The sequence below is a fragment of the Camelina sativa genome, chromosome 2, assembly GCF_030686135.1.
Source record: "Camelina sativa cultivar CO46 ecotype springtype chromosome 2, ASM3068613v1".
NCBI classification, from domain to species: Eukaryota; Viridiplantae; Streptophyta; class Magnoliopsida; order Brassicales; family Brassicaceae; genus Camelina; species Camelina sativa.
In genome coordinates, this window is record NC_141881.1 from 15,631,044 (window position 1) to 15,773,864 (window position 142,821).

Here is a 142,821-nt window from a genome sequence, read left to right on the forward strand (position 1 = left end):
CATATATTTTCTCCCTAAAAGTGGCTTCCTGGTGGCCACAAAATACATTGGGTATATATAGGAGGGAAGGGAAGCCCTAAAATGGCTAGAAGACAAAATAGAGAGGCGGCTCGGTCAGCTCGACAATGTGCTCGGTCGAGTGCATGGTCGAATGACCTCTTCTTGCGTTTCTTCCACCGGTCGAGTTCCTCTCCTCACACGGTCGAGTGTCTGGTCGAGTGTGGTGGTCGAGTGGACTTCTGGACCTTGGTTCTCTTATGCTCGAGCTCCTTTGTCTGCTTCACTTGCTAGCTCTATTCCTCCTTAGCACCTTTCCATGCTCCTTGGGGTCCAAATCACCTGTTTATGCTAGAAACCATGTAAATGCAATGCAATTCTACTCTAATGCACAAACAGTCCTTAAACTACTCAATAATGACCAAACTAGCTAGTAAATCATGCAAAAGGTGTAAATAAACTAAGGTAAAACATGGTGAAATATAGGAACATCAGTCTTGCCTACAATCACAAGTTAACCTCTGACTCTTTATCTTCCATCACAGCTTTTTCAGTCTCAGCATTGTCTCCATTTGTCTAAACCTCTGACTCTTTATCTTCCGTCACAGCTTTTCATCATCTTTTATTTTTATCTCAGCATCTATATCCGTTTTCTTTGGTTCAGACATATCCCCATCTTTCGTAACTTCTTTTGTCTCATCATCTCGAGAATTCTCGTCCTCCTTTGCTACTTAAATGTTGAAGATCATTTCTCCTTTCCCATGTCAGACCTAATATTCAAGAACACTCATACAAAGCTTCAGCTCCATCCAACCTCGTTTGTCAAACCAAACATTAAAATGTTACTATTTACTCAATACAAATATCTCAAAACACACGAGTGGAAAACAACAGCTAACCGTTAAAATCACAACCCCACTGTTAAATATAGGCCTGCGACTTCGGTTACTTCGGATATTTCGGTTCGGGTTCTTCGGTTTTCGGTTATTTTATAAAATTAAAAACTGTTCCGAATCGAACCGACTAAGATTCCGGTTCGGTTCGGTTCGGAATCGGTTATTTCGGTTCGGAAACTCGGTTATCTAGGTTTATAATTAAGTTGTTAAAAAAAAAAGAAAAAAATCTTTTTTCTACTGAAAATCAATGGATCATGAAGCCGAGATCTGAAAAGTGGAAGGTTATAGTGATGAATCGAAGAAAAAGAAGATAATGGTGATGGATTGAAGAAGATTTTGGAAGAAGATGGTGATGAATCGAAGAGGAGGAAAAAATAATGGTAATGAATCAAAATAAGAGAAGAAAAAGAACAAGAAAAAAGAAGAATTTTTGTTTGCCCAGAGAAAAAAAGAATCGATAATACTATCAAATCCTCATTTGATTTTGAAGAAGAGCACCGATTTCTTAAAAAGAGGATTGGTTTGGTTTCCGAAAAATTCTGGTGAGGCAATGGCGACGAACAACAGAGAAGCAAGGAGACAGAAGATCTTAGAAAGAGGATCTGATCGTTTAGCCTTTATCACTGGTTAAATCAACGATGTTCCTCCTCCACCATCTCCTTCCGATTCTACTTCTTCCTTTACCCACTCTCTTATTTGATAAAACAATCATAAGGAGAGAAGAACGACGGCTAAAGGTATATTAGGTTAGGGTTTTCACTTATTCGGTTAACCGTTCGGTTTCAGCGAACCGAACCGAAAATCTCGGTTAACCGACTAAAATTAAAATTATTCCGATCGGTTATATTAATTAATTTAAACCGAACCGATTTGCCCAAATCTCGGTTCGGTTCGATTCGGACAAATCGGTTCGGTTAAAATTCCCAGGCCTAGTTAAATATATAGCCAATAGTACCGTAAAGCTCCCCACCAAATCTCAGCTCGATCGGGTAAGTTTTGGACTACCAAACACTGTTCCAAGGAGACAACCTCGAATCTGATTTCTAGGGTTTCTGGTTTGGGCAGTTCCAGTAATTTCTACATAACTTCTTGAATATAACTCCGATCGGAATTCCGTCAGTTGCTACGAGCTCATGGCTTGATGGTGATCACGCAGGTGTTTTGTCTTTCTAATCCGATGTCACATACGGCACCGACGAGCCTCCAAATGCACTTCTCCAAACTGCTTTATTTTCTAATTCCTCTTTCTCGTTCTTCTCTTCTCCAGCTCTGATTTACTCCGACTTTGCTCTTCCACCACCACTGTGGCCTGCTACAGTCACAGTAATGACTACCAGATCAACCACCTCCGCAATGTCTCCTTCTCCCTTGATTGTCATCCGGTTTGCCGCTTCCCACCTTCATCTCTCGGCACCATCTTTTCTTCTTCCTTTTTCTCTATTTTTTTACGATCTCTCTTGCTCTCCCATACTCTCTCTCATGGCTACCTTTCTTCTCCTCTCTCCTTTTTGCGGTGATGTTAGGGTTCAACACCAACTCTCTCTGTCCCTCCTTGTTGAACGAAGTCGGGGATACAAGTGTTTTCAACACACGATCATACAAACCCTTTTCGTTACACCAGCAAAAATAACGTTGAATCTGCAGTGCTAGTGATCTCATGGCTCTCTTTCTACCGGTTGGATCAGAACTGACGATGAAAGCTAATTAGAACGAAGAACAAATTGAATCATCGAAGAGAAATAATATGTGTTCATCTAGACAAAAAACTGATCTGTATTAATATTTTAATTTGATAGGTTAGTGATTTTAACTGATGTGTCAACACCAACTTCAATGTTGAGGCTGATGTGTCACACCAGGAATGCAACATATTCTTCTTTTATTGTATTGATTTCAATGGCAAAACAATTTTGATTGTGGCAGTAGAATAGACCATTCACTTTTCACGTGGCCGGATATGCTTCTGTGAGGTAAAATTAGTGAAACTCTCTTTATATAGCAAAGGCAAGTAACTAACTTGGGTTAACAACTTAAAAGATGATTGGCCAAAAAAATGTACTTAACATCTATATGCATGGCTGCAAAATTGGGATTGACTTGCTTGTACTCTTGATCTGCATACTTAATTTGTAAGAAATTTAGTGTCTTAACTTCTTATCTCACTTAATAATGTAAAATTTCTACTATCTCAGATATAACAAAATTGGAATAAAACAAAAACTGATATCCCATAAGATTTGGCTTAAAATTTAGGTCATGATCAATTGCTGATAGCTTTTAAGTGTTTTTTGAATTATATATATTAGTTTGTAGATTTTCAATTTTTTTTTTTTGGATTTCGGATTTTGTAAATAAATAAAATCTCTTAACATTTTAAAAAATCCATAAAAGCAAGACTAATTCCCTATATTTTAGGAAAAGTACTACCATTAGTGAGGTGATAGACTGATAGGGTGAACGTGTAACAGACTAACAGATCATTGTTCATTAACCATCCTAACAAATTATTTTTTTGTCAAACACCATGCTAACAAATATCTTGAGTTCTTTGGGATAGATGTACTGACAAACTTATCTGCGTTCAAGTCAAACTAGATTGTGGAGAGTTCCCGTTTCTAATTTTAGCCGTTAGAGACCATCTGAATTTGCGAGGCATCTGCTATTAATAGTACACTCACAAATTCCTATAATGGAATTTGCATTTGCATTTTCATTGTAAATTTGTGTCAAGTTTATATAGACTAATTCGATAGCAACTGTGTAATGGAATGAATTGAACATCGAATTTGGTAAACCGCATTTTACAAGAATATCAGATTCTTACAGTTCATTTAGTTGGTAGTACAAGATATTTAGAAGAAATCATAAACTCTCGCACGTGTACCACTTATAGGTATCACTAACACAAATAAATCGATTCAAATAAAATTATTATTAGTAAGATTAATGTTTGGGAATCTAAGATTCATTTGTGCAGAACAAAATATGTAACTAAAGTTTTTGTTGTTTTATTCAACTTTATACATGGACCATATGATGCTTCTCTATTGAAATATATAGAGGATATGCAGCTGATCATAATCATATGCCACATTATCAAATCACGTTTTTGTTAAGGTCACTATCTCATATAATTTTGTTAATTTAGTGATGGTACGTAATGCGCCATCATATTCATCCTACTATACTAATTGAGAAGTACAAATATGAAACTAACCTTAAAATGTGTAAAAAATTACATTCAATTGTCATTAGAAAAAATTAATTAAGCTTAATTAACTAATTAAAATAAATATAATTAATCAAAAATAAAAAACACTTACAGATCAAATATTAAAAAATCTAAAAAATATTTTCTCTCTCTAATAAATTATGGACGAAATTACTAATTATTTTTTAAAAAATATATATAAACCAATCAGAATTTTAAAAACTAAGATTTTATATCCAAGTATACAATACAATTATTTTTAATAACTAAATTATGATTCTCCTATCATCTTTATTTTATTTTATTTACAAATTGTTTGGAATTTTCATATAATACTTATAATTAATAAAATACATATTTTTTTATGCATATGTTGTGATTTGAATTTTTAAAAACGAAAATATATTACTCAATGTATGAAAATGTGTGTTTTAACTTCCACATCGGCGGGTTGGTAAAACTAAATTTATATAAATGATAATTTAATTTTTTTTTTTTTGCTCACAATTATAATATTAAAATTACTATTTTATATTTCATAAAATAATGATGCAAATACAACAAATAAACAATATAAAAATGTAATAATACATCAAAAATAAAATACTATAATATTCTAAAATAATAAGTATTCAAATAGACTAATAGATTTACATAACAATTCAAAATAAATATTATCTCAAACAAAATATATATTTTTAAAAATAAAACAATAATTTTTATTATTATATTATAAATTTTTAAAAAAAATTGATAAGCACGGGATATATCCTAGTTATAATCTAATCAAGAAAGAAAATCATATTCATTTGATTTAGAACAACATATGGTCCACGCATCATCATGTGAGTTCTCAGACAGTGGGGGATCCAACAAATGTTTAATTTTGATCGGATGTCAAAAAAAACTTATTATATAAATTAAAACTATTTATAGTCAAATTTAACCCAAAAATAATATCCAACCAAATTTAGAAAATCAACTGGTCCTAGTTCAATAATGTTTTATTGCAAACGGATGTTTTGTTTTAGTTACAAACTTTATAATGAGTAAAACTTAAAAAAATACATTTACCTTTACCCCCTAAAAAAGGAGTAATATTTTTTTCTATTGTACATTAGTAATAATAATTAATATAACTTTTAAGGGATTGTTTCTACGATTTAAGCTTTTATAAATAAAGATTCGAATCGGATAATCTTGGAATGGGCAAGGCAACAAGAGGCGTTTTGAGCTTCAAGACAATCCCAAACTTCTCTTTCAAATCCAACACTTGTCCTTCCGGTATCTTCCAATCGAACGAATGTAATAATGTCGCGAGAGTGTACAAAACCATCCTCTCAGCGAGTGCTATACCCGCGCAAATTCTCCGTCCAGATCCAAATGGAATAAACCTATAATCTGTTCCACTGAAATCATAAGACTCATTATCAAGAAACCTCTCAGGACGAAACTCAGTCGGATTATCCCACACATTTGGGTCTCTCTGAATAGACCAAACGTTGATGAAGGTATTAGCGTTTTTAGGAATGGTGTAGCCGCCCACAACCGCGGTTTCAGTCGGACGATGAGGGACAAGCAAAGGAATGGTTGGATAAAGTCTAAGTGTTTCTTTCATAATGGCGACTATGTAAGGAAGACTAGTGATGTGTGATTCTTCAACTATGTTGTCTTTGCCTACAACTTTGTCTAGCTCCTGTTGCGCTCTCCTCATTAAAACTGGGCTGCTTATTAGTTGGGCCATCGCAAACTCTATCGTGTTGGTTGTTGTATCTGTACCACCAACTACCATATCCTTCACATATATATGACAATAGCATTGATAAAGTCAGTCTTCATAGTTGCAAGAATATGCTATCCTCCGAAGTTAATATTCTAAATTAAAGTATTAAAACTGAAATAATTTCATTACCATTAGTACGGCTTTGACATGGTTGAGTGTAATGGGAACCTCAGAGTCGGCTTCTTGGTCCTTTAACTTCATCAAATGTTGCAAGAGGTCTTTACATTCACCATCATCACCATCCCTACTTCTTAGTCGTTGCATCTGCTCGATGGCTTTAACAAGTATGGCATCGAGCTCTCGAGCACACACATGCATCTTCTTCACAAGTCCTTGAAGATCAAAGCTTGCTAACATTGGGAGAAAATCAGAAATATTAGGCTCACCCAAAAGCCTAGTTATTTCAGAAATAACTCCTTTAAACTCTGTTCCAACACTCTCCATTTCATCTGCTTTCACCGTACCTCCCCATAACATATTCATCGTGAGGTTCATCATCGTCAAAAAGATCTGGTCACCGACGTTGACTGGTGATTCTTCTTGACCTCTTTGGTACAAGTATCTCGTTCTTTCCCGGATCTCTTTGCATCGAAACTCGTAGAAAGAATCCAAAGTTTTTCGGTTAAGAAGCTGGAGAACGCAAACTTTTCTAAGCATTCTCCATTCGGCACCGTATGGTAACAAAACAAGGTCAAGACCGCCATAGGTAACCACTCGGCCTGTGAGAGTGATGTCATGGTTTGAGAAATTGATGTCGTGGTCTTTAAATATCTCTTGAGCTAGTGCTGGAGAGTTGACCACGACGGTCAGTTTTGAACCAAGATTGAGTTTGAAGATTGGACCGTAACTTTGAGCGAGGTTTGTAAAGTATGTGTGAAGATCCGGGTCAAGAAAGGGAAGGTTTCCGACAATAGGTAGCCCTCGCGGTCCAGGCGGTAGAGGCGGATGCGGGGAGCGTTTCAAGAAGTACCACAGAATCGATAAGATGGCTATGAGAACGATAACTGCGTAAGGTTTAACATTGATTAGTATTGTGTTGTCGGTAAAGAGAGCTGAAATCGGAGACATCGTTTACAGTTGTTGTCCCTTAATGATATTGTATACGGTTAGGACGTACAGCATTATTTATCTTCAAAGTTAAGGGTCTTAAGATGATAAATTGATAACATTTGAATGGATGATATAATTTCATCATTTTAGAAAATCAAAATGTTTAGTTGTTGACTTGTTGGACATATTTTAACTTTAAAGTCGTCAAAAATAATAATATATTATTTTCGTCAAAGAAAAATGATAGTATATCTCTAGGGATCCAAATTTTGAAGTCATCCAAACAAAAGAGATACATTTGGTGTACAATGCTTAAAAAAAAAAAAACTATTTTGTTTAAATTAACAATAACAAAACAAAACAAAAAAAATTGTCCACAACTTTCAAATGCTTTGAATTAAAGAGCTTGACTAATTTAAACCATTAGAAAGTTGTTGGACAATATTTGTTTTTGATAAAAATGTTGTGGACAATTTTATGTAATACTTTTGGTTTTGGGCGGTGAATATGATACGCAAATTATTTGTGTAATACAATTTTTTAAGGTCGGAGACATGAATACGTAAATCTCTAATACGGAACTTGAGACCTTCTCGACTCTCTCTCTCACGGGATGGCCATGTAATACCAAACACATATAGCGTATCGTTGTGGTTTTCATAAACTAACTTTATGTATAACAAAAACAGCGTATCCATTTGAAGTTTGTTTTTAGTCCAATAACATGTTTTCGGTATAGAACCCGAATTTAGTTTCTTTGACAAATCATATCAACTAGCTATCATACTCTATTTAAATCTAAAATTAACCAAACGTCACAACAAAGGTTACAACAATCCATAAGACGAGATTGAGCATCGTCACATTGTACAATTTCTATTAAAACATACATTATATACGTCCACAAAAACAAAATGATCAATTATTTTTCTCCTTATTAACTTTTCATAAACTTAAAGATAAAGATTTGGATCAGACAACCTTAACACGGGTGTTGCAACAAGTGGATTCTTCAACTTCAACACAAACCCGAACTTCTCCTCGAGCTTCATTTTTTCTCCTTCCCCTACTTTCCAATCAAAAGAATGCAAAAACGTCGTGATGCGGTGTGGAAGCTAAGAATGGATAGGGATGAGAGTCCTCCTCTCAGGTCCTACTCAAGGTAAGATTTTTATGGGAGTAAGAGTCCTCCTCTCTAGGCTTACACAAAGCTTTCTTTAAAATAATTCTTTATTCAATTCAATGTTGTCTATACATGTGAGGGTTCGATCCCTTTTATAATGGATAATCAAATCTAAAACTAAGGGAAGAAGATAAACACCAAATATTCTAATCCTAATCCTAAAAGTAAAGATTATATATTCTTCCATAATAAAATAGAAAATTAATCTAAATCCTAATTGTGAGCTATGTAAACACCGACGTCAAACACTACAAGAAATATTAGCATTGATAGCAGAAAAGCATAGCATTGTTTTCGTAAACGCTATCGTTGATAAAAAAAAATAAGACTATGTAATAGCGTTATAAAAATGCTAAACCTAAAAATGACTAAGCGGGAAATCTAAATTTGGGAGTCGGAACCAAAAACCACAAAAAGCGGGTGATACTTAGCCAAAAAAAAATTATTTTCTGCTTAACTGTAATCAAAAATATAAAAAAAAACCATTATTGATTTTATTTTCCTTCTAATTTCACCTCTTCGACTCCAGATATTCTCTTCCCTCTTTGTCTCAAAATCTCTTTTCTTCTTCAGATCTCTTCTTCTCATCGTATTCAGATCTCCTCTTCGTCTCCAGATTTCCTCTCTCTTCTCTTATTGTCGTCTTCCTCCGCCGCCGCGACCACCAAACCCACCCGATTCAACCGAAACTCAGTCCTCCTTTGATGAAGCAAGCTTTGATTAAGCTTAACGGATGAAGTGGATGATGAAGCAAGCTTTGATTAAGCTTAACGGATGAAGTTTCTTATAGCTTAAATACGAGCAATTTAGGTTTACTTTTTGTATTGGTTTTTGATTTCGTTTAATTTGGTATGAAGCAGGTATACGGAGACATCTTCAATTGCTTTAACGAAAGAAGTGTCTAAGAAGGTATGAAGCTTTTTCACTTGGATTTTAAGATTGATACATGTGGGATTTATGGTTTGAACTTTGGCTGTTATTTTAGACTTTAAAAACTAATAATGGTTCTTAGAATCGTTGGTGTGGTGCAGGTGTCGTTTTGGTGTCTTTGCAGGTGAGGATGTGAAGAGGACTTTGTTTATTTCCATGGTGTTTCTTCTACTCTCATCTGATTTGACGGCCAAGCTAAGTAATAAAGGTATAAAGTTCTTTGGGTTTATTTATGGTTTGCAGGTGAGGATCTAAGAACTTGGTTTGTTTCCATGGTGTTTCTTACATGGGTTTATTTATGGTTCTTTGAATTTGTCTGCTTCTTCAGTCCAAAAGTTTGTAGGATTTTTTTACTCTTAGCTTTGTTGTTCTTCACCCAAATTTAGGAGCTTTGGTGTGTACTGTCATCTTTGAATCAGCAACCGTTGCTCCCCACAACATTTGAGTCATAACATTCAATATGGTCACAAATATCTGTTCCCCAATGTTAACCCGCGATCCAGCTCGAGCCCAGTCCGCCAAATAGCGGACCGTTCGCCTGGTTTCGAGACGGTGAAGTGAATGGAAAGAATTTGAATCCAGCATGGCGTTTCTTAACATTTTGTTAATGCAAAATTTTCTCAGCATTCGCCATTCCTGTCCGTATGGTGACCAGACGATATCTACGCCACCATACGTGCAACCTGCCACATTCACGTTCGCAAAGATGACGTCATTAGTTCTTAGAATCTCGCGCGCGGCTTTGAAAGAAGTGATCACAATGTTTAGTCTGGTGTCGAGCCAGAGTTTGAAAACGGGGCCGTGCTTTTGAGCAAGTTTGTGAAAGTAAGTGTGAAGCTCCGGATGGAGGAATGGGAGGTTTCCAACGATGGGAAGACCTCGTGGACCCGGCGGTAACGGTGGAAACCGTCTTTTGGATTTGGCATAAAGCCATATATACCAAAAAAGAGTGGACACGACGATCAAAGCTAAAACAGAGTCCAAGAAGTTGCCGTTGCGATTTTGGACCGTAAAGAAACTGAAAATTTCAGACATTGTTTCCCTTTATGTATTATTGTTTATTTTATTTTTGTATCAAATTTTGGACATGAAGTAGCGACTATATATAGTTGTCAGGTTCCAAGTTGATCAATTTTAGCTTAATTTGTTATCATAGGTTAGATTTTTTTTTCCGTATCAAATCTGATAATTTGTCAACGGTATTACTCATTATGTATTACTTAAAATATAGGAAAAATTAGAAATAAAAGATAAATAAATCATTTTTTGTCCATCTATGCATTCTGTGAATAAAGATAATTTATTCCTAAATTACCCTTTATCTTGAATATAACCAATTTTCCAAAAAAAAAAAAAATCTGTAAAAAAATGATGTTGAAAGCATGAAGATACAGAAAAGTTCAAAAATATGTTGTTTTTGTTAATGTTTTCGATGTATGAAATTTGATCTACAAAGTTTAGAACACATATTCTAATTTTATAATATATATTATATACACTGTACATATTCTACGAACTTTAGATTATGTATTCTACACACTCTACATGTTCTATAAAATGTAGAAGGCATTTATGTTCTACAATATTTAGAATACTGATTTCTACAAAATCTATAATACGTATTCTACTATTTCCTCTCTGTTCTAAGTAATTTAGAATACATTTTCTAACCTTTATTAATGTTCCAAAATTGTTAGAATGTGTATTCTTAAATTTTTGGAGCTTGTCTATAAAAAATAGAAAATACGTTCCACATAATTTAGAATTTCTTTAATAAAATGGAAATAAAATCTAAAAATAAGGAAACCGAATATATGCATTTGATTACGTCTACAAATATTAGATGTTGTGTTATTTTAGATTTTTATACCTAATTGATTATGTGTGACGTTTTTTTCTTCTTCTTTGTTCTTTCTTCTTCCTTTATTCTTCTTCTTATTACGACCTCCACTTTCAAAATTATGTCACGAGAGTGGGACATAAAAATATGTTACAGATCTTTGTAACATGTGGTGAATGGATATCTTTTGATAAGGAGTGGAAGTTTATTGTTGATGAAGAAAAATGTGCTAGATTACTCACCTTGTAATCTACAACAACTCTTGAAGACCTAAAAATGATGGTTTCAGAAGACTACACCATAGAACATACTATGGTTGATGTGGAATTCAGCTATCTACCTATAGATCTCGGCGTTGATTCTCCTCCAGTTCTTGTAAAGAATGAACGACAGCTAAAAATTTTTGTTGACTATTTTAAAAGGAAGAGTAACATACGATTATGTGTGACGTTTATAGCAAGAGGTGACAACCAAAGGAGTAGAGTGAATACTGATTTGAATCAGAAACTACATGATTCAATTGAAAGGGGCAATGATTGTCATGTGCGTGAAAAAACTGAAGCTATGGTGAATGAGGATAAACAAAATGATCAATTCCTCAGAAATTCCTACGATGTTAAAGTTGGATCAGCGGTTGAAGATTCAATGGTAAAGCATGGGAAACATTTCAGAAGCAAGGAAGCGTTACTAGCAACTTTAGAAATTTGTGCGATAAAGAATAAGGACTACAGGGTTACAAAATCTGATAAGAAATTTTGGTGTATACGCTGCGTACAAAAGGTTTGCAAATGGAGGGTTCGTGCTGAGTGCTTAGATGGGTCTACATATTTCAAAATCAATAAGTTTGTGGCAAAACATAATTGTGCTCCTTCAAAGAAAACAAAAATTTGTAGGACACCTACTCACAGATTTGGATCTAATTTACAAACTTATTGAAACAGAATAAATAAAAGGGAAAGAAACATGTCACAATAAGCAAAGTAAATCAAGAAAACTGAGATCTATCTCTTACGTACCACATATTTACTTGGCTGATCTGTTGGATTGGACGGTTGCAAGGTTGTGGATCTCCTTGTGAGTCTTGTAGTTGCAGATGCAGAGATGAAATCCTTCACTAGTGATATATCATCCTCTAATTTTCCCAGTCGTGCTTCAAACTTATCGAAGGAAGCATCAAACTTCTCGAAAGAAGCATCAAACAGTCCTTTAAGAAAGGACTTCGTTTCTTCATTTAAAGCAACATGTGTTGCAGCTGCTGCTCGTTGACAAAGCAATTTCTTTTTGCGTGTCTCTGCTCCGTGATCAGGCTGTCTTTTCTTACTCCTCTTCAAACTAGAGGCATGGTTTGCTTCATCATTCATATGAGGGAGCTCTGTCCCAGCTTCAGTTACCTCCTTCTCACCTTCGATATCAATCTCTTGTACATTCTCAATATTGTCACCTTCTATATCATCATCTTTAATAGCTCCCCAAACATAGTTTCCAAAATCTTCCCCTGATCTGATCATATCAATCATATAATCCACTTCACCATCTTTGATTTCATCCGACCATACAAATATTGCATCCTCATTTCCTAAATAAGAAATGAATGGATAAACAACAGCCTACAAAACAGAAAACAATTCAAAAAATCAGTGTAGATAATCATATGTGGAAAACTAGCAAGAAAAATAAAGTAACACTGCATGTTGTGACATATGTGGAGATCTAGCAACAAAAATAAAATAACACTTTAATATGATAGAATCCAAACGAAATTAACACCGAATGTAGTCTCTAAGTAGTATAAATATAATAAACTCACATTTGACTTAAATGTGCTCTCCACAAAAATGATATCCTCATATGAAACATTTGCTGCGCCTTTCCAATTAGAGCATTTAGGAGCTTCGATCAATTCACTATTAATTTTTTCTCCCAACAATAACCCAATGTCTGGAACTTCTTCCATCACCCATATCTGAAGTGCATATGAAAATCCATACAAAACATAGCTTTTGGTTTTTTTCAAATCACATCTTGTTTTCACAATACAATTTTGGTAGATAATCATAAGCTTTAAGCCCCCAAGGATAATTACGAACATTACGAAGATCTATTACCATCTTGATGTATAAATGATTGATTTTTTTGTATCACCCTTAGCCATGACCAACCCACCTATCACACAAATATAGACGAAACGGATTCTATCCTCCGGAGTCCACTTCTTAACATCTTCTATGTCATCCAACAATTTCTTTATGCAAATCTGTCCATCTCTCTTCAACAATTTACTCCAAAATCTTTTATCATCTTTCCAATTCTCATAATCACACCTTCCATCATCAATGTATTTGAGTCCACTTACTGCATAAAATTCTTGGAATGAAAATCTAAGTGGTTTTCGTCCAAACACAAACCATAACTCATGTTTTTTCTTTGTTACCAATTGCCTACACATGATGTTGTGTACCAAGCGAGCTGAATAACCTAATTTGTTTTTGTGTATTGCAAAGACATGAGCGAACACTGGATCTCTCTTCACTTCATCATACTCTGATGGCAATGCTTCCTTTAGTTTGCTCAAAAGAGACATTTTGCAGCTGTTATTTATCTTTTCCACTAGTGGCTCTTTTCCATCTTTAAATAGACGTTTTGAACATTCATTTTCCATGTTTGCACAAAAGCAATACACACTTAAAATATAAAAAAAATCATGAAAGTGGATCAGCCACAATGTGAACAAATTATTTACGTAGTTATTTACGTATTACCAATAGCAAAACAAACTCTTTTCATGAAATAAATCAAAAGCTAAGCAACTGAAGCGTAACTACTTACACCTAATAGAACGAATCAAAGCAACATGAGTACTAAATATAATAAGTCCAACTCATGCAAAGAAATCGAAGCTACCAAAATCAATTTTAATCTGTTTGAAACATAATTTTTACCTAGAATATATATGAAGCTCTGAATATTTATAAACCACAAAACTATTAAGAAATGCCTGCTCTACCTTCTAATAATAGAGAATTAATAAAATTCTTATTGAGGTTCTGTTTGGAAAATTCTGAGTGCCACAAAGATGGTAAGACAAATCGATGTGAGAGAATAAGAGAGAGTAAGATGTAGAAGAATAAAGAAAAAAAATTGTTTATGAAAGCTCAATTTTCTGAAGAAGAACAATAGATGAACGACAACTACAAGTATTTTAAGTAAAAGAATATTGTATTGCCTTATATTTTTATTCCAAAAAATATTAAAAAAAAAAAAATTGATTTAGGAAATATTTTTTTAACGTTTTGTAAGATTTTAAAAAACTAAGGTTATAATGGGATTTTAATAAAATGAATACATATGTGACCAATCTTGTTCATAGAATGCATAGATGGACAAAATTGATTTATTGATTGAATACCAAGTGATTGTGAATGATTTTAAATGATTTATATAAATTTCAAATTCAATAACACATGATTTCAGATGATTATTAAAAGTCACTGATTCAATAACAGTGAATTTAAGAATACCTTAAAATCTTCTAAAATATCAAGTTCAATACACCCCCTAAGTTGTTGTAGATAAAAACACATGTGTATGATTTGTTTGTTTGATTATCAAATGTGGCCAAATCTTTTTTAAGCTTTAGAATAAACGAGTTAAGTATTTATATTAAGACTGTTCAATGATTTTTGAATAAATACTTTATTGAAAAACCTGGTCAATGATTTTCGAATGAATATTTTATTATCAATTATGCAATGTAAAAATCTAGATTATCTATACTATTAAAAGGGAAGCATTTTTAATAAGTAGACATAGATTAAGAGTTTATTACAATGAAATGCCACTAAAAACTGAATAGGGATAAGTATAAATAAGGAGCCAAACATATTGAAATTAAATTGGAACCAAACAGATTGATAATAATTAAACTAGCCGAACAAATATTAAATGATAAGAACACATAAAATCGGAAACTATTAAGATCTACTATAAAATCGGAAACAATTAAGACATACTATAAAATCCAAAATAAATCAACCCATAAAAATTAGCTAGAATTTAAACAACTAATTAAAAATAATTAACGCTTAATTTATAAGGAAGTTGATATAATCTTAGCAATTTAATCTAGGAAAATCTCAGAAACTAATACCAAAATCTCGAAAAAATCAATTAAACATAGATAATAAGGAAATCAGAATTAAATATCCATAATACTAATTTGTACTTGCAATAACTAATCGACAATTAAAAATCAAAACAGTTAACAGTATACCATTTTAATAACAAACTAATTGATTGTTTCTTAAAATATTTACCAATATAACAAATGTTTTTCCTTTATCGATCACAGTTGTAAATGTATTTTTGAAAATTTAGAATTATTATTTTCCTAACCATTTGGAGTAATTTTAGGAACTATAACAATTAAGAAAAATATATTTTTAATGATGAAAGATTTTTCTATAACCCTAAATGACAGCTTATTTGTTTTTGTAAAAATAGTGCTTCTATTGACAAGCCGATCACTCAGATTCATTGCTGTAGTTCTATTAAAATATTTCTTTTGGTGTTTTTTTAGTGTTCTTTTGGTGTTTTTTTGTTTGTTTTATAAAATCAAAATTTTTCTCACCTCAAGTTATTTATTTGTTTCAGATTTTTTCCCTCGGAGATTGACCGAGTGACATCTTGAGTATGAAGCAAAAAGAAACCAGGGAAAAAAAATATTAAGTTAATTCACTAAACCAATAATATATTAAATTCAGGTATTATAGTCTCAAAATTACATGTAAACTAAAGTTATATTTTGCTTTTTGTACTTCAAAAAGCAAGTATATAAGATTAAGTACACGTGAACATTAGGATGGAAGATTATGATAATTTCATTCCCATGTATATATACATGTATTAATGAGAGTTTGACTCTGAGCGGTTAACAGGACAACGAATATGCCATTTTTGAATAAATATGACATCATCAGTTACATATTAAGATTCTTAATTTAATATCGGATTATTTTCTTAAGCTTATGTTTTCTCACATTTTTTTTTGTGGTTTACACAGAGTGACATGTAAAGCCAAAATCATAGGAAAAACTGTTACAATGTTTTCAATAAAAAAAAATTCAGAATACACAAGCTACACCGCACCTTTTGCACAACTCTACAGGTTTTAAATTTTATTATAACTTATATATTTATAAACTTATAATAGAATATAACGTTATTGTAGTTGTAACCCTCAAGTTTTCAATAATATATTATAAGGTCTGTTCGTTTCAACCCTCAAATTATAAGTGAGCGACTTAAAAGTAATTAGTGTCGCTAAAACTAAACCAGAGACAGATTAAGAAAACGTGAACTTGCATGATTAAACGAACTGGCCCATAGTCTAATCAAAGTTTTGAAATTACATGATTAAAAGACTTTTAAAAATGATTTACGATTGTAATGTCTAAGGTAAAACAGGGAGGAGAAAAATCAAGGCACTTCTTGACGTGTAGTATACTTTACTTGTGATTGATTTTACTATATTTAGAATTATAGATGAAAACAACATGTAATTATGTACTAGATTTATGCATCTATCTACAAATAGTGTAAGATATATATATATATATATGTGTGGTATAAAAGATAAATTATTTTTAATATATTACATAAATTGTAACTTCACATTTTTTTTTGTTTTACATTTTAGGGGTAGATTATTTTTGGTTGGAAGAGAAAAAATCAAAAAGGTAATTTTGTTTTTTCTGGTCGTAAAGACCAGCATAAGATCTCAAATATTTAAATTATTATTAAAACCTTAGTTATGCGATAGAATATAAAATATATATTTTTTTTGAACAAAGCGATAGAATATAAAATCTCAAATAATTAAATTATTATTAAAACCTTATTTATACGATAGAAAAACCTTAACATATACGGGACGAGACACATTTTCTGTCCCAAAATAAACATACCGTTTTCTCTTACTACTTTTTTTTAATGTATTGTCTTTATTGATAACAAAATAAATTTGATCATTCTTTTTTGTCTAAACCAAATTAGAGTTTGGATCTTGAATATTAATAACATTTCCAAAAATTTGTTTACAAATATGTTAGTAAACTTAGTTTTTAAAATCAACCCCGCACATACGTGCGGGTCCGAATCTAGTATAAAATAATACAACTACAAAAAACCAAATCGGGTAATAATATAAACTTTCAGCACACACAAATCACTTTGGACAATCTCAGAAAAGTTTTATCATAAGAAAATAAAATCGAAGATATTGAATGAGTAATGGTCTCCAACTTACAAAAGCTTAAGACATCATCACTTTTACACAGCAACCCCAAAAAAAAAAAACAATTCTAAGAACAACAAAACCAACATTTTACATAATCGGCCCTGTTACATCACAAACCGGTAGGGTGCAAGGGACTAGAAATTTGGTTTGGACAACCTTGATATAGGAATTGCCATGAGTGGTTTCTTTAACTTCACAGTGGATAGGAGGAACAAGCAGAGGAAGTGTAGGATGAATCCTAAAAGAGTCTCTATCATAATAGCTCGCAAGCAAAAGTATAATAAAATGGCTCCTATTCCAAAATAATTAGGAAACAATAGAGAAACCAGATTTTACGAAAATAATGTGGAATCAATTCTGAAAGTTTGATCTTATGAACATAATCACAGATTCTAATTATTTTTTCCGTTTGCTTTCAAGTAATAACAAAGGAATCAATTCTCATTTTCCTGTATCATTCATAAGATCTCAGAAAGCAAAAAAAAAACAGAAACTCTCCCCTTCTTATCACAAAAAAAAAAGTCTTTACCAATCTTATTATCTCTACTTTTCCTCAGGATTCACTTGCTGTCTGCACCGGCGTGCGCACTCCTGGTAACTCATAACCAAACCGCTACATTTCAGCGGGTTATCAATGTTCTCTTTGTAGCATTTCATCCACGCTTCGTGATCTTCAGAACAAGGCATTGGTTTCGGTTCAGGGATCTTATACTCTTTCTCCCTCAGCTCCTTGGCTCTCTCTGTCACTTCATGAACAAGGTTCTTCTCTACTTTCTCCAGCTTCTCAAGAACCTTCTCACTCTCTTTCGAAACAGACTTTATCAACTCCAACTCCGCGCTTGCTGCTGCTGCTGCTGCTTGTTGCGGTATTGGGAAGAAAAACGGTGGCTGCATTGGTAACTCCGCCATTGGATTCGGCTTCTCTGCATCGTGGTGGTGTGTTTTCGCTTCTTGTTCCACCTTCCTCTGTGGTGACACTTTGGGTTTGGTTTTCTTCGCCTTCCTCTTTGGTTGATCGTTGCCTTCAGCTAGCTGATTGATCAGCTTTGAACTGATCTGAATCGAAAAGTCGCCCATACTATACCAAGTTTGCAAAACCCTGAAAGATGAAAAATCCATATCAAGAAACACAACAAAGCTTCCTTAAAGTTTTCCCAATATCTTCAATTCAACGACCCAAAGCTCTAGCTAACTACCATAGCAACATAAGTTGACTCTTTCGGTACAAGTTCTAGATTATGTAAAGCTTAAGCAATTACAAGAATGCAGCTAAAGTTTTGAGTCCAACATTGCTACAAATATACACAAAAATGTTTATGAATACTTAAATCCAGATTCGAAGATCTTAATATTCCCATCATCGTAGATATAACACTGACCAAATCGATCTTTACAGAATCGAATGAGTGATTCATCGAAATCGATTTAGAACGATTCTGGATAAAAATTTCTATAGAGCAAGGATTCAGCAAAAAAAAAAAAAAACCCTAGAATCTCACATCAAGGATCAAAAATTCGATGGGAGGAAACCAAAATTCACATATAATTGGAGATTACGATAGCGAAGAGAGACTATATACCTTAGGGAGAAGAAGATCGGAGAAAGGATCGGTGAACGGCGACTCTCTCTCTCTTCGGCTAGATAGGAAAAAACTCAGTCGTTGCAGCTACGAAGACGAGAAAGAAGAAACTGAGAGACGCTGGTTTGGAAATGTATGGGCTGTTACAAGATAAAAAGTGTTATCTTGAGCCCAATTTTGCTTATTGGGCTTTTAAGGCCTTTATATCCTGCCTATGTATTCGAAATGTTTTTTGATCCTTGTTATGGTCATTAATTGAATCAATTAAATACAAATTGGAAACTTTTAATTCTTAATCCGAAATTGTATAAATAAATAAAAAAATATACAAAAGATCAAAATTTTCTTTTGCCTCAGATCATTAGTTTTGTTGGACCGGTCCTAACTTTTGTTTTATACGTAAATTTGAAGAAGAGTGCATACCCGTGTCAATTGGACACGAAACCAAACATCGTACCTTAATGTATCAAACTAACCACACATGACTTTACAATATTAGATAATATTAACTTATTTAGGAAAAGACCTGTATAGCTAAAATTGCAAGTCACTTTGGGAAAGAGTAGAACATAAATTTGATCTAATTATGTATACAGGTACGTACGTGTCAGATAGGTGTTCGTCTCTATTATTTTTTCGTATAGATAACATGCAAATATATATATTACTATAAGATAGCTTATTTGTTAATAAGTCACACGTGTCTACTATCAACGTAAGACTACGAACCAAAATGCTTACTTACTTTTTGCGGTATTGTCTACGGCAACTGCTAATCTCCGACAACTTCAATATCCTTTGACGATGTCAGACTTCCAACACTACTTGTATATTGTTTTCATTGAAAATTCTTTAAATATAATAACTTATAAGTTTTATTTTGTTAAGAAGACTTTGCTAAACTTCGAACACTACTTGTATATTGTTTTTTCATTTAGCATATGCAGGATTCTGACTTGATGTAAACCATTGAATAAGTGGTTAGTTTTGTAAAATGTTAAAAGTTAGGATTTGCCAGTTTTCATTTCACATTAGTTCCAAAGTCATTTTCACCAACCAATTAATCTAAGGTTTTCCGACACTCCTTAGTTTTCGTGAAATTATATTAAATTATGATTTACTTTTGACAAATATTTACTCAAAGTAACCTTTTTTTCTTCTTCTTCAGCAGATGATTTGAATACCTGTCATAATATATACATTATCTGATTTCTCTAGAAATATTTCTGTCGACATTAAAAATTCTATGATATATATATACGAGTGGTCATACATTATTATATTAGTGCTTCATATATATAATAATTATGAAAACCTCGATTTCTAGTTTATACATCTACCAAAAATATTTAAATCATCTCTCCATCACGTACAACTTAGTTTATTATGTACGCGTATTATGTATAAATATGTTTAAATTTTGAATATGTTTATACATGAAAATGAACCATGCATATCCTTGTTATGTATACTGTATACAATATTGATCATCATAAGAAAGGTACAAACTTAATTTCTTATAAACTGTTGAAATTTCCACATCAAACATACCATCTATTCTTATTTTGGTAAACACACACACACACATATATATATATATATATATATATATTTTATTTCTGGATATTCAATATATATATAATCATTCAGGTTATCAATTCCAAGTAAATGAAAGAACATGTGATGCATATATCTTATTCATATATAGTTTATGAATCTAATTCTATATAGTGTATGCAAAAGTCTGGCTAATACTCACTACATATAAATAAAAATTTTATAGTCTATATAACTTTTATCTGACTAAAGAGTTTTTTTTTTTTTGTTAACTCAGAGAGTAAATCCTCAGACCTATGGAGGGGTCCGAGACTAATCTCTCTGGAAGAGTCGCCCTGTTGGTCTAGACCAGAGATCGATTCTCCCTAAGCGCAAGAATTACTCAGTTTTATCCCTTTGACCACATGGGTATGGATCCATTGCTTACAGCCCATTTGTATAACCGGGAAGGGGGGGGGACCCTATCCATGGGATGCCCTTCCCTAGAGAGACTAAAGAGTTTATTTATTATCATGATCGGACCAAAGATTAGAGATATGATTTCTGAAATTTCTAAATATATATAAAAATCTTAAAACCAAAAAGACCCTTCAGTATCTTTTACTCTCTCGTTACACTACTAAATCACCTTAGCGGGTCAACTATACATCTATATATGTATATACGAAATTAATAAAATAATTATATTATTCCTATTAAGAAAAAGGATGTGGCGGACGATGTGAGAAAATGTTGGGGTTATATATAGGTGGGTGAGCTTAGATGCTTAGGCTTTTGACATAAATCTTCTAGTTTGGTATATACTTTCTAATTTCTAAAAATTTAAGGTCTCATATCTCCCTAAAACTAATATACATAACACATATATATATAAGTATATATAAATATCAATTAATGGGGAGGCAGCCATGTTGCGACAAGCTTCTGGTGAAGAAGGGACCGTGGACGGCGGAGGAAGACAAGAAATTGATAAATTTTATATTGAACAACGGCCACTGTTGCTGGAGGGCTTTGCCAAAGCTGGCCGGTCTCCGTCGCTGTGGGAAGAGCTGCCGTCTACGGTGGACCAATTATCTTCGACCTGACTTGAAGAGAGGTCTTCTCTCTGACGCCAAGGAACAGCTTGTCATCGACCTTCATGCTCTTCTCGGCAACAGGTTTGAGCTAGTTTTAACTTTTAACCAATTTCTTTTATAGTATGTAATTGATCATTGGTCATTAATTCTAGTTATACATGCATTAACTAAGGCTTCATGATTAGTAAACTTTATTCTAATATGTATTATGTATCAGCGATGTATAACTAGCTAGAATACATATTTTTTAAAAAGCCCTATACGATGTATAACTAGAATACATATGCATGCATTAACTAAGTCCTATACGATGTTGTCACAAAGAACGAGACTATTTGCCAAAGTTCAGTTCACCAATATAGTACATGGCTTATATCATATGCATGTTTTAGCCCTGTATTTAACAAGTTTGTTGTTCTTATTTTCATATAAATCGGGTTATTCCGAGGTAAATAACTTTCACATGTATTTTATTAAAAAAATTTAGTTCAGTCAAACTTGATGTCTAACTTTGTGAAACATCAAAAAAGCTATAATATATATGTTGTCTAATGGTAAATGCTGTAGAAAATGTAATAGCTAGTGATGAAGAATTGAAAACTGATCTTACATATTATTATATAAGATAATGTTTGGATTATATTATTGATGACTAGCATAAGAAACGATATATGTCTTAATTCAGTTTCCCATCTTTGAACTAAAGTCTTCTATAGTTTTCTTTATAAAAACATTTTGCATTCTATTTCAAATTTTGAAATTAACTTCGAGACAAAGTAACGTTCATCGCTTCCAAATAGAATATTATAACTTATTTTGTCAGTTTCCTTTGAGTTATATACTATATTCGAAGGCACAAGACTTTGATATCTCTACCAACAACCTCAAACCATTATTATTCAAAGGAAAGCATATTAAATGTAACTAAACATATTTCTTAAATTTCATTTTGTATGTAGATGGTCCAAGATCGCTGCAAGATTACCAGGAAGAACAGACAACGAAATAAAAAATCATTGGAATACTCATATCAAGAAGAAGCTCCTTAAGATGGAAATCGATCCTTTGACCCATCAACCTTTAAACAAAGTACCTACCGATAAAAATTTCGCCGATATATCTGAAACTTCATCAAAAGCGGGCAATGTAAAGAGAAGTGATGATAAAATCATAAAAGTCGATGAGACGACAAAAAATACCATAGATGAAAGTAGCACGATCACTCATCAAGATAGTTCAAAAGATGATTATGAGTTACTTGGTGATATTATTCATAACGATGAAGATTTATTTAACATTCTATGGACCAACGATGAACCCCCTCTACTCGATGCATCATGGTGCAATAATAACGTCGGTGTTGTTGGAACAGTCGCAGACAAGAACAACATTGCGGCCGGGGAAGATTTCCCGACATGGCCATTAGAAGAAAAGAACGGTGACAGTTGGATGTTTTTGGATTATTGTCAAGACTTTGGTGTTCAGGATTTTGGGTACGAGTGTTACCATGGTTTTGGTCAAAGCGTCATGGAGACTGGCCACATGGATTAATTAGCATATGCAAGAACGTAGCACATGCATGTACAGACATATATATGTAAATATGCATACGCATGCATCATAGTACGTAAGATAAAAGTAATGTATGAAAAATCATGTAAAGCAGTAAAGAAGCACCATGGTCTTCAAAAAGTACGTATAATATTAGGGTAACGGTAAAAGTATAAATAGGGTTATGGTTAATGAAGATCACTTAAGTGAGAGTTATTCCTTTTCAACCCAACTTTTTTTTTTTTGACAGCCCAGCTGGAGAACACCAAATAATAAGTACTTTTGGCATCCAGATTTGGTGTTTTTCAGAGTTTTTTGTTTTGGTCAAAGGGTGTTATCAATTCACGTGAACACGATGAGAGACTCTCGGACCACTCGGTTTGTATATACTATCATCTATACTATTAAAAGGGAAACATTTTAAATAAAAAACATAGGGTTAGACATTATAACAATGAAATACCACTAAAATCAGAATAAGGATATGTATAATCTTTAAAGCCAAACAAATATCAATTAATAAGGAATTGTGGAGCCAAACAGATATTAGCCAAGAAAATCAGAAATGTATCCAAATAGATACAAAATAAGAAGTTTCCTAAATAATGTATCATAAATAAATCATATCAGTTTCAATAATTAAGGTAATCACATTTTAATTACTCAATATTTTAGAAAGTTGTTTAAAGTTGTTTCCATAACAATCAAAACTTAAATTCGAAATTATATATATATATATATATATAAACTTATTTGATTTGATTTTATACTTTGAGATAATTACGGAAACAACAAATCAATTTAATATAATTAAATATAAAAAAATCAAAACAATAACAATATGTTTACTTTATATGTAAACAGTCATATTGACAGTCTACCAAGTATAACAAACATTTTCCTTTATCGAATTGTATTAATAATAGCTCTAAATGTATTTAAAAAAATTAGTAATTGTTATCTTATTTACATAAACTACTAACCAAATTTTTTGGAGTAATTTTAGGAACCATAAATATTAAAAAAATATATTTTTAATAATGAAATATTTTCAATTGAAGAGGTAAGTCACTACACCAATAATAAATTAAGTTCATATATTATATAGTCTCTAAATTATATGGTATAATAAAATATAATGTTATTGTTGACACATAACCCTCAAGTAAATAATATATACAGTCTAAGCAGATTTTTGATACGCATGATTGAAAGACCTTTAAAAATGATTTACAATTGATATAGCAGAATAGAAAGTGTGAAAGATGAGCATGCAAGGTCATAAAGGGAGTAGTATAATCAACTAAATCAAGGGACTTTAATCTTTACTTTACTTGTGAATAATTTTACTGTTTCTATATAGATGAAAAGAACATGTAATCTTATAGTAGATCTATGCATCTATCCACACATAGTGTAAGATATATATGTGTGGTACAAAAGATAAATTGTTTATTAATATATTTTATAAAACTATTTTGAAATTGTAAATTCACAGTTTCTGTTTAATATTTGACTAAAGCGTAGAATATTTATGACCCGCTGGATCTGGTCAAATAAACAAGTGGATCTTTGTTTATAAACTAATTGAATTAAAACCAATAACTTGAAAACTAGCCAAAATTTAGGAACGTTATTTTTAAAGTTTCCATAACAATTGAGGTTATTAAGATTGATATTGTATATATTCCAACTTATTTAATTTTGGAAGTATATCCTACTATATTAATTGAGAAATACAAATATAAAACTAACCTTAAAATGTGTAAAAAATTACATTCAATTGCCATTAGTAAAAAATAATTAAGTTTAATTAACTAATTTAAATAAATATAATTAACTAAAAATAAAAAACACTCCCAGATCAAATATTAAAAAATCTAAAAAAATCTAAAAAAATATTTTCTCTCTCTAATAAATTATGGACGAAATTACTAATTATTTTTTTATAATATATAAACCAATCAGAATTTTAAAAACTAAGATTTTATATCAAAATATACAATACGATTATTTTTAATAACTAAATTCGAATATTTTGTTAAGTTTTCAAATTATGATTCTCCTATCATCTTTATTTTATTTTATTTACACATTGTTTGGAATTTTCATATAATACTTATAATTTAACATGCATATTTTTTCTGCATATGTTGTGATTTGAATTTTTAAAAACGAAGATATATTACTCATTGTATGAAAATATGTGTTTTAATTTCCACATTGGCAGGATGGTAAAACTAAATTTATATAAATGATAAATTAATAATTTTTATTTACTCTCAATTATAATATTAAAGTTACTATTTTATATTTCACAAAATAATGATGCAAATACAACAAACAAACAATATAAAACTGTAATAATACGTCAAAAATAAAATACTATAATATTCTAAAATTATTATTATTCAAATAGACTACTAGATTTACATAACAATCTAAAATAAATATTATGTCAAACAAAATAACTTAAAAAAAAAATAATAATTTTATTATTATATTATAATTTTTTTAAAAAAATGTTGATCTGTGCTTTAAGCACGGGATATATCCTAGTTATTTGATATTTTTAAACACGATCATCTATTTAATATTATTCAGTAAATACAAATCGTCAATTAGTATACTAGATTTTTATTTTTTTAAAAAAATTAACGAAGCTATACTAATTAATTCATACTAAAACAAATGGAAAAAAAAAATTAAAAACGAATATGAATTCCTATTATATTTTCAGTTATAAAAACATTTATTATAATTGTCATATATAATCTAACCATAATTTAATATTTTTAAATGTAGCACATTCCTCCTATAAATTTGGAGTTTAGATTCATTAGTATCTCAAAAATTTGAATATCATAAATTTCCGAAATTATTAATTCAAAAATATACTAATTGAAAATTTTAGGGATCCTCGTTTCATAAGTTAAAAATTCAAATTTTTATTGTTAAGGATTTAATAGATAAATAATAGTAACTATTAAGATTCTAATAATTTTTTATATTGTTATTAATTAATGCTCATAAATTTTAAGGTGCAAGTAAAATTTACAGTTTTTGGTTAAAATTGAATTGACATAAACCTAATTTAGTATACAATATATGTATTTGTCATCGACAAAGGTCCGATTTATAGTCAATCCCAACTACACGGGATAATGCGATTTATCGAAATCGAAATTTGGTGAGATCGGTCGCAGAGATGGTGTTGTAACCACTTAGCTAAAAACACTTCCCATAATATATCTCTTATATGTAAATACTATGCATATGTTTTTTGTGGATTATCAAGTTTAACATAATAGTTGCTGATCGCTAACCCTGATCACATTTGATCCGGGTTAGCTATCATGTCAATCTAAATGATAACAACTTGATGAAAGCAAATCAATATAAGTCTGTGTTATAAATGTTATATCAAATAAATATATCTACTAATAAAACTTTGTACATATATGCATGTTTGAATCTCTTACATATTCTTTATTCGTTGGACTAAAATATACAAGATTAAATAAAACTTAACATATAAGGAATGTAACGTATTTACTGTCCCAAAATAACATACCACGTTTTTCTTACTATTTTTTAATGTGATTATCTTTATTGATAACATAAACAAATCCGATCATTCTTTTGTCTAAACCGAATATAAAAAAATCAAATACAAAATTGGTAGAATATAGATATTGAATGTTGATAACATTTCTAAAAAGAAAAATACATTTACAAACATAACTTCATATATTATAAAGCAAATTTAGTTTTTGAAATTAAACCCCGCACGTACGTGCGGGTCCGAATCTAGTTAAATATAAAAAAGTGTCGATATCGTAATTTACGTGGTGGAATCAGCTGTCACAAAACAACGATTTGTTTTTATATCTAATTGCAATTTGAAGCAATTTCTCTTTGTGGAAATCACACATGCAAACTATATAGCTTTGAGTTGCAACCACTATGGACTAGCCAAGTCTCTCATATTTTATACTTTCTCTGCTTCAAACTATAAGATGTTTTAACTTAAAATCATGCACATTATAACTTTTGTAGAAATATCTCTGTCTATATCTATATCTATGAACGTTTATTCAAAATAACAAAATTGGTGAAATCAGAACTTCTTCATTCTCACAACATTGTTACGATTTTGTGACTGATAAAATGCTTCTCTATCTTTGTTTTATGCATTGGTGAAACAATATTGACGACAAAAAGTCAAAAACAATATTGAAGCCAAAAACATTCAAAATAGTAAATGTAAAAAACAGACAACCAAAATAAAAATCCATGGAATCGAACCAAAATCCAAACATAACTCTCACATAATGTGGTTACGATCGTGATCAAGACTATCAAGTCCAAAGAAATTAAGATTTTAATAAAACATCGCACAGATCGTGATCAAGACGATACCGACCAAGCCTTTTCCCGCGAGTTTGCTTGCAGCATCCTTATCAGATTCGGTTGGTACTAGAAATGGCAAATCAAATATCTTTAGTTAAAAATTTGTCAACTTAAGAAAAGATATTGCAATGTAGTCGTTCGATTTTAGTAAAAACAAAATTGCTTAACATTTTCCTCATAATGATTACGATTAACACTGAAAAATATATAATAATCATAATTTGTTACGATATATTCATGTAACTGGTATTTAACATATAAGAATTGTTCCTACCTGGACTTGGTGCTTTCGTCTGTGGCAAAGGAGCTTGAGCTAGTTAACATAAAAAAGAAATGAGATTTTTAAGTCACATACGAAAAATGAACCGACATATTGCTATCTCGTGCATAATCTATAAAGACTGTAACCGAAACGTTACCAGTAGTTTTGGAACACAAGTTTGGATCGGCGGTGAGTCCACAAGTTTGGGAGAAAAGAGCGTTGAAGGTGGTGACATTGAAAGGGACAAACAACATAGGGCTTTTGATAAATTTGCAAAGACAAGATAGCTGCGTGTTCACTGCAGTCTCTATGGCAGTGCAGCATTCCGGCGGCGGAGTTCCTCCCTGAATAATTGCTGGAGCACAAACAGCTAAACCCGCAGTACAGTTCATTACCTCGTTGATTGCAGGACTAGGAGCCAAGGGAATATGTGGTCCCTGACCTGAAACAGTCGTGGCTGCCATCATCAGTGTGGCTAAGAGGAAGATCACGGCGGTTATTTGAGCCATTATGAATCGTCAGAGGATCTTTAATTTAATTCGTTTGTGGTATTTTCTTAACTAGTATTTTATATACAAAACACAACCATTAAAACTTTAGTTTTAATTCACATTATGATATACACCCTCATTGACATAGTTTATTCGTGGACTTTTGTAACCGAATGACTTATTCAGTTCGTAATGTAAGATAATTCTTTATGCACGAAACATTTTATTAGGACCTAACGGTCAATGTTTGATCTGAATTTTCTTTTTGAGTTTTTCAGTTTCGAAAAGAAAAAGTTCAAATTTTAAATTAATCTAATACATAAATTTGGTATTGTGTTGGTTCTTTGGCTCAAATTTTTGGATTTTAAAATATACAAAATTAGTTCCAAAGTTTCAGTTTGATTTTTCGTTAAAAAATAAAAATATTATTCGTTTTTAAAATACAACTTGTTCGATTTATTTTAATCCAATTTATATCTTAGTACTTTATCATAACAACGAAAAAAAGAAAAAAAAATTGTCGTTAAACTCGGTCTATCCTTGACTGCAAGTTGATCAAATGGAGAAAAAACAAAAATAATAACCAGCAAATAAATTCTCTTTAGAAAGATAACATGAATTTGCCTGAATATAATATAAGATATCGAGAGAGTATCATTATGCACGTCGAAAATGGTCACTCTGATAGTTTACTACGCCGGCATGTCATGATATTAGACTTATTAGTTGATGCTATATGTATGAAGAACATATGAATAAATAATATAATTAATAATAATTGTTGGTGAATACATGATGTTAATTTAGGGGTCTTATATGTTTTTAGTAAATAACTTTTAAAATCTACTATGAATTAGAAGGGCAGCTTTTTTTTTTTTTCTGAAGAGGGAGGAGTAGGATCCTACTTGGGATTACCGGAGTGTTTTAAAGGCTCAAAACAAGCTTTGCTTGCTTTTATTGGAGATAAACTGCAGAACAGGCTTCTGGGCTGGTATGCAAAATCTTTGTCGCTGGAAGGCAAAGAAATTTTGTTGAAATCTATCGCCATGGACTTACCAGTATATGTGATGTCTTGTTTTCGTTAAAGACAAAATTTGTGTAGAAAAATTACAAGTGCCATGCGTGAATTTTAGTAGAGCAATTGTAAGAAGATTGCTTGGGTGACGTGGAGTAAGATGTGTAAATCAAAGACTGAAAAAGGTCTGGGTTTTAAGGATTTGGGTGATTTCAATCAAGCACTGCTTGCTAAATAAGCGTGGCACCTTTCTAACTGTTAGAATTTGGAGAGAATGAGCTGCAAGATACACTCTACTCCAATATAAACTCACAAGAACACTTAAAGTGGAATTTGTGTGTTATGTGTAAAGCCTTTAAGATACAACTCAATGAGAATGTTCTTAAGATAAAGAAGGAGTTATACATGCCAATATAAGTTGTGTATACTCAAGAATAAGTATGAGAGGCAACAACACTCTCACACCAAAGATAACCCAATAACCCTTTAGAATAGTTTAGAGAATATTGTAGAGAATCAAATGAAAGAAAGGTGGAGACCAAGCATTGCCAAAGCTTGGTCTCTCCATGAGATTATCAAGACTAGATTCTACCCATTTGAGTGTAAAGAGACGAGTTTAGTAAAGGGAAAAACTCCCCATTGGAGAGCTTTTGGTACATACTAATAAGTTGATCTTGATAAGGATGGAGAACTACCCAAACTATAGAGGCTTTAGCAACGCTATTACAGTTTCTATGGCCAGTAAAATCAGACGCAGAGGGAACTAGAAGGGTTGTACTCGATGCTCTACTAGGGGGTCTAAAAAACTTCAGACTCAGATATGTAACAAAAATAAATCGAGGAGCTCTATCTACCAGGGTTCGCAAGTGTGATTTGGGCTCAAACCTGGATTGAGAAGAATTAATTTTGGTTTGGTTTGTGGATTCAAACTGCAGCGGGTGAAGCGGAAGATCGATGAGATTAAGAGCAGCACCACGAACTGAAATGGCCAGAGGTGTAGGAGGAGGTAAAGGAGTTGCCAGGGTTAAAGCTTTTCCAGTCACCATCTCGCTCAGATCCGGCGTCAAGACAGAGATCCCTTCCGACATCAACCAAGTAGAACACTTGGTGATTGGGGATGAACCCAAGGAGACAGGAGGTGATAAGGATGACTTCGAGTGGATCCGGTAAGATAGACGACAAGCAGGAACCATAGGGCACTCCGAGATCTCAGATTTGTCGTCGAAAGGCTGGGGTCTTGAGAGAATCACCTCACCAAGAAGACCCACCAGATGAGCTGAAGGGGAGAAGAGGAATTGAAGTTGTAGCAGAGCCGGAGTAACTTGGGGAACCGGTGAACCTCCGGTGGGTTCGAAAGCAGTCCAGAACAGAGTGTGGTAAAGAGGAGAGGATGGCTGTGGCAGAGCAAAGTCCCAGCGGCGCTGATCTGATTCGACGCCGCCGGGAAGAGAAGTCTCGAAGATTGTGCTAGAAAGAAACGGCTAGGGCGAACCTGTTTTTTTTTTTTTTTATTAAAAACTTTACTCTCAGCTTTTTTGTACAGTTTTTTTATACAACTTTTTTGTACAACTCTTTCTTACAGCTTTGCTCTATTCTGTAACAGCTTACAGTTTTTCTATACAACTTTGAGTAAGTTACCAATCAGACTCTATATTTACTTAGATATTTTTGAACATATGTGCCATACTGCCATGTGTCATGTGCCATTAACTTTACATCAAGTTTTTAAAGGTTTTTGTACATAAAGTTGGTCAAGGTTTGGTTGGAATTTTTATTTGGACAACGTTTGTAATTGTCTTCTTCTTCTTAAGTATAGATCTTGGTTTTCTTATTAAGTATAGATCTTAGTTAGAATCTTATATTCTTGTAATTGTTTATTTATAAATCTCCTCATCCTATTTGTATTTTATATTCTCTCATCCTTAATGCGTACAATGGTTAGGTAGAATATATAAAAAATATATTTCAGTATCGTTAGATTTGCATCTTTTTTTTAAAAAAAAATCTCAATCGCAATCATCCGCAACCGCAAACGCTTGAGAAAAACCACTTTTGAAATTCAGTAATTTCAAACGGTCAAAAGCGATTGAAAACGATTTGCGTGATTGACACCAATCACCAGCAACCGCTACCTCTCACAAACGCTAACTAATCAACACTTAAGTTCCACACGACACCTACAAAAATCAGTGGTTCTGTACCTTTATATTATTATTTTTTCCTCAAATGAAATATATATTGATTAAGATGGATCATTACATTGAGAGTTTCTTAGCCAAAGAGGCTTCAATACAGAATTAATGTAATATGTAGAATCAATACAACCAAATTTTGCTAGAGCATGAGCTACACTATTACATTCTCTCTTTGTAAAAGTAAAGGAAACTTTTTGTAATTTGGATGCCCAAAGATTAATATCTCGAATGAGATTTGTTAAAGAAGCATTCTGTGTTTGTCTATTAACTATTTTGATTAAAACTTCACAGTCTCCTTCGAAAACCAGTGAATGATAACCCCTGATTCAGGCCTACTGAATCGCAGCTAAAAGTCCTTTTGTTTCCACTTCTAAGGGAGATCCTACTGAACTTAGTCTTGTTGCTCTCCATACAAGTACTTCTCCTCGATTGTTTCTGAAGATCCATCCACTTGTTGCTTGTTGTGTATGATAATCGAAACTTGCATCAAAATTGTATTTAATAGTTGGATGTGTTGCCATGTTGGAGGTAGCCAAGTGATTTTGTTCGTTCTTGGGATCGGTAGTGGAGTTGCTAAGTGTTAAAAGCTAGGAATCCATTCTGTACTTTTATCTTTATTATAGTAAAAGAGAAGTACAACTTGCATTTCAGACGAAAATGCCCCTCTCGAAATTAGACTGAAGTCAAGTCATTAAGGTTAAATGAGACATTTCAATATTATGGGTCGGGTTTTAAATTAGAAATAACCCGGCAATTATTAATCGGATATTGTAACAGAATTATCACTTTCTCGACGGACCTACTAATGGCTCCCGTCAAACGAATAATGGACTATTATGGGCTGCAAAGAAAAGGGATGCAAATAAGTTAGTCTATATTCTTATAATCTTATTATCAAGTCAAACGATTAAATACATTGATTACGCTATTCAATCTCATAACTTAAATTACTTAAATTATTTAATTTGACAGATATCAATCTTTTAATAATATTCTAAAATCTTACTAAGACGCATTTTTAGTTTTGTAATATATTCCTAATTCAAAATCTGATTCAACTTCTATCCTTAACTACTCCTACAATATATATATAGTCATTGTTAAGAATATATTACCTAATTAACTACGAAGATTTCGATCCCACATTACGAATATACCCTAAATTATACTATCAATACGTGACGACTTCCTATAAATACGATGATACTAATCGAAGGTTCAATCATCATACCTTCTTAACTTTCTCCGTTCTGTATTCTTTCAAGCCTTCTTCAATGGCAGCCGCTCTCGTGCCTATCACAGATTTACAGTACATTAAACCATTCAAAACAGGCTAGAGAATTCAAGTAAACCAATTGTGAGTCTATAGAAATATAATATAGATGAGCTACTCTTTCTTATTATTATTATTATTCATATATAATATAGATGATCTACAAGTTTTCTAATTTGTACTTCAACAATTTATTTGTTAGGTTACCAAAAGAGGTCTTAGTATGACATGTTCTTGAAAATAAGCCAGAAGAAGAATTGGCTCTCCGACTACTTTCTTCTGCTTCCACAAAAGAGAATCATTTAGATGTGTTCTTAAAAACACAAAAGTACTAAAACTAAATCGATTCAACTGATTAAAACTGTTTATATTATTCTTTTGTTTTGGTAAAAAAAACTGTTTATATTCTAAAAATATATATTTTAAAACCTCTATTTAGTCGTCTCTAAAGTCACAAGTACTAAAGATCATCTTTCTTATACGGGAGAAAATTTTGATGTCTTTTACAAAGAGGTCCTTCAAAGTGGTAGATGCTTGGAACAAGGTAAATCACTCTTTACTTTGGAAATGATTTTTTATTTTTCCATTCATATTGTAACTCTGGTTTATAGTTGTCCTAATCTCAGGTTACGACTGAGATAGTTTGAATACAAGACAATTTCTTTTTTTTCAGCAGTTGTTCAAATTCGGTCATCCATCTAAAACTTGCATGTGTATGTTCATATACGATGGAATATCTTTCAATTAAATGCTCTAATCTAAAGCTCAAATATTCTCTTCTATCTTAAGTGAAAGTGTTTTTGTTTGTTTCACTAATACTTTCGATATTATTAAGTGAATGTTTCATAATAAGAATACTAATAACTATATAGCATCAAAAGAATTAAATAACTGACCTTTTTATAGTGCTTCCATTGAAAGAGTTGACTGTAGAGAGTCTGTTTATTCCAGATTTTCCAAGAACTATAGCTTCCCAAGAACTCACTTGCCACATTAATTTAACTGTTTTTTTTTGTTATAATCTTCTGTACTGTTTTCAAAACTTCTCAATTTGTATATCCTGGAATTGAACAAAACAATATGAATGGTAATTAGATTCATATAAACGCTGTACACAAAGAGTATACCTATAAAATCGAAACAATCTAAAAAAAAGCAATTCGAAATCATAATCAACTTACCAAGGCGATTGAATTAGTTAGTCCGTTCGATAAACTAATGGGTCAAAACTGAATTCTCCGACTGATAAACACCAAATAGATTTAACTAATTGCAGCTTCTCTCCTTTTCGGATTTAATACTTTACAGAAAATAGATTTGGTGGATTAATGAAGTAGTGAATTTGATTATACGGTGTAATTCGAGAATCAAAACTCTAATTTAGGGATTTGAGGTCGAGAGAATGAAAGATGGTCGTTCAAAACGATGGAAGATGTTTTTTGGTGAGGAAGAAGAAGTGAAAAAAAAAGTTTGTTTGTTCGGATATCAAGACGGAGGAAAAAAAAATTTGACCAAAAAGGCCAACGAAGCCTAAATCGGAAATGTCTCCAAATTTAGACCCAAACCCAATATTTTATACAAACACCATTTTAAATATATAGCCCAATCTTATTTACTTACAAGTTAGTATAATATATTTTAAAAAAACGCAATTAAAATTCATAAACTAAAAATTCAGTATATATAAACTAGCCATGGACGTTCGGTTTAATCGGGTCATTCAGATCAGGTTATTTGGTTTAAGGAAAATTCGGTTTTCTCATTGTAAAACCGAATAGACCCAAATGTCGGTTTTCTAAAAATTCCACCGAATAAACCCACCACCGGATGTCGGTTTAACAATAAAAAATTTGTATACTTTTTGACAATAAATAAATTATTATTTAATTATATTTATATCCCATCAGATTATATGCTTCACTCTCTTTTGTTCCTTTTAATTGTATAAAATTCATATTTTCTCCAATATAAACGATTACTCTATCGACAAAATTATTCTAACAATATCAGAATATTCCCCTGCGCTGTAGCACGGATCCGATTCTAGTTATTTATAAAATCAGTATTGTACTTATAAAATGCCCACCACGTCAGCAGTAACGTACATAGCTAGTGATTCGTTTGTTTCGTCACACGTACGACTCGCAAATAATCAGGTTTTTTTGAAGTAATATAAAAGGGTTACGAGTGGACTTGGCGAATTTTCTCGAAGCAATTTTTTTTTTATGTAGCAAAGTTCCCTTTATGGCGGCTCGTTGGAGAAATTTTCAATTTCTTCGTTCCTCTCTTCATCGTCGTCTATCACTATGCCCGACCAGAATGGGAGGTTTAACTCGTGAGTTTCTCTTTTTCTTTGTAATAGATTTAGAACCGGATATATAGAAAAGTTCATGTCTTTTTATTTTGTAGCTGGTTTTGTGACGGAAGATATAAACCCTAAGCAGTTTAGGCTATATGAATGTTTCCTTGGAAATTGTCAGATCTAATAGGACCGACCTGACGTGTTCTAGTGTTCTTAAGTTTTGTAATAATTAAAGATTATGTATACCGAAAATGTAACAGAAAATCACTAGAATGTTTTAAGATTTTGTAGAACAAACAGATTTAATAGGAACACCATAGCTGTCTGTCAGATTTATCATTATTATATCTGATGCATCTCATTGCAATTCGTGGTAATAGAATCCTCCCACAACATCATAACACTGAGATTCATATGACTGTAAATTGTAATTTGCATTTGTTAACTTATGAGTCTTAGAAATGCAAAAAGTTCACTATTTTGTTGATCCAAAACTCTTTCACAGGTCAAACGGAGATGTGAAGCGATTCGGTTACATTGTGAGCAAGAATCAGAACAAGGAAGCAGAGAATCCAAGTTTTGCTGACCTGACATTATGTCTCTTGGAAGTAATAATATCTCAGCTCGACTTAAAAGATAATATTCGTGCATCTGCTGTCTGCAAAACATGGCGCGAAGCCGGTCTATATGTCCGGAAGGTAGACAAGCCTCCTTGGCTTATGTACTTACCAAAACGTGGAAACTTGTTCGAACTCTATGATCCATTGCAGCAGAAGATGTACACACTGAATTTACCCCAGTTAGCTAAATCCACGGTGTGTTACTCAAGAGATGGATGGTTACTAATGCGCAAACCCACTTCAAACGAAATGTTCTTCTTCAACCCGTTTACTCGTAAGCTCATTAACTTACCAAAATATGCGTTATCATATGATGCAATCGCTTTCTCTTGCGCACCTACATCAGGTACTTGCGTATTGCTGGCTTTTAAGCATGTTAGGTATGGTGTGGTCACTGCAAGCACTTGTCATCCTGAAGCACCTGAATGGGTTACTGAGGATTTATATTTCCATCTTAGCTATGGCAGTGATATACTTAAGCACAGCAATATTGTCTATGCCAAACGTCGGTTCTATTGCCTTGATGGTAAAGGAAGCTTATATTACTTTGAACCTTCCTCTCGGGAATGGCGTTATAGTTATTTATTTTCACGGCAATGTCCCTACTTATATAACTACCAATATGAGCGGAAGAAGAAGAGAATTTTCTTGGCTGTGCGGAAAGGAGTGTTCTTCAAGATGTTTACATGCGGTGGTGAGAAACCGATTGTGTACAAATTAGACGGTTTTCCATTGGGAGGAGATCAATAGTGGTACAATTGATGGATTGACAATATTTACGAGCCTTTATTCCTCTGAGATGAGACTCAATCTCCCATGGATGAGGAACAGTGTTTACTTTCCGAGGCTTCGGTTTAATGTCAAGCGTTGTGTATCGTATTCGTTTGATGAAGAGAGGTATTATCCGCGTAAGCAGTGGCAAGAACAGGAGGATTTATGTCCTCTTGAGAATCTTTGGATCAGGCCACCGAAGAAAGCTTTAGACTACATGTGAAGATTAAAAAAAAAAAACAAATGGGAAAGCTTTTCCAACACCTTAGGTTACGGTGGAACCGTGGAAGAGTAAGATCATCTCAATTATCTTAGGGCTTAACTTTTTGGTTATGGTTTAAGACTTTAAGCTTTATCTTTCTTTATTAAGGTCTTTTGCATCTTCGGATTCTGTTTTTTTTTTTTGGATAAAGACTCTTTGGAGTTCAGGATGCTCTTGTTCAACCCTTTTCCCGTGAGCTCTTGTCCAAGTCATCAAGTGTGAGCTTTCTTTTCGAGAGATTACATTAAGTTGTCCTCCTATATTGAGATGTTGATTGGTTCTCCCGCAAATATTGTGTTTGCAGGTGGTAGTGGTTGCTAGGGATTGGTACCAATCACACAAACCGTTCACAATCGCTCCCAACCACTTGGAACATTTGCGAGAGGTAGCGGTTGCTAGGGACTGGTACCAATTACACAAAATATTCCCAATCGGTCCCAACCGCTTGAAGCCTCTGAATTCCAAATGGTTGCGGGAGATTTTGGTTGGATATATATATATATATATATATATATATATATATATATATTTAACTTAAAACAAATCAATGATAATGAAATATATTTTTTTATATCTCTACTTAACTATTTTACCCATTAAAGATGTAAGAAAATAAAGTATGAATTCGATTGAACAGATTATAAAAAAAAACTACAAGAAAATAAAATTCTAATTAATAATAATCCGGAAAATTTGATGTAAATTTAATGGCACATTGCACATAAGTTCAAAAAAATCTAAACAAATATAACATTTCATCAAAAATTTAAGAAAATAAGATTATTTATGAAAAATATTAAAACAAATCACCAGTGACTCTTCTCAACTTTCGCTTGATCATTCATACCATGCAATTGTAGCCCCAAGGAACTGCATCACAAAAATTGTTATGTGAGAAAGAAAACTAAACATATGTCTCTTCCAAACATCAAGTACATTGGTCTTTCATAATTAATTTACCTTGGTCTTGTAATTCAATGTGAGGAACTTATTGAGTGTGTGAGATTTAAGAGAGAGGATCCACGATCTAAAGCATATATTTTTTCATTTATCACGTTACTTGATTATATTTTTGGTGAAAATGTGTAAAGTAATAAGTATTTCAATATGGAATTTATTTGTTTTTTTGAATAATTATTTTAGTATTTTTTAGTGAATTTTAACTATAAATCAAGTTTAATAAGTTTTTTGGTGTTTTAAAACATTTATATAATTATATATTATATTTATTATGTTTTAACCGCTATTGCACCTGCTGGTGCACCAGTCGTAAAACTCTCCAAACGCACCCATTTTAATACGCTAAACCAGTCATTCAAAACGCTTAATAACGCTTGAAACCGCAACCACCTGCTTCCGCAATCTCCCGCAGCCGCAACCGCTGCATTTAAACCAGTCATGCACTGAATAATTGTGTCATGGTAGCATAAAACAACTAGTATGACTAATAAGAAATAAACAACTTTTTTTTATATAATCCGAGATTCTTAACAAAAATGATGTCGAATATAATCTTTTGCGAATATGTGTTTATTACATAGCAGTTAACTTGATCATATTATTACATGATCCAAAAAAGTTTAGCTTTTACTTTTGGCTTAGACCATCTCCAATGTGTATCTCAAATTTTTTACTTTAAAATAGAGTATTGTAACTCTAAAATAAAACATAGATTTTATTCAATGTAACACTCTTTTTTTATTCTAAAATAAAGTTAATATAATAATTAAAGTTAAATATAGAGCAATCCTATCATTTACTATATTTAAGAGTAAGATATATAGTTTAATTGGAGCAAATATTATGTTAGTATGTATCAAACTTTTTTCTACTTGATATGTTGATTTTGCTATATGGTTGATAGAAGAAAAAGATGAGTCAAAAGTGTGACACTATAACTCACTAGATATATCATGGTCAAATAATTGATAGTACCTAATTATAATACAACAATGCAAAATAATATATATAAGTAATTATGAAAATCGTGAAGTAACCTTAGTCCATTGGTCAGTGATAAGTTCAACTGTAAAAGACACCATCACATCAAAGATTGAGTTTTGCCCCTATAAATGTAGAGATTTGGATAATAGACCGGTATGTTGTGGCCCAAAAAAATTGTAAAAAATCTTATACTTGGAAAGAAAAAGGAAAATAGATGTTTGATGGAGAAAAATAAATAATTATAAAATAGCTATTTGACGGGGAAAAAATGAATAATTAGAAAAAGTATATCTTATTATATAAAGTTTTGTTTTCAATATTACTCATTAACATTATTGTGACACGTGTCAATTGTATCATTAAGATGTTGACACATGTCAATTCTAAATTTATCAAAACCTATTCTAAAAATGGTATAGAAAACTAAAAAAAAAGGAAAACCTAATTTTATTGAAATTATTTTTAAGAAAAAAACTTAATTTTATTGGAAATTTTAAATTCTTAAAAATGAGTACAATTTTATTTTTTCTGTCAAAAATGTACTAGAAATTTAATAATTTTAATTTTTAAGTCTAAACCTTCTTACAGATCCCTATGAATGTTAGGATTTGACTACTTGGTCGGTATGTTGTGGTCGAATGTTGACAAAAGAAATTTCAACCTTGAGATATTTCACATACATTAATAAGATACGTGACATGCTATTAATTGATTATATTAAAATATGTATATTTTTTTTTGAAAAGCAAAATGTAAAAAAAATAATAATTAGAAATCTATATAACTAGGTGAGGACCCAAACGATGTGCGGGTTTGAAGTTTAATAAATTAAATTTAGAAAATATATTAAAATTTGTTGTACGTTATTTATAAATTTTATTTTTGTTATAATATATTGATTTATATCTATTTACAAATATTTTAAGTATGTTACTATTAAAAGTGTATTTTTTTACACCTAAATATTTTATATGTTACAAATATATTCTTTAACACCACCTAGAAAATGTCTATATGAACACATTAAGCCAACTATTTTACTTTCACTCTGCATAGTTTTTTTAATTACTATTTGTTGGCTCAAAAAATATTTCGAATAAAAAATATATATTACATAATATACTAATCAATGATGTATCATCACAATAATGTTGGACCACCATGGAGAAAACCTCGACTCCGCCCTCATCCTTTATAGAGAGAACCTTGCGTCCAACCTCCTCCACCATGGAGAGAACCTTGGTTCCGCCTTCCACCCTCGGAGAGATAACCTTGCCTTCACCTTCCTCCCTTGGGGAGATAACCTTGTGTTCAACCTTCTCCACCATAGAGAGAACCTCGGCTCTACCTTCCTCTTTTGTGGCTTTTTTTAATCTCAAAATGGCTTGCTCCGACAACCAATGAAAGTAATCACCTTTTTCTAACGTCAAAAAATCTTTTGATAGTAACTAATGTTAAATTTCCCAATGTATCGTAAAAGTGTCTTCGACACACTATGATGTAACATCTGTCTCTGTAACGCCTCAACCGCCACCTTGCTTAGTGATCCTATGTCCACTCTCAGTCCATGGGGCCATTTTTCTAAGTGGGGCGTACATCTATTCTCTGCCCGTGGATCCATCCATATTCGATGCTTGGTTTGTTACGTCTGAGAGACTTTAAAAACTTGTTTACCGACTCTACAAATCAAGATTATATTTTCCTGTGTTTTGTCATCACTCGCACAGTTCCGACAATCGCTTCCAGGAAGGTCACCCATCATAAAGTTCTCTCAGGACCCTTGACCGAAAAAATAATTGCATTTTGGTGACATATGTGGCCAAATCAATTCTTTTAAACCTTTCCGCAAACCAGGATGTCACAGTCTTTTAGCTCATGTGGATCTATCAATAACGATTTATGTTTTTCCAATCTATATATCTATGTTTGTTGTAAGATTGTGTTTGGTTAGCTTATTTTATCTATCTATTAGGTTGATGAGTAACTACTCGTTATCTCAATTTAGGATTGAATGAATAATGGTAACAATTATGTTTGCAAAAAAAAAAAAAGGGTTTATGACCAACCAATCAAGATTGAAAAATTAGAAAAAAATCAATTTGACATAATTAAAGAAACAATAGAAAATTATAGTAGTATATGAATCTCATATAATTCAAAGATGAAAATATAAATGAAATAAAAAAATCTAAAAATACTACAATAAATTTTAAAATATAGTATTAAGAAAACAAAACGCATATATTAATCTTTTTTTGGGTCAATATATTAATCTTACATATTCTCAACTGAAAAAGAAGAAAGTGGGAGAAATTTTTTGTTTAAAAAAATAAGAAAAATTTATCTTCCCATTAAAAAAAATTTCCCAATTAAACAAAATTGAAAGCAGTGTTTTTGAATAAATTATTAAATATGAGATGATCTATGTTTATATAGAAGTGAGTATTTACAAAGTTTAGAATTAATAATTAACTGTATATTTTCCTTAATCTATTTTTCTATTTTTTGTAGAATTAATAACTTAACATTAAAAATAAGTAAACAATATTATAATTTTGAATTTTATGAATATATATATATATATAATCTCCTTATAATTATTTTTTAAAACTTTGTATTTTTTATAAATTCTGTATTTTTGATAATTAATTATTTACATTATTAAATATTTTTTAAAACAAAATATTTTATTTTTGTTGTAATCAAATTCCTCCTATTAAATATTAACTTTTACACATGTCAAAATATGAGATTGATAACTTGACATATGTCAAAATCTTGTTAATGACTAACTTTTAAAACCCAACTTTATATAATAAGATACCAATATACATATGTATATTAGAAAGAATACAAAAATAAATAAATAAAAAAATTAGCTTAAAATAGGTGTAATCATAGTTACAAATACTTTATAATACAACAATATTTTAAGTGTGGATCTTTAAAATATGTTGTTTTGTATATTTTGCTAAATATTTTCGTTCTTTGTTTGTAAGATAATGTATATGTTGCTAAATATTTTCGTTCTTTGTTTGTAAGATAAGTATACATTTATGGATAAATTATAGAATTAAGTTTTTTTTTCAAATATTTGTATGGATTAAGTTTTTGGGTATTTTGTTGGAATGATAATTTTATCCTTCTTTAGAACTACAAGAAACTTTTTGAGTTTTATTGTTCTGTTTCTGTCTATTTTGCGGTGAGTAAGGCGGATATGGGTTTGTAAACTCCTTTACATACACAAACACAAATTTAAACCTTAAATCTTAAAGATTAAAATTCGATTAAACAAGAGAGACAAGAGGCCAAATAGTATAGAAGATGACATGGAGATGAACATGAATTAGATATTTCGATTATTCAATTAAGCAAAAGAGACAAGAGGCCAAAGATTATAGAAAATGAAATGGAGATGAACATGAATTAGAGATTTTGATTCACTTTGAAAGCAAGAACATCAAACATTTGAGCTAATTAGTTTGGGGGAAAATTGAAATTTCTTATTTTGATCCGATTGATGTCTAAGATGGGTGCCTTTGAGTTCCCTCTACATTATTTCCTTAGTATATTTGATTCAAGACGCGATTAACTGAATTTACTGGGTTCATCGGAAGAGATGGTGTTATGATGATATTTTGTCTATCATAACTAATTTTTGTCTATATATTTATTATATGTGAATTTTTAAACGCATATTTTTGAGATTAGAAATCTTAACTTTGTAAAATCCGAAGGAATTAAGTCAACTGTCCGTACGGTTTGGAAGCTCCCAGGCACTTTTCCCAAGGCCATTTCACCAACTTTCAACGATGACCTTTTCCACCGTACCTACACCTTTCTCCTCCGTCTAAAAGCACTCCTCCTCCGTACCTACCTTTTCCGGCGATATGTTTTTCTGCTTTTTACTGCTATTCTGGGGTTGCTTTTGACTCTCTCTCCGACCGGCGTAATATCTCATGCTTTCTATGGAGGAGATGCTAACAATCTTGGATCTGCTTCACTACCTCGGAGCTCCTGCTGGGACTAGACTTCCTCTGTTCTCCTTTTAATCGCTTTCTCTGCTTCACTTGGGGTCCTTTCCCTCCGTTATTGCACCTTTGCAGACCTGTATCCGCCTTTTTTCCGACTGTCTCCTGCAGGTAACCCGACGGCTATCTAGTTGACCGGTACCCTTCTCAGTTCGTTTCTTTCTTGTCCTCCACGGTTCGTAGTTTCGCTTGTGTGGTCTTACCTTAGAGATAATGTCGCACCGATACTCGAGATCTGACAAGGCAAAATGGGTTGCTGGCTCCTTAAAAGTCCAACGTAAATCTCCCGTTCGCATTCCTGACAGAGATACATCGGTCTTGGCTGCTGAAAATAAGCTCACTTGAACAAATAGAGAATCCGAAAGTTTTCCGTATATTATTGATGTTCGATCTTTACACATATATAAACACAAAATGACAATCTGTACAAATCATATCTCTGCATATTAAGGAAACTAAATCACTCAGCTGATCTCAAGAGAATCACGTCCAACTTGATGACCAAGTCTTCTTAACCATGAGTAAACCAGAGAATAACCGGATCCATCTCCAACACCCCCCTCAAGTTGGAGCATACAGATTTAGTATGCCCAACTTGACACGAAATCGCGCAAAAGAATCTCGCCCAAGTGGTTTTGTAAATATATCAGCAAGTTGAAAAGCTGTACCTACATGACGAAAGGTGATATTTCCGCGAACAAGCTCATCCCGAACAAAATGGCAGTCAACTTCTATATGTTTCGTCCGTTCATGAAACACCGGATTGGTTGCAATATGAATAGCCGACTGACTGTCACAACACACAACCATCGGTTGATCATGACGCACCCCAAGCGTGAACAACAACTGTTTCAACCATTTTAATTCTGAAGTGAGGAAAGACATAGCAAAGGTACTCTGCCTCTGCAGACGACTTGCTGACAGTGTCCTGTTTCTTTGTTTTCCAAGAGATTGGAGAGTCCCCAAGCTGAACAATAAAACCAGTAACTGATCGTCGTGTGAGAGGGCACGTTGCATAATCAGAATCACACCAACCAGTAAGGCGAAAACCACCGTTACAACGAAGCAAGATACCTTGACCTGGATCAGATTTCAGATAACGAACAATACGAAGGGCAGCATCCCAATGGGCCTCACGAGGTTGCTGCATAAACCGTGCGAGCATATGAACCGAAAATGCAAGGTCAGGGCGCGTTACAGCCAAATAAATCAAGCGACCAATCAGTCTGCGATACCTCTGTGGATCAGGAAGAAGAGGAGACGTAGAGAGGAACAAATCGTGAGTTTGTTCGAGAGGAAACGCTGCTGGTTTAGCACCCATCAGACCAGTTTCAGAGATGATATCCAACGCATATTTGCGTTGACAGATATAGATTCCTGTGGCGTTTCTAGCCACTTCGATCCCCAAAAAATATTTCAAAGGACCTAAATCCTTCATGTGAAAACAAGAAGATAAATAGGCCTTGAAATCCTGAGTCGCTTTGAAAGAGTTACCGGCAATGATCAAATCATCAACATATATCAAGAGATTAATGTGAACATGACCTCTGTCAAGAGTAAACAGAGAGTAATCAGAAAGCGACTGTACAAACCCGTAACTCTTCAAAGCAGCTGTTAACTTCTCAAACCAACATCGAGGGGCTTGTTTCAAGCCGTATAACGCTTTGTGAAGACGACATACCTTGTTAGGATGAGAGGCACCAAAACCGGGAGGCAGTTTCATGTAAACTTCTTCTTGAAGATCACCATGCAAGAACGCATTGTGAACATCCATTTGATGGATTTCCCAGTTTCTTTTGGCGGCGACATCAAGAAATAAACGAACGGTCCCCATCTTTGCAACCGGTGCAAAGGTTTCACCATAGTCTTCACCTTCTTTTTGTTTGTTACCAAGAGCAACAAGACGAGATTTATACCGTTCAACCGAGCCATCTGAATTATGCTTGACTTTGTAAACCCACTGACACCCAATAGCTCTTTTACCTGGAGGTAAATCCACAATCGACCAAGTCTTGTTAGCTTCCTGCGCATCAATTTCAGTAGTCATAGACCGATGCCAGCGTTTGTCGACCACTGCTTCTTTATACGAACGGGGTTCACGAGCAGTTGCAATGGCGGTCATATAAGCAACGTGAGACCCAGAAAAACGCATCTTCGAATCGTGATTGGAGATTGGATAGCGGACCGAATCAGAAACGGCACAGTCAGCGGAGTTGACGACATAGTCTTTCAAAGTTACCGGTGGTTCTCGTCTTCGTTGACTCTGCCGAGGAGGGGGCAAGACTGGCGGAGCAACAGCAGCAGCGGATGCTGGATTTTGTCGGGGAGGTTGTGGTGGGGGCGAGGGAATCGGCACCAGAGAAGGAGAGGATGCCGAGGAAGTTGTTGACGGAAGAACCATGTGAATTAGATGCAGTCGGAGAGGAAGTCTCGTGAATCGGCGATGGAGAAAAGTGAGTATCGGGAGAAGGTGGATCTGGTGTGACAGTTGGGCCAGGGTCCAGTGCAGATGGGCCTAATTCAGTTAATGGACCGATTTGTGAGACAGGCTCAGTTTCTGTAGACGGGCCAGAAGAAATAGAAGCCCATAACTGTGGACTGTCTTCTTCGTTCACGACTGTGGCCGACGACGGAGATGGTAAAAAGAAGGGGAATTCAGCTTCTGAGAACACCACATCTCTAGAGACAAAAAAATCTTTGGCATCGATATCAAATAATCTCCACCCCTTCTGACCGTGAGGATAACCCACAAAAACACATCTCCTACTTCTCGACTCAAATTTGTCACCATGACGTCGTGGATTATAAGCATAACAGAGACTACCAAAAACACGTAAGTGTTCATACTGTGGTGGCTTCTTATGCAGACGTTCATACGGAGTTTGATTGTTGAGCACTGGAGTCGGCGTCCGGTTGATTAAGTAAGCCGCCGTGAGAACACACTCCCCCCAAAACTCTAAGGGAAGATGAGCTTGAAAACGTAACGCTCTCGCAACATTGAGGATGTGCCGGTGTTTTCGTTCAACTCTCCCATTCTGCTCCGGCGTATAAACACAGGAACGTTCATGAACGATTCCCTCATCTTGAAAAAATTTTGTCATAGACAAAAACTCCAAACCGTTGTCACTACGGACGGTGCGAACGGTTTCACCGAATTGGCGTTTCGTGAAGGCGAGAAAATTTTTTAAATGCCGAGCAACCTCTGTTTTATCAACCAACAAATATAGCCAGACACCCCTTGAGTAGTCATCGACGATCGTCAAAAAATACTTAGCTCCACAATGAGATGTAGTACGGTAAGGTCCCCATAAGTCACAATGGATCAATTCAAAGATGCGCTCGGTTTTATTCAAACTTAAGGGAAAAGACTGTCGAGTTTGCTTAGCACGAAGGCATACATCACAAGCTTTATTCAAATGCATAGAAGAAACAGTTACAGCAGGAAGTTGACACACAATTTTCGCCGAAGGATGTCCCATACGACTATGCCACAGCTCATATTCTTTCTCCTCCTTTGTAGTGACAGCAGCCGCGAACTCCATACCACGAAAAAGAAATGTGCCACCCGCTCTAGTACCCATCCCAATCACCATCCTCGAAGTGCGGTCCTGGACCACAAGGAAGTGATCAGACATTTGCAAAACACATCTATTCTCATCCATCAATTGACCAATTGAAATCAAATCAGAGTGAAAGCCTTCTACATAAAACACAGACTGCATGACCAGATCAGACCCTAAATGAACTGTCCCTTCCTTGACAGATATACGTTCTCTACCATCAGCCAAAATAACTAAAACCGGAGCCATCTCACGTATATTCGTCAAAACAGCTAAGTTCCCCGTCATATGATGAGAAGCCCCCGTATCCATAATCCAAGAAGGAGAGTGAGACTTACCAGTCAACTTTTCTGTGGAGACTCCCTTTCCAGCATTAAGGATCTTCTTAATAGTTTGCCACTGATCATCGGTCAACCCGCTAACACCATCACGATCCTGATCCGTGACCACATGATTAGCCTGTTGAGTTGTGTCGATGTGCGGAACAGTCACACAATTTGCATAAGCTTGAGAACCACGACCTCGACCTCCACTAGAGCTTGCTCCTCCACGACCACGATTCTGCAAAGAACGGCTACGCGGACGATCACCCCACCATTCGGGATATCCAATGACCGCATAGCACCGGTCGGATACATGTCCAGTCCTGTTACAGTGTTTGCATACAACACCCTTATCCTTGTCATCATTCCGAGATTGAGAGTACCCCGTACGAGACCGTAGCTGAACAGCGAAAGCACTAGCTTCTGTCTGAATCTCTAATGCCTTGGTGCCATTCAAAATCACATCTTCCTCTTGTCGCACGAGGTTATACACCTCCTCCAAGGATGGAACCGGGTTGCGAGACAGAAGACTCGAGCGCACCGTACGGAACAGAGTATCATCAAGTCCAAAAAGAAATTGTTGAACCTTGTCTTCCTCTCGATCACGTTCCTGGAGTGTTGTAAGGTCACAGTCACATTTGCCACATTTGCAGACCCGCAAGGGACGAGAAATCGCCATGTTATCCCAGATCTTTGTCAACTTACCATAGTAAGTCTCAATAGACAAACCCCGTTGTTTGCAGCCTGCAAGTTCGACCTTGATCTGCTGTAGTCGTGGTCCATTCATCACTGAGAAACGTTTCTGCAAGTGATCCCAAAGATCCTTTGCCACATCACGATGGGAGATGCTGGACTTAAGCGCAGGATCAATGGTCATCTTGATCCAAGACACAAGGAGTGCTTGGATAGTCCACCAGTCTTCAAGATCAGCAGATCCTTCTGCAGGCCTAGGAATTGCTCCCGTAAGAAAACCAAATTTTTTGCGAGAACAGAGTGCCGTCTTCATTCCGCAAGCCCACTCGTCGTAGTTGTCTCCCTTCAACAATGGATGAGAGATCACAGCCCCTGGATTATCAGCAGAGGTCAAATCGTAAGGTGAGATCGTCCGCCTCACTTCAGTCGTGTTCACGGCATGATTACCGTTCGGGTTCGCAGCAAGATTGCTGTTCGGGTTCGTCGGAGAATTAACACCGTCCACCATCGTCGTTCAAAGAAAACAAAAAAATGTTTTTGTTTACAGAAAAGGTTCAGGCTCTGATACCATGAACAAATAGAGAATCCGAAAGTTTTCCGTATATTATTGATGTTCGATCTTTACACATATATAAACACAAAATGACAATCTGTACAAATCATATCTCTGCATATTAAGGAAACTAAATCACTCAGCTGATCTCGAGAGAATCACGTCCAACTTGATGACCAAGTCTTCTTAACCATGAGTAAACCAGAGAATAACCGGATCCATCTCCAACATCACTCTCATCGGACGAGTCACAAACCCTAAAGTTCAAAAAGCTAAGGCTATTGTGGAGTACCTCCCCCAGTACTGGTACCTGGAAAACAAAGTGGTTGGGAGAAGCTTAGGCCCTGACCTCTTCCAGTTCCGGTTTGAAGCAGAAGCTGACCTTCAAGGAGTCCTTAAAAGCTCCCCTTATCACTTTAAGCAATGGATGATTATCCTACAACGATGGGCTCCCATCATCTCAGCCTCGTTCCCAAACACTATTAACTTCTGGGTAAGAATTCACAAGCTCCCTGCCCTTCTATGGGATGACCAGACAGTTCGTACCATTAGGAAAGAATTGGGCCCTGTTATAGGCCAAGACTCTGCTGAAGCTAGAGTTCGTGTCGAAATCAATGGTCTGCTACCTCTAGAACGGTCTGTCCCAATCCGTCTCCCGTCTGGGGAAGTCACACTTGTGGAGGTAGAATATGAGAAACTTGAAAAACACTGCTTCCACTGCTTCTCTTTGTCCCATGAGAAGAAGCATTGTCCCCAACTCGCATCCCCTGAGAAACCGACGTCCAGACCCCTAGGAATCAACCAGCAACTCACGCTAGAAAAAATAGGTGAAAAGCGCAGAGCCGACCAGCGCAGGGAGGCAAGAGTAGAGTCCGAAGACAGACACAGGCCTTCTCCCCCGCGTCGTTCCCACTCTCTCTGCTCTCCATCACGACGTTCTCCAGTCAGAAGGTCAACTCACGATCTTCCCCCACCTCGTCGACCTCTGCTTAGACGATCCCCACCCCGACGGTATCAAACTGCATCAAGGCATTCACCACCAAGGGCTCCTAGAGGGTCCCCTTTCAACAATCATCAGATTTTTGAGGAAGGATCTTCGAGAAGCAGAACCCTTCCTCGCTCCTCCAGAGAGCACTATTATGATAGAAGCCCCTCCCGACGCAGAGAACATAATGAATGGCTTTCACTCTCTTCTGATCAACATCGCCTCAGAGCCCCTGCAGAACAGCTTATACAAGGTAGTGGCTCAACAAAATCTGATAGAGAGGAACCCCAGCCTAACTTGGAACATGTAACTGGAGATCTTAGGCCTCACAAGGAGACACAAGGACCCCTGCTTCCTGACTCCTCCCACACTCCTTCCCCTCAACCCCAGAGAGAACCTCTTAGTCTCCAAACCACTCATGGCTCCGGGGGCGAAAAAAGCTCCTCTCAGTGTCGTCGTCCTGCCCTAGAGCGTCTCTCTGTAGGAGAGGGTTCAAACTTGTTACGCCCCAGTCACGCAAACTCTATGGATTCCAGCAAGTTGCAAGAAGTGGAGATTCAGTATCTCGAAGAGGATACTAGAGAGTGCCCTCTTGGCTCTGTTTCCGCTGGCGGGGGGTCCTCTCCAGCAGCGGATGGTGCGAGAATCCCGGCTACTCTTCGACTAGGTCCTTCCCCTAGAGGCCAACAACGTCGAAAAACTGCAAAGGCTAAGGCGGGAACTAGTAAAGCTGGAACAACAACTGGTGGTAAAAGGAAGGTTACTCGTACTACTGCTAAGCCAAGAGGAACGAGAAGCCTTTTGCAAGGCACAAGCCTCCGTAAGATCCATTCCACTAGATCATCAAATCCCCCTAGAAAGCGTCTGTGTACTACTTCTCTACCTTGTAATGAGGATATTCCTGGCTCAAGTTTGGGACCAACTGCAGACCCTACTATTAACTTAATTCCTGCGTCTGTCAGACAGGAGGGGGATTTTTGGTCCCCGCAAAATCTCCTTCCTTAGTCATATTGAGCTGGAACTGTCAAGGGTTGAGAGGCAACCTTACAGTTCGTCGTCTTAAGGAATTACATCGTTGTTTTTCGCCAGACATCTTGTTTCTCATGGAAACTAAAAACTCAGATGATACTATCTCTTCCTCTTTGAAAGACTTAGGCTTCTCGTCCCAGTTGACTGTTCCTCCTGATGGACTCAGTGGTGGACTGGCAATCCTTTGGAAGGAAGGCATAACGGTGGAACTTCTTGACTCTTCACCAAACTTCATTGATACTAAAGTGACTGTGAAGAGAGTTTCGTCTTTCGTTACTTTCATCTATGGTCTTCCCGAACAGGAGAATAGAGCAACCTTCTGGTCACAAATGTCTTCCCTAGGAGATTCCCGAGAGTCAGCTTGGCTTCTTACAGGGGATTTTAATGATATCTTATCAAACGCGGAAAAGATAGGCGGACCTCCATGCTGGGAAGGATCTTTCACCAACTTTCGAAATTTTGTGTCACAGAATGGATTGTGGGATGTCAAACACTCAGGGGACTCCCTGTCATGGAGAGGAAAGCGCTATTCTCACTTTGTTAAGTCACGCCTAGACAGAGCTCTGGCCAACTGTTCATGGACCGAGCTATTCCCACAAGGAAGATGCAAATACCTCCGCTTTGAGGGTTCCGATCACAGACCAATTATCACATTTTTTAACTGCTCTGAGCGTAAGCCAAGAGGAATGTTTAGGTTCGACAGGAGACTAACCTCTAAGCCAGAGATAAGAGATTTGATCCTACAGTCCTGGTCTGATAAGGAAGATGAAGATGCTGACATAATAGCTAAGCTTAGTCGATGTCGTCAAGCAATAATCCAATGGACGAGGGAACAACACCAGAATAGCAGCCGGAAAATAAAAGAACAACATGAAGCTCTTGACGCTGCCTGGTCTGAGATCATTCCCAATGAGGACAGTATTGCCACGATTACAGCGGAGTTGAAAAAAGCTTACAAGGAGGAGGAACTTTTTTGGAGACAACGGAGCAGGATCCAATGGCTGCAAGCAGGAGATAAGAATACAAGCTATTTCCACGCGGTTACACGAACTAGAAGATCAGTCAACTCCTTTTCGGTTATAGAAGATGATCAGGGAACAGAATTTGTGGAGGAAGACTAGATCACGTCGGTGATTGCCTCTTTTTCGATAATATCTTTACCTCCAACGGGAATGAGGATTTTCAGGTGGTTGATGAGACTCTCTCCCCAAAAATCTCACAACTCATGAATGAGAGCTTAACTGCAATACCGGATAATAAGGAGATAAAAATGGCGGTATTCTCAATTCATCCCGGGAAGGGCCCAGGACCAGATGGGTTCTCTTCTTCTTTCTACCAATCGTTTTGGACAATCATTGGTGAAGATGTCTGTCGGTCCATCCGAAGTTTCTTTGAAACTAGCTACCTCCATCCGCGTCAGAATGAGACGCATGTGAGGCTTATTCCAAAAATCTCAGGACCAAGGAAAGTGGGAGACTACAGACCTATCGCTCTTTGCAACACTCATTACAAAATTATAGCTAAGATCCTCACTGGCAGACTCCAGCCTATTCTGCCTGAACTTATCTCTCCATTTCAGTGTGCCTTTGTGCCTAACCGTGCGATCTCTGACAACGTCCTTATCACACATGAGATTCTTCATTTTCTTCGTACTTCAGAGGCTAAAAAGTTTTGCTCAATGGCTGTGAAAACAGACATGAGCAAAGCTTATGATCGAATTGAGTGGGGATTTCTTAAATCAGTGTTAGAAAAGCTTGGTTTCAGTGAGAGATGGATTAGCTGGATTTCGGCTTGTGTTAGCTCTGTGTCCTACTCCTTTCTCATAAATGGATCACCACAAGGACAAGTGATCCCATCCCGCGGATTGAGACAAGGAGATCCTCTCTCCCCCTACCTCTTCATACTATGTACTGAGGTCCTGTCGGGACTGTGTGTTAAAGCTCAAGACCAAGGTATCCTCTCTGGTATCAAGGTGAGCAGAGCAAGTCCACCAGTTAACCACCTTCTTTTTGCGGACGATACTATGTTCTTTTGCAAATCAAATGCTAGATGTTGCCAAGCGCTCACTCAGATACTAGCAAAATATGAAAAAGTATCGGGACAATGTATCAATCTTACGAAGTCCACAATCACCTTCTCATCAAAGACACCGGCAGAAGCAAAGGTCAGAGTTAAGAACTCGCTAAATATCACTCAGGAGGGAGGACTTGGTAATTACCTAGGTCTACCAGAAAACTTTGGGAGGAAGAAACGAGACATCTTTGCCTCTATTGTGGATAAGGTCCGACAACGAGTACACAGCTGGCCAGGTCGTTTCTTATCTGGAGCTGGGAAACAAGTGCTCCTTACAACGGTTCTCACTGCCTTACCAATATACCCTATGTCATGTTTTAAACTCCCTGTCTCCCTTTGCAAACAAATCCAGTCTGTTCTCACACGTTTCTGGTGGGATGACAAACCGGAGGTTAAAAAAATGTGCTGGGTGTCTTGGGAGTCCCTTACTCAACCAAAGTATTTGGGAGGACTAGGCTTTCGTGATCTAGAGAAATTCAACGATGCCCTTTTGGCAAAAACGGGATGGCGGCTCCTCACTCAACCAGACTCTCTGCTTACGAGAGTTCTTCTTGGGAAATATTGCAACTCCTCAAGCTTTCTCGAATGTTCAGCTACACCAAGAGTGGCTTCTCATGGCTGGCGAAGCATCCTTACGGGTAGAGAACTGCTTCTTAAAGGACTTGGTTGGTCAGTAGGCAACGGTGCATGTATTAATGTTTGGAGGGACGCTTGGCTATCGCTGGATCACTCCCAAGCTCCATTTGGGCCACCTACTGCGGATACTGCAGAGCTAAAAGTGCAGGATCTTCTATGTCCTGTCACAAATGATTGGAATGTGGACGTTATTCGTCAGATCTTACCTCAGTATGAGGAACCAATTCGTAAGCTTATTACCAGCTATGTCCCGTCTACAGATGCTCTGGTTTGGTTACCTGAGAACTCAGGGTCTTACTCGACGAAATCGGGATATGCTATCGCAAAACAATTCCAACAACAGTCGACCATTGATAGCTTTAACTGGAACAAACAAGTTTGGCAAACTAAACTTCCCCCAAAACTGAAAAACTTTCTCTGGAAAATTGCAGCAGGGGCTCTCCCTCTGGGCTCAAACCTCGTAAAAAGAGGAATGGTTGGAGCTGCTAACTGTAAAAGATGCAGGTATCATGAGGATGAAGTGCATTTGTTTTTCAATTGTGGTTTTGCAGGTGAAGTCTGGAGTCTCGCACCCTTTGCGGCCCTACCAAACCCTTCCACACTCACGTCCGCCAAACTCTTGTTACAAAATGCAGTAGGTCTTGTGAGCCTCCCCCGTGTGGAGTGTCCCTAACCCCCCTGGTTCCCTGGATCATGTGGAACTTGTGGACTGCGAGAAACCTGCTCCTCTTTGAAAACAGAGTCTACTCTGCAATTGACGTCATGCACAAGGCGATCACAGATGCACGACAGTGGCAGGAGGCCCAGTTAGCTATCCCCAAACCTTCCCAAAGACCTCTGGAAATCCTGACTCCTACTACCTCGGCTCAGTCTCATGTGTGCTTCGTAGATGCTGCATGGTGCCCAGCTTCAGGATCGAGTGGAGCTGGTTGGATCCTCAAAGACCAGTCAGAATTAATCCTTTCTCAGGCGTCCGCAACACGCCCCTTTGTGCCTTCTGCTCTAGCTGCAGAGGCGTTGGCGATTCGAAGTGCTCTGTTTCACATCACTTCAATCGCTCATTTCTCTTCAATCCGATCTCTCAAGATCTGTTCTGATTCTCAGGTTCTTATTAAGCTGCTCAAGACAAACGGAACCCACAAGGAGCTTAAAGGAATACTACATGACATTCGTTGTCTGCAGAATTCTTTCTCCTCTATCCTTTTTAGTTATATTTCTCGTTCAAACAATATGGAAGTGGATGCCCTGGCTAAATCCGCTCTCTCTGCTTCAGTTCTTGTAACCAACTCCTCCCTTAGTGGAGTTTAACTCTTTTATTTATCATCAGCGGTTTGACCAAAAAAAGAAATCTTAACTTTGTATGCTTAAATTTATGATTAGTTTGATTTAATTGAAACATAATATTTACATACGATTACAGTATAACCTTAAAATTTTGTAAACAGAAATCACATGTATAATTTAACATGCATATCACAAAAGCTATAAAATAGGAGTTATCTATTACTAAATTGTTGAGTTATTCGATATTAGAGTTTTTTTTATCACACTCACATAGGAAAAAGAAAACCTACACATATGAAAATATATAAAAATTAACTGAAAATTAAATAATATCCCTGTTTTAAAAATCGGTCTCGCCGGCTAGTTAATCGCCAGAAAAGCGCTCGGCGATACCCAACCGCTGTGATTTTAGTATATTCGGCCAAAAAATCGGATATGTGAAAAAAAAAAAAAAAAAAATTTGTTAAATTTATGATGAAAATTGATTTTTTGAGATTGGATCTGAAGATTTTGTAATAAAGGGGAAAAACTAAGCTGTTCATGTTTTAAGTGTGCGCAGTCAAAGGAAGAAGATGAAGAGGAAATACCGATTTTCCCTTTTCTAAAGTGAATTGATTAAAAACAAACTGCTGGGATTTAAACATGGGACATTTGACTCAGTTATAGAGACTTATATCACTGCACCATCGAAGTTATATGGGATTTTACACATGTAATAAAATATATATCTTCCAAAGTTAGATATAAGCCCTAAAACTAGTTTTCGATTACTTCCTGTATAATCTCCGATTTATTGATTAATTGCTAGGGCCACCTTGACTGCCAGCTAGCGCCTACCGATTTCTAAAATAGGGATTAATATATAATAATAAGAAAACAAAATATTTATTTTTTAATTTTTTGACATATTATCTTATTATTGATATTTTTTCCTACATAGGTTAAAAGATTATATTATAAACCCAAGTATAATATATATTATAGTTTCTTTAAAAAAATTAATGTGATAGAATTTATTTTCGATAGAATTAACATGTATTACAGTCATGTGACATAGTAACTTTAGAAACCAAACTTTGTATAATAATTAATAGTATACCAATCAATTAAAAATTTCATAATTCTTTTTTTTTTATAATCATATTTTCACATATTTAATAATCTTTAGCCAACCAAAAAGACTACTGGTGAGTTAGCCATTATCTTTCGATATAGTCTTTTCTAATGGACCGATTTTGAGAGGCGTATCCAAATCCTACTAATATTGATTATCATGTAGGTATCCATAAGACCATAAGGATTTGTTTACTAATATTGATTTCCATATACTATTTTTTTTTAAGTCTTTGTTCAAAATTTAGTATTTATGAAAACATAATTAGATGTCTGTATAAGGCTATATATAATTTAAAATTGAGGAAAGTTTGACTAATTAAAGCAATGCTACCATAAAAGTCATATATGTACATACATATCCTTGCCACATGTTCATCGTTCCATGGTTTTAATGTTATATAAATTGTATCATTTGATTGAAGAAAAAAGACCACCGTACTTTGATTAATGGTATGAAATGTTTTTTGAATAGTAGATATTACATATGGCTGATTGGTCGTGTTTGGTATAAGGGTTTTCGATGATTTTTTTTTTTAAATAAATAATTTCATCATATCGTAATTTTTGTTTGCAGATGCTTTAGATTTCATCTTTCGATAAAGATTTAGCAATCAATTTTTGTTGAAACCTGAACTTTGTTTTAAAAGTTATTTCTTTTGGTAATTAAGAAACCTGTCAACGAATTTTCACCTGAAATCTATAGGAGATTAGTTTGTTAAACAAAAATTGGCGCGCAAACCATTTACCAATTGTATCATGCCTTTATTAGTTTTATCGATTTTGCATGTAATTATAGTTTATAAGTTTTCGGTTTTAGGTTTTCAGTAGCATGAGTCTCTTATTCTTCGCCATAGTTTCACCACCCAATTCAAATGTTGATATTGCATTTCTTTCTAGGTTAGAGATAACAATAGAAGAAAAAGGCATCACCTCAAATGAACTGACCGGCACTTGACTAGGATCGCAAAGAAAGTTGAAAATCCCTAGTTTCAGTCTTTCTTAGCAATCCTATTCAATTTCCGTTTTGTCCATCAGAAATGTTGTCTTCTTATTCTTTTGTGATCCCTAATCCAGAAAAAAATGCACCACTATAACTTGAATGGACGGTAAAACTATAATTACAAGAGAACAATGTTATTTCTATATACTTATCTAAGTAATGTTGTCAGAAGTTTAACTCTACTATCATATCATTATATTTTAATTAATTTAAAACTAATAAAAGAAAAGCTTATATTAATTTATAAAATAATAAAACAATATTTTTGAAATTCGTTTATGAAATTATTTAACAGTTTTCATTGATTGTTTCAGAAATCATAAGAAATAATAACAAAATATATAGAACAATTACAAAACTAAGATTAATAATATATTCATCTAAAGCACTTACCACTAGAAAGAAATTGGCCCTAAATTGTTTAATAATGACATATATATATTAAAACTAAGATACAACATTGCTTATATATATATATATATATATATATCTAATTTATTAAATATTTTTTTGCACTACACATCGACGGAGTGACATTTTATTAAAATCTAAGAAATCACAAATGTTATATTTTATTCAATATAGTATATACAACTAAAAGAAATTAATCAAAATTTCTAAACACGACCGCTTCAACACGGGTTTTGTATTATTGTCTGGATTTTATCAAATTTATATAATTCACGGATTTTAATGGTGTATCATGTATCAAAGATCGGTTGAAATTAGAGTATGAAGCTAAGTAAATTATATGTAAAAATTTATAAAATCTATAGAATAAATCAAATAAAATATCTACAATTATTTTATAAATAACAAATTATAGTAAAATTTACGCAAACATTTCTCCATGTTGTACACCACAGGTAACTATCTAGTTTTTTACAAAAATTATGCCTTAGAAAAATACAAAGGCCCCAAAGCCCAGTTTGTTCTATTAGATTAATGGTATTTGTACTATTAGATTAAAAAAAAATTGTGGTTTTTGTTTTACTACTTTTAATTTATTTTTAATATTTGACATATGTCAACATATGATTGCACAATTGCAAAAGTGACATGTGAGTTATAAGATAAAAGATAATCTTGCCACATGGAGATGTTATCTTATAATTAATTTTATAAATGATTTGTGATTTGCAAGATAAAAGGATAAGATTTCACAAGTGATTTATGATTTCTGAGATTAAAAAAGATAAGACTACCTAATCACTTAAATAGCCCCAAATCCAAAAGAACACTGTTAGAAGTTGAAAGTTGAAACTGAGAGACAACAAACCCTAATTAAGGTCTTAAGGATGCTGCAAGTGTCGTTGTCCCGTCAAAGTCCTCCGCCATCTCCTAAAATGGCATCACCTTCTTCGCTGTCACCTGCCATCGTCTCACGTAGAGGGTTTGTTACTCTCAAAACATTTTATTACAACTTATAATATTCAATTATATTGGTTTTTTTTTGAGAAGTTCGATAGTGTTTTTCTTTTATTCAGAATAATTAAACCTGAATAGAATCTGAAGTGAATCTAGTGTAAAGAGGTTTCTATGATATTAATAGATTTTGTAGAATCGGAAACATTTCAGTGTTCTTAAAACGTTAAATTCCCATGCAAAAAAGTTTTTCTTTTTCATTTTGTTTTTTTTTATTATTTTATTTTATTATTGTGTTAGTTAGTTGATCATTTCAGGGTGTTTTTTTTCTTAACTTTGTGACGAGTTTAAAGGTCAGGACTGGTCTGATTTGAAGTTGATTAATTGTTTTGTAGAACCAAAACTCTGAGCGAGAAGGCCCTGGATCCGAGTTTCGCCGACCTTCCAATAGACGTCCTAGGTGTAATAATGTCTCGTCTTATCTTAAAAGATAACATCCATGCATCAGCCACTTGTACGTCATGGTGTAAAGCTGCTGTATCTGTTCGGGTAGTGGAAAAGTATCCTTGGCTTATGTTCTTTCCTAAAGGTGACAACTCGGTCGAACTCCTCGATCCATTACAGGGGAAGCTGTACATTTTGAATCTGCCAGAGTTACCTAAATCCACTGTGTGTTACTCAAGAGATGGCTGGTTACTTATGGAAAAAGCAAAATCGAAAGACATGTTCTTCTTCAATCCGTATTCTCGGGAGCTAATAACCTTGCCAGAGTGTTGGTATGCTTTTGATGAGTTTGCGTTCTCTTGTCCTCCTACATCAGATAATTGTGTGGTTGTGGGGATAAGGTTCTTAGCAGAGTTTGTCATTATCAGCACTTGTCATCCAGGAGCTACCGAGTGGAAAACTGATACCGTCCCTTGTTATCTAAGACCGTTTTATAACCAGAGTAACATTGTCTATTGCAAAGATCGATTCTATTGCTTCAACGCACGAGGAACTTTGTTTAGCTTTCACCCATCTTCCCTTACATGGAGCTATACGGGTGCAGATCAAATCAAATGCCCGTATGTCTACGATAGAGAGAAATATGGATGGAGCGAGAAAGGAGTTTCCTTGGTAGAGAAGAAAGGAGAGCTTTTTGTCCTGTTTACAAGCAGCAACGAGAAGCCATTAGTTTACAAGCTGATCTCTGGGAAGTGGGAGGAGATGATTCCGACTGCACTTGATAGCTTGAACATCTTTGTCAGTTATTATAACAGTGAGCTGAGAAGTAATCTCCCACGGATGAAGAACGATGTCTACTTCTCAAGGTTTAGTTACAAGGGCCAACGTTGTGTAACGTATTCCTTTGATGAAAGCAGGTACAATCCGGACGAGCAATGGCAGAGATGGAGAGAACTATGTCCTCCTCAAAGCCTATGGATCGATGCGCCTCCTCAGAAAGTTTTAGACCTTTTGATGAAATAGATAAGAAGTCATGTTTGATTGGGGATTTTGGGACCTGTCATTGTTGTGTTGTTGTTTACCAAAACAGTTTCGGCCTTTGTAATGAATGTCTTCTTTGTCTAAAGTTGACTGTGAACCATTTCTGATTCTCCTTGACCTTTGTTGATAAATCTTTACATTCTCGGCACAACCTTCAAAGTAACATTACAAGCTATAGACTTGTATGATCATCTTACATTAAATTCAGTTAGTCCTCTTACATTGAATATTTGTGACGTGGTGCCATAAATTTAATTACTACAAAACTAATAACTTAAATAGAATTGATGGGTGATAAACTATTTAAATACTATTTGTTTTTTTTTTTCCTCAAAAATACTATTTGTTTTTAAAGTTTATTTACGTCATAATTAACGTCACTATATTTTATCCAAGATATATAAATATAAATTGAAGACCTAATCACTTAAAAAGCCGAAATCCAAAACGACATTGTACGAGTGTTAAAACTGAGAGACAACAAACCCTAATTTTGTGTCTTAAGGATGCTGCCAGTGTCGCTGTCCCGTCAAAGTCCACCGCCGTCTCCGAAAATGGCATCACCTTCTTCGATGTCTCCTGCCACCGTCTCACGAATAGGGTTTGTTACTCTCTCTCTCTCTCTCTCTCTCTCTCAATTCTCTCATTGGCGAAATTAAATCGAATCTGAAATGAATCTAGTGTAACGTTTCTATGATATTAATATATTTTGTTGAATCGGAGACATTTCGGGGATTTTTTTTGTGTGGTTGTTAATGTTTTATTTATTGTGTTGGTAGGATCTTTTGTTGAAACAAATCAATCAGCCTAATTTGAAGCTGATTGATTTGTTTTGTAGATCAAAATCTCCGAGCAAGAAGGCCATGAATCCGAGTTTTGCTGACCTTCCATCAGAACTCCTAGGTATAATAATGTCTCGTCTCGTCTTAGAAGACAACATCCGTGCATCTGCCGTTTGTAAGTCATGGTGTGAAGCTGCTGTACCTGTCCGTGTAGTGGAAAAGCATCCTTGGCATATGTGCTTTCGCAAAGGTGGCAAGTTGGTTGAACTCCACGATCCATTACAGTGGAATTTGTACACTTTGAGTCTGCCAGAGTTAGATAACTCCACTGTGGGCTACTCGAGAGATGGCTGGTTACTTATGGCTAAAACTGGAACGAAAGAGGTGTTTTTCTTCAATTTGTTATCTCGGGAAGTCATAACCTTGCCAGAGTGTGATCTGGATTTTTCTAAGATTGCGTTCTCTTGTCCTCCTACATCAGATAACTGTGTGGTGGTAGCGATAAGGTTTAAGGAATACACTGTCAAGATCAACACTTGCCATCCAGGAGATGCTAAGTGGGTTACTGCTAAATTCGATAATGGAACGCGGATGTATAGGCAGAGCAACCTTGTCTACCACAATGATCGATTCTATTGCATCAACGGGGCAGGAGTTTTGTTTAACTTTCACCCATCTTCGGGTATGTGGACTCCTTTCGGTGTTCATAAACTCTCATGCCCGTATATCTGCGATAGAGTGCAATATGGACGGAAGGCGAAAACAGTTGCCTTGGCAGAGAAGAAAGGAGAGCTCTATGTAATGTTTGCATGCATGAACGAGATCCCGATGGTTTATAAACTAGTCTCTTTGAGGTGGGAGGAGGTGAGTAGGACTACACTTGATAGCTTGACGATCTTTTTCGGTTTTCATAACTCTGAGTTGAGAACTAATCTCCCTTGGATGCGGAGCAAAGTCTATTTCTCAAGGTTCGGACGCGATCCCGAACCTTGTATTTCCTACTCATTCAATGAAAACCTGTACAATTCGGACAAGGAATGGTGTAGGGTGGAACTGTGTCATCGTCCAATGCTATGGATCGATCCGCCTCCCAAGAATTTGTTGGACCTCATGTCCGTTAGCTCTTTACATAACAGTTGAGAAGGTTTTTTTGTTTTGTTTTTATTGTGTCAATGTGTAACTGGGGATTTGAGAGTTTCACTGTTGTATGTTGTGGGTGTTTACCAGAATTGTTCTGCTGTTGTATATGTCTTCTCTTTCTACTGTTGACATTGAACTATTTCTAATTCTCCCTTTGCGATTGCCGATTGTTTAGAGAGACAACTTTGCAAGCCGTAGATTTGTATCAGCTTTTCGTTGCAAGCCGTAGATTTGTATCAGTAAATTTCATAAAGAATAAGACAATGCAATTTTGATTGCAAACATAATAAATTTAATTTGAAAGAAAATATATTAACCTTTTAATTTACTTCCATGTTTTCAATTAGCTTAGTGAATATATATCATTATGAACCTGAACTGATAAGCATTCTTAAAAACAAAACACAAAATTACTTGAAACAGATAATAAGAAATTTTTTTAAAAACTTTTTGATGTTAGAAGTTGAAGTTCTTTAAAATTAGTATTTAAGTATATTGCAATTATATTATTGATGTTAGAAGTTGAGGTTCTTTCACATTTGATTTTATTTTTTCAATGAAGGTTAAGGTTGGACTAATTGTATTTTCAATTCTAAATCTTCCAAATCTTACAACTTTTCCTTAGTACCTAACTATATTAGTTGCCTTGGACATAGTTAGCATTTTAAACTATGGAAGTATTAACTTCCAAAGTAAATCTCAAACACCACCAGAGTTTTTGTCAAATAATAAATCTGCTATAAACAGATATAATAAAATCTTTGCACAAAAAAAAACAGATATATATAAGAAAATATGAAAAGATGGTAAAACATGCAAAAGCTAATAAAGAAGACATGTGACCACCATATCCCCTTTTACATATTTCTATGGTAGAAAGATAGACACTACGTAATTTGTGCTATAATATGTCTCTACTAGTGAATTTATAGGGTCGACCCTAGTATACTACCTTAACTATACGGCTTCTTCGATGTACACCCTAAACTTTTTGCCTCTTTTCTAAACATCATAAACAATGTTTTTCTTTATCAAACATCATGAACTACACTTACTCTTCTAATTGCAAAATAGTGACTCTAAATTGCGATTAGATTTAGTAAAGCAGTAATTGCGTTTAAAATACCATGATTATGTTAATTGAACCAAAAAAATCGAATCCATATGATTAATCAAATCCATTCTTCTTCTTCATAGCGAAAATCTCAAATCTTAAGGTTTTAATTGTATCAATAAAGTAGAATGTTTAATTAAAATTTCTTGAAAATGCCGACAGGTGTTCTTAAGTTGTTTCTTTGCAGAGATCAAAGATATCTACTGTTAAAGCCGATGGTTTCTCATTGTTTAAAGAAACAAAACTATCACCAAGATCACAAAAACTCTAGAAAGTACCATTCATGTTTACAAAAACTAAACTAAAAGAGCACGTTCATAGACTTAAACTTCACTCATAAACCACTTTGTCGGTGCTTACTTACGATAAACGACTTATAATATTTATATTCGAAGACCTTACAAGAGAATTGAGAGGAGAGAAACGAGTTCTTGTCGTATTGAAATTGAGAACAATGAGGAAAAGAGAAATCCTAAGAAATGAGAATTTTAATTTTATTTAGAAAGCATAAAGGGAGCATAAAAGGCTTTTAAATGCTCTACAGCCCAATGCTCCTAAACGAAGCATTGCCCAAGCATAATGGTTTTAAAGTTATTAAAATACAATTTTACCCTCATTAAACACTTAGAGTTTACTATATTTGTATATTTAAAATATCTAATTTTGTAATTTTATGTCTAAATGCTAGCAATTGTACCAATCACATATCATTGTTAATAAATAATAGTATACAACTTATGCAGCATACTGCTCATGCTGCATAATGTTAATGCTTCACTAACTGTTGTTCCAATCAAGGCCATTATGCTAATGCTTCACTAACTGTTGTTCCAATCAACTTTGGTTTACTTAAAAAGCGTGGTCGTTTAAACGCCACTATCATTTTAGTAAATACAATCACAATTTAAAATTGCTATGTTGCAATTATAAGAGAATGTATAGTTTGTGATGTTTAATAGAGTAAAAAATTGTTTATGATCTTTAGGAAAGAGGTAAAAAGTCTAGGGTGTATATCGAAGAACCGATATAGTTGAGGTAGTGTACCAGAGTCGCGGTATACCGCTGGGCAAAATTATTTATAACTAAAATATTTAAATTATAAGTTATATTTGTTGGTTAAATATGTTATAATTATATAATAATTGTTAAATAAATCATATAATACCGCAATACAATTTATTTTTTACATAATATTTATTTAATCAATATAATTAGATATGTCTATTCTCTAATACTGACAGTGTTAACAAAATAATTAAGTGATGTTTTACCCCTGTAACACCAAATTAATGATATTTTTTAATTTATATAAATATCAATGAAACCTGTCCCGCTATATAACTCCGTCCCGAGATATTTTAACTCACACTGTATCATCTTAGTTTTTAATATTTCTTGTGTATCTACGGTATAATATTTCATATTTAACTTTTTAAAAGTTTTAAATATTTTCATATTTAACCTTTTAAAAATCTTTAAAATAAAGAACCGGAATAAACCAAATAAAAGTTTTTAAAGTTTGAATGTCTGATAAATCAAGCTTTCTACTCATTTGTAGACAGAATCATTTTGGTGTTTTTTTATAGTATGACTCTGAACCATTGCCCAATTTTTTTAGACGATGTGAGATATTGTATCCGTATTTTTTTATTCATCTATTGAGTAATATATGTCTGTTTTTAACATTTTGTATTACATCATATGCAGGAAAAAATCACAATTTTTATTAACTAAATTTATTATAGAATAATCTAAGATAATTTAAATATAAATTCAAATAAAAATGAAAGAGAATCATATATTTATGTTTGAATGAGGTAGAAAGATTTCTTTTTTAAAAAAAATCTCACCTATAATTAATTTTGAAGTTTTAGTAACTAATATTAAAGTCAATGCATTAAATGTAAAAATTTTCCAAAAAGTATTTTTGAGCAAAAACTGCTACAAAAATACTAGTATAGATTAATACTTCCTCCCAAATCTAGACACACCTTCCAAATTATAAAATCTAAATGAGAAAAAAATGAAATCGGATAAAACATGTTTTACAACATCATGAATCCATAATTAGAGGTAGTTTACATTACTTTTATTTATAAGGTGTTCTTCTTCAATCCGTATTCTCGGGAGGTCGTAACCTTGGCAGAGTGTGATGAGCTGGATTTTTCTAAGATGCGTTCTTTTGTCCTCTACATCAGATAACTGTGTGGTGGTAGCGATAAGGTTTTCAGATAACTCTGTCAAGATCAGATCAACACTTGCCATCCAGGAGATGCTAAGTGGGTTACTGCTGAATTCCCTTATGGAACACGGTCTTTTAAGCAGAGCAACCTTGTCTACCACAATGATCGATTCTATTGCATCAACACAGTAGGAGTTTTGTTTAACTTTCACCCATCCTCGGTTATGTGGACTCTTATTTTTTTTTAGGGAATCTATCTAGGCTAAAATCTTGATTGGATAAAAAATAGATTTTTCAAAAACAAAATCCAAAATACTATCGTAGAATCTACTACCATTCAAGGCCATAATCTCTTGCGAATATGTGTTTATTACATAGCATTTAACTTGATCATATTATTACATGATCCAAGAAGTTTTGACTTTTACTTTTGGCTTAGACCAACCCATATATCTCAAATTTTTACTTTAAAATAGAATATTGTAACTCTAAATAAAACATAGATTTTATTCAATGTATTACTCTATTTTTTAATCTAAAATAGTGTTAATATAAAAAATAGAGTCAAATATATAGCAATTCTATAATTTACTATATTATTGTTTTTTTTTCTTCCAATAACTTTATTAGAAATCAGTATCACAATCATGGTTTACAGCAGTGAGTAAAATTTTTTGACAAGAATGATATAAAGAAATCATTTGAGGACTACTTGTTGCCTTCTTTGCTAGTAAATCTGCACATTCATTTTGTTCTCGAGGACGGAAGGCAAATTGGATGGAAGTAAAGTGTGTACACCATTGCCGTATTGACTCTAGATAGTATCGTAGTCGAGGAGATGTTGCTTTACTGTTGAGAAGTTTGATCACTGTTGAATTATTACCTTCAAATATCATCGATCGATAATCAAGTGCCCAACTTGATTGTATAGCCCAAATTAAGGTAGTACGTTCTTCTTCCTCGATTGTTGCTCTACCTTGATATTTACCCATTCCACCATCAAGGAATTGGCCAGTAGAGTTCTGGATTATCCAACCTAGTCTAGAGTCTCTATCGCCATCATGGTGTGAGGCATCATAGTTGTATTTGACCCATCCAGGTTTGGGTTTTTGCCATTTATCACTCCTTGGTTGCGGTTGGTTGTTTACATCCCGTTGTTCTGCAGTTTGTTGTCCTTCTGGAGTCGCAAAATTGTTCAGCCATTTTTCCGTATCAGTGATAGCTTGTTTTGCTATGTCATTGGGAGTGATCAGTCGTCGGTTGAACACTAGGTCATTCTTCCTTTTCCAAAATCGCCACATTAAAAGATCAGAGCATACATGTGAAGCTTTGTGATGGCGAGGTTATTATAAAGGGTGAATAAGTGTCTTAGCTTATCCTTAATGGTTATTTGTGGGTTGCCAAACATGTGAGTAGATATTCCAAGCATCCTCCATATTGGTATCACATAAGGGCATGAAAAATAGTGTGATCACTTGTCTCAAAAGCCATACAGCAACGGGAACAGTAAGGATTCACGTTAATATTTCGACGTAGTAAGTATATATAGTTATGTTATGTTAGTACATATCAAACTTTTTTCGACTTGGTATGTTGATTTTGCTATATGGTTGGTAGAAGAAAAAGAAGAGCCAAAAGTGTGACACTTTAACTCACTAGATATATCATGGTCAAATAATTGATAGTACTTACTTATAATACAACAATACAAAATAATATATTTAAATAATTCTAACCATAGTCCAGTGACCAATGGTAAGTTCAATTATGGAAGGCATTATCACATCAGAAATCGAGTCTCGTTCTCTATAAATGTAGGATATTGGCTAAAGGGCATGCCTGTTGTAGCCCAAATATTGATTAAAAAAAAAGTTGTAAAAAATCTTTTACTTAAAATATATATATATATATATATATGTTTGATGGAGAAAAAAAATAATTAGAAAAAATAGATGTTTGATGGGAAAAAAGAAATAGTTAGGAAAAAAATATTTTCTATAAAAATTTGGTCTGAGAAAAATACAAAGGCCCAAAAGCCCACTTTGTTCTACAAAGCTAATTAATGGTATTACTACTATTAGTTTTTTTTTTTTGTGTTTAATTTATTTTCAATACTTACCACATGTCAACATATGATTGCACAATTGCATATAAAAGATAATCTTGCCACATGGAGATGATTATAATTTTATAAATGATTTGTGATTTGCAAGATAAAAGGATAAGATTTCACAGGTGATTTGTAATTTCTAAGATACAAAAAAAAAAAATATAAGACTACCTAATCACTTAAATAGCCTCAAATCCAAAACAACACCGTTAGAAGTTGAAAGTTGAAAGTTAAACTGAGAGACAACAAACCCTAATATGCCAATGTCGTTGTCCCGTCAAAGTCCTCCGCCATCTCCGAAAATGGCATCACCTTCTTCGATGTCTCCTGCCACCGTCTCACGTATAAGGTTTGTTACTCTCTCTCTCTCTCTCTATCAATTATATTGGATTTGAGAAGTTCGATAGTGTTTTTTCGAAAAATTGAATCGAATCTGAAATGAATCTAGTGTAACGTTTCTATGATATTAATAGATTTTGTTGAATCGGAAACATTTTGGGGAATTTTTTTTCTGTGGTTGTTGATGTTTTATTTATTGTGATGGTTGTATCAGTTCTTGAGATAAAAGACACGACCATGCCTAATTTGAAGCTGATTAATTTGTTTTGTAGATCGAACTCCCTGAATCCGAGTTTTGCTGACCTTCCATCAGAACTCCTAGATATAATAATGTCTCGTCTTGTCTTAGAAGACAACATCCGTGCATCTGCGGTTTGTAAGTCATGGTGTGAAGCTGCTGTACCTCTCCGTGTAGTGCAAAAACATCCTTGGCTTCTGTGCTTTCGTAACCGTAGCAAGTTGGTTGAACTCCGCGATCCATTACAGTGGAATTTGTACACTTTGAGTTTGCCAGAGTTATCTGAGTCCACTGTGTATTACTCGAGAGATGGCTGGTTACTTATGGTTTTGGATAAACCAAGATCGAAAGACGTGTTCTTCTTCAATCTGTTTTCTCGGGAGCAAATAACCTTGCCAGAGTGTGAGCTGGCTTTTGATAAGATTGCGTTCTCTTGTCCACCCACATCAGATAACTGTGTGGTGGTAGCGATAAGGTTTTTAGAAAACTCTGTCAACATCAACACTTGCCATCCTGGAGATGCTGAGTGGGTTGCTGCTACATTCCCTAGTTATGGAACACTGATGTATGGGAAGAGCAACCTTGTCTACCACAAGGATCGATTCTATTGCTTCAACACAGAAGGAGTTTTGTTTAACTTTCACCCATCTTCCGGTACGTGGAGTCCTTTTTGTGTACATAAACTCGAATGCCCGTATATATACGATAGAGAGCGATATGGACGGAAGACGAAAACAGTTGCCTTGGTAGAGAAAGAAGGAGAGCTCTTTGTAATGTTTGCATGCATGAACGAGATGCCAATGGTTTATGAATTAGTCTCTTCGAGGTGGGAGGAGGTGAGGAAGACTACACTTCATGGCTTGACGATGTTTTTTGGTTTTCATAACTCTGAGTTGAGAACTAATCTCCCATCGATGAGGAGAAAAGTCTATTTCTCAAGGTTGGGATACGATGGCGAACGTTGTATATCATATTCATTCGATGAAAGCATGAACAATCCGGGCAATGAATTGCAGAGTTGTATGGAACTGTGTCGTCGTCAAATCATGTGGATCGATCCGCCTCCCATGAATTCGTTGGACCTTATGTTAAGCTCTTTGGATAACAATTGATAAGGTATTTTTCTTTTTTGTTTATTGTGCTAATGTGTAACTGAGAATTTGGGAGTTTCACTGTTGTGTTTGTTTGTGTTTACCAGAACCGTTTCGGCTGTTGTATATGTCTTCTCTTTCTACAGTTGACATCGAACTATTTCTGATTTTTGTGATTGCCGATTGTTGAGAGAGACAACTTTGCAAGCCATAGATTTGTATCAGCTTTGCAATATGCTCTTAGAAGAAATAGAGATTTGCGTAGATGTATGAAATTTATATCTCGTTGCACTATAGTAAACATCATGAAGAATAAGGGAATGTAATTTGATTGCAAACTTAATAAATATAAATATACTATGTTTTGAATTAGCATTGTGAATATATATCATTATGAATTTGAACTGATAAGCATTCTTAAAAACAAAACACAGAATTAGTATTTAAGTATGTTTCATACTAAAAAATTGGGCAATAGTTTAGAGTCATACTATAAAAGAGACCAAAATGATTCATAATAAAATTGAGTAGAAAGCTTGATTTATCAAACATTCAAATTTAAAAAGATTTTATTTGGTTTATTCCGGTTCTTTATTTTAAAGATTTTTAAAAAGTTAAATATTATAAATATTTAAAACTTTTAAAAAGTTAAATATTATAAATATTTATATTTTTTATAAAGTTAAACTTTATAATATGTTAAAAATATTAGTAATATTTAAACGTTTATGATTCAAATATTATAAATATTTAAACTTTATAAGAAGTTTAAATATTATAAATATTTCAACTTTTAAAAAAGTTAGAAGACCTTTAAAATATTAATAATATATTTAAACTTTTACGAAAATTCAAATATGAGAAATACTCAACCATTTTAAGAATTCCAAGTATTATAAATATTTAAACTTTATAAGAAGCGCCAATCTTATAAAATGTAAATGGTTACAACCTTAATAAATAACATATCAACTCAATCTAATATTTATAATACAAAACAATAAATATTAAAAATTAAGATTATATAGTGAGAGTTAAAATATCTCGGGACGGAGTTATATAGCAGAACGGGTTTTGTCGATATTTAAATAAATTTAAAATATCATTAATTTGGTGTTAAACGGGTAAAACATCATTTCATTATTTTGCTAACACTATCGGTATCCGAGAATAGACATATCTAATTAAATTGATTAATAAATATTATGTATAAATAAATTATATTGCAGTATTATATTGTTTAAACTTTAAACCATAAAATTAACAATTATTATATAATAATAACATATTTAGCCAACAAATACAATTTATAATTTAAATATTTTAGTTATAAATAATTTGTCCCGCGGTGTATCGCGGGTCCTAATCTAGTTTAAGTATGTTCTTAAATACTTTTTGATGTCAGAATTTGAAGTTCTTTAAAATTAGTATTTAAGTATATTGCAATTATATTTTTTGATGTTAGAAGTTGAAGTTCTTTAAATTTTTATTTTATTTTTTCAATGAAGGTTAGACTAATTGTATTATCAATTCTAAGTCTTCCAAATCTTACAAGTATTTTCCTTTAGTACCTATTAGCTAACTATATTAGTAGCCTTGGACAATTTGACATAGATAGCATTTTAAACTATGGAAGTATTAACTTTAAAAGTAAATCTGGAAAACACCACCAGAGTTTTTGTCAAATAATAAATCTGATATAAACATGCAAAAGCAGATAAAGAAGACATGTGACCACCATATCCCCTTTTACATATTTCTATGGTAGAAAGACAGACACTAGCTAATTTGTACTATATATAATATGCTCCTCCCAAACTTAAAGCATATATGGATAAATTATAAAAGTGGTTTCTACTAGTGAATTTATAGTGTACTTAATATAATAAGATTTCCTCCCCAATCTAGATACACCTTACACATTATAAATCTTAATGAGGGAAAAAAATGAAATAGGATAAAGCACCGGTGATCGATCGCCTAATACAAATTAATTAACTTTGTATACAACATCATGAATCTAATTTGGTAGTAACACTAATTTATTTATCGTTTTCTAAAAAGGTTAAATTGAAGCAGTGAAAACAAACGAAACTTCATATTATCTTTTTTTTAAAAATAAATTATAATCTATGTGAATCCGTATTAGAAAAACATTATTTGAATGTTTAAAATTTATGTGAATCCGTATTAGAAAAACATTAGATTATATCACTCACGTATGATTATATAAATCTCTTCGTCTATATATATATATATATATATATAACACTCACGTACACACATAACCTCCACACACCAATGGAACTAAAGCTAACCCATCTTTGCTATTGCGTTCTACTTTTTCTTCCACTACTCTCCATATCCGCCATAGCCAAACCTCCATCATCACCAAGCCCTAGCAACAGCATCAACTTCATTGTATCCTCATGCCACGTCACTCGTTACCAAACCCTCTGCGTCAAATGCCTCGCCGCCTTCGCCAACAAAATCCGCCGCAACGAAAAACGGTTAGCTCAAACCGCTTTAGTGGTTACTCTAGTCCGTGTCCAGTCCACGACGATCTACGTATCGAAGCTAACTAAGGCCAGGATAATCAAAAGGAGAGAGTACTTAGCCGTGAAGGATTGTGTTGAGAATCTTGGAGACGGCTTAGGGATGTTGGTTCAGTCGGTGAGGGAGTTGAAGCAAGTGGGTCGATCCGGTCGTGGTCAGGACGAGTTCTTGTGGCGGCTAAGTAACGTTCAGACTTGGGTTAGTGCTGCCTTAACGGATGAGACAACGTGTCTTGATGGGTTCGATGGGGAGGTTATGGATGGTGCGGTGAAATCAGCGATCAGAAGACGAGTGGTTCATGTGGCTCGAGTTACTAGTAATGCCTTGGCTCTTGTAAACCGGTTCGCGGCTCGGCAGAAGTCATAGATAGATTCGTCTAATAAATTAATATTCTGTCTTTAATTAGGTTTTGTCATATCTTTCTGTTTTCTTCCTAGTGTCGTTGTATTCTTCTTCCTCCACTTACTTTTTTTGGTGATATGTGTAGTCTTGGGAATTTTTGTTGTTTTTGTGATAGTAAATGTGATTTGGGTTTGTGGGGAAAAAATGGTCACATTATTTGGTTGTACTCCTAGCCACATCTCAATATATTTACTACGACTTGTATTTTAATCTAAACTTTCACAAAAAATCAAAAAAGATTTCTGAAATATATCATTCATTTGGTTTTAATGCCTCGAGTTGAATATATGATTATTATTTCTATATATCGGTCCTCCTTAATTATACTGGTCCCGGAGACGCTTCAAATGAACATATATTCCAAGGAATTATATATTCAATATATTATTGTAATTTGTTCATACAAAAATCTTTACCATTTTGAGCCAGTCGAATGAAACCACTAATGTTTCCTACAAACAAATGAGGTATCTTTCATCACACACATACATTTTCTCTTGCACATATTTAAAAATTGAGCATTTTAAAAGATTTGAATCATGACAGTGCTTTTTACGTCTTTCCACGTATGTGTACGCTCCCTAGTGCTCTCTTTTAGTTTATTAAATAAACCCTTCGGATTTGTTAAGCTTTTGGGAAAGAAAAAAACAAAATTAGGTACAATCATGGAGGTCACAAATTAGATTTTTTTCTGCCACATTTTCAAAACATGCAGTTACGATATACATATCGCTTTGTGTCACCAAATTCTAAACCAGGATGTACTTTCCACCGGTTTTGCGTTGAACAGATGCTCCACAATAGAGATGGCAAAACTTAACCGAAATAAGTTATTTGATTTGGTTATTCTTTTAACTTAAAGATGATCACCGTAACGTGCAATGCACCTGAGGCCTGTCTAAATTGACTTTATAGATTAAAGGGACACATGAGCTAATATAAACTTTAACACAAAGGTAAGAAGATTCTCTTGGAAATCCTAAAAAGTAACCATACAAAATCAGGAGACACAAGAACTGAAACTGACCAAAGCATGACCCAAACCAAACATACGAATCCGGTTTACCAATTTACCGGACCTGAACAATACCAGCGCTAACCAGCTTCTGAATCTTGTTCATTACCATTGGATTCTTCATATGTTCCTGTGCAGCTTTTGGATTCTCTTGGAAATCCACCAATACCTGCAAAATTCATGTAAACGACATCATCAAACAAGTCGAGGACAGACACATCCTGTGAGTAAGAAAGAACACAATTTTCATCTCTGTGTATACCTGTCTCATCACTGGATCCGACAATATGTTCTGGACTTCTGGATCTTGCATTGCCTTGGCTTGTCTCTCCTTCAATTCATCTGGTGTCAGATCACCGCGGTTTGCTTTGTTTATCTGTTCCACACACCTGAGAGACAACATAGCAAACAACACTACTCATTAATCCGATCTCCGTAAGCTTTTAACAACAGAGAGTGACTGCAACGCTAGCAAACCTTTTAACACCATCAAGCAACTCTTGGTTCTTAGCATCATGTTTCAGACCTTCTTGATACGTCTCCATGGCTTTATCGTATTCTTTCATGAAAAACTGAATAGCTCCTTTCCTGTTGTATCCTTTGGTGAAACTCGGGTCTAGCTCAATGCATTTTTCAGCATCTTTCAGTCCTTCTGGTAATGCTCCTAGCTTTGTGTAACAAGCAGCTCTGTTGCTGTATGCCTAAAGAACAAAAAAATATTCACTTTAGAGTCCATATTTTCTGGAATTATGTGCTTAGCACAACATGCAACATGCTCTTACCCTCACGTCGTTCGGGTTTCTTTTAATTGCTTCTGAATAATGCTTCACTGCCTCTGGATACTTCTGCTCTTTAAAGAATCCATTACCTGCATTGAAATTGAACTCGCCAGAGGAATGTCAAATGCAAAACGATTATACCAAACTGGCAACTACATCAAACCGCGTTGTACGAGATGGTAACAAAGGATCAGTCAGTACCTTTCTCACGTTCCTCTTCAGCTATCTTAGGATCAAAGTACTCCTGCTGCTCCAGCTCTTTCTTGGCTTTCTCAGCATCGTTAAGTTTCTTCAAGGTATCCGGATTACGATGCTCTGTTAGAGCTTTCTGGAAAGTCTCGATGGCAGGTTCAAAATCTTTCGAGCATTTTGCCATTTTCACCAGTGCAGATCCTTTCCTAGTTAGAGCTCTAGCTATCATCTTAAAGTCAGAACGAAGCTCTCTGCCTCTTTCAACAGCCTTGTCACAGTCTCCAATGCACTCATTGTACTGATATCCATGTAAAGAAATTCACATTTGAGAAAAGCAATAAAACATCACAATATGCATGTATGATCCAGATAAACCAACCGTTGATCAAACTGGACTAATGCAGGAACACATAGACCAATGGATATGAATCACTCGGATACTTAGACATTTACGTATTCAGAACAAGTGAACAAACTCATATCTCCAACGGGACCAAGAAGCAGATCAAAGTTATCAAAACCAACCATGAAGACATGAAAGTTAAATTCCTACCTCATCTAAAGTTAACCAGTAACTAAGTATACGACTTTCAGAACAAGTGAACACTCGAGTCCAAAACCCATTACGATCATCACAAATGTATTAACTAGTGACAAGCTATACTACACAAACAAGCTACTTCATCAACCCTAGATATCCCTCCCTAATCAAAAGCTCCTAAAGTTTCTAACTTTTAAGCCAAGTCTAGGACTTTACCCAAAAGTCCACTCAATCACCAAAGAAAACAAAACTAAGCATTACAAACAAGAAAACAAAGGAACTCAAAACCAATACCTTTCCCATCTCAAGATAAACAGCAGCACGATTCGTCAAATACGAAATATCCTCATCATCAAACTCCATAGCCTTAGTATAACACTCAATAGCTCTCTCAAAATCCTTCTTCTTATAAGCACCATTCCCTTCTTCTTTCTCCTTCAACGCCTTCTCCTTCCTCTCCTTCCTCTCCTTCTTCTCCCTCTCTTCCTCACTCAACTCCTCCATAGCTTCCGGCTCCGGCTCCGCCTCTTTCCTCAAATCATCAGCCTCCTTCATCTCAGTATCTTCACCACCCGAACCACTCATCTTAACATTCAACAAAACCCCTAAAGCCTGCATAACCCTCTTATCCTTCATATACAAATTAAGATTACTAGGGTTCTTCTGAATCTCCTGCATCGTCTTAACAAAATCAGGCTGCTGTAAATAAACCCTAGTCCCCGGATCAGCCGTCAACTTCGCCCACATCTCCGGTCCTTGAAACGCATCAACAAAAGGATTCGACTTCGCACCTCCTCGTGGTGACCTCGTCGCATCAGCTAAACCAGATTTAAGCGTTTCGTTACTCGGATCAATCTCTAAACCTCTCTTATACGCATCAGCCGCTTCGTTAAACTGAGATAATCCGATATACGCAGCGCCTAATCTGCTGTAACCTTTGGACCAATCGGGTTTAAGCTCTACAGTCTTCTTCGCGTCTGATAAAGCTTCTTCGTAACGGTGGAGAGAAGCGTAGGATGCGGATCGGTTCGAGTAGAGGACGTGGTTGGTCGGAGCGAGTTTGATCGCTTCTGTGAACTGGGTGATCGCGGTGGCGTAATCGCCGGAGGAGAAGGCGGCGTTTCCTTTGGATTTTGCTTCTTCCGCCATTGAATTGAATTGGGTTTAGGTATTACGAGAGTTTCGTTGATTGAATTGTTTGTTTGCATATTGGAGATTGCGACAATGGTGAAAATTTAAAAACAGAGAGGAGGAAGAAGAAGAAGAAGGAACGAGAGAGTTCTCGAAATTTCGATTTTTTTAATTTTGGTCTGTCGAGAATGTTCCGTTGTGGCTGGCCATGGGGAAAAAAGAATTATAATTAAAAATATTCGCTAGAGAGAGGGGTCGAACCTCTGACCTTGTGGTTAACAGCCACACGCTCTAACCAACTGAGCTACTCCAGCTATTTGATATAATAGGCATTGGTTACATAAAATTAATTAACTTTACTATCTACTCCTCAAATCTACAACCTTTTGGATAATCTTCTAGTTAATTTAGAGACAACCTATTTACTAAAGAAGAGTCTTAACACTTCCAGTTTGAATGTTTGTTTTATTGGATTTTTTTGTCATTTTTACATAAATTTTAAGTTAAAATATATATAGAATTCTAAAAGATTTTTAAAAATCATCAATTGAATAACAAGTGATTTTAAAAATACTCTAAAATCTTCTAAAATTTCAAGTTCAATGTCCTCATCTTAATCTAATCAGGAACATAGATTAGTTTATGCAAAAGATCAACACGATATAATGCATGCTACTTTGTGAATTTGTACGATTTTGTTCCACATTCGATTAAATCAAAACTATTTTTTTTTCTAAGAATTTTAGGTTTAAGATTGTTTTTATCTTTTATAATATGATTTGATACCACTAAATATACCACTACAGAACAATTGTTCAAAAATTCTATTTTTTTATAAATCTTATAAACATTATAGGAAGTTATGAAATCATGTATACATCTTATTACATGTGTTATAAATTATAAAATTATAAATATTTTAATGACATGCTCTATAAATAAATCTAAAGTTTACAAATACTTATTGTGTAATATTTTAAAATTAAAGAATTTGTTTTTTTCTGAATTATTGTGTTTCTTAGGACAATCAACAAATTTAAAAAATTTGTTTTTTTTTTAAAAAAGCATTATCAGTTATATAACATGCTATTGTTAAAAAGGAGCATTTAATAATCAGATTTTCAGATATTGTAACTTTATAAAAAATAAAAATAAATAAAAATTTTGAATATTACACTAGTAACAAATAAATAATACACTGAAGGCAAAAACATCAACTTGGAGCCAAAAAAAAAGGGTGTGTGTTACACGCATGCGTGATATACAATAACCATCATATCCCCACATTAGCGCGTGATATACATTAACCGTCATATCCCCACATTAGGCTATGTGCAATGAGGTTGTTGAAAAAGTTATTCAACTGCTTAATTACTACAATGAGGGTGTTGAAGAAAATAAAAAATCTACGTGGATTCATTCTTGTTGAATCAATTCAACATGTTGAATCTGATTTTTTGGGGCCCACAATCACATATGCTACGTTCTAACTTTTGTTTTTGTTTTTTTTTTTTTTTGTCGGAAAGGAAAAAAGGTTAGGAGAGAGAGACATGTGTTGTATTAGAGTAAGATTTTGAAGATTTTTTTTTTACTTTATCATTTCAAAATCAATTATTATGTTGTAAATAAAATTTTTATAAAATAATTTTTATATCAAAATTCAACATTTTTACACTCTATAAATAGAGACTTGGTTCATTTTATTCCCATACAAAAAAAATCATCATTTCTAGTATATTTTTTAAATTCTTCTCTAATAAACTCTTGTTTGTTTTATATTTTATAATTTTGTTATATTAAAAATTAGCTAAAAATATAAATTTTTAATTTTAAAAATAATAATGTAACTTTTATTAATTTTAATTATTATTATAAATGTGTGTTTTCAAATTAAGTAAAAATAAGAATATATAGTGAAAAACTGAAAATAGTAGGGTAAGGTGTTGAATTTTATTAAACAAAACTATTGAAGAGGTTAAAATTGATTTGGGTGTTGAATAATTAGGTGGAAGAAAGAGAAAATGATGTGGAGTGTTAAAAGTTGAGGTGGAGGGTGTTGAAAGAAAAAACCATTGTACATGGTCTTAGCCTAGTCTACTACTTTTCTTCAATTCACCCCCTGCAACAAACAATAAATTGGTTTATTATTTTGGTGTATTTTATTTTAAAAGCCAAATACAATAAGCTATATAATAAAGCTGTTAAAATATTTTTCTGTAATATTGGTTTAAATATTTTATACATTATCTTTCATCTTTTTTTGGTAAATAAAAATGTTTCTGAATTATTATTATTCTCCTTTGAATATAGGAAAAAAGAAGTAATTTCACTATTAAGTACAATTCAATTTTATACTGAATTTTAAAATTGCACACACGAATTAAGACTATATGGTATTATAAATTTTCAGTATATTCTATCATGTATGAAAAAAATTGATACAAATAATTCTTTGAAATTGTTAATCAGTATATCGTATAACATAAGGAAAAACTAATATCCACAATTTCTCTATTTTTAATAATCATTTTGATTTTTGACTATTTTCTAATATATTATTTTTTTCCTCTTAAGAAACTCTCTTCCGGCGGCAATGATCCCATGCGGCAATCCTCATCTGAACCTTCTCAAAATCCGAAACCCGACACGGAATCGTGATCCGACCTGGTTGATCAAACCCATGAACCTGTTCCGCTTGCTCCAACAACTCTCCGAACAATGGATGATTAAAGTAAATCTTACAACTCTCCGAACAATAGTGTGACATAAGATTTTATTCTTTATGTGTGTAATAGTGTGACATAAGATTTTATTCTATAAGTATATTTATTTTTTCATTTCTCTAATCTTACAATCGGAGAGAAATCCCTTGTGTTTGTTCCTTGTACATTTCTCTTTCAGAATTTGGTGTCCTTTGAGTTTGCATATTTTTTCACATAACAAAAAAAATTTCAACATAACTTGTTTTGTTATGTGGGAGTTCCCTAATTATGTTAATCTGTTATTTGTAATTGCAAAATGGTGACGAATACACACAGGTACGTTCGTCGTCACTAGGATCTTTGCTTAAGCATGTTTCAATATTTTTATTTTTTGAAATCCAATTCTTGTCTTTTGTTATAACAATCTCCTAAAATCACCCAATACTATACTTCTAAAATCTCACCAAATCACAATTTAGAATTCCTTTTTTTTAAAACAAAAAAAAACTAACAATTCCACCATAGTATCAATGGCAGAGGTGAGAGGTGTTCTTCAGAATCCATTCTTATTTATTTTTCTCTTAGACCATCTCCAATGGTTTTTCCTATTTTTACTTCTAAGAGGAATTCTATAATAGAGGTGACTTTTGCTTCAATAGATATCTCTATTTTTTCCTCTAAAAAAGAATATTTCGTAGAGATTCCTTTTTATTTTATTATTAATACATTTTATTTATAAAAGTTGCAAACTAACCCATTTATGTTAGTATTTGTGAAACTTTCATAAAATTATGATATTATTTAAATTTTTAACATTTATAAATATTATTTAAATATCACATTTATTAAAAGAAATACATTGCATCATATAAAATAATAAAACATAGTAGATTGGACAAAGTTTTAGGGATATTGGTAGATCCGGAAGTAATTTACCAGAATATTAAATAATTAGTCTTTGTTGTATTAAAAATAATATTATGGTATGAATAAAAACTAAAATATATAAGTTATTTCTATTTAATAAGATTTTATATTAAATTTTCTTTTGCAAATAATAGTCTCAAATTTTAAATATGTTTTTCTATACAAAAACCTTTTAAATTTTTCTATACGAAAAACCTTTAAAATTTTTAAACCAAAATATTCAAATTAGTCAAATTTAACTTTATAATCAATTATCCTATTAATATACAAATTAAATTATTATTAAAATATTTAAATTATTATTAAACTATTTAATTATTATTAAACTATTTAATTATATATTTTATTTATTTTGATCATAAATATAAAAATATTAAAAGTTCAAGGACCATTTTATAAATAAAAAAATTCTACTCTATTATAGAAGAAAAAATAGAGTTCTTAGAGGAAAAAATAGAGATCTCTATTATAGAGGTAGAAATAGAGATGGGTTGGAGTAGATTTTACTCTAAAATAGAGTTAAAAAACAAATATAGAGGTGGGTTGGAGATGCCCTTAGTTCTCTTATATTATTTTTTTCAAAAAATCTCTGTATCTGAGTCGATAAATGAGTCAACAAGTCGGTGTAGAAACTAGTCAGTCCCAGCCCGAGACGCGACAGTCAACGACATTTCTTGATCTGCTGCCATTCTAGATGGACGGTCTTGATCGGACTAGAAGAAGGAAACGAATATTAAAGGAACGGCTATGATTCAAACGAATCGGATGCTGTGGTCCAACCTGGGGTCTTTGTTTAATTAACAACCAGTACTACTACTAAGGCTATCTTTATAGGGAGAAAACGAGGGGTGTTTTTAGCCCAAAAAAAATAGAAAAATAATGAATAGTGGCTTAGAACACTTTTTTTAGTTCTTGATGTAGAACTGATATTGGTTCAGTTCTAAGCTGACGTGGCATGCTGTGAATAGATACAATTTTTTGCAAACAATTTTTCACAAATTAAAAGAGGATCTGATTAAGAATATATGAAATAAATTTGGACATTAAACTATATATTAATTAAATAAAATGTTTGTGTGCTTTAATTAAGTAATATGTTTTTTTTTTATCTTTAATGTTTTTGTTGTTTCATAAAAATTTGGTATTGTATTTTGAATTTTAGTAAAAGTTTTATAAGTTTGCAATTTAAATGTTATTTTATAAGTTTTTATAATTGTAATATGTTTAAGAATATTATATTATTAAATCTTATGATCTTAAACATGTTCTCCTAATAACCATCTTTTTAACAAAAGATCTTAACTAATGATTTTATATTATTTTCATAATACTTTTACTCTAAGAACACCTAAAATAGTTCCCTCTATAAAGATGCCCTAACACTCGCGAAGAAAACGAACCGTTCGATAACCGGCTCGTTTCCGGTTCAAATCATTGACCGGTTCAGTTAAACCAATGTATGAATCTCGCAGCGGCTTTAGCAGCGGAGAGAAATTACCGAACGGAGGAGACAGTAGCGTCATCATCAGGGGGTTTGACGCCGTTAAGAGTTTCGTTAATCGAGAGGTTCGTGTCCCCTTTGTAACCGTCCGATCATCGAGATCCTCGACATTTATGCTTTGCATTACCTGTCCCTTTTATAGTTAGCTGCAGAATGAAGACAGTCAGGAGATTTAATTTGCAGGAGTGTGTTGGAAGAAAATAAAAGTCTAGCATGCAACAGCAATAAACTCGTCCGTGATTAATTGGAAAGGATGTAACGAATGCCCGGTTCAACAAATTTTCTGAGCCTAAAATTTTATAAGGGGGCAACCCAATTGATTGGAGTATCTAAATTGAATACATACCACCATATTATGTATACCTTGATCGGAAAGTAAAATGAATCATCAAGCTCAATAAAGAGACGAATTGAAAATGGGGGAAGAACAGATGCGGGTCAAATGCTCGGGTTATTGGGCCGGATCCAGACTGTCCTAAACACGCTGCGTTTCGGCTAATACTATTTCATGTTAGTAAGCAGATCTATATAAATCCACGGTGAAGAAAATTAACCCAAAAAAAAAATCTTTCTGAGACCCTAAAACATAGCAAATATACGTATAAAAAAACCCATGACGGAGACAAGTCATTGGAGTTGCTTGTGACTCCACAAATACACTCATGATATCATGGGGACATAAAGGTTTGTAAAGATTTATTTGTACATCCTTTCAAGTAATTAATTAATCTGATGGGGAGAATGAGAAAAAGAATAAAAAGGACCAGAATAGCATGAAGAACTTTGATGCATTGGAATCTCCATTTTCAAAGCTTCTCAAGTCCTCATGGGATTCAAAACACTGTAAGCGAAGTCTCTATTAGCAAAGCTTTTCTCCTTGACTTATGCTCTGCAATACGACTCTGAGCTGCTTGTACTTTTTGCAGTTTTAGATTTTACCAACTACATAAAAGGAGTTTGTCCCCTTCAGCTCTCGATATGGAGCTACGGATGCTGGAAATCATAGATGAAGAAGATATTTTGAAGAGATTATCAAAAGACCTGAGTTTATATCGATTGGACAACTTCTGGATTACTTCATCAACGAGATCTCTTGCAAAAACGACTTTGAGTTTATGCAAGCCGTTTGTGAAATTAATTTCTAAAGGTAAATGAAATTTCATTTCCCATATAACCAAAGTAACAATTTCTTTACACAGACACCTTTTGCCTTTTTCTTTGTTCGGGGTGGGAATATGATTGAAGATTCTTACCAAAACTTGGATTTATCTGTTCTGACAGATCCACGGTGAGACCATAAGGTGCCACCCAAGTTTACAAGAGAAGGCAAAGGGCGCTTTTAGAAACTCAAGAGTTTGGTGTGGCAGAAAATGGATAAGCTTTTCCAGAGCACAAGATGCATAGTTACCTTCCTTAGCAATTCACAGTTCTGATGAAGCTTGTTAACATATTGCTCTCTTTGTTTATGTTTCTCTGTTTTTCACAAAATAGCAGTTTTGAAGAAGCTTATAATATATTTATTACCCTATCTGCTTGCATTGAGATTTGAGATGTAGTCAGAGAAAAAAAGACAAAAAAATGTTGATGTTATTCTGAACCTTTGGGAAAAGTATTAGTTTAGTATAACCTAAGCCATTCTAAATCATATGATTAACTCTTAAATGATAAATTAACACGAATATATCATATATCTTTTGGTTTTCTATTAGAGTGATTTAGACCTGATATTACAAATTTGTCCTCCAAGGTACAAAAATCAACACGATTGTACAAAACAGAGTTTGATTTTAGAAGTTAAGTATTGAAGAAAAAAGAAGAAAGTAAATTAGTCAGACTTCTGTGTAGTTGAGAGCTTCCTCTTCATTCAGCTAAAAGGCCCAACTGTTCTATCCATAATAATATACATGTAAAATCACTTGTGACCATGACTTATATGACTCCAAACCTTCATAGTACTCTCCTGCAATACCAAATGTAGTTTATTTCCCGGTATCCTCGGGAAATCATGGTGCTCGTTATGGTACCCGACACTCCATGTTAGCAGATTCAATGGACCGTAATACGAATAAGTCTCTTGACTCGGGTTAAAAACATAATGTTTCTGAGATAAAATGTCCCGCCATTGGATGCATACGCTAAAGATCTCCATCCGAAGAAGAGAACAACTGATACATCTCAACCAATCTGAATGAAGAAATTGATGAACTCCCAGTAACCAGGTGGTTTTGGTTTGATGAAGAGTGGACGAAGAGCGTATAAGAAGAGTTGTAAGAAGACACATATGGTTTTGGCAAAGATATTGGTTACTAAATGAGCTTCTGTGTAAGTAGGAACGTCCATGTCAATACTGTCTACTCCTTGGAACCGATGATGCTCGAGATGGTATTTTTGGAAAGCTACTGACATTGGTACGCCGATTGGGAGGTTGGCGAAAATACCGAGCCAACGATTGTAGACAGGAGTTGAAAAGGCCAGGTTGTGACTTAGCTCATGGATTGCTAAGAAGAGATTGTGATTAAGGAACGATCCAAAGAAGTAAGCAATAAATAGAATCTTGAGCCATCCTGAGTTGTGAAGGATTGCAGCTGTTGAAAGTTGAAGAACAACTACTAAATTGATCTGTATAGGCAAATAGAAAATTGGTTATGCATTTGAGTTAAAACTTAAAAGGTAACAAGCGAAAAAAAAACCAAAAAACAAGTTAAATATTTTGAAATATGTGACATTTCATATACTCTTTTCCTTTTGTCACGTTGACATTTCATATACTCTTATCCTTCAAGCTCCCTGGTTCAGAAAGACGAGCTAGCCCAAGCTTCTCTGTAGCTTTTGTTCTCTAACTTGTTAAATGAGATCATCTTGTTCACTTGACTAAAAACATGAACTTCAATCAAAACGAGAACCATTGAACTAGATAGATACCAGCAAAAAACCAGCAAAGTCATGAAACATATAGACTTTGCTTTAGAGAAATATAAGACACTCCAAATGATCCAAGAAGAGGCTCACAGAACGCAAGTTAGCTCCAAGTCCTTTAATCACAACTCTTCTGCCAACATCTTTCTCGCGATCGTAACTGATAATACAGAAGGGGCTATCAGAATAGACTGGTGAGAATATGAATTTGCCGGAACTAAGATCTTTGACCATTCTGGTAATAGTACTAACTGAAAAAGAACATTTCATTTTTCTTTGATTTCCTTGATAAAGTCCTTTATTTCACTCAAACATGCATTGGTGATATTTCTAAGAAAAAATTTAAGATATAATATAGTTAAGTGATATTACGTGTATATTATTCTAAACTAATACAAACATTTCCAACAGTTTGTTTAGGGGTGTTAAATCAAATTTGGATTCAATCTCGGCCGTTCGTGCAGGATTATATTTGTCAATATTTTATAGTTTCACCATGAAATTTGGACCGCATTCCAACAGATTCAGATCAAATATGAACCAAATTAGTAATCATTCAGATTTTTATTAAATCCATAAATTATCAACCAGATAATAACAACCAAAACTTAAAAATTTCCGGTCATAGACATTCCCATAGACCTGTCTCATAATGAATTTTATATTTTTTTACCCGAAGTAAAATTTTTATTAAACTCGTAAATTATCAAATTTATATAATCAGTAAAAATGATTAAAACCCATGAACTATCATACCAAATTTATAAAATTAGTAAAAAATGATACAAACCATGAACCAAGTGACCTAACAAACCGGTTGGTTCAGGTTCAATAGATATTCCCTTTTTTTTTTTTTGTCAACGATTCAATAAAATAGATATTCTTTCAGACATATTTTAGGAATTGTAACATAACATAATTCATTTCAAAACATAACATGTTAAAAGTACAATATTATTATTTAATTAAGTATATTGTATATTTTTATTCGTCATAAAATATACCCAAGTAAATAAAATTTTCACGTTTATTAAAAGGGAATTAAATTGCATATATGAAATTTTTTTTTAAATGTGTATATAATTTTCATATTTTCCAAAAATCATATGTTTTATATATTTATAGGATATACATAAGATTGGGAAATGAACAATATATTGATATTATATAGCTTATATATTAATAAAGGAAATTATTTTACACTACACTCACCAAATCCAAAGTTACAAATTAAACGGGAATTTGGAACTTACATCTCATAGACATGCATATAGAAAGTGTGTAGATAATAATTATGTTTAAGAGACAGTGTTAGAATGGTCAATGGCCTTAAGCGATATGGGCCATCACCTTCATAGGCCAATTGTTAGATAAGATTCCCCCATTCCGATTAGATATTGCGTGGGTTCAACGTATCCACACAAAGTCACAAACGTTCTTTTGGACTTTTGATTCACCCTCACCGTGCCGAGAAGAATCATTTTCTCTCACCGTGGATGCCTAGCCGCCGATGTCACTGATGTTTCACTTCGTTAATCGATAGTCTCTACCGCCAAACCATCGGCTTCTATCTAGCCATCATCACTAGACCCGTCGGATTCTATCTTTCCAAGATTAGCAGTCCCTAATCGATCAACCATTTGAGCTTCTTCTCTTGTTATACCTGTACACTTCAGCTCCATATCAGCTGATTAATAGTTACTCAAATCTTGTTTATTCCCAACCATGTTAGTTTTCAGATCTTGGCTAGGGACTGTATAGAGTCTGGATTAAGATGTAAGTTTACTTCATCACATACTCACTCATGCCATTGCTTTGACATAAAAATAATGTGCCCAGAAACTTTCTTTGTTTAGACTCGACATCTTCAAATTATCTTAAAATATCTCATTTCTATTTTCAATTTGCAGGAAAATTGATATGCCCAATTTGAACTGAATCCATGACACGCAAAAATTGTATGCTTTACTATAAAGCATTTCTTTCATCTATTGATTTTTTCCAGACTCTACGTCAAAGCAAACATGTGTTATGTCTTCATACTTCATTATGATTTTAGGATTCATTTTATAAGATTAATTTTGTAGGATTCATTATGATTTTTTTTTTTTTTTTTTTTTGGTCAAAAGGATTCATTATGATTTAAGATCAACTATATCATAGATTTCAATCTGAATATGGCCTAACATTAATAGGAAACAATTTCTACGATTAATAAGATTACCTGAATAATTTGTATTCCCTTATTATTGCAGTAGCTCATCAAGTTTATCAAGTGTGGAAGTTGATGCTGTCGTACCAAAATGTGAGATTTTTAAAATATTTAGTGATTTGAATGGGGTATGCATGGTTGATTAGAAAAAACCAAGATAAAAGTTACTTATATATGTTCACCTTGATTTATCGACAAACCGTTGTATAGAAAACATGCATGGGTAAACCACATAAATCTATTTGAACCATTAAAGCTTACCCATTTCAATTATTATAAAGAAAACATATTAGAACAAACGAAAAAAATTGTATAGTTTGTTACTTACAACAAACTTACAGGAAGCAAAGTGAAAACAAATATTTTGACAGGTTCTATACAATTATAAAGTATTGAAATAAAAATTAGATTCTTCTTAACGTGACTTATTTAAAATCAAATTAGAGTATTGTAGATGAAGATATAAATAAATTCTTACCACTTGTTGATTGTTTGAAAATAAATATTTGTTTGTAAAAATTAGACGACCTGTTTGTTTGATTGAGGATCCGTGCGTTATTGATTGGATCCAATAACATGAAATTGAAAGTTTGACCTAATCGATCTTTTTCCTCCTTTTGATCGCCGTCTCTCCAGAACACCTCTCGTAAGTTTTTCTTCTTCTTTGTACTTATTCTTTTTGTAAGAATTACAAATAGATGAGTATGAGAAGAATAGAGAATGAGATAGAATAATCACCAGAGAAAGAAAGAAAGAGAGAGCGGCTAGGTTAGAATAGCGGAGAAGGAGAGATTCTCATTTCTTAACAAATATTGACCTAGTTACAATTTATTTATATGAATACAAAGAGATCAACACAAGGAAACTTCTTAAACTATACAAAACGACATATAAACAATATATAACTAAGGATTGGCGTGTTCATCTTAATACTTCCCCTCAAGCTTAATCGTGTGAAGCAGTTGAGCTTAGAACTATTAACACCCATCTCATTAAAAACCTTAGTGTATAAAATTCATTTGGGACAAAAACACACTAAGAGAAAAAGAGTATGGGGTCAGTATTTTAGGGTCTTAGCTTGTGGCCAAGTTAGGTCCATGAGCCCGAGTTTGGAGTGTATATACTCGCAAACCTTTGAACTTGCTGCTTTGGTGAAGATGTCTGCCAATTGTTCAGAACTCTCGGTGTGGCATGGTAAGATCACTCCAAGTTGAACTTGCTCCTTGACTTTGTGATAGTCCACCTCTATGTGTTTCGTTCTTTCATGAAATACTGAGTTGGTTGCAATGTGAATAGCAGCTTCATTATCATAGTGCATTGTGATCGGTTTTGAAGTATTGATGCCTAGGTCCTTCAAGAGGGCTTTGAGCCACATTAGTTCGGTTGTGAGCTTCCTCATTTCCTTGTATTCTGATTCAGCACTTAAGAGAGAGACCACCTTTTGCTTTTTACTCTTCCAAGTGACAAGGTTTCCACCAACAAATGTGCAATAACCCGTTGTTGAGCGTCTATCTTCACGATCTCCAGCATAATCTGCATCACAGTATCATACAAGCTCCGTATCTTTATTACATCCCATCCAAATGCCTTGTCCAGGAGCTCCTTTGAGATACTTGAGTATGCGGCTCACCATCTCCCAATGATGTACTGTTGGCTTTTGCATATGTTAGCTTACCTAGTTCACAGCAAATCATATATCAGGTCGAGTTATGGTGAGATAAATCAGCTTACCTACCAACCGTCGATATTGTTTTACATCTTTGAATGGAGCTTCTTCAGGCTCCCCCTTACGGTTTGATTTGTAGTTTTCTTCGAGTGGTGTCTCAACTAGTCGTGATCCAAGCTTGCCTGCATCTTTTAAAAGATCAAGTGTGTACTTTCTTTGTGATAGGAAGAGTCCTTCTTCAGAATAACACACTTCTATCCCAAGAAAGTACTTTAGTTCTCCAAGATCTTTAATATCAAATACAGATTTAAGGTATTGTTTGATATCTTGAATGCCTACCTTGTCATTTCCAGAAATGATAATATCATCAACATATATGAGAATGACTATAATACCTCTTTGGCTTGGATATGTGAACAATGTGTAATCAGCTTCTGATCTTCTAAATCCTTTATCAATAAGTGTTGAGCTAAGTTTGTGATACCAGGCCCTTGGAGATTGTTTTAAACCGTAGATGGCTTTCTTGAGTTCCATGTCCAATGGTGTCTTCAAGACCCGGTGGTGGTCTCATATACACCTCATCCTCTAGTTCTCCTTGTAGAAACACATTCTTCACATCCATCTGCCACAATTCCCAAGAGAGGTTAACAGCTAGTGACAGAACTACTCTTACCGTATGAAGTTTGGCTAATGGTGCGAATGTCACGAGATAGTCTTCTCCATAGGTTCGGGTGAATCCTCTAGCTACAAGCCTGGCAGGCCCATTAGCCAAATTCCTATATTCGTAGGAAGCGGGACTCGATCCTCTGGTGTAATGATGCCTTCTACAAATAAACTTACCTCCTGCCACTGCACTAAGGTCACTTCACGGATATAAAATCTTTTTACCCGCTCTGAAACGTGTTTAGCGTGGTGGGTTTGCACTATTAATCCAACACTAAAACTATTAACTTATCATTATCATATATTATAAATTTGTAACCATAGTTCTTCTTACTTTTAAACAACTAATTTTGATTTGATAAATTCAAAAATATTTAATTTATTTATACATCAAACAAACAAAAAATGCACTAACCTACCATATAACTCTATATAACCGTATCAGACAAAACAAATTTAAAGATCATATATTATCCAACAAAATTCAACCAAAAAATAAGCACATTTTTTAAGTTGTAAACTCCAAATAAATTAAAAATTATTTTCCAATATACTATAACTAAAAATTAGTTCCGCGGTACACCGTGGGTTCAAACCTAGTTAACATATAAGTATAAGACAATGTTATTTTCTATTAGTATTTAAAAATGAAAAATTTAATCAACAATTAAAATCCAAAAATGTATTTAATTATCAGTTTCATAACATATTTAATTATTAGAACGAAATTACATTTCAAAAACAATAAAAATTATTCATTTATTTACCACTTTTATACATTTTTCTCATTGTATTTTTAAACTTAGGATTAGTTTAAATTAAATAGTTTAGCCTAAAATATATTGCTTATCTGTTTGATGGCATAGTGATGTAGATAATAATATGAAACATAAAATATGTGAATTTGATTTTTAGAAACACAAAAAGATATCAAAAATTTATACACCACCTTAAAATTCTTTTTTAAGTTCAAATATTTCACGGGTAAAACATATTTTAAAGAAAATAAACGCAAATTTGAATAAACGAAAAAAACTTTACTTACATATTTTGGTTTACAGAAACAAATCTTAAATCTTAAATAATAATTTTACTCATAATATTTTATTTAAATCGATGTACCCTGCACATAGTGCGGGTTGTTACCTAGTTAAATTATTAATAAAGAAACACTCTCTTCAAAAAGTTGATGAGTCGCCGCCAGAGAGCTCAAGACAGATTTAGCTATTTAGCCTCATTTTGTACAACTATATGCCATTGTGTTTTTGACAAAAAAAAAAAACAAATGTGTTATTCTTAAAAACTTTATCACAAAACTTTATTAAAACTTTAAGCTTTAAATATATTTTGTATATAAGAAAAATGATTTATTGAAATGCATGTATAACCCATGCGGATCTCATGAATTCAAGCGGGACGGATGCAAAGACATTTTGTGGCTCAAAATATTTAAACATGTTGCGGGATGGCTTAGCGGAAGGGTTTGACTGGGTAAACAATTTTATTGAAATTATCCGGTTCATGAAAATTTAGTTTTTTGTGATTTTTATCTGATTTGATAGTTCAAGATTTTGATAAAAATATAACGATCACTAATTCGATTCACATTCTATCCAAATCCGTTATCATGTCAATCTAAAATTTATGGTGAAGCAATTACTATTTTAAACTTTCGTAATCCTGATGAATTCAAACTATATAAGTTTGTATTATAAATGTAATATTTCAAATAAAAATTTTACTCCGTGCAACAACACGAATTATTACCTAGTTATTATTATATCTACAGTTAATGCAAGCATGCTTCTGATGCTTGTGGGTCTCTCCAACTCGCAGCTTAAAACTAAAAAGGGATGAATAGATCTTTTCTCCAGCATGGTAACAAACATAAATATGTGATCAAGCCAGTAACCGCTGGCAATTAAAATCAAGAAACAAGAAAGTTGAGATTTATTCAGACTGATGCTGTGAAGTAATGAGTGAGTCTTTGACCCATACTGCAAGTAAGGTTAAGACTCTCTCGCTTATGTAAGTGGGATTGACTCAACAGATTTTGTTGTAATGGTTTGATTAAGTGTATAATGTAAATAACCGGTTCACAACTAAATTTATCAAATAAAATTATTATAATACATACGTATATCAAATAGATTTTCCTTATTTCCTTAAAATAATATATATATATAAAGTTAACTTTGATCACTTCTCCTTCCTCCACATCAGCATCCACCTAATCAATTTTTTTTTTGCATAAAAAATACTATTTTTAATATTCATTCATTGCATATTTATTACTTATAATTAATAATAGCAAAAAATAAATAAAAACGAATTAACTAAAATTAATTAAAATTTTAAATAGTATAAACAATAATATAATTTTTAAGTAAATAATAAAATAATGTCTATCTAAAAATGAATTAAGTAAAAGAAATGAAAATTTTAAAATAGTAGAAATAATACTATAAATTTGTTTTAGTAATAATGTTATTATTAAACCAAAAATGATTATATTCCAAAATTTAGAATGGGTTAATGAGTTTTAGAATGTAAGTAAGATTTTAATGCATGGTGGAGTAAAAAAACAAGTTATGTTATTGTATTTTTAAAAATCTAAACATGAAAATAAAATTAAAGTGAAACATTAGTTTCTAAGAAACATATACCATAAAGATTTATTATTAAAATTTACTTATAAGAAAGAAAAGATTAATTACTTAACTTAACTTAAAAGTTTTGATCTTGATCTAAAACAAAGATATTGTAAGGGAAAAAGAATTTTGAAAAAATAATCTATTTAAAAAAAAAACAAAATCAATGGTCATGAAATATAAAAAAAAAATGATATATAAGCCGTTACAAAAAGTGGCATGTGATTTATATAGCATATCTCATAGGGTATATTATCAACTGAAGCTTCAATTTTATAACATGATATAAAACATATATAACAAATATAACATATATATATATATATATTATATTATCAAATGCTTTAACACAAAACATTGGAAAAAAAACAACATATTTAATGCACACTATGTTTTTTTTTTTAAGAAGACGAAGCTGGGGTTGCATCACAAAATTAACATCTGCAAATAACATGAGATTTTAGAAATATACGTAACTTGGATTAGTGAATAGATACTCATTGTAGGGTTTAAATGTTTCATCATTTAAGCATTTTTTACTTAGTCGGAAATTCTATTATGGCAGATGATGCATTTAGACAACCTTATTGTAGTGACATAGCACTAAAACTGTTCATAAAACTTTGTATATTTGCATCTAATGTAGGATATCGATATGTTTAAATGATCTCTATAATTAGGTCAACAATCGACATTGACGTTAGAACTTTTAAAAATATGTTTTCATGGGATATGAATATGAAATGAACTTTTTTAAAGATAAAAGGTCAGAAGATTGTCGACAATAATATTGCAACAACAGACAATATATGTTATATATAGATTAGTAAAATAAGTACGGGATTTTTATAGATTTATCTTTTAATCTTCAGATTATATTCATGTTCAATGATTTTTACTGAGAAATTTTTTAACTAAAATCCCACGTAAAATCGCAAATAGATATAACAAAGAAATATTATCTTCAAAAATATATATGTTGTATATCACAGAGTAAAATAAGTTTAGTATTTATATAGATTTATACTCAAAAGTTGGAATGATTATATTTGAGCTCAACTATTTTTATTGATAAGAAATATTTTAAATTAAAATCCCGCGCGTGCGCGGGTACAAATTCTAGTATTTTTAATATGATCATCATCATTGCTTTTAGCTTGATCATCCTGAAGAAAACAAAACAACAATAACGCATATATAAAGCGTAATGATTTATTTTCAAAAATATACATACATATCTTTGGATTGATTGTAATTGATAAGTTTGTTCTGTCCAAAGGCATACGCTTGAAAGTTGAAACACTTCTATCATATTGTCCCCTATATATTGCCAAAACAAATTTACAAGATCGTCTATTTACTTATGTAAAATCTGATTCTTGGTACGTAATATAGCTTTCAAAGATAATAAATTTTATTTGCCTACTGCAACTGCAACTATGTTTCTGGAATCCATAACAATAGAACTCAAAGTTCTTATCGGTGGGACTTTAATTTGGTCTTGACAGTTTTTATAGATTGATTTAGCTGAACATTTTAATTGTCTCAAGAGTTGAGCCTAGCGTAGTCAAGATAAAATGCAAATATTGCTCGTGTGTACAAGTGGATTTAAAGCATTTTTTCAATTCTTTGTCATATACCATGCCACAGTACAGTCCCTTCTAGCATGTTGATCAGAGGCTCATGGAAACCATCTCCGGCCGTTTAACAAGATTGAAGAAAACGCCTGATCTGACGAGTGATATTCAAACTCCTCTAGCTCTTTTTATATATATTTTTATGTTTATAATATTTGCATCTCCAGCATTAATTATGAATAAAAAACATATATATATATATATATATATCTAGTTATTCAATACATAACCATGTTCAAATATCGAATACAAGCTTGGCTTCTGTTGACACCTTGGGGATGTCTTTCAAGCCCTCTATCATCATCTGTTTCTCTTCAAGACTGAATGAGGATCCGAGGGAGATTGTTGCAGTCTTTAAAAAATTGGAGTTGGCTAGGACGTATGCCAAGAAATGTTCCTCTTCTTCTCTTCCTCCATATGCTTCCCATTCAAAAGTCTCGAGCTGTGACGACAAGCATCCGGGAACAAAGCTCGGTTGGTTCCATGAAAGGGGCAGATTCTCAGGTTGTTTTGTGCATGTCTGAGAATCAATGATCACTACATTAATATATATATACATATATATATATATGTATATATATAATTAAACACAACATTATTTTAGAGGAAGGAGGGAGGATACGTACATAATCAACAATAAGATGTTTTAGTTCCGGGGCATTTTCAAGTAAAGTTACAGTCGGTTCCATCCAATCTGATTCTTCTGGAGATATCCTACACTGTCTAAGCCGAGAAAATGTGATGGTGCTACACCACACAACCTGCGATGAAACACATGAGTAAGTAAGCCAGGTGCAACAATGAGATCACAAGCAAAGAGAGGGAGGGAGAGGGCTACCGCTTCAACAGTTAAATAGAGCCAAAGATACGAGACAGATGAAAGAGATCTTAGAAACTGGTCATCAGGGCAAGAATCAGTGTCGATAATAGCAGTATCAAGACAGGACATCTCGATGGAGCAAGAGTCTCCCGTGGTATCATATGTTTCAAAGTATGTTAATGCTGGAGTATCTACGACCAAGCACCTACCACTATCTCCACCATCGCTGTCTTTTGGCCAGCGCCTATGGTTATCATACGTAAAGCACAATAAGCTAGGCGATACCACATTAAACTTGGTCACATTGTCATCCTTCTTGTGTCGTTTAACGAACAGGGTCTCGAGAACAGGACAGCTCGATAATAACTTAACAAGAGAATCATCGTCATTATAGACCACATAGTGAAGCTTGAGAGTTGTGAGATATGGGAGGGATGCGGAAGAAGGAACATCCACGAGAATCTTGTTGGAGAGAGTCAGTGTCATGAGAGATTGGCAAGAGTAAAGGGTCTTGGGCAAGCTGGCTGGATCTGCGGACCAGAGGAGTTTGAATTTCATCTCAAGCACCCAGCGATCAACAGCGTTTGCAACCAACTTCCCGACATCAGCGTCGGTAGGACAACTTGGACCGAGTTTAATACACAAGTTGGATATTACGGGTGCTTTGTGGAGTTGCAATGATTTTTCAAGAAACCACCAGACGCTCTTTTTGCTTTCATCCTCCACTTTCTGATCCTTATTCTCGTTCTCGTCATCACTGTCCACATGCTCATGCTCATCATCATCACTGTCCACATGCTCATGCTCATCATCATCACTGCCCACATGTTCATCAACATCATCATCATCATCATCATCATCATCATCATCATCATCATCATCATCATCATCATCATCATCATCATCATCATCATCATCATTATCACCATCACTATCATCATCACTATCACTATCATTATCACTATCCTCCTTCTCCTCCTCCTCCTCCTCCTCCTCCTCCTCGCTGTCTCTGTACTCAAGTCTCTGTTTCATCGTCCAAACAGAGAACCATCGTTTGGACAGAAACATGGTGGCCACCGCATCTTTTGTCGGAACAAGATCCAAGATCATTACGAGCAAATCATCGGGCAATGCACTAATCCTGTCTTCACAAACAAATTCTTCTATTCGACTCACACCACAAAAATTTGCGGTTTGTATCATCTTCACGAGGCAAAGCTCTAAGAGAACAACTCCCTGACGTGACCCCTTCAATAGAGGAGGAATTAACAATTTTTTTTTTTGGCAATAACTTGTGTCATCCTAATTTTATTTATAACTACAATATTTCCTTTTATCAAAAAGGAAAAAAAAAATATGTCATTTATTTCACGATCGAAAGAGGAGACTAGGAGAGGGAATAATTGGCGAATTAAAGAAACACAAAAAAATATTCCTTTTTTATAATGGAATATTTTTACAATTACAAGTTGCATCGATAAATTTTTTAAAAAAAAACCTTGATGGACCAAAGACCAGTGAGGCAGTAACCACCTTAGGAGCAATCATGCTAATTAAAACAGTTTGATAAATAGTAAAATTATTACGTGTGAAATTACAAATATATTTAAGATAATATTAATTTTTCAAATATGAGATAATATTAGTTTTTTTTGTTTTTCCCTTTGATAATTATTATTCTAATATTAAGTAAAATATAAATTTGATATAGTGCATATATTATTTTGATAATAATATTAATTTTTCAAATATGAGATAATATTAGTTTTTTTTTTGTTTTTCCCTTTGATAATTATTATTCTAATATTAAGTAAAATATAAATTTTATATAGTGCATATATTATTTTGAGGGCAATTGACAAAAATAGCACAAATTTAGGTTTTTGTTCCAAACTTAGCATATACTCTTCAAAATGACAAAATTAGCACAAATTTATATTACTATTAAAATTAACCGGTGAGAGAAAACATAGTGAGAGAGAACCAGAGCATCGACGGTTTATATTAACACGACGGCGGAGACTAGACGGACGTCGATTATATTCAAAGAGAATACATCCAACTTTGATTACCCTCAAAGCAAATCGCTTGCGAACGGTGGTGTTGGGGGATGTCGGTGGCACAAGAAGAGATCTGAGCCACGGTGAGGCTATCATTTGATCAATCCCAAAACCAAGATTTGGTTCCCGTGATGAGAAGGTCTAGTTTTGCCGCAATAGGGAGTAATACCACTGCCGCACAGCGCTCGACGCGGAAGGTAGCGATTTCTAAGCCTGAAAATGTGGGATGGAAGAGTGTGGTGAGGATATTTGGCAAACAGCTTGGTGCACGCTTCTTCAATCCCTTATTTTAAAATCAAGGTAATCTCAATTTTGGATAATATATATGAAGCTCTATTATCAATTCTGGATTATGGTCCTCAATTTTGGATTTCATTCTTAGGTCTCATAGCTTTATTTGTTCGATTAAATCATATGTTGTGATTGAATTCATTTTCTCATTCCCAAAAGTTTCAGATTTTCAGTAAATTATTGATTTGTGATATGGGTCTCTCAATCATGAACTCTAGTCATTTCTTTGTTTTTGTTTATTTGGTTTCTGGAATTGATAAAATGGTGTTGGTGAAGTGTTTTGATATGTTGTTAGCTGGTATCAAAGTGGTGATGATGGTACATAGACGACGGAGGACGTGACTCAGAGACATGGTGGAAGTATAATAATTTAGAGTTTTAGAGGTAGAAGAAGACAAACCAAAGACAATGATAGAAGTATAATGATGTTTGATTTTTGAAACTTTGATTGTATTTCTATTAGACAAGTTAATAGTTGTTGAGGTAGTTGTGATTGAGTTTGCTACATGTTCTCTTTAGTTTTCAGAAAATTCAAGAAAGGATTCCACGAAGTTCAGGAAGGATTCCACAAACTTCATGAAAGATTTCTTGAATTTCAGGATGATATTCATAAAATGTTTGGAATTCATGATGAAATTCAAAAAGACCTTCATAAAAAGTGTGGACATTAGTAAACATCATAATATGCACAAAAATGAAATATTTACTCTTCATGGATGAAATAATCTTTTTCATATTAGGCTTTCATAAATGACATTTTATTCATGAAAGATTGAGTGATGTTTAGGAATGGTCATTTAAAATCCAGGATGGCTTTCATAAAATAAAATAAAAAATGTGAGCTCTTTAACATCTGCCAAGATTCAAACCCCAAGCCTTTATGAATTATCTAAGAGAGTGTAACCAGTAAGCCAATATGTTCATTTGCAAAAAGTATAACAAGAAACATTAATATAGGTTAAATACCAAGCTGATGCAAACAAAATTAATTAGGTAGGATTAAATGATGTTTAGGAAGGATTCTTTAATATTTATGATGACTTTCATAAAAAATATAAATAGAGAGATGGTTAGGACATTGGTGAATCTTTGATACATTATCCTTAGTAATGGACTACTATATGATTCAATAGGACAACAGATAAATAAAGAGATTTAAAAACACATTTTTCTAAGTTTAGGAAGGAATTCATAATGTTCAGGAAGACGAACTTGAATTTTATGAAAGTCTTCCCAAATATCTGAAACCAACATCTACATGGCCAACTTTGGATTTACAATTTGTATGTCTGTGAAAATGTAGCAAACTCTTGAAGAATATAATTATTAGATGTAGAAAGAGTTGAGAAACTGAATAAGTTGAGCTTGAGTAGTCTTAATCAAATCAATCTTTGTAATCTCCATCTCCTTGCGAAGCATCACTATAACATACTTATAGATGTTTTCAAGCCTTGATTCGTCAGTTTCTTATGCTTCTCTTTCCCCATTTCTGCAGCTTCCAATCTTTTCTCTTCCTCATTAAAACAACTTCACCATATCTCTTTCTTCCATCAACCATCACCATCATATCTTTTTCTTTCATCACGGATCAGAGATATGAAGTCACCAGACTCTGTTTCGTCGTACGTTCTCACTGTAACGACGAAGCTCACCGTTATTGAGTATGTTTTCCATGGCTCTGGCAATGGGAATTTGTGGGGCTGAAACGACGGTGGTGAAGGAAAGAGGAGGAGGTTTGAAGATGAGGTTGAAAGGTGAGATCTCAGATTTGGATTTAGTGGAGATGGGGAAGCTTCCGTCGATCAATTTGGCAATTGATTGAAGCTCCAGTAGATCGATTTGGCATTTAATTGAAAAGATCTCAGATTGAAATCTTCACCGCAAGCTTCACCATCTCCACTAAATCCAAATCTTTTCAGGAAAGCCTTCACGAATATGAATTATGTACCAATATGAATTTCAGGAAAGCCAATATGAATTTCATGAAAGCTTTCATGAAGCGTCACTTCCAATAATCGTGATTATGTTTTGCAATGGAACAGAGCGTCACTTCCAATAATCAGTTCCTCGATGCTCCATCGTAAGGGTCACAAAGATTGAAAACGTAATTAAATTTATCCCACTCAATTCTGAAACTTTAAACCATAACAATTCCAACAAAACAGAGAGCTTAATACACATATAGATATAACAATCCAACAAAACAGAGAGCTTAATACACATAAATTATGAATCCCAGAATCATAGATTAGACGGTTTGGTGGTCCACACATGCTAGAATATTCCAAAATTAACATTTCTTAATACTGAGTAATTAATAGAGAGAAATATTATTATTTTTGGGCTTTATTAATTATACAATTATTTCTGTCTATTAATTACTAATTGGATATCGATTGCAGAAGAAGAAGAAGAAGATGAAAGAGATATACGACAAAGAAGAGAATGAGGGGAAGAAGTGAAAGAAAAAAGATTAAAAAAGAAGGTTGAAATTTGTGTTCGTTAGATTCATTTGAATCAACGGTTCATATTAAACATATTGAGATCCTCACTTTAATGGCATAGCCAATGAAATAATAAAGAGAGGTTATAATTGTATCCCTTGAATTAATTCTGATCGTACGGCGACAGAATACGCCACGTCAGCGAAACATAAACTCGTTTTACATAGAAATTTTTATGTACTCAAGAAATTATTTCTCATCTTACAACTTCATGAATAAACTAAAAAGGCTTGTAATCAACAAAAGTTCTTACAATAAGCAAGAATCAAGTCCAAAACTCAAAACAAAAATTGGATCTGAAGAGAGATTAAGCTATTACTTTGGAAAACATGATTGAGAAGAATGGAAGCTGCCATTTGACGAGTTCAGAAGAGAAAACAAGAACTGAGTGAGTAGTCGCTTCAAGCTCAGTTCCTCATCCCACACACGATTCAAGCAATTGTTGATCACTTTGGGTGACATAAGATGACATAATCTGTAAAATGTAAATGCAGATACTTCAAGCTGGATAAGCCAACTAGCACCTGACCTGAAACCACGATCTAGATGATAAAACCAGTGAGCGTTCCGTCTTAGCACACTGTAACAAATTAGGACTGAACAAACACTACTTATCATCAAAACACTCAACAAATCAGCAGAACAGATTGAGTTTCTTCCACCAATAAGAACGAAACTATGAATCTTAGAGCACACATTCAAAGCTCCAAATGCTTTTCTATTAAAAGTCTTTATCACATCACTACGGAGAGGAGCAATGGAGCTAAACCAAAATTGAAATTTTGAACCCATAGCTACTGAAACTCAACCTATTCATGAATATGAGTCTGAGCAACAAATAAAATCAAACTAAAAAAAATATATTGGGTGTTAAAGCGCCCAATAATCAATCATGCGCTCAAGTAGCAAGCAATCTTCATCGCAAACGACATCAAAATCGATACAAACAATTACATCAAAAGAGAATCGAATCGAATCTCATAACCTGTTAAGAAAATACAACACATAATTGAATTTACCAGTTCAATACGATAGATCCTTTAATGAATTCTAGCTACAAATGAATTGAAACCAAAATCTATTAAACAAAGAGAAACAACTAACGAAAACCCAAAATCAACAGCCTTAGACGAATCAAAGACCTAAATCCCTAACAGTTAAACACGATGGCGATGATGGCTAGGCATTTTGCTGGTTTTTTGTGATTCGATACTGAGATTATGAGCAAGGACAGTAAGATACCGTGAAAGAAGAGAGAAGTAGAGGAAGAACAAAATTCGAAAGAAACTAGAGAACAGGAAGAGTGTCATAGTTAGAGAGCAGGGGAAGAAATTAGGTTGAATTATTTTTTAATCAGAAGTCCTCTTTCTTTTTTCTTTATTGTTGGAGCCAAGATTTTTATTAACGAATAGGAACAAAAATTCCCGCTAACAATTTCAATAGCGTTTCTATGAAGTATTTATTTTGCTATTACAAACCATTTTTACAAAATTAAAAAAGTTCAAAAATATATACGGAAAGATTGCATAACTTACCTAAAACGCTATCTTATAACGTTATTAAAAGTCAATACTCTTGTACTTGTCTCTTTATCGTTGTGATGTCACCATAGGTAAACCAAAAACATTTTTTACTGGAGTAAAATTACGATTGCATTAACGTTGTTAAAAACCATAACACGATAAGTGTGAAATCGGAAAATCGGATAGTTCATGTATTTTTTGTCATCTATAGATTAGTTTGAGTATTATTTGGCAACGAAAAAAAATTTATGTTTTTTTCTGACAAATATTAAATAAGAATAAGTCATGTTTTTTTTTTTTGTATTTTTCCCCTTAATTTAAAGAAAATCACATCTATTATTGTAAAGTCCAGATCTTTTTATGTGTTTTTCTACATAGTTCACATACTTTTCATAAAGTGTTAGTCTTAAGCAAATGTTTAGTTATCTTGACAAAATGTTATTTCATTTGTTTTGCGCACAACTTCAATTTAAAATTAGTAGTGGAGCCTTCTTACTATTTCAATTTATAGATTTGGCATATATCATTTCCATAAAACAACTTGAAAAAAAAATGCATTTAAGTAAATGTATATTATATCACATCTCTTTCAAATGCTAAACCTTTTAACAAGATCTAAGGTGTGTAGATTAGATTTGAACATCTTGAGTTAGTTTCCAAACATATGTTGATTAATTTAGTTTTAGTTTGGCTACCATACTAAAAGTTAGATTACATCTCATTTTGGTTCCAACAAAAAACTATATATAAAAAATACAATTTTTTCAATTAATTTATCATATATGTGAAACTTTGAAAATGTCATGTTTACATGTGATATGAACTTATTTCTTATATATCATTGGTTAGGAAGTGATGTTTCAAACGCTTTTTATATACTTACACAGTTACTGAATAACAAAAATATAACATTCACTCCACTACAATCTCTTTTAGAGGTATTGAAACACATATTTGAGAAGATTTTGTGAGATTTTGGAAATTTCAGATTTTTGAGAGATTTGAGTGAATGTTTAGATTATTTGGTGAAATTTTCTGTTTTTTAATTTTAAGGAAAAAGAAATTAGCTTGTGATTTGGTGAGATTATAAATTATTTTAAATGATTTTACATAAATTGCATGTTGAATAACATAGAATTCTAAAAGATGTTTAAAAATCATCAATTGAATAACAAGTGAATTTTAAAAATTGTCCTAAAATCTTCTAAAATTCCAAGTTCAATACCCTCATCTTAATCTAATCAGGAACATAGATTAGTTTCTGCAAAAGATCAACAAAATATAATGCATGTTACTTTGTGAATTTGTACGATTTTGTTTCAGATTCGATTAAATTATAACGATTTTTCTTTTTAAGAATTTTAGGTTTAAGATTGGTTTTATCTTTTATAATATGATTTGACACCACTAAATATACCGCTAGAGAAAGTTGTACAAAAAATACATTTTTTATTAGTTGTTTTATGAATTTTATAAGCATTATAGGAATTTATAAAATTATCTATACATCTTATTTCATGTGTTATAATTATAATTATAAATATTTTAATTATATGCTCTATTAAAAAAAATCAAAAGTTTACAGATAATTCTTTTTAAAATAGACAAAAATAGTGGTTCTTTTTTAAAAAATATGTTATTTTCGTGATTCTCCTTTCGATATAGAAAACATAATCTCATTAACAGTATATTGAAACATTTTCTACTATAAATAGAATTTTATTTTACTTAATAGAAGATGTTGAGTATAAAATTTTAAATTGTACTTAATAGAAACTTATCAAAAGTATTTATATTGAAAAAAATGAATTTTTATTATTCTCCTTGGGATATAGAAAAAAAAAAGGTAATTTCACTAACAATATACTGAACACCTTACTATTAAGTACAATTCAATTTTATACTGAATTTTAAAATTGCACACACAATGGTATTATAATTTTCATATTCTATCATGTATTGAATAAATTTGATACAAATAATTCTTTGAAATTGTGAATCAGTATATCGTGTAACATAAGAAAAAACTAATATCCACAATTTCTCTATGGAGAAAACAATGAGATGGGTTTGTCCGAAATCCAGTTTTAAGAAATGGTTTTGATTTAGACGAAGTAGATTTTGAGAAAGTTAGGATGAAGTCTCTCTCTTTGTTATGTTTTAGAGTTGAAGAAGAAGAGTAGTTTGGGTATGAGGAAGGAGGCAACCTCTTTTATAGGCTTTTGAGAGCTTATGACTGTTTGCGTGCGTGCGTTTTTAGATGTGCACTTTTTGATGTATAGTTTTCCAAATTCAATTTGTTTTTCTTTTTTTGTATACTTTGCCTTCTTATTTAATTTATGGAAAATAATCAAAATAGCATGTCACACTATTCACATTATTTATAAAATTTTCACGTTAAAGAAAATTTAAATAATTATGTAACCTAACATATTAAAGATGAAGATTATAATGTCAGTATGAACTATGGAGATTGGAGATGCTATGTTCATGATCTTCAATGAGAATGGACTACTTCAACACTTCATGGCATTATTTAATCAAGTTGCACATACGCTACCTAGAATAGGGTCTCAAGAAATTGCCTTATTACTCATGTTGTTTGATTATTATTCCTTTATGGTTATCTTAACAAATTCACTGTGATGATAGTTACTAAAAGTAAACAAAAGTTATAAAGCAAGTGTTTTTTTAGCTAAGTGGATTTCATATTTTAAATTTTCACAATTTCTTGGCTATGTAATTTATACTATTAATCAGAATTATCTTTTAAATGAAAAAAAAAATGTAATAGCTTTGTCTTTTTCATCAACTATTTGCAATATTTTAGGCTACGGGCTAGCTAGGAGCATGTTGTTTTATACTGACAGCATAGTGAAAAGACAAACAATATTAAACAGGCATAATGATCAGTATATTCACATATTTAAACAATATTAAACAGTATTAATCTCATTAATTATTTGAATATGTGATTATCATATGAACTATATACGGTAGTTGAATTTCAATCTATACAACATTACATTTTTTCAAATATTTTAATGTCATGTAACATGTGATATCAACTTGTTTCTTATATCAAATCATATCATAAAAGATAACATTCACTCCACTACAATCTCTTTTAGAGGTATTGAAACACAGATTTGATAGGATTTTTGTGAGATTTTGTACATTTTAGATTTTTGAGATATTTGAGTGAATTTTTAGATTATTTGGTGAAATTGTTTGTCTTTTAATTTTAAGGAAAATAATATTAGCTTGTGATTTTGTAAATTATATTAAATGGTTTTACATAAATTTCAAGTTGAATAACATAAAATTTTAAAATATTTTTAAAAATCATCAATTGAGTAACAAGTTATTTTTAAAATACCCTAAAATCTTCTAAAATCTCAAGTTCAATACCCTCATCTTAATCTAACCAGGAACATAGATCAGTTTCTTCAAAAGATCAACAAGATATAATGCATGTTACTTTGTGAATTTGTACGATTTTGTTTCAGATTCGATTAAATCAAAACGTTTTTTCTTTTTAAGAATTTTAGGTTTAAGATTGGTTTTATCTTTTATAAGATTGGTCATGAACCAAACTAAGTTGTTGAAAAATGTGGAAATATTTTGGGATCAGATCTGTAAGGGTCAGGATCCCATTGGATTTTCACGGAGCAGAGCCAGTCTATTTTGACTGGCGTGAAGGGTTCGTAGTTTTCTATATAGGGCTGTAAAAATACGTTGAATTAGCAAAAAAAATATATATATATATAAATATAGATTTTGGTGTATTTAATTTTAAAAGCCAAATATAATAAGCTATATAATAAAGTTGTTAATTATTTTTCTGTAGAATTGGTTTAAATACTTTATACATTATCTTTTTTTTTTGGTAAATAAAAATGTTTCTGAATCATTATTACTCTCCTTTGGATATAGGAAAAAAAAAAGTAATTTCACTAACAGAACACCTTACTATTACGTCAATTCAATTTTATACTGAATTTTAAAATTGCACACACAATGGTATTATAAATTTTAAGTATATTCTAGCAAGTATGAAAAAAAATTGATACAAATAATTCTTTGAAATTGTGAATCAGTATATCGTATAACATAAGGAAAAACTAATATCCACAATTTCTCTATTTTTTAATAATCATTTTTGATTTTTGACTATTTTCTAATATATTCTTTTTTTTTCCTCTTAAAAAACTCTCTTCCGGCGGCAATGATCCCATGCGGCGATCCTCATCTGAACCTTCTCAAAATCCGAAACCCGACACGGAATCGTGATCCGACCCGGTTGATCAAACCCATGAACCCGTTCCGCTTGCTCCAACAACTCTCCGAACAATGGATGATTAAAGTAAATCACCGGCACCACGACACGCCTCGTGTCACAGTCTGATTCGCCGACGTGGACCACCAAATGTCCTCTCGGAACAACACGGTTCGAAGTTTTCGGATCCTTACCCAATCGGATCTGACTCTGACTCGGATTCTTCTTACCACCAGCACCACCACATAATCTCTTAGCTCCACGGCTTAGACACCGTGCTAATGACTTGATTCCGGAAACCGGGTTAGTGATTCGGTTCGGGCATTGAAGTTTCCCTGATTGGATTCTTCTTGGCAGAATCATCCATTTGAAGATTTTGACAAATCTGTGTCCAATTTTGAAACCTCTAACTCTCTTCATTGTTTAGTCTGACAAATGTTAAATGAAGTCTTTTTGGAGAAAACAGTGAAATGGGTTTGTCCGAAATCGAGTTCCAAGAAAAGAAATGGGTTGGATTTAGAAGAAGTAGATTTTGAGAAAGTTTGGATTTTTTTTTTTTGGTTCTCTCTCTGTTATGTTAAAGAGTTGAAGAAGAAGAGTGTTTGGGTATGGGGAAGGAGGCAACCTCTTTTATAGGCCTTTGAGCTTATGACTGGTATTTGTGTGTACGTGCGTACGTTTTTTAGATGTGCACTTTTGATGTATAGTTTTCCAAATTCAATGTATAGTTTTCCAAATTCAATAAACATATATATATATATTAGAAATAGGCTCGAGATATATTTAATTTTATTTTTATTAATTATGATATATCTTAAATTTACAAATATATTTTTGAATTGAATTTTTTAATATGATTTTTTAAAATAAATATTTAATATGTGTTTCTTTATATATGTGGTTCTTAATGTTTGGATGCAAAATAAAATAAACAAAACATATCAAAAAAAAATTTGATTGAAGTAATTAAATCCCTCAAAGTTTTGCTGTTTTGGATTTTATTATTTTGTGATAAATTGTTAGATTATTAGAGCATCTCCAACTCCACTCTATTTTAAAGTCAGTAGTCTGTTATAGAGTAGCATTTGTTCTAACTCTACTCTATATCTTACTCTAAAATAGAGTAAATGGTAGGATTACTCCATATGCAACATTACTTTTTTAAACTAACTCTATAAAATAGATTGATACATTGAAAAAAACTATACTCTATTATAGAGTAAAAAATAAAATATATATTGGAGATAGCCTTACACACATGAGGTTTGTGTAGAGACCATATTCAGACATTCAAAACGAAAATTTAGTATTGAAAATAGTTTACAAATATTTCTAGATAAATCTCATATTTCCCTCCATCTTTTCCAAAGCTCTAATATATGGATGCGGTCAAGACTTATATGATGATTCGCTAGATCTCTATAACCAGAAAATTATTAGCGAAACTCATTAACCATGAAAATAAATAAATAAAAATTATGTTTCAGTCTCAATCGTAAAAAAAAAATTGATAAATATTTATCTCTTTGCGAGTGGTTTTACAACATAATATATTCTTTAACTCAATCTTAATATTTGACTTTCTTTTTGACTCCACAATATGTTGCTATGGTTTGATTTTCTTCAATTAGTCTCCTAACAAATTTCTTGTGAATGAGAAACTCTATATGAATGCTTAAAATGTGTTATACTTCTACGATGATGAGTTATTTCTCGGTCCTTATCTCTATTCTTATTTATTATATTCTTTTAATTATCAAAAAAATGAACTCTCCAACATGTCAATTGGTGTAGATGGAAGGGAAGACAAAAAAAAAAAAAAAAATTGATATCAACAATAGATACATTCCAATTATTTTTTTGACATAACTATATTTCTAATTTATTTTAACTTACATCTAAATGTTTTTTTAATTAACTATATTTGAACTTATAATATCTATATGTTGACTTTTCCATCAGATTTGGAAGATTTTAAAATTTGATATGTAAGAAAAAAAATCAGACCGACTCAAATTCATCCAATCAATAAACTAAACTTTTAAAACTTTAATTTTGTACTATACTAATGAGATTATGAATCTAGACAATATTTTTTACAAGGTAACAGAACAATCACCAATGATCATTTTGAATAATTAATAAGTGTATTCACGATTTATCATATGCTCCAATATGTACTCTCTAATCTTGTAATCACCATTAATACAAAAACTTTTGGAATAATACATATTAAAATATGACTCATGTTATAATTTTTTTTGAAATATCTTATACTATATATCGCATTAAATTTTGGAGAAAATTCATGAAAAGAAAAATGTGTCAAATTTAATATTTTTTAAAAGGTAGGAGAAGAATCACCAATGATTATTTTGAATAACTAATAAGTGTATTCACGATTTATCATATGCTCCAGTATGTACTCTCTAATCTTGTAATCATCCTTAATATAAAAATTTTTAGAATAATGCATATTAAAATATGGCACATGTCATAAAGTTTTTTGAAATATCTTATACTATATTTTGCATTAAATTTTGGATAAAATCATGAAAAGAAAAATGTGTCAAATTTCATGTTTTTAAAAAGGTAACAGAAGAATCACCAATGATTATTTTGAATAACTGATAAGTGTATTCACAATTTATCATATGCTCCAATATTTACTCTCTAATCTTGTAAACACCCTTAATATATTTTTTTTTGGAATAATGCATATTAAAATATGGCTCATGTCATAAAAATTTATGAAATATCTTATACTATATCTCGCATTAAATTTTGAATAAAATTTATGAAAAGAAAAGTGTGTCAAATTTCATATTTTTTAGATTTGATATATTATCTCTATTTTTTAATAATTTAAAATAAATAGTATAATTACCATTAAATTATTTTGTGAAACTATAGTTTTCTATAATTTCATGGGTGATTAAGCAATTATGTTATTTTATTTTCTTTTAGTACATGAGCTTTAAAGACAGTCAAACTATAACTTATAGAATATTAAATATAAGCTAATTTTATATGAGTTTTGTCTTTAGTACAATATATATGATTATTGAATACAATGTGATTTTTTAAATATATTAGAACATGTTTTCTATTTTTAAATTAGTCTATCATAAATTAAATTGAATTTTATTTTTATTTTAAAAGTAGAATTTTTTTTTTTGTTTTAACTGGTTTGATCAGTATTTTATTTTTAGGTTATATGGTATATGCTTTCGTTAGAAAGTATATTATATGTTAAACTAAAGTTGGAAGAAATATATATTTGTAACAATGTCAAATTTTTTATTTTAAAAGCAAACACCATATAAGATATAAATAAAATAAAGTATATAAAAAGATGTTTAAATTAGTGAGAAAGACATGTGTCATAAATATAGAGCGCCAAGTGTCGTATTGGTAATCAAAGTTAGAAAAAACCTTCTCGTATTATATAAGATATACTGTATATATATGTAATTTTGTATACTTTGCCTTTTTATTTAATGGGGCATTCTCAAAAATGCCCTTTTTTCATATCTCTTTTTAAAAATACCCCTTCATATTGACCATTTTTAAAACTACCCCTCTTTATATACAAAATGACCAAATTACCCTTTTTTGAGTGACAGCAAGAATATACAGTCATCAAAATCGAAAATATTTTCCCGCCAAATTTTTTTTCCCGCCAAAATTGAAAATTTTTCCCGCCAAAAAAAAATTTTCCCACTAAAATCGAAAATTTTTCCCGCCAAAAATATTGAAATTTATACCTTTTAAAAACATTGTAAACGCTTTTAAAAAACTTTTAAAAGTATTTACAAGGTTTTTAAACGGTTTTTAAACACATTGTAAACGCTTTTAAAAACCTTGTAAATGCTTTTAAAAACCTTTTAAAACCCTTTTAAAAATCTTATAAAAACTTTTACAAGGTTTTTAAAAACATTGTAAAAGCGTTTACAAGGTGTTTAAAAACCTTTTAAAAATCTTTTTAAAAACCATTTGAATACCTTTTAAAAACCTTTTAAAAACCTTTTAAAACCTTTTAAAAACATTTTAAAAATCTTGTAAAAGCGTTTACAAGTTGTTTAAAAAACCTTTTAAAACTTTTTAAAAAATCTTGTAAAAGCCTTTACAAGGTGTTTATAAGGCTTTTATAAGGTAGAAACCTTATAAAATCTTTTAAAAACCTTGTAAATTTTTTTTGGCGGGAAAATTTTTTTTTCGAAATTTTGGCGGGAAAATTTTGGCGGGAAAATTTTGGCGGGAAAATTTTTTCGAAAAATTTTTGGCGGGAAAATTTTTTCGAAAAATTTTTGGCGGGAAAATATGTCGGAAATTTTTTGGCGGGAAAATTTTGTTTTTCTTTTTATTGAATAAAATAATTTTCATCTAAGAGTAAAATGGTCATTAAAAATTAAAAGAGGGCAAAAATAAAAATGGCCAGAAAAGAGGGTATTTTTGAAAATGGGTATATCAAAAGGGGCATTTTTAACAAATTTTCTTATTTAATTTAGGGAAAATAGCATGTCACAGTGTCACACTAGGGTTTAAGTTTTTTCATGTTTTGAATATGTGATTCTAATATATCTTCTACTGATCACATTATTTATCAAATTTTGCACGTTAAAGCTAAACATTATATATTGTCACTAACTCACTATGGAGAGGGGCCGAGAGGCTATGTTTTGGGAATGGACTACCTCGACACTTGGTGGCTTATGTAATCAAGTTGCACATACCCTAACCTAGTATAGGGTGTCGAGTAATTGCCTATTACGACTCATGTTGTTTGTTTATTCTTCTATATATATGGCTATCATGTCAAATCCATTGGGATGATAATTTACCAATGTATACAAAAGTTATATCATTTCCGACCTTATGTGAAAGCAAGTGTTATTAGCTAATTTAGTGGATTTCATTTTTTCTTTTCGTATGTGTATTTCAATTTTCTCAAGTTCTTGATTATGTAGTAATGATATTTACCAAAGTAAACGAAACATATGTCATAGTTTTTTTTTGGTTCATCAACTATTTCCAATTAGTCTAAGCTAAGACAAAACTCTATCAGTGATACAGGTTGAGGCGTTGAGCATATTGTTTTATATCAACCGGAATACTCAAAAGTATAATAATCTCATCATATGGATATGTGAATGCCATATGAATTATACGGTAGTTGAATCGTTAAGATGCTTACCACTTATTATGAAAAAGGTACTTATTTTACTTGTTCCATATTTCTTATTTAATTTCACATGTCATAATCATTAAAATTCAACCAGTAGTTGAACCTTCTTATAATATTTTGATTGGAACAAATATTTATAATTGTGAGTTAGTAACATGTTTCTTGTTGTAAGTATCTAGATGATTCGATTTGATTTTTTGATAATTTACTCTATAATAGGTTTTATTATGTCGTTCCTTATGAATAATACATATGCTGTGTCTCTATGTACATGAACACTCTACTTATTAGTTCAGTTTTTTTTCGCTTTTTCTATCCTAACTAGTTTCAGATTGAATAGTGGTTTTGATAAGAAAACTTGGAACAACACATCTATAAATAAAGATAGAGTTCAGATATGTAGATTAAATAAATCAATTTCACAAAGTTTAAATTATTTTAAAGGAAAATGAATAGTGAAAATTAATAGAATTAAAGAAGAGATTGATGAAGACAAAAGGCATGCAAATGTGTGGGAGGGACATAGAGTCGGATTTGGTCGGCGGTCGACACGGCGCGTGCGATCTTTCTAACATGCCCCGATTCACTGAAAGTGCTTCCTTCAGTTTGAGAATTATTGTGTTGCATTATAATATTTTCGGTATAAACATTGTTTTTTAGGCGCTATTTGTTTATTTCAAAGTTTCAAAATATAAAAGGAAATGTAAATATGGATCATTTCTGAATAGTATTGTGTTGCATGAATGATATATACTAGTGCTGCTACATGATCCGAAGATTAATGAAATCCCGATATATAATCGACATGAGTTTTCAAAATGATATTTTGAACTCATACCCTTTTATGAGTTCATACATTTTTATTTCCTTTCTCTACTTTGCAAATCGCAGAAAGAAAGAAACTTTCCGAAAAGTCCGTTAGAACACTAATTCTCAACTCAAAATAGGAACACTAGCAAACATAACTTGGTTCCTTTACATTTTATCTTAGCAGAAAAGCAAAAAATGACGAGGATGAGTGCACCAGTTAACATCATAAATTTACAAATGGTTTTAAACTGATTCAAACAAGTTTACTTAGTAAGACTGACGAGAATTTTGATTCATGCTTTAAGCTCACTATCTCAATCCTCCGACGTCCGAACCCGCTAAATGTTTTTAATTACTCAAATTCACTTTTTCCTATGTAAACAAAAACAACAACAACAACAACACAAAATTGGTAAACCAAAAAAAAAAAGAGAAAATGAGAAAAACAAAAATGAGAAAAAAAATAATATGTTCGATGTTACATCTTCTAGCTGTAAAAAGCGAAGTTAATGCGTAAAGAATAAAGAGAGTATAATGAATGGTCAAGGCATTACTAAAAACCATACACGTTTCATATATATATTTCTATTTGTTGTTTTAAGTTTCGTCACACATTTCTAGATTCTCTACTCTTTTTGTCCATCCAGTATTTCAAAAGAAAATGATACTCCAATTGCCACGATTTACATTTTAATATAACAATTGAAAACGTGTTCAAATTATTTGGATGAGAGAAACAAAGGGAAAAAGAAGAAACAAATTCGGAACCTTTATGGAAGGGAAGGATAGAAACTAACATTTTTATGTACTTCTGTTTACCTAATATTGAAACCATACATTCGTCATCTCTTCTTATCTTCCCATGTTATTTGAATTTAGATTTAATATATTCTACAAACATTTGAATCATGTTCACACATATGACGTCGTAAAAGGATCCAATACTAAGAACGATAGATTCGCAAGAAAATTATATAGCAATTAGAATTTATTTATATACTTAAATTTTACGAGAACTACTAATACATATATTTTACTTAATAAGTGTCTTTTGAAAACTAAACATTTTTAATGACATAGCTAGTGTCAATGTTACGATTGATATTAATCTGTTATTGTCAGTAATCAGTACAAAACTGGGGACAAAATCCCGCGAGTCTTAAACAAATAAGACATACTGACATTGATAGATATAATTATGTGAAGATCATCGTCATTCATATGCCAATTTTATTCTCAACCGAGGGAATATAAATCTTTAAGCATAACTATCCGACCATGTAATCCATGCATGATATGATACCAGACCCGTAATCTCTAGCTAACCAGCTTTCCAAATATAATACACATGTGACATGACAACTAAAATTTTAATGGCTTTTAATAATTAACATGCACCATGCAGATGTTTATATACAGTTATTAGATTATTACCCTAGCTATTACATACTATTTTTAAGCATTAATTTTTTTTTGGTTTGACAAAAACATAGCAACAAAAATATTATATATTTGTGTAGAATAAGCTAAGGTTTTATTTTTTGTACAAGAGCAAATTGGGTAATAACGTGATGAAGGCGACTCGAGCCAAACTCAAGTGGCAATCAACCCTTGTAATTGTAAAAGAAGATAAATAAGAACAGCTAACAAAAGTCAGCGTCAGATTTGTTTGTTGGCAAGACGACAATAAAAATAAATAAATGTTTGGCACCTTCTAAGTTCTACTAATTTTGTTGTTAATCCACCAATCACGGATCTTAATGTTTGCTGTTATAATCTTTTTGTTTAATCCTTCGAAAAAATAAGATATTAAAATAACTAATCAGCAGTTAACTAGTTAAATATATAAATCGTGTAATGGTAAACCATGACATCATGAATAAAAAAAATTAAACCATTCATGAGTAAAAAAAAATTATCCTAATGACATCATGAATAAATTGAGTTAGTGGGTCAAATGGTTTAATGAATCAATTGAGTTATGTTATAATGTGTAACTAGGTGCGGACCCGCACGTACGTGCGGAATTAATTTCAAAAACTAAGTTTACAATCAAATTTTGCAATATTACATATATATACCTATATGTGCGAGTTAATATTTGAAAACATATTTGTTTAGAATGTTATTAACATTCACCAGTTTAGTATTTGATTTTTTTTAATATAGTTTAGACAAAAATAATAACCGGATTTGTTTTTGTTATAACTAAAGACAGCTCCAAAAGAAAAAAAAAAAAAAAAAAAGAGAAATGTGAAATGTTTATTTCTGAGACAAAAAAAACCATGTCTCATCTCATATATGTAAGATATTTTATCCTTAACAAAAAAAAAAAAAAAAAAAAAGGTAAGAGATTAGGTACAACATTTATAACCCAAACTTATATCAGTTAGGTATTTAATTTACTTTTCGGTTTGGTTTCAGATTAGTTTATTAAAATTTCAATACTAAAATTCGGAACAAATAAAAAATCATATGCAATTAAAATGTATTTGATTAATAGTCAGTTAGTTTTATTAAACTCGTGAACTATCAAACCAAATATAAAACCATTAGAAACAATTAGAACCCGTTTGAAACAAATATTTAGGGATGGCCGTAATTCCCGTTTCTTCCGTAATGTACCCCTTATATCCTATACCCCTTGACAAATTCCTATCGCATAAGGAAATGCATTCCCAATATGAAACATGATGATGTTGTGTATTGTATTTTTTGCAAATATTTACTATATTGGGTTTTCCCATAAGCATACCCCCTAACAGATTTAATATTTTTACCCCTAGATACCTGCCTTCTGTGAAACCCAACATACAATAGTAAATAATTGCATTCGCCCGCTTGAATTTTCACCCGCAGGTAACAAACATTTCCCTAACTCATTTTCATCTAATTTATTAGATAAATTTAAAGCTAAAATTAATATTAATGATAAATAATATTAAACATAAACACTAATATGGTTCTAGAGTAACTTAAGTTTTGATAATTATTTCATATGTATTATAAGACATTAGAAGATTTTAATACTATATCTAATATATAACTGAGAAATTAGATAAAGTATGATTAGTTATTTTGTTTATTATCAAAAGCTCGCAAATAACCCAAAAATCTGTGGGTTTCATTTAGCTATCCACATTTTCAAATCTCGTTCCCATTCTCACAAAAGTCTTTTTCAAATTTATTCAACTTTATGAATTACATGCTTCCGTCTCTTACCCATTTCACTTGTCCTGATAAACTTAGTTTTTTCATAAACTTAATAAGATGCATACATTAATATATTCTGTAAGTAATAATGTCCCAATAACATTAAAAGTCTGAAATATGAAAGAATCGCAACATTACAAATACTTGAATGTCCTGCATTATTTTGCTCCTGGAAAGTCCTCCATGCTAGAAAGTCCACGATAACACTTAACTGCTTTTTTAGTGAAAAAGTTAAAAACTTAAGAAGATTAATTTGTTTAGAAATGTTTATGTACATAATAATAGAAAGAGATATAGAGTTCAGTGAAATTGAGTCTACGTGCGACGCGTGTGATACCTCTGTAGAAAGAGATATATAGAAAAAGTGATACCTCTGTAGATCAGAGAGGAATTCGGTTCTCATATTGTATCTTCTCTGCTTTTTTCCCCTCTTTTGGCTTGGAATGTCAGAGATAAGCCATCATTCGGTAATCTGTTCATATACACATATAAACCATTAATTTACTCATTAAAAGGACGTATCAAGCCAATAAGAAGTCCAAAAATACTTTTAATAGTATAGATAATTTAACCATTTAATCTATCAAATACTTAAACCAGTCAAAATTACCAAAACCACTAAACCAATCAAAATGTGTAAACCAATTAATTTTGATTTTTCACCAAAACAACAGCTTCATCGTGATTTTGATTCAGAAAAACCAAATTTGATTCAGAAGCGTTTGAGTAAAAATCAAAGACTTTTCAATCCTCCAGCTTAAGGTCACTTCAATCGATGTTATAATTGAGCTTTTTTCTTCTCCAACCCTCTCAGGTTCTTTATTTTGAATACATCTTATTCAAACTCTTTCTTGTCTATTTCCACCATTTTGATTGCAAATGTGAGTCTCTGGCTGTTGTTGAATTGATTTGCTCACATGATAATCTTATAACTTAGCATAATCAAGGATATCACTATTTCCACCATTTCTACAGCTTTTGTGTGAGATCCTTCTTTAAATAACAAACAGAGGAGGCAGAGAGAGAGAATCATATGGGTAGACTCTCAAGAATTTACAAACAGGTTTCATAACTTCTATACACGAGGAGAGACTTTACAACTAAACAAACTAACCATTTACAACTCATTAGCAAAACTGATTCCATTTAACCATTGTCTTTCATATTGTCTTTTCATCATCTAAACAAACTCATTTAGAACTTATTTAACTATTTAACTCACCAAACTAAATGAGTTCATGAATTAACCCAGCTCATTTAATCTAAACTCACCAAACAAATGAGTTGGGTTAATCAATGAACTCATTTAATCTAAATTCATTAGGTAATGAGTTGATTTGAGTTGAGTTAATCCTTTTGACACTCCTACATATACCTCAACCGAAGAAACCAATTACGAAATGATGCGAACCGAATTTTTTGTTCTCTTATGTTGTTCAGTAGGCGTATGCTAACCGAATTACCCAAAAATTCAATTATTCCATACGAACCATACCGGTTGAACTTAATTTGCAGGCCTATATTGTAAGGTTTTTTTTTTTAAGACTAATTTGAAGGCAAACATAATTTTTTACAAAAACAAATTTCTCTAAGCCCAATTGCAATTCTATCATTGGATCAAATATAAGACTAGGAGCAGAAAAAGCCTTATATATATTGTGTGTCTTGTGGCCTATAACATTAGTTCTTTTTTTTTTTTGGGGCAAAATAATATTAGTACATATGTTGTAATTTGTAATGTTTTGTAACTTTTGTTCTCTTATAGCATATTTATATATATACTAATCACTCCACTTATGTCAGATGTACTGAAAATCTATTAACATTTAATTTTTAATGAATACAAGAATAATGATATATATATATATATATAACTAACTACAAGAAAATTCTCAAAAATTAATATGTCAAAGATTTAAATTCTCAATCTTTTTGAAAAACTCTAAAATTATATGCCAAGAATATGTATTTGCTATATATACTAATTTTTATAAACAGAAATTAAATATAAAAGATTCGTATGTCGGAAAACACCTAAAAACATTACTTCCAAAAATAATACTATACTAGATTAGGACCCGCGGTATACCACGGGGTAAATTATTTATAACTAAAATATTTAAATTATAAGTTGTATTTATTGGTTAAATAATTGTATAATAATTGTTAATTTTATAGTTTAAACCATATAATATCGTAATATAATTTATTTTTTATATAATATTTATTTAATCAATTTAATTAGATATGTCTATTCTCTGATACTAATAGTGTTAACAAAATAATGAAATGATACTTTACCCGTATAACACCCAAATAATGATATTTTCAATTTATATAAATATCGACAAAACTCATCCCACTATATAATCCCGTCCCGAGATATTTTAACTGGCACTATATCATCTTAATTTTTAATATTTATTGTTTTGTATTATAAATATTAGATTAAGTTGATATGTTATTTATTAAGATTGTAACCATTTACCTTTTATAAGATTGATGCTTTTTATAAAGTTTGCATATTTATAATACTTTTAATTCTTAAAACGGTTGAGTCTTTCTCTTATTTGAAGTTTCATAAAAGTTTAAATATATTATTAATATTTTAAAGGTCTTTTAACTTTTTTAAAAGTTGAAATATTTATAATATTTAAACTTCTTATAAGTTTAAATATTTATAATATTTGAAACTTCATAAACTTTTAAATATATTAATATTTTATAAAATTTAACTTTCTAAAAATAGAAATATTTATATGTTTTATAAAATATAAATATTTATAATATTTAACTTTTTAAAAATATTTAAAATCAAGAATCGGAATAAATTATATAAAAGCTTTTTAAGTTTGAATGCTAGATAAATTAACTTTTCTACTCATTTGTATTCTGTATCATTTTGGTCTCTTTTATATGACTCTGAACTATTGCCAATTTCTTAGGCGATGTGGATTATTGTACCCGTATTTTTTTTATTCATCTATTGAGTAATATATATCCGTTTTAAAAAAAAATTATTACATCATATGCAAAAAAAATCATAATTTTTATTAACTAAATGTATTATAGAATAATTCAAGAGAATTTAAATATAAATTCAAATAAAAATGAAAGAAAATCATATATTTATGTTTAAATGAGGTAGACAGATTTTCTTATTTTTAAAAATCTTACCTATAATCAATTTTAAAAATTTTGGTAACTAATATTAAATTCAATGCATTAAATGCAAAAACTTTCCAAAAAGTATTTTTGAGCAAAAACTGATGCAAAAATACTAGTATAGATTTCTTTAATTTTGAAAAACTTATTCTATTTTTGAATTGAACTTTTTTATTACAAGAAAAAAAAGTTTCTAAAACCAATTATCTTTACATTTTCAAAGTACAACCATAGTCCATATAAATATATAATAGCCAATTCAACAGAACCAGTTTGTCAGAGATTAGGATGGTACCATTGTCTTTTCTTTTGTCATTTACAAATATCACCAGAAATTTCTCAATTATGACTTTTATCAGAGAAAGTTGTATTTTTCTTGTCCATTTTTTTATTTTTATCGAAATTGGCAAGAAAGAACCAGGGAGGACAAAGATAGAAAAGGAAAGCAAAATACAGAAAGGATCCAGCCTGGAATTTGTCAGAGAGACAAAAAGCTGAAACCCCAAACCTAAAAGGATAACTAATTATATTCTCCACCTCACTCTTCATCACCACCTTGGGACCTCATAACTCATAATGCATGGCTCTTTCCCATTTTCTTCTGTTTTTTTTGTTTAATTTGTATAATAATTGGTAGTAATTATCAAAACAAAAACATTTTAGTATTGTGGGATTTACTAGTGTCATTTATATTTTAATTAAATCGGTTTAACTTGTTTCGATTTTGGTTTAACATATTTCTAAATCCAATTGACGCCTAGGCAAGATTTGGTTTCAAAATTAGTTGAAATGTAAACTTTGGTATGATACAAAACAATAATAATTAGAAGCGTTTCAACATTTTAATGAAGGGAAAAATGGCAAAAAAAACCTAATGTTATTTTAATTTAGACGTTTAATATCCAATGGTTTTCGGTTGGAATAAAAATACATGATATATTAATTTAGTGTCAAATAAAACCTTATCTTTTAAAGATTGGTTGAATCGAACATACAGACTAAACAGACGTTAACTTCAGTAACGGAATCGCTAAACCGAACTGATATATAGTCACACATTTTCGAAAATTTATATATACGATATGTTAACTTAAAATTTCGAATATGTTAAAGTAGTCTAGTGGTTTAGGGCACATTTAACATCATGTGAATGCGGGGTTCGACCCCCGCCACCAACACTTCTTTTTTTAGTTTTTTTTTTTTTTTTTTTTCCAAAACCGATATCGTTGAATTCACAACCACCGGTGCCGATATCGTTGAATTCACAACCACCGGTTACCAAAGTCTGCTGCACCGTCGAAGTTGCAGCCATCAATTAACGATCCGTCGAAGTCACAGCCACCAATTAACGATCCCTATCCAGATCTGCTGCTGAATTATTTGAATTCGCCAGAAAAGCCTCTGTATGAAGCTTCAGACCATAGCAGCATCCATCGTTATCATCAATCTAGGAAGGATGTTCCGGATCCATCGATTTGGCAGCTGCCGTATCAACCTATGAATCTCGTCGTCGTTTTCAGAGCAACTCCAGATCCGACATGAGGGGAAACAAAATCTCTTCCAAAAAAAAAAAAAATCGAAAAGCTTTCGAGAAGACGATTCGAACTCAGGTTCGGAGGCTCTAAGAACTAAGCCTTTACCACTAGACTACTTTGACATACTCGTTTAGTCATGAAACCCTATTAGATATATCTGTTGCGAAACGTGGGCTTGATACTTAAACCGGTTTAGCGATTCCGTTACTGAAGTTAACGTCTGTTTAGTCGTATGTTCGATTCAACCAATCTTTAAAAGATAAGGTTTTAGTTGACACTAAATTAATATATCATGTATTTTTATTCCAACCGAAAACCATTAGGTATTAAACGTCCAAATTAAAATAACATCGGGTTTTTTTTTGCATTTTTCCCTTCTAATGAATATTTGTTTTCTCAAATAAACAAATCTCCGGAAAAGAATAAAACAACAGATGGAATCCAAAAGAAATAGAAAAAAAAAACAAGTCAGATAAAAATCCAACAACCCCTAAAATAGAAGAACTGTGGAAACGTAAAGAAGAAGGAATCATCTCTGGTTCGATATCAACAAAACCCTAGAAAAATACATCAAACCCTCAAATTATATTTCAATGCTGAAGCATCATCATCATCACCAAAGCCATTACCACCATCAAAAGATTCGTTAATCCAATGCTTTTAGTAGCTGCTGATGAGATCTTCTGTGGCCTGGAAACAACAAAAGAAAATAATTAAAATCAAGTACGTAACAGTAAAAAAAAAATGTGAGTTCTTGAAAAGGTTTGTTTCTTACTTTTGTAGTTTTTGGAGAGCACCACAGTAAAGAACATTGTCAGGGTGCCCGAATTCGGTTTTGTTGTTTTCGTCTGGATTAACCACTCTAACGTATGTTTCTTGTCCAAGATACCAAGAATCAAGATTCTCTGTTCTTAGATTCCAAGCTCCAGGGTTGTCCAAAGATATCAAGATCGCTGACCATGCCCCTGGATACACCTGACAATATCACCCAAAGAACAAACTCAATTATTACAACATTGAAGAGTGAAGACCTCAATTTGCATTGTTTACATTGGTATTTGCATTTGGCTTTAACGTTTACAACACTTTGTATAAGGGAATTGAGTTAATACCTGAATAGTTGAGCGGGCAATACCGTCCCATTTGTTGTAAGTTCCTCTACTGTTCTCAGTCCACTCTCCATAATCCATACTGCAAGCAAGCAAAAGGAACAGTTTATTTACAATGCCAACTTACCAAGAAATCGATAAGAAATGCAGAGACTTTGCAGTCTAACTAAACTCACCCGACGACAAAGAAGGCGTAGCCACTCATGTGATAACTTTGCATCTTAGTGTCATTGTTTTGAAGAACAACTTCCATGAATCCACGATAGGTACCATTGATAATCGAAGTCTCCACTTTAGGCGGTCCAGTTAAAGGTCTTTTAGGGAAATCAAGCTTGTACACTCCTTTAACTTTGAGCTTATCAGCTAGTCTAATAGGCGTAGAAGGATTCTTAAACGATATACCATTAAGAGTTGTTTTTCTCTTCCCATTGATCATCACTGGCGGCATATTCCTCAGAACGTAGACATCAGTTACATTGATAGAACCGTATTTAAACGAGCCTTGTGGGTTAGGTCGTGCACCACTTGCTGATACATTCCATCTGCAACAACAACAACAACGTTTGATTTAAGCCTTTTTAAACTACAAGAACCAAAGAAGCAAGACTTGATTCAAATGTCAAAACCAACCTGATGGATCTTGCTTGGTTCATGGAGAAAGTCTTGTCAAATTCATCTTGTGGTCCAGGTGGTAAGTGACCTTTAGCTTTACCTTTAGAGTTGGTATAGTGTAAGATTCCAACTCCAGTGACTCTTCTCCATATGGTTTCATTTACAACCCGAGCACTCGCAACAATATAGTAATCAGCACTCGCGTTTTGATCCATTGTAACCAAGAAGGAGAAAGATTGACCAACATGAATATCCAAACTTGTGTAGTTCTGTTGAACTGTGTATGATCCTTCAGATTCCGCAAGAACTAAGTTGTGACCTTGAATCCTAAAGTTCAAACTTGTCGAGATTCCAACATTTGACACTCGAAGTCTATAAGTTTTTCCTGTTATTGTCACAAGACAATACCTTCCATTAACAATCCTAGATAACACAAATGGATATAGAGACAAAAAGCTAATAATACTCACCAGGGTGTACTGTAATAGTTTCGAAGTCGATCCCTTCGGCAACAAGAGTATCATTGTATCGGTAAGGTCCTTTACCGTTAATGAGAACACCATCAGGCATTCCAAGATGTTTACCATCATCTAAAGCCTTCCTCAAAGCCTACATTTTCCAAACAAAATGTTGGAAACAAACTTCTCAAAATTTTTAACTGCTTGAAGAAAAGGCGAAAACTATACTAACCGTGTGGTTCCTTGTGTACCAATCACCAATAGCAATGGTAATATCGCCTTCTGGAGTAGAGAAAGGGACTGGAATAACTGATCTAGGATTGACAATGAAGGAGCCAAAACCACCAGCAGCTCTTTGGAAATGAAGAGATGGGAAGTAGAAGAAACTCCCAATCTGGTCCTTAACTTGAAACTCATAAGTCCAATTCCACTTTGGTGGGATTGGACAATTGGTTCCTAACACTCCATCTTGCCATGAAACACGTCTCTGTTGGATTCCATTCCTGTAAAACATTACAAAACACATTCACTAAAGCTTTCTTCTTTCTTCTTCACCACAATGTAAAAAGACAAAAAAAAAAAAAACTCCATCCTTACCAGTGAAGAAGAAGTCCCTCATCCAATTTGTTTCTAACATTAACGACCAGGTTCTCATTGGTCGTAACATTGATTGTAGGACCAGGAAACTTTCCATTTATAGCAATTACCTGATAACGTAATTAAAGAGAGAAGTTAGAACCCTAATTGTGTGTGTGTTTAGATCTATACTATTCACTTTATCCTACAGTTGGATCTGGAGTTTAAAAAAAAAAGACTGAAACTTTTCTTACTCTAAAGGCAAAAGAAAAACCAATTCATTCAGGTAAACTTTGGATAAATCTAGAAAAAAAAAACACTTTTACATTGTCTATTGAAGAAAATGAAGCAACAAAGATTGAAGCTTTTTGGAGAAATCTGAAATTAAAGAACAAAGATAGAAACTTTACTAAGAATCAATTGCTAAATGTTTTTGCCATTAATAGACACCTAAAAGTTAGATCTTTTTAACTAAGTGTAAATCTCTAAGAAATTAAGGGTTTTAAAAAATGTGGAAGCAAAACCAATAAAGTTCAAAGCTTTGATTAAACCAAGTTCAAAATCTGAAACCCCAAATCGTAAAATCCAAAGAAACAGTAACAGAAATCTAAAGATCTAGAAAAAGAAAAAAAAAAAGAAACCTGTTGAGGAACACCAAGGGGAGAAGCAGTAATGTAGGAGACTTCGAAGTTATAGAAAGAATAAGGATCTGCAGCGAAGCAGAGACTTATGCTCATGAAGAACAGAAGAAGCAGGATCTTGAACAAATCCATGGTTTCTTGTTCTTTGCTTTTGCTTTTTTTTTTTTGTTGAGAAGCAATAAACAATGTGTTGAATTGGGTTTGGGGTTTTTAAACAGATTTGTTTAAATCTCTGAGTTGTGAATTTACATTATCAGATTGGGGGAAAAAGGAAGTGAGAAGTGGGGAGAAACTAGAAGCTATAAAGGAAAGAGAAGCAGAGGACACAGAGATAGAGACAGAAAGAGAACGGCTATAATTTCCTTAGGTTGCTGCCTTAATTAATTAATTTCTTTATTATTATTATTATGTTTTTTTGACTATTATTATACCAGAAATAAAGCCGCACAACGCGCCTGTAAATTTGCCTAAATGCGAAGATAAAAACGAAAAAAAAAAAATATATATTATAATTCTATGAGGTAGTTAGGTTTTTGAGAAATCATTTTTATTCTATCGATTTGAGCAAAATTTAATAATATCTACTTGTAATATCAGTGAATCGTTGCTAAACTTTGTATTTATATTTAAATCGAACTGTCTAGTTATTGTCTTAAATCGTAAATTAAGAAGTAATTATACATAGTTAATTAGATATATGTCATAAACTAACAGAACGTTGATATTGAATTACTATGTTATTTATTTAAAATTTTGAATGATGATACCATTAATATTATGAAGAGTGTGAATAATTTTTAAAAAAGCAATTACTTATTTAATTAAAAGAAATAATAAAGTGAAAAATACCCTAAATCAAATTATTTGAGTTTGTTAAGACAATCATTTATTACTTTAGCATCTTATATTCGAATAACATTCTTCATACTTTTCTTTAAATAATACTAAATTACTGAATTTAATCATTTTATAGATACCTTATCCTCCATTACAGAAATTTAATCTTCTTTTTGTCGGTGAACATAAAATTTATGAAAAATCCAAGAAAAAAATAAGTTCACACTTGAAAAAAAAAAAAAAAAACAAAGCCAACGGATATAATGATAATAGTACTGCATGATGACAGCAAGAAAGAATGGCTCCCATATGGTTGACAATTTTTTTTATATTCTTTTTCGTTTTCCACCGAAAATAATTTTTTTTAATGTATATTAGCTGTAAAATTTCCATTCATAGACCATTATTTGTTTTCTTATTAAAAAAAATATTCCAACGCGTATTTTCTGATTGATGATTAGCTAACAAATTTACACTGATTGTGGAGAATTATTGTTAAGAAATTATGATGCATTGTTATAATATATAAATGATGACTTAAAAAAAAATTTGAGTTAGAAATTTGTCGGTTTAGGGAAGTGCATTATGTACGCAATAATCACATGCTGCTCGCGTGCTAACTTTAAGCTTATGTTAAAATAAATAAAATTAACAAGTAACTTTACAGTTACATTACTGTATTAATATTTTGATTAATGTGAGGAAGATTTGATTCTTGACCGGTTTGATTTGACCAAAGGCATCTCTCAGGTCAGTTCAGAAAGAAAGAGATAAGATTATTATTATGAGAGGCGCAACGCAACGGTGGGCTACTCCGGATGTGCCACGTCACACTGCTGCCAGCCAAAACGAAAGAGATCCTTCTAATTTTGACCTTTGTTTTTTCTCTTACAAAACACCAAATTGTACGTTTTAGCTTCTTTTTTTTTTTGCAAACAAGAAAAAAAAAAGCTAGTTTTAATTTTCTTCTATGTTGAAGTATATAAAATTGCATGTTGTTGACGGATGATAATATAAAAACATCCCAGATTCTGTTCAAAATAAAATATATAAAAAAAAATTGAAATTTGATCCATCATCCATGTATATGAGTTATGAGTTATGACTTATGACATTTGTATAGGATCCACATATTTTTTGCAATCATTTTTTTATTTCGTATAAAACCTTGTATTTATCGACATTTTCTAATTGCATGATCAAGATAAAATTTATATCTCCATCGTTTTGTTTTCAAGCTTATCATTCTGAAAAGACCTTCTTAAGTTATGTATTAACGTGTAATAACTTTCTAAGAGTAATTCTTAGTCACACCAATTTTAGATTATGTTTTCATCACGTCATGTTGTAAAAACAGTGAATTGCTAAAACGTCCAAAGGTATAAATATTGCAAAAGAGTGTCGGTATACCTTCGTAACCGAATTAGTACGTTCGATTTAAAACCTTGTAATCGAATATATGCAACGTAATTTAATTTGAATGTATTTTCAATATTTAATGATTAAAGTATCCTTCAATTTTAACAAAAAAAAAATCAGAATTGTGGAAAGAAAACAAATACAGAACTAGGAAATTCGTTAACCTATTTATAAAACACACAGTCATTACCGGTTCCATCTTAACATTTCTGTCTACATTAATAAATTAAAAAAGGCCGAAATTAAATACGAAAAAAAAAAAAACCATTTTGCATGGAGCTATTCTAACATTGAGCAGTTGTAATAAATTAATAATAAATCTGCCAACTAGTTGAACATGTGTAAAGTAATTACCAACAGCTAACTTTTGCTAAGATTGGTGTGTGGTAGTTGAATTAATCATCCCAACGAATTTAGTTATTTAAAATTATAAATAAATAAAATATACTGCAACGGCTAGTTCATTTTGTTGTTTGTGCAAATTCTTTCAGCGATCCAAGAATCATTTGGAAGTATCTTCAGTTTTACGATAAGCATAACTACAGTAAGTTACTGATCAGTGATCACATGTTATGTAATTTGCAGTGAAAAATAAATTTACCATGAAGAAAAATAAATTTACCATGAACATTGCAATATATAACACAGTTTTAACCTAGAAAGGAGCATTAACATATTTCACTTGACACCCATCATTTTGTTGTTGTCTAATTTTTTTTTTATCTGCCAGATAATAATTTGCCAAGTGTGTTTCGAACTATATAGATTATGGCATTATGCATATTACATAGACACGTATAGTTGGATCAAGTTGACAAGTTGGGAGGACACACGTGGTCCAGTATGAATTATGGTTTATCTTTTGGTAGTCGTGTATGGAATGATTTTCTCAAAAATGATTTAAAGTCAAGACAGACCTTTTCTAATTCGTTTGGGTCCAGTCCATTGCAGAACTTTGTTCTGGTTTGGAGACTCCTTGGGCCGGGTCATGGTTCCATGAGAATAACAAACTTACTTTGAAAATGATTTAGATTGTAACTCTAATACTATGTTGGTTAAAGTATTCTCTAACACATGTATTTGAGCCACCCCGAGTCCAAACAATCTATGTGGATTAGTCAACAACCGTACGTTTCAATGCCAAGGGATTCGTCTCGACCTCGCGAGTCAAATTGGTAACACAAATTGTTGGAGGGAGGTTCTTGTTGAGATTTAAGCGGAAGAAGAGAGAAGGAGAGAACTCGGCAAAGAGAATATGAAAAGACTTATATTTCATAAGTTATTCTTACAAAGATTTACAAGGGAATATATATAACAAGATTACTAGGGCAACACCCTAATAAATCACATAGGGAATAAGGAAGGAGATATAATCATTCCTAAAGTTAAACTCGACCCTTAAATGCACCACCCAAGACTATTCTTCCCTTTATCACAGCGGCTATAAAGATCACGGTCAATACTCCCCCTCAAGCTTAGCCATGGGAGACGGCTAAGCTTGGAACCCGCAAAAGATCACCTCATTAAAAACCTCCACATAGAAAATCACATGGGACAAAACCATGTCAAGGAAAAGAGTATGATCTCCACGGGTTAGAAGAGTTTTTTCATGGATGAGTTGGATCAATGAGTCCGAGCTTGCTGGAGATGTATTCGTAAATCTGAGAGCTTGTGGCTTTGGTGAAGATATCCGCCAGTTGATCTTTGCTTGGAGTGTAACACGGCAAGACGACACCTTCTTCAATCTTTTCTCGCACTTTATGGCAATCAACCTCAATGTGCTTTGTCCTTTCATGGAAGACTGAGTTGGTTGCAATGTGTATTGCGGCTTTATTGTCACAATGCATGGTGATTGGTTGATCAGACTCCACTCCAAGATCTTTAAGGAGACTCTTGAGTCATGTTAACTCGTTGGTTAGCTTCTTCATCGCCCTATATTCCGACTCGGCACTAGATTGAGACACCACTTTCTGTTTCTTCGACTTCCAGGTTACTAGGTTCCCTCCAACAAACGTACAATACCCTGTCGTAGATCTCCTATCCATTGTATCACCAGCGTAATCTGCATCACAGTAGCCGACAAGTTCCGTGTTGTTGTTCTTTCCCATCCAAATACCTTGCCTTGGGCTACCCTTGAGATAACATAGAATCCGCTCAAGTGTTTGCCAGTCAAGATTCGTTGGGGCCTTCATGTGTTGGCTGACTTGGTTCACCGCATAGCATATGTCCGGCCTTGTGATCGTGAGATAGATAAGCTTGCCTACCAGCCTACGGTAGCGTCCCACATCTTTGTATGGTTGGTGCGACTCGGGAACTGGAGCACCGGGTGTTGGCTTCTCCCCCTTTCGCTTGACCTGGTAACCCTCCTCAAGTGGCGTGGACACATGTTTGGCTCCCATTTTACCTCTCTCATGTAAAAGATCAAGTGTATACTTCCTTTGAGAAAGAAATAATCCCTCCGGAGAGCGAGAAATTTCTATCCCAAGGAAGTATTTTAGTTCACCTAAATCCTTAATATCAAAGGTAGAGTTAAGAAGAGCCTTAGTGGCACAAATACCGTCCTTATCATCTCCGGTGATAATGATGTCATCAACATAGACGAGAACGACGACACGGCCACCGTTAGTGCGGAGAGTGAACAGCGTATGATCAGCCTCAGAGCGTTTGAATCCATTGGTACGCAGTGTAGAGCTGAGCTTGTGGTACCACGCCCTTGGAGATTGTTTGAGACCGTAAATTGCCTTGTGGAGCCGGAGAACCTTACCCGGAGAAACGATGTGTTCTAAACCCGGTGGAGGATGCATGTAGACTTCCTCAGTCAGCTCCCCCTGAAGAAAAGCATTTTTGACGTCCATTTGGTACAGCTCCCAAGAGAGGTTAGTAGCCAAAGATAGGACCACCCGGACTGTGTGGAGTTTGGCTACCAGTGCAAAGGTATCGGTGTAGTCAAGACCATAGGTTTGAGTGAAGCCCCGGGCCACTAGACAAGCTTTGTAACGCTCTATCTCACCAGTACTAAGATATTTGATAGTAAACACCCACTTTGAGCTGACAGCCTTTTTACCTTTCGGAAGATCGGCCTCATCCCAAGTCCTGTTCCAGATCATAGCTGCTGTTTCATCGTCCACCGCATCTAGCCATTCCTTATATTGCTTAGCTTCCTCGTAGGATTGAGGGACAAAGTGCGCATCCAGCTTACCAAGGAAGGCAGCATGAGCAGAGGGAATAAGGTCAAGCGAACAAACAGCCTGAATAGGATGAGCAACAGCCTGATTGTTGTAGTAAACCCTCTTGTCTTTCCATGTAGACGGATGAGATCGGAGCCGGGTACTGCGCCGGAGCAAGGGTTGAGTAACCGGTTGATCAAGTGTCACTTCTCTATCTGTGCTCTCTGTTTGTTGTTCGGCATGATCAGACTCAGTAGGTGTTCCCGTAGTTGAAGACGCAATCGGTTCGGAAACTTGTTCCAATGATGGATTTGCAATAGGCGAACTCGTATCCAGCCTATCTTCGGATTGAATTGGAGATGATGGTAAAGGATCAGCATTGATGTTCTGTGCGCCAGGCGGTGTTGGTTTAGTGATGCCGAGATGGTCAAGAAGGAACCGTAAGTTAGCTGCCCGGTCAGTATTAGATTGAGATAAGTCTTTTAAACCCTCCCAATCCCTCTTGTCGTAGTAGCCTTGTTGTTCAAGAAACTTGACATCACGCGAGACCAGAGTGCGACCATTGATCGGATCGTAACACTTGTACCCCTTCTGGCTTGTTGAGTAGCCGATAAACATGCTTCTAGTACTTTTGGCCTCAAGTTTATTCCTCTGTACTCCGGGTATTAATACAAAACAAACACACCCAAACACACGTAAGTGATCAAGAGAAGGCTTAATTTTGTTTAGTACCTCATAGGGTGATGCGTCATTTAAGACTTTTGTTGGTGTCCGATTTATCAAGTAGCATGCCGTCATGACTGCATCCCCCCAAAACCGCTTAGGGACATTCAAATGAAACATCATCGACCGAGCCACCTCCATTAAGTGTCGATTCTTCCTCTCGGCCACTCCATTTTGTTGAGGCGTATATGGACAACTGGTCTGTTGAAGGATTCCATGCTTAGCTAGGTGCTCTTTAAGTTTGTGGCTAGTGTATTCTCCTCCATTATCCGATCTGAGTACCTTTATCTTTGCATTAAACTGATTAGTAACATATTTGAAAATTGACAAAGGCATCATAAACTTTATCTTTAGAAGGTAACAAGGTTAGCCAAGTATATTTAGATTTCTCATCAATAAAGGTCACGAAATACTTGTTGTTATCCCTAGAAAGACAAGGAGATGTACAACATCAGAATGCACTAAATCAAAGCAATGTTCATAAAAGGTACTTGATTTGGGAAAAACGGTTTTGCAATGTTTACCAAGAATACAAGACTCACAAGTGGAGTTATCAAACGAAACATTAGGCACCATTAATTCAAAAGCACGAGAATGAGGATGGCCTAGTCTAGCATGCCAAACATCACTTAAATTATTACTGAGATTCGAAGCAAAAGAAAACGAATTAGAAGGAAATGAAGCTTTCTCTAGGACATAGAGATCTCCTCTACCATCTCCTCTTCCAAGGACCTTTCCACTCTCAATATCCTGAAAATGTAAACTGTTAGGTCCAAAAATCGCATAACAATTCAAATCCGTAGTAGCTTTCTTTACTGATAAAAGATTCGAGGTAAAAGACGGCATAAAGAAAGCTTTAGAACTTTTATCAAATAACTTCAGTTCCCCTATTCCTTTAACCGGTACTCTATCTCCATTAGCAATGATAACATTACCTAGAGCCGGTTTTATGTTGTGTATAAGACTAGGGTTACTAATCATGTGGTGAGAAGCACCCGAATCTACAACAAGAGAGGTACTAGGTTTTGAAGCAAAGAAATTGATACCGGAGTCCTTTAGAGCGGCAATAGACTTGATGAGGGCCTCTAGGTCCGACTTTCTTACTACCTCTCCATAGGCTGCTTTCATAGCCGCCTCATCTCCCTGCCTCGATGAACCAGTTCCTTTGTCGCTAGCCGCTTCCTTCAAGAGGTTAGCCTTGAACTTGGCCGGTTTGAGATGAGGATGAAGAATCCAGCACTTATCTTTCATGTGTCCTCGCTTCTTGCAATGGTCACAGATCAACACCTTCCTCTCTTCATGCCTATACACTCCTTTGTTAGCCGTAGCAAGCTCCCCCTTACCGCTAAACAAGTCAAGAGATCCTTGTTCCTTTTGAATTTGAGAACAAATGTCCTCGAAGGAAGGAAGCTTCTCGGCTCTAAGAATGTGCTTCAAGAGGTCATTGAAGGAGGGATTCAAGGTGAGAAGAAGACCCAAGACCTTGTCTTGCTCCTTTCTTTCAGTCAGTACCGCCGGATCAAGTGTACTTGGCCGCAACATATCGAGTTCGGACCATAGTGCTCTAAACTTACCGAGATGTTTAGTGAACCCCAATTCCTCTTGATGGACCTCATTAATGGCCTTCTTGACCTCAAACACTCGAGTCAGGTTAGAGACATTACCATAGACACTTTTGAGCGTTTCCCAAAGCTCCTTGGCCATCTCACAATAAGAGTAGGCTTCAAGAATTGACTTGTCGAGAGAGTTTTGGAGAACAGATAGGAAAACTTGGTCTTCTTGGAACCACTTAGCCTTCCTCTCGCTCTCTTCCTCTACTTCCACCTCGGAAGTACCTTCATCTTTTCCTTTGAGGTTCTGCTTTGGAACATAGTCAGTTTCGACATGACTCCAAAGACCACGACCTCCAAGGGCAGTTCTTGTGGTTCTTGTCCACAGCAAGTAGTTTGTTCCCTTAAGAACAATTGGTGTAACAATAGGTTTGGTAGTGTCCATGAGCGAGATCAGGAGAACTGAGACAAGGGAGTCGAACAGAGAGTAAAGAACACAAGTACCGAGAATAGGAAACAAGATTTGAAGAGAATAAAAGAGATTTTAAGTATAACAGAGAATAGGAATAGGAACAGAGAATCAAGGATCGAAGAATTGCTCTGATACCATGTTGAGATTTAAGCGGAAGAAGAGAGAAGGAGAGAACTCGGCAAAGAGAATATGAAAAGACTTATATTTCATAAGTTATTCTTACAAAGATTTACAAGGAAATATATATAACAAGATTACTAGGACAACACCCTAATAAATCACATAGGGAATAAGGAAGGAGATATAATCCTTCCCAAAGTTAAACTCGACCCTTAAATGCACCGCCCAAGACTATTCTTCCCTTTATCACAACGGCTATAAAGTGATCACGGTCAATAGTTCTCTCTGCGCAGTTATGGTGAGATCACTGAAGTTTCCATCGAATCAAGCTTCCATTCAGCATCATAAACATTCCAGATAGAGTCTATCCATGTGCCATTATTTATTTTGGTTCTATAATTAATTACTAAGGGTTTTTGGTTTTTCATCAAAAAAGCCTTTGAGAGGCAAAAACGCTCTCTTCTCTCTCCTAAAGAAAACCCTAGCCGCTTTTTTAGATCTGAGGGGGAGGACCCTTCCGACTGCCGTTTTCTCTCCGGAGTTGCGATTTCCTCTCCCTCCATCCTAGTAGATTAGCTATTTGGTCTTCATGTCAAGTGGTCGAGGTTAGCATCGAAGGTTCAATGGTGAGTAGGCTCTCTTCTCCGTCAGCGGCGGTGTGGTGTGTATCCATGCCGATGTAGCTGTGGTTCTGGTAAGGCGGAAAAGGAGCTTTGTAGTCGAGCCCCGGTTTGAAGACGTCGGATTGTTAGCTTCAGAGTTCCTCACGGCTCAACCGTCCTCCTAGAATCTGCGGTTACGGCGGAAGTCGGTAAGGATATGGTGGGTTTTGCTGTGTGACGAGGTGGTTAACGGTAGGTCTCTTTTGGATCTTAGATGGCGGTCGTGGGCTCCGTGTTCAGAAGTTTTGTCTGAGCCATCAATCTTCTGTCTCGCCGCGATTAGCTTCCACCCGTCCGGATTGAAGGGTTTCTGCTCTGGAAAATTGGGGAGTCCAGATCTGGAAGAGAAGGGTTAGATGTCAATATGTCAGGTTGCTAGGTGGGGATCTAACATCGTCGATCTGGTTTGTCGGAGGGATTAACTTTTCGGGAGGTTTGTAGCTCAAGTGGTCCACCGGAGGAAAGAGGTCGATGGTGGAAACCGGGTTTTTTCCGCCATCGATCTTCGATTCTTCGGTGGTGTCGCTAGGCCGTGGACCTTGAACCCCGCCGGATTTAAGGTTTGATCTCTCTGCTTTCCGTGAGATCACACAGGATCCGAGCTTCATGACTGGATCCGGCAACCTCCTCTTTTTCTGTTTTGTAATTGGATCAGAAATGTGTAAGGCCTCGGCCCAACCCGTTAGGGTTTTTAAATGAATATTAATTAATTAAAAAAAAAAAATTAATTACTAAGAATGAGAATTATGATTTATCAAAAGGGAAAAATGTGAAAGAAGCATCAATTTTTAAATTTGGGCTTTTTTAAGTTTGTGTGGACTTTCATAAATAAAGGACAAACTTTTTGTAAAATCTCACGGCAACTGTTTATGATCCCATTTGTAAAATCTTAAGTAGATTGAGCTTATATCAATTTCCTTGTATTGCTTTCTTTACTATGCAATACATTAACATCTCTCTTTACATATAACTTTAACAACTTAATTTCCACGAGATAAATGAAAAATCATAAATGAAGGTGTGACTAAAACTAGTAGAGCTGAAACTGTAAACAAAGAAACAAAAAAGAGGGAAATTAAGCATTCAATCAGGAATCCCAATATATTAATCAAATCCAGTAGAGTTCTTCTCCAACTTTGCCCATTTCACCAAAGTCTTTAGAAACTTCTTCACCTGCAAAACAAGTTAATACAAATCAAACAAATATCACATATATACAAAAAAAAAAAAAAAAAAAAAACAAACAAACATATTACGGACAAAACACATCACGTCATGATAACATATGACTTATACATAAACCTGTTTGAAATTATTTATGATTTAATAATTGTTACCTCGGATGGATCTCTAAGGGAGTAAAACGCATTGCTTTCTTTGGGTATAGACGATACTAAGATACCAAAACCTCGGTTCCCATCTCTGAGTACCTGCAAGATTCATCATGTTGTTTTGATTAGACAAATCACAAATTAAGAGGTAATAACATTATATATATAAGTAATGTAATTAACATCAGTTATATAATATACCTTGAATGCATCTTCATCTGTTGTGTCATCACCAATGTAGATAGGCAGCAAATCATCTTTGTTGCTTAGTCCTACAAAATATATGATCAAATTACGATCAATCATTGGTCTAGAAGTTACAAAGTGAATTATAACAATTAATGTGTATATACCGAGAGATTCTAATAGAAACTCGACCGCTCTTCCTTTGTTCCAGTCTATCACAGGACGAACCTCTAAAACCTATAAAACCAAAAATGATTTGTTAACTGATGTTATTAAATTAATATGTTAAAAGTGAGAATTATAAGTATCTTTAAAGCTTATCAGACCTTCCTCCCATGAGTTAGACGCAAACGAGGGTATTGTTTTAAGTGGTCATGGACACGTTGAGCAATAACTGGCCAATCCTAAAATAAACACAAACATCTTCTTAGTATCAAATTCATCAAAATCCAAAGCAAAATGTTGTTTTGTTTACCTTTTCGTCAACGTTACGGTAATGTACAGATGCACAAAACTTGTGGTTATCTACTTTAGCACCTTTAATATCTTTCATTTTCTCAACAAGGGTTCTAAAAACCTCGTCGATAACCGGTATGAATTCTCTAGCCGGCTGAAACAGGTTCACTTCCTTTCCCTAATAAACACAACAAAACATGTTATAATATGTTTCATCATTTAGCAAAAACACGGTCAATGGATCATGCATTTTAACCTGATGGTCAGTAGATTTGAAACAATTTGGATCATTAGAAGAAGTCATTATGTCCATTCCATGACTACCAGCGTAATAGAGTTCTGTTATTCCTACCAAATGATAAACCTGTAATATTAACCACAAATGTATCAAATGGGTGATTTCCATGAATACAAGAGACGGTTTTACGGTTTAGGATTATATATACCTTGTCACGGCTTCTACCGCTAATTATTGCGGTTGGGAAGTAACTCGCGACATCTTTAACCGCAGAACGCATCTGAAAGACCACAAAGTACTCATATTTTGAGCATAGTGTAGACAGGAAAAAACAGAACAGAGTATAGTGAAGTAATTTACTGCATCGGACATGATGGCACGATCAGGATCATCAACTATAGGAGAAAGAGTTCCATCATAATCCAAAAATACAGCGATCTTCTTCTTCTTTGCTTGTGAAGCAATATGTGCAAACGAGCTAATGGCAGAAGGATATTTCACCTGTTTCACACAATTCCAAACAAAAGATTTTGGTGAGAATATGAAAAAAAACATATTAGGAATGGACAAGACTTAATTTACAAATAATTACCATCCAAGCACGTTGAGCAAAGTCATCTTCTGGAGCTACTTCGACGTTGAAATCTTTGATGAGCTTCTTACGTGGTGGAGAAGAAGAAATCATTGCATCTAACCAACCATTAGATCTAACATCATCGACCTTCGCAGGTTTCTTCCATTGTTGAGTCATCATGAATCTACCAGAAGGTGTCAGCTTAGATGATGATATACCGAGTCTTGATTTGTTAACCGATGGTGAAGCTTGATCTTTGAGAACAGAGGATGTGTGGTCTGAGTTTAACTTCATTAACCACAAGTTTAAACAATACTTCAATGCAAGAACTATTAATTCTTTTTGCTTTCTTTATCTTAACTAACACTTCATCCAACTCGTTTGTCTATAAAAAACCATCTCTTCATTGTTTTCTGGTCACTACTTGTTGGTGAAAGCTCCATTAAACAATACTGATTAACAAGAAGAAAAAAAAACACGACTCAGGAAAAAATTTTGAATCTCTTTTCAGTAACATAATGATTCTTCGTTCTTGACTGAGTAGTACCTTATCATTATAATCTCCAATTGTTCATAGTACTTTAGATTCAATTAGAAATTATATAACCTGCACACAGTCACAACATATCAACAAAGTCAATTATAATGTAAATATTGGTCCTTTTTTAATGCTTTGTTTTGAAATCAGTAAATATATAACATCTATAAGAATTTTAAACAAAAATTAGTGGAAAATAATGTTTTCCTGTTACAACTGAATACTATTATTTTTTAATTCAATAAAGTAAGTTTTCTGTGTTGAAATTTTTTGTAGTTTTGTTTTGTCGTAACCTTCATGTTACTATCAGTTTTCTCTACATGTTAATAAAGAAAAAAAAAAGTGAGACTAGTGATTTTGACAAGTACCGGAAATTTCAACATATTTTAACCCAAATTTTTATTAAATGGGTAGGTCTACTAATATTAAAAGAGAACACCGACAAACTTCTAAAACATAACTCGAGAGAAATTGACAAATCACACGTATATACATCTAAATAATAAAGTACAAAAACATTTAATGCCAAATCAATCTCCAATATTAATATAACACTTGGATTTTTCATATTTTCTTCGAAGCTAAACTAAAAAACTCGTCTAATACAGATTAAGAAGAAAAAAAGATGGTAGATCTGTTTTTCTAATTTTATAGAGGTGTGGAATGGTGTTCAAAATAAAATAAACTTTATAGAGGTGTTAATTTATTAGCTTTAAAATTTTACGACATTTTTTTGAGGCGCAGAGTTCTAGGTGTACGGACATATTTGCGTGTGTTTTATTTCCAAGTACGACGAATCTGTTTTAAACTGTTTTTTTTTTCTTTTTTTGCAGCAGAAACCAATATTGTAATGTACGAGGAAACAGAAACAGATCTAAAAAATGCAGAGTGCGAGAAAATAAAAAATAGAAAAACAAAACTGAGCAAGATCCAAAAAAAACCTCAAATCTCAAAATGATTAAGCAAGAAACGTTAAAAATTAATTAATTCAATCCTAAAACCAAAAAAAAAGAATAAAAAAAATTCGAACCTGATTCAAATGAGCTTCAAAGGAAGGAGAGAGAGTAAAAATCTTCATCCTTATGAAGATTTTTTTTAGTCCTTTGATGTAAACGTAAAAAAAACAACAACAAAATTTGTGGAGAAATGAGATTTTGGGGATGAAAATTGAAAATTAAACCCTAAAAAAAAAAGAGAGAGTCGAGAATGTAGGGAGGAAGAGAAGAAAGGGGAGGGGAGAAGAATAATGCGGGGAGGGTTTTTCGTATTTATAGACTCTTCTTCTTCTCTTCGGCTTTGGCTTTTGGCTTTTGGGTTAAGGCAATTTTGTTTTTCTTTATGTAAAAAGACCACCCATGTTGAGTTTATCTACCAAATGTGCCACTAATATTTTTAATGGAAGACCAATAGGCAGTTTCACGTTCATGATTTTTAATAAAGTAAACGAGTTGATGAATTTGTCACTGATTAGTCATATATTCGTTTGTAGGAAATTTTTCTATAGCAATTATAGTATTTTATTTCATGAAAACGATTTTTAGTCCGGTTGTTGGTTAGAAACTTAGAATCGACTTTCATATAATGCAAATAATGACAATTTGTTTATTCATTAAGAAAACAAATCTTTATGATCATCTATATGTTGTAAGATTTACATTATGATAGCGTTTCATGATTTATTTTCCCCCATTTATTTGTGAAGGTTACAAATAATGTTTTTTGATTGATAAAAAAACAACGGTGATGATCATATTACCCATTATAATTTGAATTATTCTGTTATTTTACTAAGCAATGTGTTCATCAAAACAAACATCGGAAACAGTTGTTTTTCAGTGATTTATTCATGCTATATTTTGTACGATGACATGTATGTAGCTTAAAAACAAATATTTGTAATTTAAATAATTCGAAATAAATTCCCACAAAATTTTATGTAGCATACCATGTTCATTTGAGTAGTGTAAACTCTTTAAGAAAATACTAGAATAGAATCCGTAGTATACCGTGGAGCAAAATTATTTATAATTAAAATATTAAAATATAAATTATATTTATTGGTTAAATATGTTATAATTATATAATAACTGTTAAATAAACCATATAATACTGTAATATAATTTATTTTTTATATAATATTTATTTAAATTTAATTAGATATGTTCATTTTCTGATACTGACAGTGTTAACAAAATAATAAAATAATATTTTACCCATGTAACACCGAATTACTTATATTTTTTAATTTATATAAATATCGATAAAACCCGTCTCACTATATAATCTCATCCCGAGATATTTTAACTTACACTATATCATCTTAACTTTTAATATTTATTGTGTATCTACGGTATAATATTTATCATATTTAACTTTTTAAAAGTTTTAAATATTTTTCGTATTTAACCTTTTAAAAATTTTTAAAAGAAAGAACCGAAATAAACCAAATAAAAGTTTTTAAAATTTGAATGCCTGATAAATCAAGAGTCTACTCATTTGTATTCAGAATCATTTTGGCAATTGAGAATACCATTAATGTCGTAGTTATTGCAGTGTAATTTTCCAGAAATTTTGTCTACAAATTCATTTTCTGGAAATTTGTCTAGATTATTAGAAAAAGAGTATATTTTCGCGGGTCTTATGAAATTTTGGACATTGTTTTATCTGTAAACTAAATAAATGGAGGCCCTAAAATTATGAATTATCAAGAGACCCATAAAATACTAAGAGATCCATATAAAATTGCTAGAGGTCGACAGAATTAATTGCATTAGTAGCATTAATTGCTAAAACTTTTCTTATTAATATTTTTGAGTAAAAACTGCTGCAAAAATACTAGTATAGAGTATGTTGATGATACTATTGAGTTATATTATTGGTAAGGCGTGGATCCTGTTGTAATTAATGTTTGAACTTTAACTTTATTAAAAAACCTGTGTGCGTTTTAAGTTAATTCACGTAATGAAATTTCTTTCTCAATTTGGATCACATAAAGATCTCAAGAATCCATTTATTAAATGCACCACCTTTATTTTTCAAAACTTCTTTCTTAATCAATCTTGGCCGATCACACAATACGACAACAACAAAAAGAGAAAATAAAACAAAACGGAGAAGACCACGAATCAGCCGTCAGATTCACCATATCCAACGGCCAAAAATTTTACAACTTAAAAATATTTTGTTAAATTAGGTTTCGTCCTTAATAATCAAAAATGTTAGAAGCGTTAATGGTGGTTGTTATTTTGTTAACAAGCTACTAAAAGTCTAAAAGCTAGTCCGTTAACTTACATGTGGCAATGAGTCAAAAGGCAATAAAAGCTTCGTAGACGACACGTGTTGGAGTTTAATGTTGACGCGTCCACGTGTTTGTTGGGCCTTACATGGGCCCTTCTTTCTAAAAAAGGCAACAAAAAAAACTTGCTTTTTTTTTCTGTTTTTCTCACTTTACTTACCTTCGCGATTAATAATATTTATTTATTTATTTTATTTCTATTGTAAAACAAGTATGATTAATCCATCAACACATGTCATTACACTTTTACAACTGTCATTACTATGTTAATAAGTGGTATGACTCATAACTTCTTTATTCCATTATAAATAGGAATTGTACAACATGAGAAAGAGATACAATAATAATATAAAGCTTTTTACTTTCCTCCACTCTCGTAGCCTCTCCTCCCTCTCCTTCTCTTTAGTATTTTTTTGTTTTACTTTATAGAATATTATATACACATATAGGTGTATTATAGTTATAGTTTACATCACGTTATCAGCACGATCGTCTCTCTGCTCCAACCGATCCAATCGTTTCTATACAGATCACTCTTTTGAGAAAATGTCAACTTTTGAGATTAAGGATGAAGAAATGTGTCTGGCAGATAGTGCTACTGCGCACTCAATATTTAGAGATAAAAAATATTTCTTCTCTCTCAAAATGAATGACTCCACTAAAGGCATGAGCACTATATCTGGAAATGCAAAGATTATAATAGGCTTTGGCCAACGACGGACCCACGTTGAGTTAAGGATGGTCAGCTGACCTGGTCAAATTTTGAAAATTTCTCTAATAGTATAGGTTTTATATGTCTAAATCAAATTTAATATAAAATATTGCAGCAATTTGACCTCCCTAATTTTATGGTGACATCGAAGGCCCAGCCCACAATGAAACAAAGTTTTTTTTTTGTTTTAAGTTAGAAATAAATTAGCCCATATTTTTTAACCTAACTAATAATATTTGTCAAACCAAAGTAAGTTTAAATAAAGAAGAAAAGAACTTTTGTCTCATACGTGCCTCAGTTTTATAATTTTCTTCTTCCCAACTCACGATTCACGAACAGAACAGAGCATGTCGACCTCTTCAATCGATTAATCAAGTAAGTTTATAAAAACTAGATTTTGTTTTTACAATGATTTAATTAAATTGTATTGAAATTTCAATATATATTAATATATAAGAGTTAAGTCTTAGAATTACAATAAAATTTTGTGCTTGTATAAAAGGTAAACAATTTGTAATTATAAATTTATAATCCAACTTTTTGTGATCATAATTAATAAGTTCAAAATTTCTTTTATTGAACTCGTATTTACTGTTTATTATTAATAGTTGACCATGTACGTACACCAATTTATTGTTTGATCATGTGTAGACTTTTGGTTAAATTGGTGTTGATGAACTGTGTAGAAAAAAAGAAGAAAAATTGTGTGTATCATAATTCATTTGGCATATACATAATATATATATATATATATATATTTATTTATTTATTTAATGTTGACAATTTTGTTTTCATAATTTGGTTTCAGTCAAAAGCTCGGAGCAATGAACACTTTGAAAAACTATTATAAAAGAAAAGAACCATCTCCACCTCGGAGTGAATCAGATGATATTGACTTACCTTGGGATCCAGCAGATCGAAAAAGAATAGCTGATTATCATCCGAATCAAAGAGATGAGGTAATTCGGAGATACTTGATTAGAGGACCTTGTCAACCTCGTGGGCATACTTTTAAACAAATTCTGATAGGAAAGACACCGAGACGTTTTAATCCAGCTTGGTTTGATCGATACCAAAACTGGTTAGAGTATAGTGTGAAAGAAGAAAAAGCTTTTTGCCTGTGTTGTTACTTGTTCAGAGATAGTGCTGGGAAAGCTGTGAGAAGTGATGCATTTATCACAGATGGATTCTGTAGGTGGAATAATTTCAAAAGTTTTTCAGATCATGTGGGAGATGTTGATAGTTTTCATAACAACGCAGTTATGAAGTGTGAAAATTTGATGAAACAAGGTCAGTCTATTGAGCATGCTTTGCATAAACAGGATGATATTACAAGAAATGAGTATCGTATTCGGTTGAATGCTTCAGTTGATGCTTCCAGATATTTATTGCGACAAGGATTACCTTTCTGTGGTCATGATGAGTCTGAAAAATCTGCTAATCGAGGAAACTTTGTGGAACTTTTGAAGTACACTGCTAATCAGAATGAAGTTGTAAGGAAGGTTATTTTAAATAATGCTCCTGGAAATAATCAAATGAAATGTCCTAATATTCAGAAAGATATTGTTCATTGTTTTGCAGAGGAAGTAGTCAAATCTATTATTGAGGAGATTGATCATGATGTTTTTGCTTTGTTGGTGGATGAATCTGCTGACGTTTCTGATAAAGAACAAATGGCAGTAGTGTTTAGATTTGTTGATAAAAGTGGGATAGTCAAAGAGAGATTCTTGAGTATTACACATGTGAGTGAGACTTCTGCAACATCTTTGAAATCTGCTATTGATGATTTGTTTGCTAAATATGGATTGAGTATTAAAAAGTTGAAAGGGCAAGGCTATGATGGAGCAAGTAATATGAAAGGCGAATTCAATGGATTAAGAGCATTAATTATGAGGGAAAGCACATCAGCATATTATGTCCACTGTTTTGCTCATCAACTTCAGTTAGTTGTTATAGCAGTTGCAAAAAAACATTTTAATGTTGGAGACTTTTTTGATATGATTTCTCTCTTGTTGAATGTGGTGGGAGCTTCATGCAAAAAAAAAGATCTGATCCGAGAGAGTCACAGAAAAAAGATTCAAGAAGAAATTAATAATGGTGAAAGAAGTACTGGAACAAGGTTGAATCAAGAGATCTCTCTTCAAAGACCAGGAAACACCCGTTGGAATTCTCACTACAGAACTCTAGTGCGATTGATTGAGTTATTTTCTTCTATCATCGAGGTGCTCGAGTACATTGAGAATGAAGGTGTAGATGACTTGAAAAGACGTCAAGCAAATGGTCTCCTTAACTATTTGCATAGCTTTGATTTTGTGTTTTATTTGCAAATTATGATACACCTTTTAGGACTCACAGAGAATTTGTCAATGGCGCTACAAAGACAAGATCAAGATATTTTAAATGTTATGTCATTGGTAGGATCAACTAAGAGGCAACTTCAATTGTTTAAGGATGATGGGTGGAATTCTCTCATGATGAAAGTTTCTTCATTTTGTGAGAAACATGAGCTTGAAACGGTTGAGATGGAGGCAGATTTTGTTGACCCAAAGAGACGAAGAAAAAAACAGGAGTATCAAATATGCATCACTACAAGGTCAATTGCTTATATGCTGTCTTGGATATGCAGCTTCAAGAATTTAACGACCGCTTTAATGAGGTGAACACTGAATTTCTTATTTGTGTTGCTTCTCTATCTCCCATTGATGCGTTTTCTGAGTTTGATCACTCAAAGTTATTGAGGTTATCTAAGTTCTATCCAGATGACTTTAGTTCGGGGGAGTTCATATCTCTTGAGCAAGAATTATCTATCTACATTGATAATGTACGAAATGATGACAGATTTTCTAATTTGAAGAATCTAGGGGACCTTGCTCGATTGTTGGTGGAAACACGAAAACATATGTCATATCCTTTGGTTTACAGGCTTTTGAAGTTGGTTTTGATTTTGCTGGTCGCTACTGCAACTGTTGAGAGATGTTTTTCAGCCATGAAATTCATAAAGACGCATCGACGTAATCGGATTGGAGATGAATTTTTGAATGATTGTTTAGTTTGTTTTATCGAAAAAGATGTGTTCAATACTATTACAAATGAGACTGTGACAAAAAGATTTCAGAACATGAAGAATCGTAGAATGCTATTGTAAGATGTTTTTCTTGGACATTGTATTTTTTTTTAATATGAAAGAATTTTTTTTACTATGGTTTGACCTGGGTGAAAAAAATTCCTGGGTACGCCACTGGCTTTGGCGAAGCCAATTTTTCAATGCCAAGGGGAATATAATAAAGTAGGGTTACACTTCTAACAAGCTCTATCTATCTGCCACATGGCACTTCTGAATTCTCTGTTTTTTTTTTAATAATGTTTTATCTCATGTTTAAGCCAATTGATATGTAAATCATTAATGGGCCACATAATTTTGTCGACTTCTCGAATAAAAACTGACGGAATCTATGACTTCCGACTTCTCCTCTTCCTTGCATCTCTCTCTTTCCCACCCCTTCCCCCCTTATCTGTTCAATTTTGCGAGATTTTGAATCAGCCGAGTCGAAGGGAATCTCGACATCTCCATTCTTTCACAGCTTGACATATGGCAACTATAAAACTGACACCTGTCCAAAAAACTTGTTCACCAAAATTTTAACTAAACTACCAATAAAACATATTTAATCAAATACATATAACTCACACTTTAAACATAAAACTAAAAGAATATATTTTCAATTAATCCATAAATAAGTCATTTAATCTTACACTTTAAAATTAAACTTTCTTATATAATAAAGTAGGATACCTCCTAAAACTTTTTTCCACAACTACTGTAAAACTAAAACTTGTCCAAAAACTTATTCACCAAAAATTTAACTAAACTACCAATAAAACATATTAAATAAAATAAATATAACTCACACTTTAAATGTAAAACTAAAAAAATATATTTTCAATTAATCCAAAAATAAAACATTTAATCATACATTTTAAAATTAAAACTTTAATAGAAACCTTAAAAGAAAATTCAATCAAACCATAAGTAAAACACATTTTATCTTATATATTTAACTCAAAATTTAATATAAAACTGAAAAAAAACATTTCCAATTAAATCACAAATAAAACACATTAAATCATTTAAATTTAACTCACCCTTTAATATAAAGCTAAAACGGTTCAATCAAAACAATAAATAAAACACATTTAATCATATACATTTAACTCATACTTTAGTATTACAACTGAAATAAGATATAAAATATTTCCAATTAAACCATAAATAACACACATTTTGTCATATGAAACTAAAAAACTATTTCTAATGCAACCACAAATAAAATACATTCAATCATATAAATTTAACTCACACTTTAATATAAAATTGATAAAATTATTTCCAATTAAACTATAAATTAAACACATTTAATCATAGACATTTAATTCACACTTTAATATTAAAACTGAAATAAAATAAATTTGCATTAACTTTATTTCTCCACTCAATTTTATTCAACACACAATATATTAGAATTAACTCTCATACTTTTTAGTTTCAAAACTATAACTCTCATCACTTCCCATTCCATAAATACTCATTTTTCATTCTCTCATTCTCTTTCACTTCATCTTAACTATTATAAAATTTTTGCCATTTTTGTTGGTTGGTTGGTTGGTTATTGTTGTTTGTGCTAAAAAAAACAAATTAAATATTATTAAGTGGAGATGTTCGCATTTTTTTGGCAAAGTGAGCAAGTACAGGGACAAAGTGAAGTTTGTTACAAGTATGGCAAAAGAAGTGGAATCTGCTTATAAGGCTGCTCAGGTAGGAAACCGCGGGGGTGAACAAGTGGAATGAATGATCTGTTGGAAACCTCCGGGTGATGGATGGGTGAAGCCGAACACTGACGGGGCTTCACATGAGAATCCGGGTCTGGCCACAGCTGGAGGAGTACTGCAAGATAGGATGGGGCAATGGTGCAGAGGTTTTGCTTTGAACATAGGAATTTGTTCTGCGCCTTTAGCGGAGTTATGGGAAGTGTATTACGGTCTCCATATTGCTTGGGAACAGAGAGTAACACGGCTTGAGCTGGAGGTTGATTCGGAGTTAGTTAGTTGATAAAATTATTTCAAATTAAACCATAAATAAAACACATTTTATCATATACATTTAACTCACACTTTAATATTAAAACTGAAATAAAATAAATTTGCATTAACTTTATTTCTCTATTCAATTTTTTTCAACAAATAATAAATTACAATTAACTCCCATACTTTTTGTTTCTAAATTGTAACTCCCATGACTTCCCATCCTATGAATACTCATTTTCTCATGCTCTTTCACTCTTTCTTAAATATTATACATTTTTTTTGTGTTTTTCTTGGTTGGTTGTTATTGTTGTATGTGTCAAAAAAAAACAAAATTTAATATTATTAGAAAAGCTTAATTGTAAATTTTAACTTTAGATACTATATGATATATATCTTACATTTTTTTTTTGAAGATACATCTCTATTATCCCTAAAACAAACATTTTCATAATCAACCTATTACAACTTACATACAACTATCTTAGATTTTAAAATTAAAAAGTTTTCTCTAATGGCATCTATGCTTAATTGAAGTCCTATCTTATTCTTATCTCCAAACTAAATTACCAAAGATTTCCATAAAATATAGTAATGTCTAAACTCTTCTAAACTCACACTTTAATATAAAGCTCAAATATCGACAAAAAAAACAACATCAGCTACACAATCTCATATTCCAACAATCCACATTTCATAAACATAACCAATTTTTGTATTACCTTTCATGAATAATTTGATAGATTTTATACACGCATCTATCCTATCATTTGGACCAGCTAACCCACAACCACTCAACGTCTTCTTTGAAAGCGAATACTACAATCCAATGCAACAAGAACACTTGATGTGGAAGCAGTAATTTAAGACCTAGAAATAACAATCAACTTGTCTTCAAGATCTACGAGGAACTCAAAATATCGACACTCTATTTTGCAATCACAAAATAACATGTCCTAATTATAGAATACAAATAGTATAAACTATAATACTATTTAAAATTCAATAAAAACATAAATAATATAATAATTTAAGCTTTTAAAAAGGTTTTTTAAATTGTTCATAATTTAGAAAAGGATAAATTGATCATTTAACATTAACTATATAGTTAATGAATACAAATAAAACAATTCCAAAACCCTAATAACTTTTAACCAAAAAAACAAAGTTTCTCGATACAAATAAACTTTATTGGTATGATCTTCAAATTGTAAAGTCTCTCGAAATTTATTTTAAAAAAATTAATTTATTCTTAATGACTTTTAACCAGAAAACAAATTAATATAATAATCTCGTGCAACGCACGAGACTCAACCTAGTTTGAAATAAAAGATGCATTATATTCCCCTAAGTCTCAACGAAACTTGATAAGTTTCAGAGATATCCGAAGAAATGGATATCATATAGAGACTATGAATAAGAATGGCATTGAATATCTTTGCATCAAATCTGAGGAAAAACATATATTGGAAGAGTTATCAATGTTATCCTCTGGATTATATTGCACAAAAATAAATGTATTCGCATCGTATGTTACGGTAAACTCAAAGTTTACTAATAC

At 33.0% G+C, this 142,821-nt stretch overlaps 13 protein-coding genes, 6 long non-coding RNA genes, 1 other non-coding gene and 5 pseudogenes across 31 annotated transcripts; 12 read left to right on the plus strand and 13 right to left on the minus strand.

Moving 5' to 3' along the window:
• Positions 1-5,093: 5,093 nt before the first annotated feature.
• Positions 5,094-10,218, minus strand: LOC104717687 (flavonoid 3'-monooxygenase CYP75B137). Of its 2 annotated transcripts, XM_087483622.1 has the most exons (3): positions 9,465-10,218; positions 6,017-6,340; positions 5,094-5,899 (listed from the first exon to the last, which is right to left on the minus strand). In XM_087483622.1, exons 1-3 carry the CDS (start codon positions 10,083-10,085, stop codon positions 5,276-5,278), a joined length of 1,569 nt encoding a protein of 522 aa, XP_087339748.1. In that variant the 5' UTR covers positions 10,086-10,218; the 3' UTR covers positions 5,094-5,275. The 2 variants fall into 2 exon arrangements, with proteins under 2 accessions (XP_087339748.1, XP_010433602.2); XM_010435300.3 differs by lacking the exon at positions 9,465-10,218 and having other exon boundaries at positions 6,017-7,049.
• Positions 8,495-10,203, plus strand: LOC147948683 (uncharacterized). 3 transcript variants are annotated; one of them, XR_015579659.1, is made up of 3 exons: positions 8,495-9,029; positions 9,152-9,258; positions 9,437-10,203. It is a non-coding gene; the product is annotated as an uncharacterized LOC147948683 (long non-coding RNA). The 3 variants fall into 3 exon arrangements; XR_015579657.1 differs by having other exon boundaries at positions 8,579-9,029; positions 9,379-10,203; XR_015579661.1 differs by having other exon boundaries at positions 8,605-9,029; positions 9,675-10,203.
• Positions 10,219-11,891: 1,673 nt separating the features above from the next.
• LOC109126316 (uncharacterized) lies at positions 11,892-13,218 on the minus strand (annotated as a pseudogene).
• A 4,297-nt stretch (positions 13,219-17,515) lies between these two features.
• Positions 17,516-18,977, minus strand: LOC104717676 (uncharacterized). The gene is made up of 2 exons (XM_010435289.3): positions 18,766-18,977; positions 17,516-18,284 (listed from the first exon to the last, which is right to left on the minus strand). Exon 2 carries the CDS (start codon positions 18,260-18,262, stop codon positions 17,729-17,731), a length of 534 nt encoding a protein of 177 aa, XP_010433591.2. The 5' UTR covers positions 18,263-18,284; positions 18,766-18,977; the 3' UTR covers positions 17,516-17,728.
• Positions 18,978-21,053: 2,076 nt separating this feature from the next.
• Positions 21,054-23,176, plus strand: MYB42 (myb domain protein 42). Its single transcript, XM_010435278.2, has 2 exons — positions 21,054-21,479; positions 22,358-23,176. The coding sequence occupies exons 1-2, from the start codon at positions 21,217-21,219 to the stop codon at positions 22,947-22,949; spliced, it is 855 nt and encodes a 284-aa protein (XP_010433580.2). The 5' UTR covers positions 21,054-21,216; the 3' UTR covers positions 22,950-23,176.
• A 3,983-nt stretch (positions 23,177-27,159) lies between these two features.
• On the minus strand, positions 27,160-28,174 carry LOC104717656 (non-specific lipid transfer protein GPI-anchored 24). Its single transcript, XM_010435267.3, has 3 exons — positions 27,782-28,174; positions 27,637-27,675; positions 27,160-27,428 (listed from the first exon to the last, which is right to left on the minus strand). The coding sequence occupies exons 1-3, from the start codon at positions 28,131-28,133 to the stop codon at positions 27,334-27,336; spliced, it is 486 nt and encodes a 161-aa protein (XP_010433569.1). The 5' UTR covers positions 28,134-28,174; the 3' UTR covers positions 27,160-27,333.
• A 3,749-nt stretch (positions 28,175-31,923) lies between these two features.
• On the minus strand, positions 31,924-34,085 carry LOC104717648 (uncharacterized). Its single transcript, XR_756280.2, has 4 exons — positions 33,780-34,085; positions 33,495-33,658; positions 32,557-32,618; positions 31,924-32,166 (listed from the first exon to the last, which is right to left on the minus strand). It is a non-coding gene; the product is annotated as an uncharacterized LOC104717648 (long non-coding RNA).
• On the plus strand, positions 32,557-33,265 carry LOC147948684 (uncharacterized). Its single transcript, XR_015579672.1, has 2 exons — positions 32,557-32,682; positions 32,801-33,265. It is a non-coding gene; the product is annotated as an uncharacterized LOC147948684 (long non-coding RNA).
• Positions 34,086-34,832: 747 nt separating the features above from the next.
• Positions 34,833-36,738, plus strand: LOC147948685 (F-box protein At4g00893-like; annotated as a pseudogene). Its single transcript, XR_015579670.1, has 2 exons — positions 34,833-34,933; positions 35,406-36,738. The product of XR_015579670.1 is annotated as an F-box protein At4g00893-like (transcript).
• A 10,897-nt stretch (positions 36,739-47,635) lies between these two features.
• LOC104748447 (uncharacterized) lies at positions 47,636-53,706 on the plus strand (annotated as a pseudogene).
• Positions 53,707-56,998: 3,292 nt separating this feature from the next.
• Positions 56,999-58,745, plus strand: LOC104717640 (F-box protein At4g00893-like). Its single transcript, XM_010435250.2, has 2 exons — positions 56,999-57,173; positions 57,541-58,745. The coding sequence occupies exons 1-2, from the start codon at positions 57,079-57,081 to the stop codon at positions 58,610-58,612; spliced, it is 1,167 nt and encodes a 388-aa protein (XP_010433552.1). The 5' UTR covers positions 56,999-57,078; the 3' UTR covers positions 58,613-58,745.
• A 337-nt stretch (positions 58,746-59,082) lies between these two features.
• On the plus strand, positions 59,083-60,659 carry LOC104748443 (F-box protein At4g00893-like). Its single transcript, XM_019229794.2, has 2 exons — positions 59,083-59,231; positions 59,469-60,659. The coding sequence occupies exons 1-2, from the start codon at positions 59,137-59,139 to the stop codon at positions 60,550-60,552; spliced, it is 1,179 nt and encodes a 392-aa protein (XP_019085339.2). The 5' UTR covers positions 59,083-59,136; the 3' UTR covers positions 60,553-60,659.
• Positions 60,660-66,147: 5,488 nt separating this feature from the next.
• Positions 66,148-67,998, plus strand: LOC104717629 (F-box protein At4g00893-like). Of its 2 annotated transcripts, XM_087483650.1 has the most exons (3): positions 66,148-66,307; positions 66,570-67,651; positions 67,734-67,998. In XM_087483650.1, the coding sequence occupies exons 1-2, from the start codon at positions 66,216-66,218 to the stop codon at positions 67,645-67,647; spliced, it is 1,170 nt and encodes a 389-aa protein (XP_087339776.1). In that variant the 5' UTR covers positions 66,148-66,215; the 3' UTR covers positions 67,648-67,651; positions 67,734-67,998. The 2 variants fall into 2 exon arrangements, with proteins under 2 accessions (XP_087339776.1, XP_010433542.1); XM_010435240.3 differs by having other exon boundaries at positions 66,570-67,998.
• Positions 67,999-69,842: 1,844 nt separating this feature from the next.
• On the plus strand, positions 69,843-70,794 carry LOC104717621 (pectinesterase inhibitor 9). Its single transcript, XM_010435229.3, has one exon. The coding sequence runs from the start codon at positions 69,928-69,930 to the stop codon at positions 70,546-70,548; it is 621 nt and encodes a 206-aa protein (XP_010433531.2). The 5' UTR covers positions 69,843-69,927; the 3' UTR covers positions 70,549-70,794.
• A 685-nt stretch (positions 70,795-71,479) lies between these two features.
• LOC104717614 (hsp70-Hsp90 organizing protein 3) lies at positions 71,480-74,530 on the minus strand. The gene is made up of 6 exons (XM_010435217.3): positions 73,406-74,530; positions 72,580-72,868; positions 72,382-72,467; positions 72,077-72,300; positions 71,862-71,988; positions 71,480-71,768 (listed from the first exon to the last, which is right to left on the minus strand). The coding sequence occupies exons 1-6, from the start codon at positions 74,258-74,260 to the stop codon at positions 71,655-71,657; spliced, it is 1,695 nt and encodes a 564-aa protein (XP_010433519.1). The 5' UTR covers positions 74,261-74,530; the 3' UTR covers positions 71,480-71,654.
• On the minus strand, positions 74,483-74,556 carry TRNAN-GUU (transfer RNA asparagine (anticodon GUU)). The gene has a single exon. It is a non-coding gene; the product is annotated as a tRNA-Asn (tRNA).
• A 5,445-nt stretch (positions 74,557-80,001) lies between these two features.
• Positions 80,002-81,060, plus strand: LOC104717607 (uncharacterized). 2 transcript variants are annotated; one of them, XR_756274.3, is made up of 4 exons: positions 80,002-80,215; positions 80,299-80,519; positions 80,654-80,903; positions 81,005-81,060. It is a non-coding gene; the product is annotated as an uncharacterized LOC104717607 (long non-coding RNA). The 2 variants fall into 2 exon arrangements; XR_015573707.1 differs by having other exon boundaries at positions 80,005-80,215; positions 80,654-80,865; positions 80,989-81,060.
• A 137-nt stretch (positions 81,061-81,197) lies between these two features.
• On the minus strand, positions 81,198-82,522 carry LOC104748426 (sphingolipid delta(4)-desaturase DES1-like pseudogene; annotated as a pseudogene).
• Positions 82,523-83,671: 1,149 nt separating this feature from the next.
• On the plus strand, positions 83,672-84,760 carry LOC104717595 (uncharacterized). The gene is made up of 3 exons (XR_756271.3): positions 83,672-84,064; positions 84,199-84,246; positions 84,544-84,760. It is a non-coding gene; the product is annotated as an uncharacterized LOC104717595 (long non-coding RNA).
• Positions 84,761-91,283: 6,523 nt separating this feature from the next.
• Positions 91,284-93,177, minus strand: LOC104748417 (putative FBD-associated F-box protein At1g05080). Its single transcript, XM_087477187.1, has 3 exons — positions 91,956-93,177; positions 91,744-91,878; positions 91,284-91,637 (listed from the first exon to the last, which is right to left on the minus strand). Exons 1-3 carry the CDS (start codon positions 93,138-93,140, stop codon positions 91,353-91,355), a joined length of 1,605 nt encoding a protein of 534 aa, XP_087333313.1. The 5' UTR covers positions 93,141-93,177; the 3' UTR covers positions 91,284-91,352.
• A 3,772-nt stretch (positions 93,178-96,949) lies between these two features.
• On the minus strand, positions 96,950-98,142 carry LOC109127196 (uncharacterized). Its single transcript, XR_002033981.2, has 2 exons — positions 98,035-98,142; positions 96,950-97,334 (listed from the first exon to the last, which is right to left on the minus strand). It is a non-coding gene; the product is annotated as an uncharacterized LOC109127196 (long non-coding RNA).
• Positions 98,143-102,336: 4,194 nt separating this feature from the next.
• Positions 102,337-103,193, minus strand: LOC104717582 (auxin-responsive protein SAUR36-like). Its single transcript, XM_010435178.2, has one exon. The coding sequence runs from the start codon at positions 103,012-103,014 to the stop codon at positions 102,520-102,522; it is 495 nt and encodes a 164-aa protein (XP_010433480.2). The 5' UTR covers positions 103,015-103,193; the 3' UTR covers positions 102,337-102,519.
• Positions 103,194-116,756: 13,563 nt separating this feature from the next.
• On the minus strand, positions 116,757-120,308 carry LOC104717572 (monocopper oxidase-like protein SKU5). The gene is made up of 9 exons (XM_010435168.3): positions 119,902-120,308; positions 119,282-119,391; positions 118,917-119,187; positions 118,697-118,835; positions 118,245-118,611; positions 117,791-118,156; positions 117,618-117,696; positions 117,281-117,480; positions 116,757-117,195 (listed from the first exon to the last, which is right to left on the minus strand). The coding sequence occupies exons 1-9, from the start codon at positions 120,031-120,033 to the stop codon at positions 117,096-117,098; spliced, it is 1,764 nt and encodes a 587-aa protein (XP_010433470.1). The 5' UTR covers positions 120,034-120,308; the 3' UTR covers positions 116,757-117,095.
• A 9,447-nt stretch (positions 120,309-129,755) lies between these two features.
• On the minus strand, positions 129,756-133,619 carry LOC104717563 (putative trehalose-phosphate phosphatase F). Of its 6 annotated transcripts, none has more exons than XM_087483667.1 (12): positions 133,205-133,619; positions 132,184-132,243; positions 131,655-132,088; positions 131,423-131,563; positions 131,271-131,342; positions 131,081-131,188; positions 130,844-131,002; positions 130,695-130,772; positions 130,536-130,605; positions 130,384-130,454; positions 130,189-130,281; positions 129,756-130,024 (listed from the first exon to the last, which is right to left on the minus strand). In XM_087483667.1, the coding sequence occupies exons 3-12, from the start codon at positions 131,928-131,930 to the stop codon at positions 129,956-129,958; spliced, it is 1,137 nt and encodes a 378-aa protein (XP_087339793.1). In that variant the 5' UTR covers positions 131,931-132,088; positions 132,184-132,243; positions 133,205-133,619; the 3' UTR covers positions 129,756-129,955. The 6 variants fall into 6 exon arrangements, with proteins under 6 accessions (XP_087339793.1, XP_087339801.1, XP_087339797.1 ...); XM_087483675.1 differs by having other exon boundaries at positions 131,433-131,563; positions 133,205-133,440; XM_087483671.1 differs by lacking the exon at positions 132,184-132,243 and having other exon boundaries at positions 133,205-133,414.
• A 3,376-nt stretch (positions 133,620-136,995) lies between these two features.
• LOC104748407 (uncharacterized) lies at positions 136,996-139,383 on the plus strand (annotated as a pseudogene).
• The last annotated feature ends 3,438 nt before the right edge of the window (positions 139,384-142,821 follow it).

What these genes read in the sequence shown, in the direction of transcription:
- LOC104717687 (XM_087483622.1), bottom strand. Translation starts at nt 10,085, where the DNA reads ATGTCTGAAATTTTCAGTTTCTTTACGGTCCAAAATCGCAACGGCAAC. An exon ending in GGGGAGCAACGGTTGCTGAT is followed by an intron (nt 6,341 to 9,464) that starts TCAAAGATGACA and finishes GGTACGGTGAAA; the next exon opens with GCAGATGAAATGGAGAGTGT. An exon ending in ATGTCAAAGCCGTACTAATG is followed by an intron (nt 5,900 to 6,016) that starts GTAATGAAATTA and finishes ATATATGTGAAG; the next exon opens with GATATGGTAGTTGGTGGTAC.
- LOC104717676 (XM_010435289.3), bottom strand. Translation starts at nt 18,262, where the DNA reads ATGGGCGACTTTTCGATTCAGATCAGTTCAAAGCTGATCAATCAGCTA.
- MYB42 (XM_010435278.2), top strand. Translation starts at nt 21,217, where the DNA reads ATGGGGAGGCAGCCATGTTGCGACAAGCTTCTGGTGAAGAAGGGACCG. An exon ending in CATGCTCTTCTCGGCAACAG is followed by an intron (nt 21,480 to 22,357) that starts GTTTGAGCTAGT and finishes TTTTGTATGTAG; the next exon opens with ATGGTCCAAGATCGCTGCAA.
- LOC104717656 (XM_010435267.3), bottom strand. Translation starts at nt 28,133, where the DNA reads ATGGCTCAAATAACCGCCGTGATCTTCCTCTTAGCCACACTGATGATG. An exon ending in CTTGTGTTCCAAAACTACTG is followed by an intron (nt 27,676 to 27,781) that starts GTAACGTTTCGG and finishes TATGTTAACTAG; the next exon opens with CTCAAGCTCCTTTGCCACAG. An exon ending in GACGAAAGCACCAAGTCCAG is followed by an intron (nt 27,429 to 27,636) that starts GTAGGAACAATT and finishes TGCCATTTCTAG; the next exon opens with TACCAACCGAATCTGATAAG.
- LOC104717640 (XM_010435250.2), top strand. Translation starts at nt 57,079, where the DNA reads ATGCTGCAAGTGTCGTTGTCCCGTCAAAGTCCTCCGCCATCTCCTAAA. An exon ending in GCCATCGTCTCACGTAGAGG is followed by an intron (nt 57,174 to 57,540) that starts GTTTGTTACTCT and finishes ATTGTTTTGTAG; the next exon opens with AACCAAAACTCTGAGCGAGA.
- LOC104748443 (XM_019229794.2), top strand. Translation starts at nt 59,137, where the DNA reads ATGCTGCCAGTGTCGCTGTCCCGTCAAAGTCCACCGCCGTCTCCGAAA. An exon ending in GCCACCGTCTCACGAATAGG is followed by an intron (nt 59,232 to 59,468) that starts GTTTGTTACTCT and finishes TTTGTTTTGTAG; the next exon opens with ATCAAAATCTCCGAGCAAGA.
- LOC104717629 (XM_010435240.3), top strand. Translation starts at nt 66,216, where the DNA reads ATGCCAATGTCGTTGTCCCGTCAAAGTCCTCCGCCATCTCCGAAAATG. An exon ending in GCCACCGTCTCACGTATAAG is followed by an intron (nt 66,308 to 66,569) that starts GTTTGTTACTCT and finishes TTTGTTTTGTAG; the next exon opens with ATCGAACTCCCTGAATCCGA.
- LOC104717621 (XM_010435229.3), top strand. Translation starts at nt 69,928, where the DNA reads ATGGAACTAAAGCTAACCCATCTTTGCTATTGCGTTCTACTTTTTCTT.
- LOC104717614 (XM_010435217.3), bottom strand. Translation starts at nt 74,260, where the DNA reads ATGGCGGAAGAAGCAAAATCCAAAGGAAACGCCGCCTTCTCCTCCGGC. An exon ending in TTTATCTTGAGATGGGAAAG is followed by an intron (nt 72,869 to 73,405) that starts GTATTGGTTTTG and finishes CATGGATATCAG; the next exon opens with TACAATGAGTGCATTGGAGA. An exon ending in TGAAGAGGAACGTGAGAAAG is followed by an intron (nt 72,468 to 72,579) that starts GTACTGACTGAT and finishes ATTTCAATGCAG; the next exon opens with GTAATGGATTCTTTAAAGAG.
- LOC104748417 (XM_087477187.1), bottom strand. Translation starts at nt 93,140, where the DNA reads ATGATACAAACCGCAAATTTTTGTGGTGTGAGTCGAATAGAAGAATTT. An exon ending in TCTATTTAACTGTTGAAGCG is followed by an intron (nt 91,879 to 91,955) that starts GTAGCCCTCTCC and finishes GTTTCATCGCAG; the next exon opens with GTTGTGTGGTGTAGCACCAT. An exon ending in AACATCTTATTGTTGATTAT is followed by an intron (nt 91,638 to 91,743) that starts GTACGTATCCTC and finishes ATTGATTCTCAG; the next exon opens with ACATGCACAAAACAACCTGA.
- LOC104717582 (XM_010435178.2), bottom strand. Translation starts at nt 103,014, where the DNA reads ATGAAGAGAGTTAGAGGTTTCAAAATTGGACACAGATTTGTCAAAATC.
- LOC104717572 (XM_010435168.3), bottom strand. Translation starts at nt 120,033, where the DNA reads ATGGATTTGTTCAAGATCCTGCTTCTTCTGTTCTTCATGAGCATAAGT. An exon ending in CCCTTGGTGTTCCTCAACAG is followed by an intron (nt 119,392 to 119,901) that starts GTTTCTTTTTTT and finishes TTACGTTATCAG; the next exon opens with GTAATTGCTATAAATGGAAA. An exon ending in AACCAAGCAAGATCCATCAG is followed by an intron (nt 118,157 to 118,244) that starts GTTGGTTTTGAC and finishes TTGTTGTTGCAG; the next exon opens with ATGGAATGTATCAGCAAGTG.
- LOC104717563 (XM_087483667.1), bottom strand. Translation starts at nt 131,930, where the DNA reads ATGAAGTTAAACTCAGACCACACATCCTCTGTTCTCAAAGATCAAGCT. An exon ending in TCAAATCTACTGACCATCAG is followed by an intron (nt 131,003 to 131,080) that starts GTTAAAATGCAT and finishes TGTGTTTATTAG; the next exon opens with GGAAAGGAAGTGAACCTGTT. An exon ending in GTCTAACTCATGGGAGGAAG is followed by an intron (nt 130,606 to 130,694) that starts GTCTGATAAGCT and finishes TTGGTTTTATAG; the next exon opens with GTTTTAGAGGTTCGTCCTGT.